Source organism: Epinephelus lanceolatus, chromosome 4, assembly GCF_041903045.1.
Source record: "Epinephelus lanceolatus isolate andai-2023 chromosome 4, ASM4190304v1, whole genome shotgun sequence".
Lineage (NCBI taxonomy): Eukaryota > Metazoa > Chordata > Actinopteri > Perciformes > Serranidae > Epinephelus > Epinephelus lanceolatus.
The window spans coordinates 20,598,826-20,743,004 of NC_135737.1; the positions used below are offsets into that span (position 1 = coordinate 20,598,826).

The following is a 144,179-nucleotide window of genomic DNA, read 5'->3' on the forward strand; positions in this document are numbered from 1 at the left end:
ATTTCATTTACATAGTGTGTGAAGAACTTTGAATGTTTGCCTCAGTGAGTAAATACGGCCGCAAAATATTTTAATTTTTATAATTTATTGATGTTTTAGTGTAATTTTGTTTGGTTTATTACTATGTTATTACTGTAGGCTATTACTGTTATTACTACTTAGGCTATTTTATTTACGTGGTGTATGTAGCACTTTGAAACTGCCGTAGAGTAGCCTATAAAGAGGGCTTTATTATACTTAAACTTTTTTTTTATCTAATTTATTATCGCAACTCTGAATAATGCACATTGCACTTAAACCCATAGAAGTATACCATACTGAACTGTCCTAGTCCATGGGAATGATCTTGTCCTGCTGTCCCGTTCAGTGACATCGATGACATCTGTGCTCCACTTCTCTTCCTGAGCTCTGCACTCGATTGGTTTCGCCTTTCTCTTCCTCACATGTTTCATGTTTGGGAGAGAAAATATGGCAGCTCCTGGGACTGAGGTTCAGATTGTTCCTGCTAAAAAGCCCACAGGTAAATATTAACGTCCACTATTAAATATTTAGTAAAGTAGAAAGAGAAATACATAACGTATATTCGTATTTTACAGAGATGTCGATGAGTCGTGGCTACATTAGCGACACTTAGCTGTTTTCAGCACAATAACACAGCAGTCTGGCTTTAATGCAAACAAGAAAATGAGTGTGGTGTGCACAGTGTTTAGTAGCTATCCAGCTTTATTCAACACAATCAAGTTACATGAGGAAACATTTGCTTTATTTGTCTAATAATCAGCATCCGGTCAGCGTTCAGTGTTGTGACGTCTCCCCACCTGACTCAGTGTGATGGGAATGACGCTGGCAGATGAGTTGTGTGTTTAATAAGAGTTTACAAAAGATGGTGTGTGTCATATTTATGGAGTGGATCACAGTTACCGTCAACAGACATGACATTTTCTCTCTGTGCAGACACACAACTCACTGTTGGACGCAGCATCCCAGATGATAGGCATTTTTCTCAGACATGATTTCACACGATTGCATCATATTGGCAGCGTTTATAATCAATCAGCACTTTACACTGTGTCTGCTTATCAGACTTCTGAAAAGAATGCAAACAAAATATACAGAGACATTATTTTGGACAAGGTTTATCTTTATATTTTGTACATGGACAACAGTTCATAGTTGGCTCCTATTTTCTAAAGATAACCAGAGGGCTCTTGGAGGCCACAATGGTCCTTTTCGCTTTGACTAGCAATATCAAAAAGAGTCCACAGACTGCAGACCATCTCTTTATCATGTGAGAAAATTGCAGGGCTACTGATAGAGGTGACAAATGATGGTGATCCCTGTGGCCGACAGTTAAGAATATCTAATGAGAAAGAACCTGAAAGGCTGTTTTCTAATCTGAATCCAAAGCGCATCCTAAGTAAGAAGACACCAGCCAGGAGTTTTCCTTAAAATGTTCTTTAGCCATTTGTAGAATAATGACAGATGGAGCAGGAGCAGCAATTTTAATTGACTGCAATTTTTGTTTGTTTCAGTTTGTCATTCAGATATGTAATTTACTTGGACTGTGCCGTGACGGTAGCTCCAGTTAACTGAGCAATCAAGCTGTAATGGAGGGAAAGCAAAACAGTGTCATCTGTGTCTGGTGGCAAAGATTTATATAGAAAGTCACTCAGTGGCCACATGAATTATGAAAACTGCAGAGTGTGGCTGTTTAACAAGTTCTGCATTTACATTTTTGGAGGATAAATAATCTTGCAAATGAATGTCTTGAGTTGTTTATTGAACTCAAGAAACACCAAAGTCAAATAAAATGGCACAAAGTAAAGTAGTGGTTAGTCCTGCTGTAAACAGAGGAAATATAAGCCTGTGATAAAGTGCCAATAACCCCATCAAAAGGTGGGTGTTAGCTACATGAAGCTCAAACTGCCAGGTAATTGGAGCAAAAACGTCAACTTCTTTGCCATTTTAGCTGGAGTTTCAAGCCACCCAGTAGCTTGTAGAAATTTATCAAAATGCTGCATGGACAAACTTGCAGTGCTCTCCGATTCCATAGCTCTCATACCACGTAAAAGTTGGCCTTGCCCTGTAGAGGTGGAAGACACTTCTGGACATATGGATGTGGAAATGGACTTCCCCGGAGTGAATTATTATCCCTTTTCTCACCCCAAGGCTTAACCTGACCTATAGAACATGTTTGAAACCTGCCTTTAAGCATGAGTCTCGCTCCATGTGGTGCTGAGTGTCCTGTACTGACGACTCCTGCTGGGCAATATCACTGATAACTGTTATTATCTGACTGTGACTTTTCCGATGATAGTCTCAGTTAAGGTTGATTGATTGTGTCCTCGCTTAAATCTGTGTTCACGGCATTGCTAACAGCTCAGTCGTTTAACTTTCTCCTCAGTCCGTGGACCACGACGGGTCGCCAATCAAATCCCAGATGAAATCCTGCAGGATCCCGAGTTACAGGAGGCAATCAAAGCCCTGCCTGCAAATTACAACTTTGAGATCCCCAAGACGGTTTGGCGAGTGAGACAGGCGAAAGCCAAAAGAGGTGAGCTCTGTTCTGTCTTAATACACTTGACTCATATTGCACGTGTGCTCTGTAAAAGCAGTCGTAAAATATTGTTTACACTACATGATTTAAGCACCGATTTTCCACTGGCTAACAGTTTTTGGAGATTGTGACAAGAGCCTCAGATCAGAGGCAAATCGGTGCTTGCTCCTGTGAGCGATGATGGCTACATGTGCATTTTCAAAGACACCATCAGAGAGATTTCTGGACCTGTCTGTGAGTCCAGTCCTCAAGTGTGAAATTTGTTTTGACCGGAAATGACAGCAGCAGCAACCTGAAGCTAATTGCAGGGCAGCATACGGGGTGAGGAAAATATCAGGGGGAGGAAACGTCTGCACCAGAACAGACAATCCTTGCTGCCTGCATCTCCTAACCTTTCTTAACCAAATGTTCTTTTATTTTTCTACCTTGTTTTTTCATATCAAACAATTTGAAACTCCAAATTGGAGAGAACTCCTGTCTTTCCTGTGGTCTTGCGTCGTTTTTGTGTCACCTCTGGCATGTGTTTTATAGACCAGACAGACTTAATAGGGATTCCTCCTAGTAAACTGTCTTGTAATGTGTGACCCCCTGTTGTCAGTAATGTGCAAACCACAACAACTTGGAGATACCCTGCTATAAGACAGATAGTGGTATAATGTGATCAGTACAGCAATCTTGACGAGTTTAAAAGTCGTTTAGTGCGTCGGTGCCTTTACTGCGAGGTGAAACAGGGTTTGTGTGGCCCTCGCTTAAGGAAATGGTTGGTTTATTAGGGCACTATTTAAAAGCGGAGTCGACCATGTATTCCACAATGTCACAGTGCTCATGAGTAAAATAACCACAGCACTGGATTCTCAAGTGCTTTTGCTAGAGGCTTTTAAACTGCACAACTGATTTCTGAATTAAGCTACATTAACTTAATTGCACCAGAGGTTGGATAAAGGATGTGCAGTAAATGCAGTGTTCTACACAGCCTGTATACTGTATTTAACAGGAGTAGTTCCAAGTTATAGTCATGTTAACTAGCAGAGCTGGAGTACAAGTTACGCTTCTTGTGAAAGGATCTTTGTGCCCAAACATGACACTGACAACCAGTTTTATCAGCCTGGGGCGGCTTTATGTATTTGTTTGAGAGTTGAGTGTTTTGCTCACTGATTTTGCGTTACTGAGCGATTTGCATTTTTCTGCTCCATGCACCTTGTGTTTTTGCAAGAGCACCCTGAGTGCCTGGAGTTGGAAAAACTTCAACCCAGAGTGGAAAAGGGTCCTGGTGTGTTTTTTCCCCCAATGTCCAATTAAATGAAATAAAAGGCGGGCCTTCTTTAGCAGTGATAACTACAAGTTTGAGGAGTATGTACATGGTTTGTGTTAAGGTAACTGTCCAAGGCAAGCTACAAAAAATATCTACGTTCCAACGTTTTACCTAGGCCCGACGATTGACTGCAGATTGTCAATTGGTCCCTGACTCATCCTAAAATTAGAGTTGAACAGACCATCATCCAGGTGAAGCTCCTGGACCAGCTGATGGTACTCTCTGCGATTACTCTTCTTGCAGAGGGTCTCATGTACCCTCACAGATCTGTGTCTTTGTGTCCAACATCTTATTTGGGAAAACCCTTCGCCCTCAAAAAGAGCCAGAGTACGTGCCCTCTGCCTGTCCGTTTTTATATGTAGATTTTAAGGTATCTATGAGTTTGCCTCTCAGCAAAAAGACGCAGGTCTGATCAGGGCATGCTTCAACAAAAAAATACTGTACGTCTCACCTTTTGCAGCCTGCAAAATGCACTGTCTGATTAGAGCCTTACATTCCCTGCAATGCCCTACTTTACCATGTAGTATGTATATGTATTTATATTATGTCCATTAATGTCACCACAAGACACAGCTAATGGTAGCTGAGGGCTCAGCACTGAAGTACTTTCCTCTGTACGGTTACTCACACCTCATTAACAACTACTTTGCATGTTTGAGGGCGATAAGCAGTACAGAGTGAATGTATGAATGCACAGTATGCACAGCACTAAGAATCTTATACCCAAAGACAGCGTGTTCAAGCATTCAGTCAGAATGCCATCCATGAGTGTGTCTGTGCTTTGACCTACTTTGACGACTTTATTGTACAATCTGTAACCTGCCAGGTTCACACAGGTTTATCCATTGTTGTGACAAATTAAAAACAGACCCAGTTTTGAAGAGGCCGTGTTCATCCCACAGTGACTCAGTATATTAAGATGTATTTGTGGTGATTTGATTAAGAAAAACAGGCTTTTTTTTTATTATTTGTGTTAACTCTTATTGGTCAGCATGGACACCAAAGTGAAGAGGAGTGCTGTTCAGAGGCACTTCCACGCCCAGTGTGTTTTGGAGTCGGTTAACACTGAATTTGTGAGGGGGATGTGTTAGCTTTCTTTGATCTTCGGGGGCGGGGGGGACAGTTCCCGCAGGAATTGAGCTTATGTGTTATTGACAGAGTGAGGAGACTGCAGTCACACTGTCTGTGGCGGATGATGCTCAAACTCAGATGCCTTTCACTGTCAACTCAAATGTGTGTGTGCAGTGTAACTACAAATATAAAGGAATCATACTTTTTAATGTCTCTTTTGACCTAGGTTGAAAGCTCTTGGCCTCATGAACAACAAACATTTCAAACCCAGTCTCAAAGTAAAAGGAGGAGACGTATTCTACTCAGCTACAAAACTTGGCAACAGTTTCAGTTGCCTCTGACAGACTGTCTAGACGTCATATCTTTTGCTAAGATGTCTTTTGTTTGTTGGTATTATTTCAGGATGGAGGTCAGTCAGACTGATACACGCTACGGGTCACTTGAAAAACAGTACAGTCAAACAGAATAATCAGATGTGTGCAAATAATCCGAACTGAATGGCGAAGCCTGCAGTGGGATTGTAGCCTCAGGACTAACTGAGTGTGGGCACAGTGGGAGGCTTCACTGACATTGATGTACTGTTGCTGTGCTTTATGACAACAGGCAGATTATTTGTTGTTGCTCTTGTACTGCCTTCAGTAACATTTGATAATAGCATTACATTGTTTTACTAGCCTTTATGCCGTTATTAAGTGATGATAAAATAACAGAAAAAAATGTAAGTACTGCCAGGATGCTTTGAAGAGCTTCAGTCCCCTATTAATTTTGTTCTATCAAAGCAGAGCTGTTTTTTGAAATTACAAAATCAGCAGGGAAACAAAGAGGCACAGGAATTAGAATGGCCGTCGATGACGCATACAGTATTTCATTTTCACTATCCATGTGTAGAGACAGTATTAGATAGTTTGCAGGTTTTCATAAATTTAATCTAATACTATGGAAACCCTGAGGAGTAATCAGGTGGTGGGAATGCTTCTACTGAGAGTTATGTGAATCTCATCAAGAGAAAAGTGCCTCATTTTAAGGTTCTGCTGGATTATGACGAGCCACACACCCAGGCATGGCTGCTTCTTATCGTTTTTTTAAAGGGGGACTAATTTAACACTATTAAAATAATGAGAGAGATAAGAGTCTTACGTTTATGTCTGCAGACCTCACACTCAGTGATGCGACATTCTAGACGTGTTGTGTTGACATGAATACGTGTCGTACAATTATTCTATCATTCAGTCATTCTACATTCTACGTGTGAAAACGCCCTTGCCAATTTTTAATCAGCTTTGTATCATAACATTGTGTGTTGTATTAGTAAATTAACTGTAGTTAACTTCGCGCCAGCACCCAGATCTCCCTGCTCATCTCTAGCTCAAATCAGCTGGATGACTCAAAACAATATTTGTTGGCTCTCAGGCTGTTGTTTGATCATACTTTCTCAGCTTTGAATGCACGTCTTCCTAGACACAAAGAGTACTGAAGACAGAGCACCACCTCGCTGTCTCTCACTCGCTCGATCTCAGACTCAGACCAAAGTCAGATTGAACTGTTGAACAGTTAAACGAGGCAGTGCTGATCAAATATAAACCAAGATTCTGTCACTGTATTGCCAATTTCTCACCTAAAACGTCTTCAGAAACAGATTTTAGTGCACTGTTTGGCTGTAATGCGAGAATTTGTGAACAGAAGCGAGCACCATACTGTTTTCTGTATTGTAAAAACAGGCTGAAAATACTGAAATCAAATGGTAAAACTGAGCAGTGCTGATCAAATATGAAATATGAAGATTCTGTTACTGTGTTGCTTATTTCTCACCTCAAATGTTTTTTCAGCAACATGTTTTAGTGTACTGGTTAACTGTTGTTCAGGACTGTTTGTTAATAGCCAGCTGCCATATTGACCTATGGTCTATTGTCATCACCCACCTGCAGGAGAGTTTATTGGTCCGTTGTGGCACAGTGCATTCTGGTAGTTGTAGGTTTTTGACCTCTTGAGCAAAAGCAAATGCAACAGCCCTTTTTCCTCTGTTTTCTCTGGTCATATAGCACCAATTTCAATTTGTGTCTTTCTGCTGCATAGATACCCCAGTTTTATTAATAGACCATCTCTCCAGCAGTAAAACACCTCTTTAGTTTTTAAACTGCTTCTGCACTTGTATCAACCTTTCATTACATGAGTGGCACCCTTAACACTCAGATCTTAATTAGTTCTCTCTTCATATACAGTAGCCTTCCGAATTAAAATAACTCTGATTACAGTTGTCCTTTACTGTAACCCGTTGAAGAAAATTTAAATGATACTGCCCGTCTCAAGAGGTTACTCTTCTACCGAATTTAAAATTCAAGAAAGCACATGTGAACTAGGCAGACTTTGGAAAAAAAGTAACTGACGGTTTTTATTTTCTGTTTCACTGAAAATGTGCTAAATCAACATTTGTGTGTCTGCATGCCTCAGAAGCTTATCGCTCATTTTGTCAGCCTGGTTTAGTGAGAAACTGATTGAGATTTTCAACTGACAAAGAAAGATTCTGGATTTTTATGGACTCTGATGAAAATGTTGTGGTACTTTTTCACTTTAGAATTTACTATGCAGAAATTGCAACTTACTGTTTGTAAACACAACATTCAAACTTGTCCCCTAAAAGACTTAAACAAGCTATCAAAGCTAACTGCTGGCACATGCCTGTCTTAACAGGAAACAGGCCGACTCCATGTTGATCTTCATCTCCGTCCTCTCCTTTGGTGCTCGCCAGTGAAAGTGATATCCAACCACAGATTTACTCTTGTTTTAGAACGGGCTTTGTCTGCTTGGTGTTTCGCCTTGTGTTTATTTCAGCGACATGTCCATGATCTTTGTAGCTTCCTCTTTTTCCTACCAAAATTAGTGCACGTACATGGGATTTTTTAACACAGGAAACCCCTCTTAATATAGGCGATAGACTCCTTTCCCACTGCCAGTAGACCAGAGCAGTGTACACAGCTCTGCAGCAGATGAGTATGCCTTTTCTGTGTGTCACGTTCGACATCATGGACAGACCGGAAAACAGGTTAGTTAACAGTAGAAAGCAGCATGGAGGCCCATGGAAAAATTTAACAGTGGTTACTTCTTTTTGTACATCTCTTACACATTCAGTCTCACTTTAAAACTCGGTGCAGACTAATTAGGATCAACGTTTAAGGGCTGCTTGGGCAGAGATACACAGTATTCTGTGGTTGCGTGTCATTGCATCTCGCCGGTTAAGGGGCTGAAATTAGGACGATCACCTGAGTGTTATGTTTCCATCGATGCTGATCGGAGTCGGAGCTGATAAGTACCCTTGACTACTGCAGAGTCCTTTGACCCGTGTCTAAATGCCAATTATAACCTTTCCCATTACATTAAAAAGCCAGATGTTTGCAGGTTTTTGTGCAATGTGAAAGAAGCTTTGGATGCGTGCTGCTACTACCTGATCACTACCTTTTCATAAAGTCCTGACCTCACCTATGTACTGTTATTGGCTGTAGGCAACACACTGCCTAAAAGTTGCAGCCCAGGAATATCCTGAACACAGCAAATAAGAAGAAAATAAGAAGATACAGGCAGAGGGCAGAGTCTCGGCAGAAAAATGCACTGCCACACACTTCTAGTAGGTCACAAGTGATGATTGAGAGGGATTGCTTTTGCATGGGTCTGCACTTTATTTTATAGAAAGGCCTGGATAGTATACCTGTAAGGACGGGTTCATGGTTGAAGTCTGTTTTAAAATACTAACATGATCATGCAAAGGTTGCTTACACTCTTCCTTTTGTCCATACTGGTTGCAAAGACTTTCTAAAGCAAATTGAATGTAAGTAAAGGTTGACAAAATGATTTCTTTATTTTAATACATATTTGAGTATTGGTGTAAGAGACCTTCAAAAATGTGAGCATGTCCTTTAATAACATGTGCTTGAATTCCTGCCCTCATGCATTGTTACAGTTGATGTTTCCCCGTGCTGGGTGCTCTTATTAAACAAGTGTTGGGAAAGTGTTAGCAATGGTGGCATCCAGCCTAAGAAAAAAACGTCCTTCACGAATGTAAATGTCAAAATGTGTCGTCCTTCAGTCGCTCCTGCCTTGGGAGGAAATATGCAGATGGCATACCAAGAGGATTTAATCATTTTTTTTAGGTGTCCCTGTGGGGAGCGTGCAGTTTACCGCAGCTTGCTGGCTTTGCTTTTGCTTTTTTTTGGTCGTGTGACGCTTTTTATCAGAGCTCACCCTCTCTCTCTCTCTCTGAACGCAGAGAGCATAACTCACCTTATCACCCCTGTCTCTCTCTGTTCCTCTTTGTGTCCATCTGTTTCTTTGTCAGCCTTTTGAACTCCTCTCAAGTCTCATACACTGTGCTTTTGAAATGGAGGGCTGAGGGAGATACAGTAGAGTGTTTTTTTTAGCTGCCCAGCCTTTTTTTCCTAGAGTTTATAAATAGTCAAAAGCTTCGTGTTGTTTTGCCTGATTTTCTCATTTTAATCTAATTGAGCGTTGTTTTGATATAATCTGTTGAACATCTCGGCTCTTTACAAGAGCAGCTTAGTTCAGAGTCTTTCTAACGGCTGTTGGCTGTCTGCTGTCTTGATTACCGTCGCACACTCAGTTAAGATAAAGACAAGTGAACAAAAATATAATTAGGTGATAATAACTTGTTGACTTGAGTCTACTGTTTTGTTTGTGATTTGTGATATTGGGCTTTATAAATAAAATTGATTGATTGATTGATAGATTTTTAGAGAATCAGTCGTTTGATGCCTTTAATTGGAAGAAGGACCAGCAAACAAGCCAGATGGACGCTCTTCAGACTAGCCTTTCACAAATAAGATGAAAGCAGTGTACTTTGGTGAAATGGCTGTTTGGTACATACTGAATGTTTTTTTTAGAAACAAATGGATTGTGCTCTCCAGTCCTGGTTTGTCTTCATTACATCAAAACCGTCATGTGTCTCCAGGTAGTGACATTTGCCATTTGTGTTTAGTTCAAAGTAATAGCCCCATTAAGTTAAGAAAATACAGGCAGATTTGCTTTTTCTAGCCTCGGTTAAATAATCATTTTATTCAAACAATAGTGTGTTTTTTCAAGGCAGGTGTCGATATTTGAGAGTAACAAAAATCTGATGATGATAATAAATATTGCCTTTTTTTTCCTACATAAACACACAAAATGACTTATTTGTCCCTTGCCTGTTTTTCATATGCAGTATCTATACAATTAGTGTTGTCACAGTACCAAAATTGGGACCCACGGTACGATACCAGTGAAAGTATCATGGTTCTGAGTAGTATCAGGATACCACAGCAAAAATTAGGCAGATGTGCCTTTTGTCATTTATTAAAAGATGAATCACTTTTCTATAATACATCAATGATATTTCAATGGAATAAATTACTTATTGACTTATTCATACTTCAAAAACAGCATCAGTAAGTGATTAACATAGGGGGGATTAAAATAAAAAAAAAAAAAAAAATGAAAATCAACCAGCCACCCTCCTCTGACAAGTTAAGAACAGTCCCTTGATTGTGGTGAGGTTTGTGGGCGGTAACCTGCTACAAAGAGAGTAATGTGAACGGCTCGTTTCTCCTCTGACATGACACATACCTGTGTGCCGCCACAGCTCGGCTGTTCAGGAATTTCTGGGCAGTCATGACACCAAGAAGAGGAAATTATTGGACCTGGAGCCGGGCTTCTCGGTCGCCGGTAAGCCGCTATCTTGTGGTGGCCATAGTGCTCCGCCGTATTCCTGTCTGTGAGCCCCCTTCAACCCACAACCGGCAGGATTCGCCTTTCGTTTCTGCTGCTAGTTGAAATCTGTACTCGCATAGCGTGTTCCTGACTGATTTCTTTTGCTCGCACAAAACTATTTTTAGTCGCAAATGTGAGTAAAGTGCTCTGTGGAAAACAAATCACTGTAGCATATATAAACAAATCTAGCCTACAAGTTAAAATAAATAAATAATAAGTTTCACTGCTCAAAGATACTCAATAGCTCAGCTAATACCTGAAATGTCACTGGAAAACAAACCACTGCAGCAGTATATTGAGTGCCAGGTGGCCAGCGCGTTCCGTTATTGGACAGTGCAAGGACACTCACCCTCTTACGATTGGACTTTGAACTTATCCCACAGTAGTGGTACTGTGAGGTACCGTAGTACTACGATGCTCCAACATTATGGTATCATATGTACCGTGGAGTTTAAGTACCCAGGTCTACTGTTGGTACCAGTAAACTGTGCAACGCTAAATACAATACACTAATATATTTTTTTTTTTTTTTGGCCAGATTTCCCTTGAAAAAGTGATTTTAATCTCAAAGGACATCCTGGTTAAATAAAGGTTAAATAAAACTAAATTAATACAAACGATTTTTACCTTTCCAGGTAATAATCTTTTGCTCTCTGTGTTTAGTTTAAAGTAATATAACCACCATTTAAGAGGAAACCGATTATATGGCCGTACCCACAGTGCAGCCATTTCTTTTTGATTTAAGATCTTAATTCACTTGCAATGGCTTTGGTCTTACAACACTTGTTCAGCCTTGCACACACCTACTATTGGGTAAAACAGAAGAATTAAAAGAGACATAGAGATAAAGCAATAGAAACAAAAAGCAGTACGGCCTTGAGTGTCTTGGGGGACCTTGAATTCATGAAAGTGTTCCCCTGCAGGGATTGTGAAATGCCCGGGGAGTTGTTTTGTTTTCCAAGGTCTTCTCACAACTAAACTACAGACAATCAAAAGATTAGCACAGTTGACAGTTTCTCTTCAGATATTTCCTTGCGCTTCAAGACAGTAAGCAACATGTGGAGCATTTAGCCATTTCTTTTAGTTCCTGCAGCTTTTTCCCATGTTGCAGATGCTTTTATCAGTAGGCGTTCCGTGGGAAATGAGAAGTTCTTAGAGTCTTAAATTCAGTTGTTAATTGAGAATTGCTTCAACACCAGTGCTGGTTACACATCCAGCTACACCGAAGCCCACTGAACTGAACAGAGGAGTCAAACAAGCGGATGGTGACTACATGACTACTTCTTCTTCTTTTTCTTCTTCTTTTCTAGTTAATTAATGATCTATCTCGATGTAGTCTCATTTTGCATCCCACAGTAACAAAACTGCTGTTTTCTCCCATCCCCAATTATGAAATAACTCCCCACTCAGTCAAGATGGCCTTGTCTTCTCTATCTGAACAGTGTGTTCCTTTTACAGAAACATGAGAGCAGAGAGAGCTGGCTGCCAGTGTAAAGTTCAAGCCCATTATAGTCAGTAGTATCTACAGACTGGACATGCACGTGGGGATGTATGCGTTTGCTGAATAGAGCCTAATTAATGGTAAAGACAAAGTTTTACATGCAGTAGCATAACCTTGGTGGAACTGTGCTTATTCAATTCAGTATCTACTTTTAAGACTTCCATTCTGTCCCAATTCACGTATGGATTCACGTGTACGTATGTGAACACATGCTGTAGGGACTTTACAAATATAGACTCCAAAGTGGTAATTGGTAAAAACAAGTCATAATAATGAGTTGAATTTTAAAAGGTTGTTGGATTATGTCAGAATTTATCTGTTAATTAAATATAGGAATAAGGTTAGACTAAATACACTCACCAGCCACTTTATTAGGTACACCTTTCTAGTACCGGGTTGGACCCCTTTTGCCTTCAAAGCTGCTTTAATATTTTGTGGCATAGGTTCAACAAGGTGCTGGAAACAGTTTGAGATGATTTGAGCTTGTTACATGGCATGTTATCCTGCTGGAAGTAGCCATCAGGTACACTGTGGTCATAAAGAGGCAACACTACTCAGGTAGACTGATGCTCAGTTGGTAGCCACTAAGGGGCCCAAAGTGTGCCAAGAAAATATCCCCCACACCATTACACCACCACCACCAGTCTGATCCATCCTGCCTTGTTCTGTTGGTACAAGGCAGGATGGATCCATGCTTTTATTTTGTTTACACCAAATTCTGACCCTACCATCTGAATGTTGCAGCAGAAATCAAGACTCATCAGACCAGGCAACGTTTCTCCAATCTTCTATTGTCCAATTTTGGTGAGCCCGTGTAAATTGTAGCCTCAGTTTCCTGTTCTTAGCTGACAGTAGTAGCTGCTGTAGCCCATCTGCTTCAAGGCTTAAGATGTTGTTGGTTCAGAGATGGTCTTCTGCAGACCTTGGTTGTAACAAGTGGTTATTTAAGTCGCTGTTGCCTGTCTAACATCTTGAACCAGTCTGGCCATTCTCCTCTAACCTCTGGCATCAACAAGGCATTTTCACCCAGAGAACTGCCGCTCACTGGTGTAGGGGAAATACCTTTTTGAGAATGATTGCACTCGTAATAAAATTTGGGGCACCACTCTCCTAATGAGGGAAGCGACTAATCAAATTAATAACTCCGTAAACAAATTATTAATTCGTCAGCACACTTATCAATAATGAATCAGTCTCAATATCTGGGTTATGAATTCTCCATGCAGTGATCTTGATTCCTGCTGAAAAGAAATATCCACAGACAACGACTTGGCGATAAATGAAAATTTATTTAAGCTAAAAGGGTAACAACTGAGTACATGAATGAGGATAATATGAAATAACACAAAATCAACAGTATGTATAAATGGATTAAAACAAGAAGTAACACTCATGTGGGTTATTTAATTTGGTGATAGTGAGTGAGTATGTTAAGATAAACCGGAATGCAGAAATGTACAAAATATTTATCTAAGGAGTCCTAGATTAAGATTAAGATAATTAAATCTCCTATTCAACATCAGCTCTAACCACTGCCCAGACCTGGCCTCCACAGTCACCGGACCTGAACCCAATCGAGATGGTTTGGGGTGAGCTGGACCGCAGAGTGAAGGCAAAGGGGCCAACAAGTGCTAAACACCTCTGGGAACTTCTTCAAGACTGTTGGAAAACCATTTCAGGTGACTACCTCTTGAAGCTCATGGAGAGAATGCCAAGAGTGTGCAAAGCAGTAATCAGAGCAAAGGGTGGCTATTTTGAAGAAACTAGAATATAAAACATGTTTTCAGTTATGTCACCTTTTTTTGTTAAGTACATAACTCCACATGTGTTCATTCATAGTTTTGATGCCTTCAGTGAGAATCTACAATGTAAATAGTCATGAAAATAAAGAAAACGCATTGAATGAGAAGGTGTGTCCAAACTTTTGGCCTGTACTGTATATGTATATATGTATATGTATATTTTTGACATATACTTTGACATGTTACGCGCGATAGGCACATACTCTTCTCATTATGGTCAGAATCGGTTCTTAACATCCAATTAAAACGAATACAATTGAAAACAACTTATAGTTGCGACATATAATGAAAAACAAAATGAGGAAGCACATATTCATGCAAACAAGTTGATTAATGAACTCCAATTATATTCCTATACTTCAAACACATAATATGGATAAAGGGTATACTTTCACTTCCAACAGACATTTCAATTTTGGTCACACAGAACATTTGGTAAGAGAGGGGAGGGCGTGCTTTCCTGGGGTGACAGGAAGGGACAGGATGTGGTGGAAAAAAGAAGCATTGTCTTAGACAACTAGTGGATTGTTCATCACCGCGTTTTGCCTGAAGGCTGGATACTTAAGATGGCATCTGAAACTTGAGGGATCCCAAGTGACTTTTTACCTCCTTTAGGCCTAAGGATAGCTGAAAGAAGTTTTCCAGTCAGGGTGATACAGGGGTGAGTCCTAAGTACAGTATTTGACCCCTGGTGGTCTGGTGGGTCTTGTTCATTGATAATACTGGTTCAAGGGACGTCCAGACAGGCTGTTCCTCTACACTTTCCTCTTTTTGCGACCATCCTTTGTAAACCCTAGAGATGGTTGTGTGTGAAAATCCCAGTAGATCTGCAGTTTCTGAAATACTCAGACCAACCCGTCTGGCAGCAACTACCATGCCACGTTCAACGTCACCTTTCTTCCCCATTCTGATACTCGGTTTGAACTTCAGCAGGTCGTCTTGACCATGTCTACATGCCTAAATGCATTGAGTTGCTGCCACGTGATTGGCTATTTAGCCATTTGCGTTTATGAGCAGTTGAAGAGGTGTACCTAGTGGCCAGTGAGTGTATATAGTTTATAATGCAATACAACACAATAGCATTGCAAACTGTGGTCTCCCAAATTACTATAAAGTTGAATCAACTCTTCTCTAAAATAGTTTCAGCAAAAACTGATTAGGCTGTAACCTTCATGAAGGTAAGATTTATTACAGTGCTGCTGTAATACACTATATTAACTCAGTGTATCTAATAAACTGGCAACTGATTTAATAAATGAGTTAATAAAGGAGTGCATACACACCTTAAATGTAAACTACTACAGGCCAAACCCCGTACATAGCATGATTCTAGTCTTCCTAGCCATAATCTGACTTTCTGAGTAATCCCTGGGCTTTGTCTGTTCAGTCTGTTGTTTACTGATAAATTGGTCTTCGTCTTAGTTTGCCTCCTGTCTGTGATTGTTAACATAATCCCAATTGTAGCTTTCCTGCTACCACCCATAGTGCTACAACAAGAGGAATGTCATGTAACAGCATCATTAGATGATTGGTGATTGAAAGTTCATGTAAGCCATGTAAAGTGGGGTCGCCAGAGGGAAATGCAAAAAAAAATTGAATTATTACTATATGTATTAAAAATGTAATTATCATTGCATTAATAAAGGGAAGTAGCTATATTCTGATTTTTTTTAATTTGTTGTAGTGTTGTCTTTTCTTTCTTTTTTTTAAACACATTTTGCAAAAGGGGAGCGTTGGCCATAAGATAATTCTGTTTGGGGGGTCTAACATTAAGTGACGTGTGCAAGAATAGGTTTCTTTTTTTTTTGGAGTTGTTAGGTGTATAAACACACGACATCTGAAGCTAATAAATGAAATATCCTTACAGAGTTAATGTGCCTCTCTAAGATGCCTCTCCTCATGAGCAACAAATTTGCCTCAAGAACCCATAACTTCTGATTATATAGATTTTCCGCCATTTTGAATTTTTTGAAAAACACTTCAAATCGATCTCTTCCTAGGAAGTTTGACCAATGCGCATGAAACTCTATGAACATAATGTAGGGACCAATATCTAAAGTTCCCTCTTGGCAAAAGTTGGAAAACTTACTAAAACTGAGCTTCTGTAAGGCAATGAATATTGCGGAGGGTGTGGCTCATCACATAAAGGTGTATAATATCTCAAGGGTTTCACCGATCACCACGCAACCTTGTAGGCATATGACCACACATAATCTGAGGGGACCCCTCCATTATTGACCCCATCAAACAAAATGGGGGCGCTAGAGAGCTAATTTCTTATCTAGGCCTAACCGCCACATCGATTTTTACTAAACTTGGTAGACATGTAGAACAGGACGCCTCAAGGTGACTGGAGAAATTTAACTCTAATTGGCAACTGGGTGGCGCTATAACAACAGAAAAATAGCTAAAATGAGACTGATCTCTGTGGCTCCCCCTGTGGCCTAATGTTTTGTTTTTTTTTTGTTTTTTTCCCCTAATTTTTGGTCTGACTAAGTCATGGTATGGTATGCTGTACATAATCACGGAAACTGTCAGTGTGTCATTCTGTCTGTCCCACGTTTTTTTTCTACTCACTGACGTGGTCAATCTACTGTACTTTCAATAAAGCAATTGTACTATCAAATTCACAGAAACTCTGTCTGAATACATTGCACTTCTTAATGGGTTCAGTTGACTATTTAATCTGCAATTTCCTATGACCTGTATCCCAAACACACACCTTGTGAAACTGTACATGGGCAACTGTGCACTCAATGGGTATGGACTAGTGAACTTATATTGTGCAGACCAGATTTTAGGATTTTAATTACAGTGGATATACATATATCCACAGAATATTAAAACAATATTTATCCACTGAAGTCACACAGAGTGCATAAGTCACATCTATTGCATTCATTGTCTTTCTCTTAGCATACTGGTGTAGTTATGTGACCGAATTACGGATTACATTCTCTAGGAGGACCCTCAGCACATGGCTTTCGAGTTTCCCTGTAGAGCAAACTGGAGATAGGCTTCACTACACCACAGCGAGCCAGACGGTGGTGATTGCCTGGATATGTTCATGGAGGACTTTCCGGTGACACTTGGCGAGCCGAGTTCTCTTCCTCTGCCACTAAACCTCTAATTAGTCACTCTGTCAAATCGGCTGCTTCTTCATTTAGATTTGTTGTTTAAATGTAGGCTATTATATGGCTATTTAAAACATGTCTGATAGTCATTGTATATAGCCGTAATTCTGGAATATTAACGGGTATATTGGCTGTCAAAAAAAAGTCAAGTGTAAACCCTAGACAGTTGTCTCATTCATGTCTGTATGGTTTAGGTTCTCTGTTTTGGGGGGCAGGAGTACACTTCCAAAGGTAAAAGCAGTTTATAGTTCTTGCCTGAAAACTCAAACATGCATTCAAACAGCCAGTCCCACCTCCAGCATCTAACTCACCTTTCGCCGGGGGCAGTGGATGGAAAAAGCTCTTTGCTTCTGTCAGCTACGGCAGAGATGTGCTCCGAAACCTTTCTCTGTTAATAAACTTGCCCTTTTCTAGGTAATGACCTGTCTTTCACTGTCTGCATGAGCGCTTGGTGATCCCTTAACCTTTCATCAGTAAGAAGTGCTCTCGCTCCTCCTCTTCATGCTGCCCCGTCTATCACTCCATCTCATGGCCATTCACCAACCTCCTTGGCCTTTTGTCTGTCCCAGCTTTTATTGTTTAATGCTGTCTGGCCCTGAAGTCTCAAATTGTTTCAGGCCTTTTCATGTGAAAATGTTGCGCTGAATTCAGCATCTTCAAATCGTAAGTGTCCACAGAGACGTTGATGGATTTATTGAAGAAAGGTGCGACAGAGTTTGGCTGGGAGAAAATGTCATGGTTGATTGAAACAAATCCTTTGTCTCCAGGTGTTCACTCTGTGTGCCCAACATGGTGGCTGGGACTGAACACTGAAGTGGTCAACACCTTGTGAATGTATGTTTGTGATCAAGTCAAGTCTGCATGAAACATGCATAAATTACTGCTTCACAAAGAGTAAATGGCATCCAGAGAGCTGTTGACAGGAGGCCTTGGCGATACACAGTGTAATCTACTAAACAGCAGAGCACCTGTAGTTTACACAACAGTCAAAAACACTCACACTCAATTGAAAATCAGCTAAAAATGCTTTCTAGATAATTAAAAACTTGTCAATTTGACATCCTTGTGTATATTTTGAAACATTAGTTCTTACTTCTGATTGAAAAATAACAAATTCCTTTTCTTAACAACTGTGAAATGAATGTGCGAAAGGAATCCCTTGTTGCCAATTCAGATAAACATGTTTTATTGATTTAAATCAGCAATATGCAAGTCAGATGATGTTAATATTACTCCTACTCTCCTACTGATTTGGCGAAAGATAGTGACAGTGAAATTCAATTTCGATTATCAAAAGCTTTTTTAAAAAACACTCTTGGAAAGCATATTTGTTCTTTGATGAATTGTGAAATAATGGATCAGTCAATTCACAAAGAATTTATCTCAGAGTACTTTTTTAAATTGAAGTAATTTGTCAAGAAAAAATGCTTGGTTTTCTTGTGCCAACTCTTTGAAATGTGAGGAATTCCTGCTTTTCTGTTTTATATCACTGAAAATTGATTGTCAGGTTTTGGACTGTCAGTCATTGCAAACGAGAAATTCAAATACATCACACCGGCCTCTTGGAAATCATTTTTTACCATTTCCTGATGTTTAATAGACCAAGAGAGCAATCACTTAATTGAGAAACTAACTGACAGATTTATTGATAATAAAACAATCATTTGAGCCTTAATTGGTTTAAATTGTTTCATTTTTAAAACTGCAGGTCAAAATGCAGGCTAAGTATTATTGTTAATATTAATACTAGTAATAATATTAAGATAGTTTGTCATGTCATAGCACCACATTTGCTTTCCTTATTAATCTCCTCTCTGTCACTCTTGTCTTCTTCTCACCCACGTCATGCTCTGATTCCTGTCCTATTATTCCTTGCAGGGCTACACTTGACATCATCAATATCTTATTAGTCAGATAGTCATCATGTTTATTTGATGACGAGATGGCAAGGTTAATGTATATTAAATCATGGATTCTTGATCTACCAAATAATATAGGACCTTTCGTGCAAAAGCCACCAAGACACATCTCTTCCGAAATCCCCAGGGGACATTCAGATTTTCATCTACCTTGAATTCCAATAAAATAGAATAGATGATATTATCCTGAAAGGAAAGCTTAAAGGTGCAGTTCAGTTTCTCTGAGATAAGGAAGCTGAAACATTTTTATTGGTGTTGAAGCTGAAGTAAAACGCATACAGTTACCTTTATCAGGGTTCCTTTGGTTATGGAAAACCTGAAAAAGTCTGGTCCAGGCCTGGATAACTCATGGAATTAGAAAAATCATTAAAGGTTTTGGAGAAGTCATGAAATTTTCCAATGTTTAATAAAATTGGTAACCTGGAAATCCAGATGCCCCGTCCCTAGCAAATTCTAATTTGCACTGCACGGGAAATCTGGCCCCAACGAGCAGAGCCCGCTGAATCACCTATCAGACCAATCAGATGAGTCTATCTGACAGAGGCGGACTCTGGGTGGGCGTAACATGATGACGACGACGCTGCACTGTAGGAGTCGAAAAGTAAACAGCCAAGATGGCAGCTGCCGAAGGACTGCGTCCATTCAGTTTAGCTTTGGAAGAAACGCTAAGCCAGCTACACTTAACTTTTTCCTTGAGAGAGGAACAGAAGACTGCCCTAGAAAGCATAATATTTCAGTTAGCCCCACTGTTCGGCAAAAAAATGGGGCTTAGGGCAATGAATACTGTACGTCACCTTGTTTTTTGCTCTGATTGGCCATCGTGCTATCCAGTTGCGTGTGGCGGCATTTGAAATGCCTCAGTTAGTGCCGCCCCTTGGGTAGGAAGAGTATAGTCTGGATTTCCAGGCTATGAAATTGGTCCATCTGGTCCAGAAGATGCTGCAGTCACAATGGGATCTAAAGTCACCACAGTTCCAATTACACACAGTAGCTGATTATTTTAACCTTAATAACCACCATTCTCTGTTACCTCTTAGGAGTTTTAAGACTCTCAGATATTGTGTTGATTATTGTTCCTGATTTGTTCCTTCTCAGTGGCTTAATGACGTCCTTTTTCAGAAGTTTATACTTCTTTTAGTTGAACTTATTTATTTCAAATCCCCTGCTCATATATTTGGAGTGAGATCACACTTTCTTTTTTTACTAAAGTCAGAGTGAAATAAAATCAATGATTTCTCTCTAGACACATTATATTTGTTAGAAAATACTTATTAAAAACGTGAAAAGACTCAACTATGCAGTACTACATCGTGGAGTTAGACTGTTAAACTGTTTTTTTAGCGTTTCTCTGACTAGGATTTTTTTGGCAGTCCTGAAATCATGGCTCAGTGATGCATTGCAGCCATCCTTAACATAACCCCATGCCCACCATACAAAAACTACATTAATAATAATGTTGCACATAGCATCAGTGTTTTCTCATTGTCGCAGTCTAATAGTTACATGAATAAACAACTCTGTTAAATACTACAATCATTAAACACAAGCAGTGTAGCCATCACTAATGTACTTTTCAGTCTTTCAGCCCAAATCGGCTACCCGGACCACCGGCAGTTACTGTTCACTGCTTCAGTGAACCTGGCATTTTTGACATACTGCATTTGTCATACTATGTTTTGGGACACACTGCATTTTTTTCTGGTATACTATGTAGTTAGTCTGTCACTGTGCAGCGACTTGCTCGTTCTTCAGCTCAGTGGTTGTGTACATCTTTGTGTTACTGGGTCAGCTGCTAACAAGAGTCTGTCGCTTCACTAATTTCAGCTCCTTCAGCGAATATGCCCCTGCGAAGAATCTGATTCTTTTTTTCCACAATTTTGAAACCTAATTTATTTACTTGGTGATTTTAATCATTCAGATTTGGCTGGGTTGTTAGTAACACATTGTTCTGTTGTGCGACAAACTCATAACTCATTTATTTTTGCTCTACCCAGACTTTAAGAGTTCCACAGGAAACACGCTAGTTCAGTTTCCTTTGCCCACTACAGCCATCCTTTAAAGTACCTGCACCTGCTTTTTAGAGGCAGAGAGTCTCTCAGGCAGTACTTATCCCTGCGTTTAAATTAGCAGCAACTCCAGCAGAAGGTGCAGTCTCACATGACATCTCCAGTCATTACTTGCGTGATTTTTCTTTAAAGGATCATGCGGAATGGAAACTTCACTGATTGCAGGCAGGGTGAAGTTAAGACAGTTCCAGGCCCTTCTGCCTGTTTTATAAATGAAAAAAGCATTCCTGTCTTTTGATGCAGAGTGAGTCTAAAAACAAAGCACAAACCACTTAGTAAATGTTGCCGTCGACGAGGTTTTCCCATTGGTTTAGCTCAGTTGGTGTCACACTTCAGTAGGTTAGTAGGTCTCCTGTTGTCGGCATGCAACACCATCAGCAGGACAAGTGGTTGTTAATTGGTTGCTTGATTTTAGTTTTATAGCAGCCCCATCAGTTTTCTTTTCACATTAAATTCCAGCTTCCACTTGTATGAAGCTGGTGGGGGTGGGGGTGGGGGGCTTCAGTAGCAAAGAGAGTGAAAATGTGACTCACAGCACCAGTGGCAGGGATGGAGACAGACAGGCGAAAGAGAGAGTTTAATGGCTCCGTACAAGCCCTGAGCTGTAGAGATAGACCTGTGGTGATTGGTTTGGACTATATTTCCAACAGCCCATCACTTGCTAAAATAAACCAATAGTACTACCGTGGCAGAAGGGAAATTACCCTGAAATGTCACTATTTGCTGTCAGTGGAGCACTGTGAACCAGTAGCAGAGGCTATGTATAACTGTGCTGTCCAGGATTTATTAAATAACATGTTGCCGTCAAGTGTGTAACTTTTCTGTTTGCCTTTTCCCCCCCTCTCTCTCCAGTGGCTCTGCAGCTCCCGGAGGGCCTGCAGATGTTTGCCTGTGTCATCGCTGACATCATCGAGAGGTAAGGTGGTTAGTTTGATTGCTGAAGTTATTTGGGAGTCTGTGAGTAAGACGCAGGTGTAGAAGTCAAGCCAGCGGAGCACGAACTTTAACTGCCGCAGCCACTCGGCGCTCATTAGGAGAGCAAGAGTTTTATCACGATGCCCCGCCTTCGACTCAGTCAGGGACTCAGCTGAAAATGAGACACGATTACGCTGTTTCAGGACAGAGCAGATATCTGAGCTTCCCCTGCTCACAGTTGGAGGAGGGAAGAGATATTGTTCTTGTTAATTACATCTTGTTTCAGTCTGCATATGCCCTATTGCACACCAGCACTCTATCACACAGACACCACAAAGTTCTTTTTTTTTCCATCCTGCTGCGAGAAGTGCTTCAGCGTTAATGGGCTCTTTTATGCTACAGTATAGTTAGGCCTACACTATACTCAATAACAAATTGTGCCTGGTTATTAGACACATGCATTATGAAAAACTTTTATGCGGGGGCTGCTATGAAGCATTTTTCTCTCAGGTTTGTATCTCTGTGGTCTCATTAAACTTTCAGCTGGCCTCTGCTTAGGGATGTGAATTGATTAGATTTTTTTTTATCGATACCAGTGTCATTATCGATACAGCTTATAGGTCAGATTCTTTATCAATTCCCATACTGATTCAATATCAGCTCTCTGTGTGGGGAAAAAAAGTAGGCCAACACAGATTTTCAGTGTCAACACAACAGTGACACCCGTAGGGATGGGTACCGAACTCCGGTATTGAACGAGCCCCGGGGCTACATTCTTCAAGACCGCAGTATTGATAAGCTCTGACCTTATTGGTACTGGGGCAGTCGCGTTTTTTTTGTTGTTTTTTTACAAGATAAACCTTATTTTGCACATTTATCTCACCAACTCAGTCAATTATCCGTCATTGTATCATAATTTTCGCTATTCTCCCTGAAGACGAGAGATCTGTCTCGCTCACCCTAGCTGCCTGCTGTGTGTGAGTGGGGAGCAGGGGGGTGGGGCTGTTCTTCCAGTGACACATGCGGTGTGTCACTGGAACGTGACACACCACATTCCATTGAAATATCATTGATGTATTATAGAAAAGTGATTTATCTTTTTATAAATGACAAAAGGCACATCTGCCTAATTTTTGCTGTGGTATCGTGATACTACTCAGAACCATGATACTTTCACTGGTATGGGTCCCAATTTTGGTAGCGTGACAACACAATTATTTTATGTATTTTACATTTCAAGTTGTAAAAAGTAAAATGTTTTGTTAAAAAACTATTTTGTTGCATAATGAGAATTGAGAAAATAAAGCAATTTATGTTCTTAATTTGTTTTTTTCTTCCTCAAAAAGTATCGATAAGAGTACCGTTAAAATACCGGATCAATAACCAGTACCGATAAGAGTAGTAGTACCGTTAAAATCTTAACGATACCCATCCCTAGACACCTGTTCACCCTATCTTTGCTCATTTTCCCTACCTGTGCAGCAACTCTGAAAGGGGGGCGCTGATAGGTGAGCTGAGCCAGCTGGAGCCTGAGAGCTAGCTGCCGTAACAGTCTGTCATCATCTAAAATGGATGAAACGAGAATATTTGCACAGCATTTGTTTTTTATCTAGGTTTTCTTAGTCAAAGAAAAAAACCGATAAGCCTGCCTGTGTGACGCTAATGTTATGAATATATACCCTTGTTAATAGGTGTGCTGCATAGTTGGGAAGTGGCACTCAAGTTTCAAATACATATACATGTTACTCCTGGAATTTAAGCCCATGTTGTATAGAATGTTGCTAGTGTTTCCACCCTTACTTGAAATGATCATTTTACAGACATTACAAGCAGCACTATTGCCATCTTTCTTTGTGAAATAAAGCCACACTTTAAACCATGTCTTTACCACCATGACGTCATATTACCAACACGTACTCACTCCCAACTCGCCAAAGACGCCTCTCCAGCATCAGTTTTTGACGCTCAGGGATGGCATGTCCATTTACATTCATTTCCTGCATTGTGTCTTTTCAAATACACTTGTGTTTTTACAGGAAGTATACAATTTCAACTTGTTAAATGCATACAGTCTTTTTAAAAGTAAACTTAGAGCGTAGGTAAAATAAATTGTTTTTAGGTGCACCGCCCCAGGTTAAGGCAACAAAAGCATGTGCTGAGGTTTGGAAAACAAAATCATGATTTGGCTTAAAATAAGTCCATTTTTCACTGACGTAGTGTTACATCACGTGACATACATCACATGACATAAGTCACTACTGTAGCATGCTACATATATTATCACACTATGTTGTCATTAAAATAGCTGAAATTACTTTTAGTTTCACATGGGAAACAAACAGCGGTCTCCCGGGTGAAAGTCGGCAGTTTGTTTGACCCATCCACCTCACCTCCCACCGCCCTATGCAGACTTTCTTGCTCCTTACACTATGGCGGTTGCTTGGAGTATCAAAAAATGCCACTGTCTGATGTGGCTCATAGCGCTGCTAAAGGTTGCCTCTGTGCGTCAGTATCTGACACAGCAGGCCACTGACCAAGCGTCGGTATTTGATGATTTGGGAGTGAGACCGAGTCTATATTGCAAGTTTCCAGCAGCGTAGATACATGAGCTTGACGTCATTGTTTTTCATTGCATAACTGTCAGAAAAACATGGTGTCTGCATCAATAAAAGGAACTCATACGTTTGGAGGCATGCGATACCGATGGATTGGACAATTTGGAAGTGGTTCTCAATTCCCATTACTACCTCTGCTTCTCAGGGGCACTGTCCGCTGAGTGTTTTCTCCAAGAAAATGACTGCTATCATTAAACACCCAGAGTGGCTTCTTTGCACAGGTGTTTAGTCAACACTAAACTAATTATGACATGGACAAGATGAAGAATAGAGCGGCTGGAGCTGCCATAAACTTTTCAGGCAGAGCAGATATTTGATTTCACACAGGAAAGCTGGACCACATCAGTTTGACTGCATTATTGTGTTCTTCATGCTTACATGTGCTTTACTATGCCAAGAATTTATTTACCATTAAACTTCTTGCTCAAAGAAGCGATGGACAGAAGGTTGTCCTTCACTCTTACCTCAGCGCTTTTATCTATCTTCTCTTTTTACTCCACCATTTTGTTCATTTCTTTCTCCAGCTGTATTAACCCTCTATCACTTTATCTTTCTATCACTCGCTTTAAGGTATATCAGCTTTTTTTATCACAATAAAGATGATAGAGGGAAGTTTTGATGATAGGGTCTGGTCTTATCATTCCTGCTGCTATCAGACAGAGCGACCAGCCTTTGCTGCATGGCTTTTAAACTGAAACACCCACGCAGTCCACATTCATATGTTTGAATTGTCGCTGTCCATCATGGAGTCTGCGAAATCGGCCCCATCTTTTCCAATGAGGGCAATTAGCGGACACTAATTGCTTTTCTCACTGTCTTCATAACCCATCCTCTATCGCTCGTCCTTCTGTATTTTTCACCCTCTCCTCACTATCCACATGATTTCTCCCCCTGACTGCGGCAGAGAAGATGGTTCTCACGGTTCCCTTCATTAGCTCCTGTTATATAGTTTCCCTTAAGCTATTTTGCTTCTGTCTGTGCTGTCTTACTATGTAAGAGTTTTCTTTGCAATTCTAGTCTTTCCAGATTTAACAGATGGGTTCTCTGAATCCTGGATGAACATCAGAGCCTCTGTGTAGTATCAAATATCTCCCTTTTTTGTGCACAGATTATCAGATCGAGGCTATAATTTGAATGAAATCAGTTGAATTTGAATACTGTTGTCCCCTTTTATGATAACAAAGACAAAAACAAGACAAACTCAACAGTGGATAAACACTTTGGTCATCTACTGTAGGATCATACAGCCACACTGTCTTCTTCGAAAGACATTTCCAGTTTAGTCCAACTTTGTTATTTTTTGGCAGTTTGGGCATTTCCTATCGGTTACAATACAGTTGTACTGACCAAAGTAATTGCTGAAATCTGGGAACATTGCCATATAGCTACAATGAAGTAAGACGAGGCAAAAAAATGAATGGCCAGGCTGTGAGACAGATTGTCAACAAGAGGAGCGTTTAGACAGACTATCTAAACTTCTTGGTAAACTGAAAGTGAGCCTACCTGATATGTCAGCAATAATCTGTAATGCAAAGGAAAACTATCTGTACGTACATGAACGGTTTTAGGTCTGTTGTTTTATGTTGATCCACTAGATGTTGATCTAGTGCTGAAGGTCAAAATTGATCTGTAAACTGTAGGATGTTTAAACCAATCAATTGAGTAATAATTAGGGATGTTAGGTCATTTTTTTTTACATAGATCCAACATTTAGAGCATAAATATAGTAGCAATCCACTATCTGCTATTGCTGTGGCCCAGATGTAGAGCAGGTCGGAATATCAGTGGTCCACATGTCGAAGTATCCTTGAGCAAGACACTGAACCCCAATTTGCTCCCAGTGGCTATTCCATCGGTGTGTGGTATGTGACAACTGAGTGGGAGGTGGCACCTTGTATGGTAGCCTCGACCACCAGTGTATGAGTGTGTGTGTGAATGGGTGAATGTGATTTATGTAACCACTTTGAGTGGTCGGAAGACTAAAAAGGTGCCATACAAGTGCAGTCAATTTAAAGATATAGTGGAGTAATGGCATCCTGAGCAGAAAATGAGCTCCCTCTGTGTGTCTTGTAATCTAAGCTTCTCTGTGGTTTGTTGTTGCAGGACTGTGACAGTCCAGCCATGTGTTCATGTTGTGTAGGGTTGCTATGATATTTTCACGGTACGATAACCATCTCAGAAACTAGGGCGGTATCACAATATTACAATATAATTATTATTAGCAGTTACGGTTTTCCGTTCAACTGAACAAAGGTTTTATTACTATCTTACTATATAATGACAAAAACTCCATCTGTCTGTGGGTGTGTCTGTGTGTCTGTTCCACATTTTTCTCCTCACTGACTTGGTCAAGCCATGTGAAATTTGGCACAGTGGTAGAAGGTCATGGGAGGATACAAATGAAGCAATATTACATCAATTGGCCAAAGGGGGACGCTATAGCAACCGATTGAAATTGCAAAATTTGAATGGGCATATCTCATGCCCCATATGTCGTAGAGACATGAAACTTTGCACAGAGATGCCTCTCCTCATGAGGAACAAATTTGCCCCAAGAACCCATAACTTCCGGTTATATAGATTTCCGCCATTTTGAATTTTTAAAAAACACTTAAAATGGATCTCTTCATAGGAAGTTTGACCGATCTGCATGAAACTCAGTGAACATAATCTAGGGACCAATATCTAACGTTCCCTCTTGGCAAAAGTTGGAAAACTTACTAAAACTGAGCTTCTATAAGGCAATGACTTTAACTATCTGCCTTTCAACGTGCTACCTCAACTACTAATGTAGAGTTTTAGCCCACTAACTACCCCACTATTGGCAATGGTACTACTGTACTTTCAATAAAGCAATCGTACTAGAAAATTCACAAAAACTCTGTCTGAATACATTGCTCTTCTTAATGGGTTCAGTTGACTATTTAATCTGCAATTTTCTATGCCCTGTATCCTGAACACACACCATGTTAAACTGTACGTGGGAAACTGTGCACTCAATGGGTATGGACTAGTAATTGAAAATTTAAAACATTTTTCAGTGGAAGTATGTGTTAACAGTCTCCTTTTTGAAAATAACTTAAATGAAGATGAGATTCTCCATCCAGTTGGATTTTTTCAATACTGTTCATAAGCAAATGTTATAATAATCGTCAACTCTCATACCATGGCATACCTTTAAACTGGTATACTGCTGCAACCCTGCCTAACTGTTGATTAAAAATGCATCTGACACATGACATAACATGCTAGCCTTCTAAATTTAGCACACCTTGTTTTATGAACTACATGATACAGTATGTAAGGCCATGTTGCAAAACTATTACGTTGATAAGCTTTAATTATTTATATGATATTAAGATAAGTTCAACAACAGGATGTATGGGTCTCCAAAAATTGATGTGAGGTAATCAGCTAAAGAGAGGGTGTATCATTCTGGTAATGTTGTTGGGACCACAGAAACAGTCACTTACAATTGTACAGTCATTTTACAGAAAGATGCCTCTTTTATTCCATAAACAGTCTTTGGCCAACTATACAGCAGCTTACAGCACACAAACCCTCAACACCAACCAAAAGTCTGCATAAAGTCCAATTGCCATTGACATAATATGTGTAGATATTGTGAACTCCCTGACTAAAATTCTTCTTGGACATGCTTTGCTTATGTGATGGCCCTAAGAATGGTGGTTTAAGTTGACATGCACATCATGTTTATGGACTCATCGTTACAAACAGTGAATCAGAGGTCAACACCATCTGGTAGCTCCTCATTGTATGATCTTTGATCCTGATGTGGGGATGAAATTGCAACATTTGTCAGAAGGAACTCAAGGTCTTGGTTCAAGTCTGTTTCCACTTCATGCTGTAACCGGATAGATAGTGCCCTTGAAGTCAGAATTGTCTTGATAACAATCTCAACACAAGAGCTCAGGATTTGGCCGATCCCTTCAGAGGTTTAACCCACAGGTGAAAGTTGCTGCCCCCCGATGGAAACTGCTTATTGGGGAGAAACCAAAATGTTCTGCTGAGAAGCCTTTCAACAGCTGTAACCACCAAAAAATGGAAAATGAAATAACTCCCAAGCATAGATGGTTGCAAAATAATGGGTGCAGCCACTGTGACTTGAACCTTTGGTTGATAGGCTCTCATTTTGAAGTCTCAAGTTTGGCATTTTGGCTGTCACCATCTTGAATTTTTGGAGCCAGATGTGACCTAAAGTAACCATCTTTAGTTGAAAGGGTGGAGCTGTGAAGGAGCCAAGGGTGGATCTGACTGAGAGCCTTAAGTAATTGAGGCAACAACCAAGCCAACAGCTGCATAGATGAAAATGTAGCAAATGGGCGTACCCACCCTAATATGGATCTATCATAGGATTTGAGGGTGGTGTTTTGGACAGAGTGAGTGATTGTAACCTTTGAATGTTGGCGCAGCAGGCAGCTGACCTCATGTCACTCAGCTTATGTTGAGGGTTACCAGAGGTCCCAAGAGTTGGGCGGCACTGCCATCACCATAACTGCTGCAGTCCCTTGTACCCGGGAGACAGGGCTGAGGTCCATATCAAAATGGGGATGAAAGGGCTAAGCTGCCCTCAGAGTAAGCGCTTCAGTGGGAGGGACTGCTAAGTCTTAATGAGGACAAGCTGCTCTGATTTATGGCCATGCTGCAGTTAATACACTTAGGCCAAAACACACACCCTTTACATATGCACTCTTTTACAGTCACAGTGTACCATGCTTAATGTGATGGCTGCTCCCTTCTCTTTCAAACATTATCTCTCTCCTTCCTCCTGTTTTTCTGCCCATTTACTAAACCATCTATCTGCTCATCTTCCTGTCTTGGTCTCCCTTGTTATTCTGGTCTTTTTGTTTCATTCTCATTCACACTAACAACCAGGAGAAAATGAAACAGCAACACACACTACAGCCTCCAAAAGAACAGATCTCTGGCAACAAAACTGCATTCAAAAAAGAAATAAACCCAAAAAATGCATGAATCAGAGTCAATAACAAAAAACGGCAAATATAAGTAAAATTTCACAAATGAAACATACAGCAGGGCCCTCTTTTTTCAGTCTGGACCTGGAAACTATCAACAAAAAATGCTCATATGAAGTTAGGAGGTCAGTCCATCCAATACGTGCCTTGAAAAATGGTGTAATTTTCACTGGGAATGACAGGGAGATAATAGGTTCATCTCACTTTTCAGAATTAAACTTTTGTTTCAGATTGGTTTAATTATTAATATCACGAACACTGTCCTTTTACTGCCCAGCTGCTAAAATCCAGATGAGAGACCCTCTTAATGGTTACTATTGCTCATCTGAGTCACCTTCAGTATCACCATGCACTCACAGTAATTAAGCTTTGCCAGAAGTAACTATATAACAACGAAAACTCTGTGTGTGTGTGTGTGTGTGTGTGTGCGTGTATGTCTGTTCTATGTTTTTCTCCTCACTGACTCGGTCAATCCACGAGAAATTTGGCACAGTGGTAGAGGGTCATGGGAGGATGCAAATGAAGCAATATTACATCAATTGGCCAAAGGGGGGCGCTATAGCAACCGATTGAAATTGCAAAATTTGAATGGGCATATCTCATGCCCCGTATGTCGTAGAGACATGAAACCTTTGCACAGAGATGCCTCTCCTCATGAGGAACAAATTTGCCTCAAGAATCCATAACTTCCGGTTATATAGATTTTCCGCCATTTTGAATTTAAAAAAAAAACACTTAAAATCAATCTCTTCCTAGGAAGTTTGACCGATCTGCATGAAACTCAGTGAACATAATCTAGGGACCAATATCTAAAGTTCCCTCTTGGCAAAAGTTGGAAAACTTACTAAAACTGAGCTTCTGTAAGGCAATGACTTTAACTATCTGCCTTTCAACATGCTACCTCAACTACTAATGTACAGTTTTAGCCCACTAACTATCCCACTATTGGCAATGGTCCTACTGTACTTTCAATAGAGCAATCGTATCAAATTCACAAACACTCTGAATACATTGCTCTTCTTAATGGGTTCAGTTGACTATTTAATCTGCAATTTCCTATGACCTGTATCCCAAACACACACCATGTGAAACTGTATGTGGGCAATTGTGCACTCAATGGGTATGGACTAGTACTGAGTGATTTTTGGACTTCTTTGCCCTGTGAAATAGATTCTTTATGAATTTAAAGGTCCGGTGTTGATATTAGGAATAGTAATTTCTTTGTCAAACATTTTTTGTGTAACATTAACACTTTATTAATCAGGTCTCTATCAAGGAAACTATAACTGATTACAGAGTGAAAGCATTAATAATACAGAATTTCTTGTTGCATTTTTCATGTATACTGCCATTCTTATGGAATGCATGTTAATTGGACTTAGTATTGTTGTACTCAAGATCAGTCTTGCTCTTGAGTTTACTTTTTGAAGGTCTTGGTCTTGAAGGTCTTCTCATCTTGGACTGCATTTTTACTCCATCTCAACACCTCTGCAATGCATTTTGATTATTCTGTCAAGGCATTTTTTATGGTACGCTTATATACACACATACTTACTTAGTGCAGGTATGTGGCAATAAAAGAGGTGAGTGGAACCTTTATTTGTTTTCTGTGGGTGTTTTTATGGGAATATGGATCTCACAGATCGATTGCACGACTGCCTATGGTTTGCATGTTACATGTTATGTCGTAAGTGTGTCATACAGTGTGGGACTTGCACTGGTCTTGGTCGTGACTTGGTCTCTGTACATCAAGTACATCAACATATGCGATGAAGCTGATGTACTTGCGTGATCGGAGCTGTACCCATGGTTGAATGCACTTATTGTGAGGCGCTTTGAAAATAAGCATCATCTAAATAAATGGAATGTATGATTTGTTTTTTGCAAGATGATTTACACATCAAGAAATTCAGGAAATAGCATTTACATACTTTTTCCTCGGCCAAAGAACCTCTAACAACCAATTCACATCTCTGGCCGTGAAGGTGATCATTTAAATATACATAAACATAGCAACATAGAGATGCTTAAATGTGGGTTAACATGACGTAATTCATAAAGGTTTAATTGAACAAGATGATATTTAGTAAGATGTACCCTCAATAAAAAAAAACATTATGGATTTTACATTTCTTTACACTTGACTCCTCCGATGCATTTTGTCTGAATAATCATGTCACAGTATGTAAAGCAGGCAGCAGTCCATTTTTTACACTGCCATCCTCCTTTATCTGATTCTCTCTGTGCCATTTCATTTCCTTTACTCTCTCTGTGTTGACATTGTCATAGGAATTCAAAGACTTATGAACTCTGCTTTTACAAGTAAACAAAAGAGAAAAAGCTTTCAGAATAAAAGAAAGAATTGGTAACTTGGGCAGGCAGGCAATGATGCATGTGCTGTCACTGTACCATATGTTTTATTGGCTTTGATGGTATGCCAGCTGTCTCATCCTAGCTTTGAAAGATACTTTTATGAACTTCAATATTTACTGCTGCTGCTTTTGTGAGAGTGAGGGAATATGAAGAGAGTAGCAGAAAGCAGGGTGTGTGTGCAGGGGGGATGTCGCCATGTCCCCATCCTGAGGACAGCACTGGCATTTAATGTGCTGTCTCTGTTCTTCTGGCAGAAAAACCACGGGTCTCTACATGGAGATGTTGGCTTGTAACCTAATCCAAGGTCTTGTTCTCTAATGTTTGATAGTTAAAACGACAAATTTGCTGAGCACAAAAGGCCAAAGGGCTGCTGCTATTGAAGCACAGAGCAATAGTGAAAAATGAAGCATTCTATTTTTTTTATTGTTTGTTCCTAATATGTGTACCCTGGGCTTACTATAAAACAGTATTGATACAGTCTGTAAAAAAGTAAATTGAATTGACATTTTTTATGAAACAAGACTCTCCCACAGTTTAAGAGGTACAGACAAGCTTTATACAACAAATTAAACAAACCTCTGTGGAAATGAGGTAATTAGGTAGGATTACACTCTGTCCTACAAATGACATTCATGAAACACAGTTGTAGCATGTTTTCGCTTATTGTCATTTATACTGTTAACAGTTTGCAAACCATCTGTTAAATGTCACTATATTCACTCTTTTTTTTTTTTTTCCTTGGGAAAAAATCTGATTGAAGAGGGAATCAGCCTTGAAAAGGGCCATTACAACAAACTAAATACACATGACTGTCACATCCATGAAAGCCCTTTTTTTTTGCATATTTGAACTGCTGTTGGTTTGATGAACTGCCATGGTCACATGTCAGAAAGGTCAGAGCATTTCTTTGGTCAGTGTTTGCGCAGACAGTTGAGTTTCCTAACTGTTGGCCACTGGAAGGGGCAGTTTGAAACCACATGTTGTTACTTACCCTATTAGTCTTTCATGAAGTATTTCACCACTGGAAAGAAGCCCTTAACGTCTTTACAAAAAACTGGGCTGTCTATGTAGTGGAAGGACACAATTGTCTTTGATAGTGGTGCTACATGACCAAAGAAAACAGAGGGAATGGGCTGTGGCATTCACGTTTGTTTCAGTGGTAGAAAACCTACAACTACCAGAATGCACTGTGCCAGACCGGACCAATAAACACTCCTGCTGGTGGGTGACGTAATGTGAGCTTGGTCTTTTGACACAGGGAACAATGTTGTGGCCAGCTGGTAACAAACAATCTCGAATTACAGTTAAACAGTGAGATAAAATATGTTTCTGAAAACATTTGAAGCAAAAAATGGACAACGCAGTGACAGAATCTTGGTTCATATTTTATCAGTACGGCTTAGTTATACCATTTGATCAGTTTTTTTCAACTTTGTTTTAAATATATGGTACAAGAAACGGTATGGTGCCCACTTCCTGTTCACAAATTCTCATATTACAGCCAGACAGTGCACTAAATATATACTTTTGAAAACATTTTCGGTGAGAAATCGGCAGTACATTAACAAGATAGTGGTTTAATCTATACTCCCTAGTTTGGTCTTAGTTTTAGAGAGAGGAACGGCTCCCACCCCATCTGTTTCTGTAGTCATTGTGTTCGTGGTGGCAGGCAGGAAGTACAATCTGTAGTTCGTGCAACAGCTGAAGAGCCAGAGAAAATCTGCCAGATGACGTGATTTGAGTTGAGAGATGAGCAGAAAGAGCTGGGCTGGTAAGATGGAGGAGAGTTAACCACAGATCATTCACACATAGTACATTGTCACGATACAAAACTGGTTAAACATTGGCAGTACTCCTTAAAATACAACTCTCAAGTGTTGCACTACAGTTGAAGAAAAAATAATTGGATGATGTTTTGTGGAGCAATGTCGGTTTAACCTTCAAAGTCTTTGTATGTATTTAACTATATCCAGAATGTGTTTGTCAAGAGATACAAGAAAGTCAGAGGTACAATACAGTGAACGTCCAGTTGCATTAAAAAGTAGTTACACAGAAAAAAGAGAGAAGGATAGCAGGAAATAAAGAAGCAAAGATTTCTCAATTAAAATGCATGAATAATGTGTTACTGAAAGCCTCAACAGTCACCAGAATATTTATTTCCCTTAGGTCTGGCAGTTGTCCTAAACCCATTCACCAGTTTCCAATTCTCTCAGTTCCAGTTTTTTTTTCTGCAGCATAACAGTCAGCAAAAATAGCCTGGGTCTTCAGACTACAGTGTAACGAGGCCCACATTTCTGATTAATTTAGAAACAAGAGTAGGGAGGAAGCTTTCCCAAAAATGGCCTTATGAATAAAAATAGTTTAGTGACTAAGCCTACACATCATCAGAGATGGCCAACCAACCCCAGCGCTGAGTATACAGTGATGAGTAATGGATTTGCAATTTGTAACTCTGATCTCAAAGGACAATTATAAAATGTGTCTAACATCCAAAGACACTGAGCTGATGAAGTCACAAAAAATTATATAATAGTTGAATGTGGAAAAGGCCTTTTTCTTTGGCTCAAAGGAAAAAAATCTGAAACATCCAAACTTTTGTACATGCCTTTTATTTTGTCAACAACGTCTTCAGTATGGGAGCTAAACAAATGACAGCCTTCCATCATTTAAAATCTTCAGATGTCTGAAAGAAGACACCAGCTTCCAATTACAGCTGCATCGGAAATCAGTTAGTTGTCTATTAATTAACTAATTTGATAATAATGTCATTGGTTTGAGTATTTTTTTTTTAAGAAAAAGGATCAAATTTCTTTGATTCCAGCCTCTAAAATGTGAATATTTTCAGGGTTCTTTACCCCTCAAGGACAGTAAACTGAAACTCTTGGGATTTTAGAAACTTGACTGAGTATTAAGTTCTTTTACAGCAATGCCCTGAGTTCGATAGGCTCGAAGGATATAAATGTATAATAGCAACTGCAATAGAGTGATAAAAACGTCCAATGAATAAGTAGCAGCAGTGTCTGTCTGTCAATAATTATATACAGCAATAGAAAACAGAAAAAGATGAAATAGTTAAATAATTAGAATAGAGTCTGCCGTAAAGGACAGATAAATAGCAACAACAACAGTAAAAACAGTAAAATGTAGAAAATCACGTCTGTCAGTTTACCAAAGCAGGAACACTGTAGAACAACCACATCCTCTAGCATACACTTGAAGTGATCTAACAACACATACCTGTCTAATCTTGTAACTTGTTCCATTTGTTTGGTGCAAAAAAAAACTAAAAGCTAATTTATCAAGCTCAGCACTGATCTGAGGAGTTTCAAGGGATAAAAATTCCTGTGAGCGTGTGTGATGAGAGATGGATGTGATTTTTAAAAGAGAAGTGAGGCAGAAGGGTAGCTTTCCGAGCAATGCCTTATAAACAGAAAAGAGACAATGTTTTTCCCTTCCATCAGTGAGGGAACACCATCCCACATTCTGATATAGGTTACAGTGGTGAGCTTTTAAACCTTGCCCAGTAATAAAACAGAGAGAACTGTGGTAGACTGTATCGAGTGATTTCAGTGATTGAAAGGGTACCGGTTGTGGTACCTATAATTCGGTACTGTTACCCAATGGTACCTTTTTTTGGTACTTTACCTTTTTTCTGTAATAACAGAATTTTCATTTTTGAATAAGCTGAAGGGATGACGTCATTCTGTTGTTTAGCAGTTATACTAGGCTATTGCTAACATAATGTAGAAAAGAAAATAGAGCAGATGCCGAAACTATCACAGCATTGGCACTGCAGCAATCGTTTTGTCTCTCTGGGATGTAGCTCCATGGCTGGCCTCCAGGCTTCGGGGTGCTTCGTAGTACTTCTGCCTCTTGTCTAAACCTTGCATTCTAGCATAGATAGGCTCTCAGGTACCAATGCATGGCATTGACGGATTTAGTAAGAATCGGTACTCAGTAGTACAAACATAATTTGGTTGGTATCCTTAAAAGTCCCAAGTTCGGTACTCAATCCTAGAGACACTGATCAGTATTTTCCATCATTTTGTAACACTTTAGACCAAATAACTAACTGATTAATCGATAAAATTATCAGCAGATTAATCAACACTGAAAATAATTGTTACTTGCAGCCTTACTTCCAGTATTTTAGTCACATCAAATTCGGCTGTAGTTTCTGTTTTGTCCTTGGTTAACATATTTTTGTTTTTTTAACAAGCTATATCAAACTTTTTTTAGGTTTATCAAGACTGGCAGATGTTTTGTAATGCTCTTTAACACTCTGAAACTCTAAAATAGTAAAAACATGTAAAGACAAATGTCTGAAAAATGTGTGACCAGCAGTAACACGACTGTCAGAATAAGAGCGGAATTCAGTCTGGTCTGATCAATATGGAGAGCTGGTGGTAGGAGGCAGTTGGTTCGCTCTGGAGGTGTTGTGTGCTTGTATGTATGATTCAACAAAACGTGATGGAAGACGCTCACTTAGTGATCCCACTGACATACCGTACCTGTGTTCTGTCTCTCTCCATCATGTACTATACTAGATAACTGTCAACATAGGCCCGGGATGGCTGAAGTAACAGTCATGTCAGATGCAGTGTGTTGGTAAAATGAGGTACAGTATGCACATACAGCCCCCAGACATCTCCAGGTCCTTCACCGTAGCCGTCTTCATCCATCAGAATAGATTCCACTATATTCTGCACAGCATGTTGAATCATTTCTGTGGGAGCAGCAGTCACAGCCCACAGCCTCCCGGGGTAAATGTCAACTCTACCATTAGGAAGGAGCCTGGTAGGAACCTCCAACGCCTTCTTGGCCTCATATCGTCACAATCCTCAAGGCGCCCACAGTGCAGCTGAGCTGTAGCAACAGATCTGGGTGTAAGTGAGGGAATGAATCGTCTGTGTCTGTGTGCCAGCGTATATGTACGTGTGTGTTTTTGTGCATATATGCGCCATGGTCATGTGTCTGTGCCCACTCAAGCTTCTGTCTACTCTTCATGTATATGCTCCCAGCTCACGCACTGGGGCCATGTGCCGTCTAATTAGCGCTCCTGCCAGGCACACCCTTACTACCCACCCAAAGCTTATGTTGAACTCCAACAGTATCTCATCATCAGCGACCACCTGCAAACCCTGTAGAAACCGGTATCAGTCAGGTTTTTCTATGTCTTTGTGTCATCTCCTACCGTGTGCCCAGATGGAAAGAAAGACAGGCTTGAAGACTAAATGAAAGAGAACACTTAAACTTCCTGCCCAGTACCCCTCGCTAAATTTATCTGCTTATCTGGTAAACCCTAGCAACAAACTGTTTATCTGTCTTTCATACTCCAGGGTTCAACATTGATGCTGAACCCTGAAACTAAACTTTGAAGTCAAGTTTTACCCACCCATATACAAACTCTTATTCAATAGCAGTTATCAGATAACCAAAACTAAAGTTAATTGTTGTGTTGTGTTTTTCGGAAACTTAATGTGCCTTGAAAAACTACCCTGTTTTATACACACTGCTCCCAAACTTTCTGCAAACTGCATAATACATGGTCGGCATTTCGCCCACATCCACTGATTTCACCCAAGTAAGCTCCGGTTTCCAGGATAATTGAAATGCTCACTTGTGCTGTAGCTCATAAACTGTCTTTGCCTGCCGCCATTTTCGCGTTAGTGAGCAATTGGTTCTGTGCATGTGCAGTTCTTAATAGAGATGAGAAGGAAGCGAAATGGCTCACTCCTTAGCTACTTCCCTCATCAGCGCCGGAAAAACACTGTGCTTATTTATTTATTTATTTTTGTGAGTTGCTAGTTTTACTAGCCCAACATGGCATTTTTCTTGCCCCAGGCAATCCTTATTGTTGAGACCTGTATTCAATCTTCTCCTTGTCACCCTTATTATATTCAGGGGAAGCTGTGGCTCAGGAGGTAGAGGGGGTCATACATTCGATCCCCAGCCCACATGTCAAAGTATCCTTGGGCAAGATACTGACCCCAATACTACAATATGGAGAGAGGTTAGACTTGTACTTCGCTTGTGATCAATAAGTCATAACACACTGCTTTGCCTTTAATAAATGGGCTTGGTACCTACACGTTTCAACTCACAGTCTTCTTCAGGGTAGCTACAATACACAGTGCACTACCGGTGAAGGCAGTAGTGTGAATTTCTAATCTGAGTAACAGGTGGCACCTATGGTAGCCCCGGCCACCAGTGTGTGAATGTGTGTGCAAATGGGTGAATGTGGCTCTGTGGTGTTTTTAATGATACATATATGGTTAAAGAGAAAAGAAAGAAAGGAGAAGGCAAACTTAATACACAAGTCACCGCAACGACCTTGGGTGGTATTTTCATTGCAAGGACTGGTCCCCTCCCGGTGATGACGTGGCACTGATGCTATCTCAGTTGAATTTGATTTGTAGTGCCAGGTAGCAGCAGGGAAGAGTGTAAAGTGAATCAGCCACACCTACGTCCCTTTGCACCTCACAGACAAAGGCCTGGAGGACCACCAAGATACCTGCCGGATCTATCTTTGCCAATCACATCTCATCTAGGGGGACATCATGCCCAGGCAGACTGGAAATCCTGATAGGTGCTGACACTGTGTAATACGATATCTTGGCAGATAGCACCTTGGAAATTGCCTGAGCTGTCATGAAAGTACAATTGATTCCCTCTAGAGATACAGTAAGAATAATAAAAGGTCGATTTGGCTGTAACTTGGACAGAACTGGATGGAGGTTGTGAGTGTTTGTTCTTATTGCCTGGCCTTTGATTCCCAAATGAAATATGAAGATAGTAATGAGAACACCGGGGTGAAGGCAGTACTTGTTCATTCCACTGCTGTTATCTTGGACTGAATACATCTAATTTATGAACTAATGACACAAACACATTAACCCTGTTTTTAGCAGTGTTTAGAAGAGATAAGCAAAGCTTAGTGCTGAAGGTTACAATCCCTCTTTTGCCCTCTGTTCTGTCTGCAGCACAACCAGTCAGACCGACCATAATCGCTCTCATTTTGGATGGCTCAGTCCCAGGCACACGTCCATGTAATTACGCTCACAGAGAGCCGTGTAATATTATGCACAGCCTGGAAAGAATATACTTGAAGAATATTACATATGCTTTTAAAATGTCCTTTCAGGGTAATTCCACTGACATTGCTCTGGCACTTGAAGGACACAAATTGGGGTTGCACAGTCCACGAATTGGAAAACAAAAATTGTATGAGAATCTGCTCAATATAGAAACAGTGGGAATTTAGTGTTTGTCACTCTTATGAAACATAATTTAGTGTTGTAAACCCAGCACAATACATGGCCGCAAAATCCAATATGAAACAGCTACTTGTTTATTATGGAAACATGAGCATATCGGTCTTTATATCTATCATATTTTCTCATATTTTGCCCATTTTTTTTCCTTTACGGACATCTACATATATGTAAAAAAAAAAATGAAAGTACCCAAATTAACATAATGGAGTAGCGGGAAATAACAGTATAATTACATAAAGTGATTATTGAGAATTGATGTGACTATGCTTCCTGTTAAGAGAAGGGACGACACAGAACAGATGCTGATATGAGAGTGTCCTTTTTCGTTAGAGGATAAATGAAGGACAGCTCAATCACAGGGACCCACCTAGATTCATCATGCATTGTGAAAAATCCTAATGAGTAGGCGTTCCCAAATATTAAGTGAGAGATGTAATGACAGACAGCAGCTCAGGGAAATTGTGACAAGGAGCATGAGAAGAGAGGAGAGGAGTCAAAAAAGCATAAGAAAGTGAAGACAGAGGAGAAAGACTGAAATGACTTGAGGGACCCGAGTGACAGACGATGGAGGGAAGCCTTAGGGATGAATGAGAGAGGGATTAGATGTTTGTGACCTCATCAATCGCTACAAGAAAAAGTTGTAATTGTTATTTTTTCAGAGTTTACTCTTATGTCATGAGGATTGTGGCTGAAATGCAGTGATGTGCTGGGTAAGATCAATATTTTTCTTGCTTTTCTTCCTAGTTTGAAGTGGGCGGGGCTGAGTTAGAAAAGCTGATGTTGCGTACATCTTTGCACCAGAATTTAGAAACATTTGAATCAAAATAGGATGACAGTTGTTGGGTTGCTTGTTTTATCAGCTGTATCAACCAGTCCACACATGATAAGGCAGATTTTGAATACTAAATCTTGAATCTTGGCTTTGTGTAAACACTATCCTATCAGACGCTATCCTGTTATCTCCTGTTAAGTTAATAAGACTGACGAGTTAGTATATTGTTGCCAGTTTCCATGATGTTGCTCGGTTCATGTCCTGTCTCCCTGATACATCGAAATCTGAAAGGACGCAGTAAAGTCACCGGGGGACACACTCTTTTTTCCCCAATTATGCTGTGACGACAAGTCCCTGTTGAAATCATAGAAACAGTTATGTCACTCAACTTTTCTTATTTCAAAGGTATTTCTCATGTCAGAAAAGCATGAGTGAAATCTGTTTGAGATGTCATTATCATACTGTAGGTGATGTGTCAGTGCTTTTCCTACAGTGCTCTGCACAGATCTGACACCTGCCCACATCCCCAGCTCTGTGAAGCTCTGTGCGCCACATCTGCTTGGTAAAGGTGGCGGTGCTAGAGGTGTTGGCACCGGCACAGATGTCCCCCGATGACCGCTGGTAGACAATTGCCTTATATTTTAGGTTCATGGTTTGTGCTTTTGTAAACTTTCATACAATGTACCCCACTTCATGACTATGTAGGATATTACTACAGGCATTTTGTAATCTAACATAACAACATATGCTGAGACAGCAGCTGCTGTATTCACTCTTTTTCCCTGATACAACTACACTGTGAGAATATGATTGTGATTGATATGAATGTGATTGATGCTGTGTTGACAGATTCAAGATTCCATTTTGTTTGGGCGTCCGTAGATGGCTTTGGTAGAGTGAGACTTGTAGGGTGCATTCGACTTGGTGCATTCGTTCTCACCACAAAACAACCACACCAGAGTTTGTTTGTAACCTGACCGAGACCACCTCTTCAAGAAGGTTTTGGTCCGGTTGTTTTGGTGCGCACCCGAATGCGATTGCTGTGTTCACACGTGCCCAAACGAACCCAACTTAGGTACAGTAGCGTAGCCCATTTTGCCAACAAGACGGCGCTGGCACATTGACTTTGGAAGATGACTGTGGACACTCTGATAAAGCATCTCCTTTCTCAGGCACAGAAAATGATACTTGAGCTTGGTTCCATTAAGGAAAAAAATAACTAACCAGGGCTGTTTGTTTTCAACTTTGGTTCTTGCTTATTTGGTCATATTTTTAATGTTTTTGAGAAATAGTTCAGATTTAGAACCAAGTTTAGAAGCTTTACAGTAGTCACTAACATCAATATTCACAAGATGCTCTGTAATAAAATTAATTTACCTATAGGTCTAAGCAAAAGGCAAATTAAAGTTTTAGCCAGCAACAGCAGTTTCAATGAAGCTTTAGTGTTCTGTTCTTGTAGAGGCACAATAGCACTTAATTCCCAGATTATCTGTCCTCTTTGGTCCCTTATCCTGATTCCTGTCTTGATACCCTCACAGATCTGATAACCACTGTGTCAAACTAGATTTACTTTTCTGTATTATGTTTTTTAGAGCTCCTCAGAGATTAGATCTGTTCCTGGTTGTAGGCCTATCGCCCCAAGTTTTCACCTCCGAGAGCAATATCTGCGCAGTAGCAGTCACATGTAGTAACTGTTGCCACATGATCGTTTTGTTTCTGTAAATTGGATTGCAGCTCTTTTGAGCGTATTCTGCTATGCTGTGCAGTTGAGGTCTCTATCTTGATAAAGCTGTAGGCCTCTCTATAATGACCCATGGCTCAGGCTTTTGAATAAATGCCATGACAAATAGATTAGATACACTCACAGAAATAGCAGTAATGATCTTGTTTTTCGGGGAGTTAAAGGATTATCTAATGGTATTACTGAAAACATCTGCGTAAGCATGAACCCATACTCGCTGCCTCACGTCTCTGTATTTACTCATTCCTGGCAGATGTTCAATGACTGCAGTTAGACTGTCATATTTTACAGGGGCTTTTGTCTCCAAATTTTCTCTGTGGAAGACAGGCGACTCAGAATTCTTGTGTCAATATGACAATGAAATATAGTGAAATAAGCAGGGTGAGACGTCGAGTGGAAGATATACCCAACAAGAGAAGGAGTGGAGATAATTTAATCCTCCTGCCCAGTGCCCCTTGCCAAATTTATTTTTGGAGGGGAGCACTTTGTCAGGATATTTTCTATGTTATATGTGCAGAAAGCAGATTATTGATATCAGATTTGCTAATATTACAAACCCAGCCGCAAACAGCTCATCTGTCTTAGTCTGCCCTCTCCTCCTCCTCCTCATCACCCCTCTGTCCTTCTCTCTTTCTCTGTCCTCATCTTTTTTCAGTGTTTCTCTCTCAGTCTTATGTAGGAAGCACTTCTCGTGTTCTCCCGTTCTGTTTTTCATCTCACCTGTTCTCGTTCTTGTTTTCCTTCTGTATCATCTCCCACTCAACATTACCTCTTCCACTGGACTTTATTTTTGCTCCTTTCTTTGTGATTTAATCTTTCTTCTCCTCATTTACCTAAACTGAACTCATTTAAGGAGGAAATAATAACGGTTCATCTCTGCTGAGCTAGCCCACCACCTCTGGGAGAAGCCTCTTTTCCTGGGCCAATCCTCGCTGTGCCGTGCCAAAGCCCACTCACAGACACACTGATGGGGGCTGATGTCTGAAATGTAATGGAATAAAAGATGAGCTTTTGCCAGATGTAGGAAATAATTCACACATGTGTTTTGTGTACAGGGAAAGTTGAGCTTGTGTCCATGTGTGAGTGTGTGTGTGTGTGTTTGTCTGTGTGTGCATGTGTGTGTGACTTGCAATGCAAACGTGCCACATATGCTCATTTGAGCTGTCTGCCCACTGTGTATCAGTGGCAACTGTGCAAGAGAAGTGCTGCTGCACCTGCACCCACCTTGCTGACCTGCTTGTCACTTTGTTTCCCATGAGAGCAGTCTGCTGCCTCTGCTATTATTAGACGTTAGATGTAAAAATCTCACTGGCAGCACAGTCATATGGACAGACAACCTACTGTGGAGTGTACTGCAACCTTCCTCTTAGGCTGCCAGGAGAGGCAGTAACAATACAGACTGTCCTTTTCAGAATAAGAATAGCGCCTCTGGTCTAGACTAATCCTTTCTGTCCGTATATTCACCAGGGTCAGCGAAGGTTCATTACATTTCTGCTACGCAATGATTCATTCATTTACATCATTTAAATGTGTCCATTTAAACATGCAGAAAGGTTGTATAAGTAAGTCTAGTTGTACCTTTCAGCTGTAATGTTGCTGGAAGCATTACATTTACTGGGTTGTTGGCCCATCTGTCTGTCTGTCCCATTCTTGTGAATGTGATTTTTCAAGAAGGCCTTGAGATAAGTCCTTCAAATTTGGCACAAATGTCCACTTAGACTCAAGGATGAACTGATTAGGTTTGTGTAGTCATAGATCAAAGGTCAAGGTCACTGTGACTTTGTCTGTCTCATTCTTGTGATTGCAATATCTCAAAACCATCTTTAGGGATTTTTTTCAAATTTGGCACAAACATCCACTTGGACTCAGTGGTGAACTGATTTGATTTTGGTGGTCAAAGTTTGAAGTTACAGTGATCTTGCATCTGTCTCATTCTCATGAAGGCAATATGTCAAGAATTCCTTGAAGAAATTTCTTCAACTCAGTCAGTTATGAGCCAAGTAGAATTTGGTGGTCAAAGGTTAAGGTCACTGTGACTTCTTCCGTCACATTCTAATCAATGTGTTATCTGAAGAACGCTCTGAGGTAATTTCTTCAAGTTTGGCACAAACGTCTACTTGGACTCAATGATGATTTGATTTGATTTTGGTGGTCAAAGGTCAAAGTTTGAAGTCAGAGTGACCTTGCATCTGTCTCATTCTTATGAAGTTGATATCTCAAGAATGCCTACATGAATTTTTTTTAAATTTGGCACATATGTCCACATTGAGTCAAGGATGAGCTGAGTAGAATTTGGTGGTCAAAGGTCAAGATCACTGTGACTTGTCCCTCATATTCTCATGAATCTGTTACCTTAAGAACACCTTGAGATTATTTCTTCAAACTTGGCACAAACCTCCAGTTAGGCTTAAGGATGAACTGATCAGATTGGTGGTCAAAAGTGAAAGGTCAAGGTGACTATGACCTCACAAAACATGATTTTAGGCCATAAGTCAAGAATTCATATGGTAATTATGACAGAATTTTCCACAGATGTCTCATTCATTATTTTCCGTAATAGCTTATCCCGTTAGGGATCATGGGGGGGCTGGAGCCTAACCCAGCTGACACTGGGCAAGAGGCAGGGTACACCCTGGACAGGTCACCAGACTATCACAGGGCTGACACATAGAGACAGACAACCATTCACACTCACATTCACACCTACGGCCAAATTAGAGTCACCAATTAACCTGCATGCCTTTGGATTGTGGGAGGAAGCCGGAGTACCCGCTGACACAGAAAGAACATGCAGACTCCACACAGAGGGGCTCTCCCACCCAAAGGTTTGAGCCCACCACTCTCTGAGGAGACAATGCTAACCACTGCATCACCATGCCGCCACAAATGTCTAATAGGAAAAAATGATGATGTGATAAGTCAGTTCAGAACCTTAATTAAATGACTGTACTCAGTGCTGGCAATAAGAATATGCAGTCAGACCATTTCAGAGGGATTCAGTAAACACTCTTATATTGCTCATTAAGTTCTCATAAAAAAGTATTAAGATACATTATGCACTATTCACCAATAATGTAGATAGAAGACATTTTATTAAGACTTCTGTTTTATTTTGAGTTATGAGCAACAGCAGAGAAGATAAAAATACTTTGAAGATGAGCCAACTGGATCAGAGAGGCCCTCAGATCTTTTGGAAACTTCTGACACTCCCCATTATATCACAAATAAGCACAGGTGCAGCTAAAGGGATAATCTTAACTGTGCCCACACAAGTTTGGCTCGTGGGATTCTCTTTATGTGGGGAGATCATGTCTTTATACTGTGCTGTGGCAAAGAGAGGGGGAGAGCAAAAGTGAGCTTAGATGCCCACTGAGGGCTCCTTAAAACACCAAAAGAAGCCGAATAAGGTCCCACTGTGTATAAACAGTATTAAAACAAAATTGGGGCTTAATGTTGTAGAAGAAGTGCACATTATGATACATACAGACAGCATTAAAAGTAAAAAACACTGCTTTTTAACTGTCGATACACAATTGTCCATTGGCTCATTAAGGAAATAAATAGACAATAAAGATAAATAGATGCATCAACACTGGTTTAGTCAGTTTGACATTAAAGACTCATTAGAAAATGCAACAGAGAAGCCATCATGATGATTATATGATTGGTAGCAGACGATAATTAATTAGAAAGAACTTCTGTGATTGTGGTATGAGCACACAAAAGCCCATGCAAGGTTAATTGTTGCCAGGCAACATCTGCAGTCATTTTGAAACAGACTAATGCTGGAAGATGTTGGAATAATTATTTACTGAAACAAAAACAAAAGTTTACCGAACTGAACTGTTAATAGCATGAACATAAAATGAAAGCTCAGACCGTACTCTCACATAAACATGCACCTGTGCTTTAAACACGGCCAGTTTTAGCGAGTTTTCTACCATATGCTTCACTGCAAGATTGCTTACAGTAATTATATTTGATGATTATTAAATATTGCTGTAATGTATTATGAATGCTAATGTCAGACAAGCTATAAAAGGAGAAAGATCCTGATCTCTCTGCCTATATTCTGCAGGATATTCTCTTTTACGCTTATATTGAATTGAATCTTATACAAAGTGTAATGTGGTGAATATCAGTACATTTTAAAGTAGATACTGACATGTGAAGAAACACATGGTTCGTAGAAATACCTTCCAGAGGATGCCGAGATAGTCTGGAGTTCATCCCAGCATGCACTCAGTGAGAGGCAGTGAAACAGTCTGGATAGATTTCCAATCCATCAGGGTCAACATATTCACAATCCTGCTTGGCAATTTAGAGTCACAAATCCATTTGCATGTGAGCCCCCGGTGGAAACCCACACACCCACGGGGAGAACATGCAGACTTATTATAGAAAGAGCTTTGGCTGAAGATTAAAACCACAAGTCTGTTTTGTGAGAGGACAGTCCTAACTACCAGGCTGCTGCCACAGTGACATGTGGCTGATTGCTGCTGGTATTCCCTGTCATAATATAACAACATTTTAATGACTTAATTAGATAGCACATGCTCATTAGGTACCATGAAAATTTACCATGAGGTACCAAAAAGATGAGAGGCAAGTGAAGAGAGACTTTATTGTTATCTATCTTTAAGCAGTCAGTACGTTTACATGCACAGTTTAATTCCAATGAAAGGCCATTCTGATTAAAAGTGGTCATGTTAACGGTCATTCCGATTGAAAATTAAATCCGATTAAAGGGGGTGGTTTATTCCGTTTGTCATTCCGAATGAAAGAATTTTGTGTGCATGTATACACTCATTCCTCTTTAAGTTCATTCCGGTCTTTCTGCGCATGCTCGTTTCCTTGCCCTTCTGGCACGATGACGTATATAGCGCGCATAGCAACAGGCTGCATAGCAACGGGCTGAGATAGAGCAGTCAGACTCGTTGCACTCACCGGTTTCCATTTGCCACAGCACAGTCTTCTATCTCCCTTCTTTGACCTGCTACCTCCCTTCTCCTCCTCAACAAACGAAGTATTAGCAGAACAAGGTTGTTGTCGTACTGCTGCTTCAAGAATATAAGCAAAACACGCCCGAAAAAGGCACTAAGAACGGCGGCGTTAAGCATCTTGTTATCTGGAGCGAGGACTACAGTGTTTTCTTCCGGTAAACGTAAACACGTGACATCCGCCCCGCCCCCTATCCAATCAGAAACCTTCCCTGCCCCAAACCTTGCGCAGACCTGAATAAAGGCGATTGAACTGATCTCCCATGTAAACCCTCATTCGGAATGAATATTTCCCATGTAAACTACCTGGAAAGACTTTAATTCCGAATGGTTTCATTCAGATTTATTTAATTCCGAATGAGAAGCCATCATGTAACCGTAGCCAGTGAAGTTCAGTTCACAGAGGAATGAAAGTGTGTTTTGCTGGTCCCAGTGCAAAACAAAAGACTGAATGAATGAACATAAGGTGCAAACAAACAGAAAAAGATACAAGACAAGGTGCAAACATATAGTGCAGTAATAGAAAAAATATAAAAACAAGTAGTGTAAATATGAATACAGGTGTACCGTGTAAACAAGTGTAAAGTGATGTAGTGCAGTAAACAACAGACAAAGCAGTTCCCTGAGGATGCTCATGTAGTAAGGTGCGAGTGGTCCAGGTGAAATGAGGTAAGCTGTGAAGTGTGGATGTGTACACAGACACTGTGATGTTTCCCGTTGACCTCAAGGGATGCAAAACGTTAAAACCCAGCGAGCTTACAAAAGCTCTAATCATTTTCTCACCCATGATGCACTTGGCTAGCAAAGTTAGCGCTGAACAAATTAAATCACATCAGTGGGGAAATAAGGAAGCATGAAAATTTGGTAATTGGATTAGCCCACCTGATGATGGCGGATGACTGTGAAAAGTTCAATTGTCGCCAGTTTTTTTTTTTTCTTTCCTTTTTTTGTCTGACAGGCTTGTTGACCATCTACACGCTCGCTGAGCGGATGCATAAATGCATGACAAGCAGCACTAATGCAGCTTATGAGAGCTTGTTGTTCTTCTGAAATGGGCCTGATTGCACTCTGCACATAAGCATAGTGAAGCATCATAAGAGTCATAAGAGTTTTTTTCACTGCTGCTTCCTTTACATTAGCAGTCCATGAGGAAAACACTGAGAGAATCAAGCGGTAACATTTTTCCTTCATTCTCCATTCTGCCTAGCCCTTGAGCAAGGCACTTAACCCACTTTCTGGTACAGTGAAGATTGAGTGGGGGACATGAAATATAAACATTTGAGAACCTAATCCTGAATATAATGCTCATTGTAGTGCTTTTCAATACTGACAAAATCACGTATTGTTTTCTCAGTACCTCAGTATTGATGTGATTGATGTGTTACAGGGTTTTGAATATGACTATAGTTGTTTGTTTTCCTACTGCATTTAATCTAAATTAGAGGTGACATTTGAGAGAACTGTAGGGCTTCAAATCAGTGCTCAATACTTTTAAGGATATTAAATAACCATTTTTTAACTCAGATCTAGAAAATAGGACTATTTGTATGGTTTTACTCACGGGCAGTCACCACAAGCATTCATTTTAACGTGGCATGTGATTGGCCCTCTGCAGCAGCAGCAGCAGCTACAACCCATATGCATACCAATGTAAATAGCCACATTGGCTACTCCAACTCAACAACACATTCAGGTCTTTTCCAATAAAAGTAGCTAACACTAGGTACTAGGGCTGTAGTCTCCTGGTCGACTAGTCGATTATTTGGTCGATATGCTCTCGTCCGACCAATTTCTCATTGGTCGAATAGTTGCCGTGTTACTTTCATAAGGAGAAAAGTGCTACATCAACAGCTTTCCAGGATTAATCCATTATTTCCTGCAGCAGGGGGACAGGCTAATACCTGTGAAAATGGGGGTGTTTTCAAAACACCCCCATTGATGACAGAAAGTTGAACTCGCCCACCCTAACGCTCAGCATCGCAGTGATGCAGACCTCCTGTCTGTTTCTGTAAGCTGACACCATTCCCCTCAGTGGAAATGAAGCTTGTATTTACTTGTATTTCACAGATAAGAAACAATAAATTGTGAAGACAGTAAAGCCTCCACTAAAATAGCATTTTAAGTCTTGTGTGTGATTTATCCTTAAGGGATTTATACTTCGGGATTTATCCTGGCTTCATATGAGCAGAGGAAATCTCCGCTCGTCACTAGGCTAATTCATACAAAGTAAAATGCCATAGGTTGGCTCTTATAACATTAGCATGTTGTATTTGCTTGGAAAACGTGTTTAGTATAAGTTGTTTTGTCGGTGAATGTTGTGAGTTGTAATGGAGCCAAATTATGTGCCGTTACCTTTGTTTAATGTTGCTGTTGTCCCTGGTTTCATATGAGAAGAGGGGAAGATCGCTAGACGCTAGGCTAATTTATACAATGTAAAATGCCATAGACTTGTGCTAATAATTAGCATGTTGTATTGGTGGGGGAAATATGTCCAGATAAAGACAAGTGTTTGTCTGTCAGTTCTGCAATTTATAGTGAAGCCAGTTTCTGTACTTGTGTTTGAAAGTGTCTCTATTAAGCCATATTTAATGTGTGTTTTGAATCAACTATATAAATAAAGTTTGATTTGAACTAAACTTTACAGCACTTAACACAGTCCTCCACCGCCAACTAGTGTTTGGAGGTGTAACTGCAGAGTGACAGACACACCACCACAGAAGTAAAAATAATGTGCAGATTTTTTTCACCATGACTAATCGATTAGTTGAAGATTATGTGTGACTTTAGTCGACCAAGATTTTCTTTGGTTGACTACAGCCCTACTAGCTGCAAAAGTCACTACAAGTTGCCAGATTACATCATCTTGCATTGATGCAACTCAAGGGAAAAATCCTGAACAAAACATTTGAATGCCATACAAGCTGTAGCACTTATACCATAGTGCACCACTTTCCTGCACTTCCAATCCAGAGAGCGAGAGGGTCAAGGTAACCGTTGAAACTCATTGCAACTGAACTCCCATGGGGAGCAAAGTCTTCTCTCCTTTTGCCTGTCCCTCACATACTGCGCAGTGCAAGAGTAGAGAGGGAGAGGGATCCTGCGTTGATGGCTGGAGAGCTGCTGCATTTATTGGAATGAATTACAATATAATATACTAATGACTTTTCTCTGATGGTCTAAATAATTTGTTAAGGGTCTGAAAACTTGCTAAATCCAGTGAGAAAGTAGCCAAGCTGGCAACACCTGCACCCCAGGTGCAAATAGCATTGTTGGCTACAAACGCCTGGGTGCTATTAGCATCTGCCTAAAAATATGAAATTACCATAGTGTTAAATTTTGCCACCATATGTTGTCATGTAGAAAAACATCCAAAATGAACACTGTAAGCAAACAAACAGCATTTGTATATGAATGATTCTGTCCCAAGCTTTTTGATCCATATAAGCTGCTGATCACTGTAACCATGATCACTTTAAGCGGTTTTTACTGTATATGAATGTGAAGCACTGCCGCCTGTAATCCAGTCAGTCTGTTTTCCCTGAATAAATAAAGAACAAAAACATCCGCTGTTAGTAGGAATGGCCCACCCACCACTATACACACACTCCTACTCCTTCAAACACACGACTGGAAATTTGCATTTAGAAAAATCCAGAAAAAAAACTTTTAAAATAGTCAAATGCATCATCTTGCTTTACTGCTCAGCCAGCCAAAAAATAGAGAATTGAAATTTTAACACCAGCATACTGTAGTTTTCCACGTGGTTTTTGAATATAAAATTGTCCTCAAACTGTAATGCTTTCTCAAGCTGATAGACCCAAGAGTAAAGCTGTGTCAGAGTGAAAATTACTTGCGACATCTTACACCTCAAAACACCGCAAAGCTTGAATCAACAGTTATCTAAGCTGATGGTGGAATCATTTTAGTTAAATTCAGTCGAGTAATTTTCATCAACAGATAGGTGTCATCTGCGACGGATTGGTTTTGTGAGTGCTAGGGGAAAAGTTTTCCATTCTCTTTGTCTGCTGCAACATCTCGGAGCTGTAAGGCACTGGTGCCAACAAGTCCCTCTTTTATGCCGGCATCAGAAGAAATTTCTGTCAAAGTCAGAAAAAGTATATCATCTCCAGAGGACAGCGGCGGAGAGATTAATCTGCTTTTCATGCATATGCTGCCGCGATAGGACAAAACTGAAGTTGAATGAGATGCTATTTATATAAAACATATCAGCTACTTAACCTGTTGATAGACAGCGATACAATCAGCAGGCACCTAATCCACAGTCTCGTGTGTGCGCACTCATGCTGGTGTGTGTGTGCATAATGCATATTGCAGTCTGCTTCTAAACTTGTGTTTCAGCACACATAGGCGCACTGGTTTTATAACAAAGATTCAGATCTGCTGGCAATTTCTCACACATATTGAGCTGTATGCTAAAGAGCTAATTAACAAGGGCTGTTATGGAGTTCACAAGCTTCTCTGACATCTTAATTAGATCTTAATGACATTTCTGTTGGAATGGCTGAACTGAGTACCCCGAGATGAGGCAAAACCAGTGCTGATATACTGAAGGAAACAGGAGAGTGACTGACACTAGAGACAAGTGCGAGCAAGAAGGGGGAGAAGGACGGATAGTTGAGGAGATGCAGAGAGGATTAAATGGTAATGAGGAGGCATTGGAGGACATTTGTGCCCTATATGTACCCACCAGTCATATAGTATGTCTTAGCTTGAGTTAGAAGTAGGATTTGATTAACACTGATGATACACTTCTCATTCTGTCTTTCTCTCTCTCTCTCAGCGTTCTCGCACTTTATCATCCGTCTTCTCTCCTTTCCTCTCTCCCAGTGGGATGCGGGACTATACGTTGCCCAGTAATTACTCTGCCCATGTCCCAGTAGCATCACATGTCTCTTTTGGACCTCTTAATCAGATTCTTAGCATTTATTACCAATGAAATTTTAGAGCACTCACTCTGGAAATAACTAGATATGCACTGCACTGCCAATGGAGATAACATGATAATGGTATTTCTGGCAGATAGACGGCTGATTAGATACAATAATTTTCTGTAGTGCTGTGTTTTGCATTGTAAATGATTCTGCATGATCTGCGGTGGATTGCAGGGAATCGTCTCTCTTCTTTTTTTCTGCTGGGCAGGCTGTGTATTTTTAGCTGAAAGGTTACTGCACGTTTATGCAACTCCAAACAAAGTCAGTGGACTGCGATGAAAGAACAATGGGCTGCAGTGAATGAGCAAACTAGTGCACGAGTCCGCAGACCTCAAACTACCCGTGTGATTACATCATTTTTAGTAACCCATAATTACCTTCCGGGCTGGGGAGTTACATATGCATGCGTACGCGGCACAAAGAGACACACAACATCAAAACCATGACAAGAGAGATGGTAATTGATTCAAATCTTCGAAGGCAAATATTTATTTACCAGATGAGTTGCTCTGTCTATGTTTTCCTGGGCTCAGCTGGCCTGCACTGCCCTGCACTTGAGAGCAGCCATTAGAGGAGAAGGGACAGGGAAACAGAGAGAGAAACAGCATAGAAAACTAGGGGACGATGATGAGGAGCCCGCAGAGAGTGCAAACCAGAGATTACATCAGAGAAAATGAGGGAGGATAGGCTAAATAGAAACTTTGTCTGAAGCCCCTCACGAGGAGCAGAGTGAGGAATAAACAGAGAGAGTGGATGTGGGTTGAAAGATTGGGCAGGAGACACATTACTAAGAGTCTGTTGGTTGCTACAGATGCTGTTCTGTGTGCAGCCATGTCTGTTTATCACTTTCCTCTTCTCCCCAAGCCCTCTGTCTCATCTCTATTCTACCCCTTCTGTCTAGCCTAAATCTGTCAGAATACAGCCACAAATACCTGGCAACAACCACCATTTACAACCACCCCCTCGTCTACCCATCTTTCCCCCCTGCAATGCCTCAAGCTTCTGTTCATTTGCACTTCCTCCCTGTTACTCTCAGCCTTTATTCATTTTACTTAGCCTTTATGGGTTTACTTAGCATTTTATTCGCCCATAAAGAGCGATAAAAGAAAGAGCTTGTTTTTCTGTAGCGCGATCAGCAATTCATTCGAACAGATCTGGGTCCACAGATGCCTGGGTAATTTGGTCGTTTTCCTCTCAAGAAGGCCATGATTTTTTTTCTCTATTACTAGCGCAAAGTGGAACATTTAGGCCCACATGGCCTGTCCTATGCTCTCACAACCTACTTGTGGCATAAAGCATCTAGTATGAATAGTTTATTCTCACGCTGCAAACACTAACTGTTGCTGAGGCTTTTTCTCCTGTTCCCAGGCAGATGTAGTGTGAATCCAGGCCATAGATAGACAAGCCAAGGCCCCCACAAACTCTAATCTGCTTATGTGCACCAGCCTTGGCCCCTCTCTCCTACTGCTTCTTACCTTTGTGTAGCCTCCTTTCTGTGGCCAAGCTGACTGATGACCTATTAACCCTCATCTGGCAGGGCTTTAACTACCAGACAGCTTGCGCCTCACTCAGGCCTTTGGCTGCCGGTCATGAGGAGCAAAAGAATAGCAGTGTGTCACCCTGATAAGCTGTGAGTCAGTCATTGACTGACAAAGCTGTCAGATACTATATAGTGTACTCTATCTGTAGCAAGTGGATAGGGATTAATCTTATTCAGCTCTCTCATAATCACACTGTGTCTGGCATGCAATGTATTGATCGCTATGGTAACGAACATCAGGAATTGCATATGGTCTGTCACTACACTGATTATTTACCCTGTGTGTGCACATCTCAGGTTCACGGAGGCAGATACCATTGTGATGGGGGACGTGACGTACGGGGCCTGCTGCGTAGATGACTTCACCGCCCGAGCCCTGGGAGCTGATTTCATGGTGCACTATGGCCACAGCTGTCTCAGTGAGTCCCTTTTCCTGTCTGTGTGCATGTTCGTCCGTGTCCCTGTCACTCTGCATGCATGATTGTACCACGCAGAGGAACGTGAAGTGGGTGAGCATCAAGGACTCCTCCTTACCGAGAGTGGGCTGCATGAAAAAGAAGTCAGAGACAGACCGACAGACAGAGCTATCGATCAACGGAACACGTAACTAGTTAGTGCAGCCCGCCCAGCTCCAGTATAGAAGGCATATCAGACCTTTGGAGCCTGGACATCACATTTACCCAGCAGATCAATGGGGAACATGCATTAGTGCCGTCCTTTGAAAATCTCAAGCAGTTCTTGAGGACCTTCACCCTCGCCCCCGCTGTCTGTCTCTCGCAGAACATGGGAGGAAATGCTAAATCAATAGTTTTGATATATCCCTGCCAGAACAGCCTCACCTCTACCAAATACCAGAAATGACCAACAGAATTTTAATACACAGAAAAGCTCTTTCTGTGTTGGTTTGCGCCGTTTTTTGTTTGTTTGTTTGTTTGTATGTGTGTGACATGTGGGTGCTCTTTTATTATTTTAGATTTGTGTATGTTTACAAAAGAGATAATATGTGCACATTTGCACTCAGAAGAACCCAATAAAGGCAAAGATAAAGGCACCAAAGATCAATTCTTTGTGGGTTGTGACATCAGATCAGATATTAATTGATGGAAGAGATTTTCAAACAAATGAGATGAACTGCAGATTCTCAAAGAATCCGTGTGTCAGGGTGCCAGTGTGCATGTGTACCTGACCTTCATCACTCAATCATGAGGACATCATCTGCACTGTTGCCCAAGATGTCAGATACCTGTAGAAGATTAAAGACACTGTGTGCTGACTGACTCATAGAGAGTCTGTCTCTCCTGCTCCCCTTTCATTTCCTCTACAGTATCTGCTTTTGTGAATATTGGTGCCAGCTCATCTTTTGTCATCATAAAGCGCCTCCGTGTAATGCAGGGCAACATCATAAAACCATGTTTTTGTTTCTAATAATATTTGCTGATATGAGAGATGGGACTTTTAACCTTATTGATGTTTAAACAACCCTGAGCAAGAGAAAGAGAGGAGATAAAACACAAAAAAATCAAAATTAAACTTCTTTTTATTTTTACTTACCAAGAAGGGAAAAAGCAGCCTGAGAATAAACAGAGCTGGCACGACATAGAAGCCTTGCTGAGATGCCAGACCAGCTGCCATAGCTGTTAGTATCACTGGACCTTCTTCCACATCCCAAGCAGGTCCTCACTATTTTGGTGGCATGACTCATTTCAGAAGAGCTTTGCAAAGCAAAACTTATTCAAGGCGCCAACTTTAGTTTGAGCTAGTTTTACTGACGTAGACCAGCATGACGCTTGGGTTTAGATAACAGGCAAGTTAACAGCTCCTGTATTACACATAATTATTGGGTCAAAAGTCTTGTTTTCACCCACAGAACACCTCCATTACGACTGCCCTCTGTTTTTTTCAAGCGCCAGCTCTGGCTCATGACAAATGCCTGCATTAGAGTTGCGTAAAAGTTGAATTCTAATATGACTATAAGGCTAAGACGCACCAAACTGACATCAAAGAACTAGAGGCCATGAAGGCAGACTGTTGCGTCACCTATCGTCGCCTTTGTCTCTGTCAAAAAGCTGCACTTGAACACACCACAAAGACTACAGCCGACAGCCAGCTAGCGTGTACGTTCTGCTGGTAGGGGTCGTCTGGAAACCAGAAGACCCAGAAGCCAGTTAGCATCCTAACAACACAGCCCTATGTTTAAAGAGCAAATAATATTTACACTGCAAACAGACACACAATAATGAACCATTTCTGCTTAAGAGCTTAATGGTAAGTAAAAATAATCTTACCTAATATAACAAGATTATTTCATTTTATACCCACCTTAGTCATTTGTTTGCTTTCCTCACTTTCGATTCTCTTCTCAGCTAGACTGACAGAGTGATTTCATTCACCATCAGGCCCTGCCGTCTCCAACGCCGATTCAATATGTTGAATTGGTTGAAAAAAAGCCGACAAGGGCCGACTAGTGCCAGCAGTGCGCTAGTTGGCCCTGCCAAAAGCAGGGTGACAGACGCTCACTGACCAATGATCCAACATTGACCAACAGTGGACCGTCTGCTTGGTGTGTCAGGGCCCTGAGGTTATAAACCACAAATTGGACATGGATTGCTTTAGGTCCATATATTAAAGGCACCAAATGATTGCTGTTTTATTCATAAAGTTGTCCACAAGCACAATTTAAAATGGAACCCGTTAGTACATATTGATTTGTAAACAAGCCGTTTGTAAATAAGCTGGTATACCATTATGTCCAACCTTTCCTTAGTCCTAACTGCTATGAATGTACCTGCGTATTTGTTTACATGGGAACTAATAAGCAGCTGTGCTGAGTAACTTTATCGCTATAACACAAAGGCGAATAAAACCACTGATGGGGCAAGTGAGTCCTGTCCATCTCATTGACTGTGTCCCTAATTGCGGCGTCTAAGTGCTCTCAGGCTACCATGCTAATGTGAACACAGATCGATGTCACTTTTCTTTGCCCTTTACGTTTCGGGAGTGCCTATAAACAAGCAACAGACAGCGGGTAGTTTCACTCCAGGATTTTTACTCAACTCCTCCGGTCCTTTTTAGCCTCATGATATATTTAACTCATTGGTTTCTCACTCAACATGTGGCCTGCAGCAACACCAACCCTTTTTAAATCCTTATCCATCTTCTTCCTTTCCCTCTCTGCTGAAACTTGAGCCCATTCATTACTTGTGTTGCCAGTTAATTGACAACCCACCATTCCTACCTCCAAACACACATCCACACACACTCTGTGCATTATTTCCTTTCCTCTCATCTCTCCCTATCTTATGGAATTTACATAGAACGCGATTAAATCGCCCACCGCCACCGCCACCCCCAAACTGAATTCCAGTGCTTTCCAGCCTACTGTCATTGGAATTTCCCGTTTCCATTCCTATCTGCCTTCAATCTTTTGTAAAGACATGTATCTCACAGATCTCTCCCTGTCCACCCATCGGTGTTCACCCTCTTTTTCCTGCCTCTCTGTCATGCTTTCCTCCACTATCTCCCTCTCAGCTTTGCTTTAATGTAGGCCATCCGGTTGTAAAACATTTGCACCATAATGGGCCATTTGCTTAATCATAACAAAAAAAGTCCCCTTGCTCCTGATCTGCAAATTAAATGTAACACGAAAGGAAGAATAATTATGGTGATCAACGCCAACGATAACTCTTCTTTCTTATCCGAGCCCTTTCCCCCCATTCTCTTGGACTCTCGCCTACTTTTTCAGCTTCTTAACTCAGCACGTCTCCAGCTACCTCTCCTAGGCCCGGGCGCGTAGTAAATGGCCTGTGAAATTAATGGCATTAATAGCAATCGCATGTGTCCCTCTCCTTCCCTAAATAATTGAGGTACTTGCATCAGTTCCTGCGTGTGCTGGAGGTTCACGCTGAATGAGTTTCAGTTATATCACACGGGCGCCTACAGAGATCCATATATGTGCATGTCCTGTGTTGCCATATGTATCACCGAACATGTACTGCGTGTTAATGTTTGAGCCACCATCAATAGTGCATATACTGCAGGCTTACCTGACATAACAGACTGAATTATTCATCTGTCTTTCTCCCGTCTTTGTCTCCCTGCAGTCCCCATAGACTCCACAGCAGGTATTAAGATGCTGTATGTGTTTGTGGACATCCAGATGGACAATGCACACTTCCTGGACACGGTCAAGTTCAACTTCCCTCGCGGACAATCTCTGGCACTTGTCAGCACTATTCAGTTTGTGGCAGCACTGCAGGTGATTAAGCACTGGGTCTGTCTGATTGTGTGGGAATGCGGGTGAGTCTATTTTTGAGTCAGAGACACAGGGTTCCTTCACAGTATGGAATTTGGTTTTAGTAATTTCCAGGTCTGGATAAGTAAGGAAAAAGGAAAACAGAGAATGGAGAAAGATTTATGTTTCTAGACTATTGCCCCTATTCTGTTTTCTAAATTTTTTTCAAAATTTTCATTTTCATCTAAATAGAAACTGATCATACGAGCAGTGTTTTTCAAGATTGTCTGAACATTTATGAGATATGCAGAGATGTAGTTATCAATAAAGTAAACAAGGTATCTTTCCTGCATAAGAAAACCTTTATGGCCTCATTTCATGGACACAGTGAATAAACAAGGCTGCACAGATGCTGCGAAAATGAAATTATTTAACTTTTTTTCCAGGTAATTTCAGTTCTTATTTATAAGGAAGACTAAAAAAATATGAGGGAACAATAATATGGTTTTATTTATTCAGCATGTTCAGGGAAAATAATACCACTATAGGTAGCTCCAGTTAGTTTTCTTCCACTCTGGGGAGAGATGTTTGACAGTGGAACGTCAGACTTACAGTAGGAGCATAGAAGTGTGGACTGAATGGCCACAATGCAAGTTTTCCGAGGGCTGGCTTGACAATCCCAAATATAAAGCCTGATTGGCTCAGGATTCCATATGTGAAAGGAAAGCTTGATGCAAACCGTGTGACGTCGTTTGACATCTCCAACATGGGAGAGGCGGCAGTTGTCAGAACATGAGATACATGTGAGGAGATTGATCGTAAAAGCATTTATTTAGATAATTAACATCCATTTATTTGTACTCAGATGTCAAATATGCTCTAAAAAAATCTCCCACGAAGTCTGGAATATTGAAATAGAAAATGTGTAGGAACCCTGGACAGCTGGCGTATAGTCGCTCTGTATTTTTATCCGAATGATGACTGTCATTTGTGTTTATTTTCTGTTTTACCCAAGTATTTTTGTATGTACAGTATAGGAACACACACACATGCATACATTCTTTTGTGCATTTGTACAGTATACTTTTTCCGGTCCCCGGCTTTTATGAACAAGCCCGCACTCCACACCTAAGCTCAGTTCAAGTGTGGGTTTGAGAAATCCGGCAGCAGTTATTTTGGATATGAAAGGTGGAATGAACTCGGAAGGCCTCTCGGTTCAGCATCGTGCTCAGCTCTGCTCTTTACATAAGCAGTGGCAGCAGCTATAGTATTAGGCTTTTTTTTTTTTTCAGACTCGCTGCCTCTCTGTTCTATAATGCATTCTGCTGCTTTCATTTGCTGTGCTGAACCAACACCACTTTGGGCTCTTGCTAATGTAACCACTGATATTTTTACACCACGCTCTGCCCATGTGGGTCATATTTATGTCGGGGTGTTTGAGTGCATCCATGTGTATACGTGTGCATATGTCTTGGTATTCGTAAGCTGTGTATTATACGCATGTGCGCCTCCTTCTCACTCATGTCTTATGGTGTGTAGGCTTGTTGAGGTCACACAGTATGGGCGGGAGAAGCTGGGAGTTCATCTTTATTCCCTGTGGACTGCCTTAAATTAGTCTTAAACCGTTCAATTTATCCTTCCACCTCCAAGCACACAAGCTCGGGGTTTTTTTCACCGTAATTGTTTTTCTCTCATCTTTTCACTTAAATTAAATGAATGTAGGTGTTTGGAAGAGTTGATTTCTCTTGTTAGTATTAGACCCTGTCTACATGCATACAGATATTTTCCACCTTACTTTATAAAAAACTTCTGTCCACACAACCTTTCTTTTACAAAATATTTCCGTACACACTAGAACTCAAAAATGTCTCCAAACATGTCTCCTGCAGTCTCCTCTTGCCCCAGAGGTAGTTCAGTGTACTCCAGCCTACATTTTCAAAACAGTGTTTGGAGATCTCATCACTGCTGATTCCAGCGACATAAAAGGATGAAGGAGCTAACTCAGAGACACGAGTGATGCTCTGGACATGCATAAGTTTTCCGTCCACTCCTCATCGAAAACGAACCCACTCTGGGAATCCTTCAAAAAAACTGTTGTTTCTGGCGGACTTTAAACTGCGGATGCTGTTGTAAAGTATGAAGTAGTCATCAGAAAAATGTAAACAAACCTGGAGTTTGCCATTGTTTTTATTGTTTCTCGCTCATGCTCACAAAGCAAGAGCATGCACACGCTGAGGAGATGGCATCGTTTCCCAAACGCTCCATTTCACTTGTCCACAAGGATACAAATTAATCAGGGTTTTGAAAAATTGGCACCTTAGAAGACATTTTAAAACGAGGAAAAAAATCTGTATGCATGTAGACAGGGCTTAGAGCGCTCTGTTCAGGAAATATTTGTTTAACTTGTGAATGTGTTGATAATCTTCTCATCTACATCTTTTTTATTGGACTTATTTTTTAGTATCACATGCCATGTGTTACACAGTTTCTTCGGCAGTGCACTACAGACTTATGAATCCATACATATAACCATGAGTGGCCATACTGGGAGTTACATAATATAAACAGGACCCATTCAGGATCTCTTCAGGGGCACATTTTCAGTGTTTCCTTTGGCCGTTATCATTCATTGCATCATTGCCTTCTGTCTGTGTTTTTGTTTATGCTTTAATATAGAGAAAAGTGACAAAATTTGTCATGTTAAAGGAGCTATATGTAAGAAATCTAAAGCAAATAGTCATAAAAATAATACTAATATGTCACATAGACTAAGGAATAATGTTCATATAACATACTGATCTCACCGACAACAATAGTACAGCCAGAATATTTGCATCTAAAAAAAATTTTTGCAGTCAGCAAATCATGTTTATGTTTTGAATTTGTGTTTTGGCCTGTTGCGCCACCCACTGCCGTCTACCAGTCACACAGTCAGTAGAGTCTCAGCACCTCGAGTCTGTAGGGGAGGGGGGGCGGACACGACTCGCGGCAGTATTTTGAATTTGACTGCAGTACCCATTTTGGCAACATTCTTACATACAGCGCCTTTAACTACACATATTTAGCATGTTAAATTTTCTCACTTTCTGTCCTTTCTCCTCACAAATACAGACACTCAGTGGCATGAACACATTAAAGGCTTCCATCATCAGCTACTCTGGATTCATTCAAGTGACAGCATAAATAAGCCTTAACATAATGCCTTAAATACCAATCAATAATGGGATGCTCTTACTACTGATAAAGGCTTCTGTACGTACTCTAACAACTTATTGAAAACACAGTAAAATAGCCCACTGGATAATTAATTACCGTATATAAATAGGACTGACCAGGTGAAAATACACAATATACAAAACTATATACATATGTATTACATTAGTATTGTAATAGGTTATATCTGTGTGGTTTAGATGAAACAACACAGATATAGCCAATTTGTCTCTGTGCCATTCAGTGCCAGTATTTGTGCCCGTATTTAGCATATAAAATTTTGTAATTTTCCTACATTAATGACTCGCCTCCCTTTTAATTTGTATCATCATCATTATAAGAAGAAGAAGAAAGAAAATGTGGCCATCCCCACCTTGTTGGCTGGCCTCGCTTTCATCCTCTTATAATGCATACAAGTTATGAATTGCATCCCCATGTTACTTTAAGACCATACCCATGGCTATCTTTTTGGAGAGGCGTTCCAAACCTGGGGCGACTCCAAAACAAAGGACGAGGTTAAAGGTGATCTCACCAAAACATGTGAATCTCTAACTGTCTTTCCGTCTCCCTTCCTCCACACTGCAGGCTGTGAGTGCAGCCCTCAAGCCAGAGTATGATGTGCTGGTCCCACAGTGTCGACCTCTGTCACCAGGAGAAATCTTGGGCTGTACCTCGCCTCGTTTGGACCGCCACGTCAATGCCATAATGTAAGAAACTTCCATCCTGCTGTCTCCCGCCTCACAGTTTCAGTCCAAGACCTTTTCTTTCTTTCTGGTAGTTAGCAGATATCCAGATAACACAAAGACATCCAGACAGCCCCCCCCTCCCTGCAGGTGCAGTAATTACCCCTGCCGTTGCCATGCTCACCTATGTGACATGAGGAATAATCAGTATGACATCACACCAGTCACACCAGCTAGCTGTGACAAGTGGCTGTGTCTGCGTGCTTACAATCAGACCTTTATTATATCCAGCCAGAAACAGCCAGATGCTGATCCAGAATGGCAAGGCTAAAAATACCTTCATGCTTTGCAAAGCATTGCATTGTGTAAAGCCAGACAGGCATGGCCACTTTTGGTTGTTTCAATCCAACCGCAAAACATCCACATGCTCCCCAGTTTTCTTTGTTTTACGGAAATGTTTTCACAGAGTGTGACACCTGCTGTGACACGTTCACGGCGAGAATTGATAAACTGCGCAACATGTCACCGTTTGTCTGTGCGTTTGTTTTTCGCTCGTGTGATTGCCCCCTTTATTTCCACTGAAGTAGAAAGAGATGATGAACCCTAAAAGACTAGCTCTTTGGTGTTTTTACATCAGCATAAAAACTGTGCATGTGAGACTTGCCAAAGTGATGCTTATCCTCCCTGTACTGCAGCGAGGAGAGTGCTCTGGCAAGGTAACATGTTCAGGCAACAAACAACACCTCCGCAGCCACTTTGTGTCTATGCATCTTGTGCAGCTCCACAGCAGAGATAAATCCTATGCTCTGTGGTGCACAGTGAGTTGCAGTAATTCCCCAGGTATAATATAATGATGTCTGGGTGCATCACCTGCTATGTCTGATCCGCACACATCTAGTGTTAGTCCATGTGATTAAAACCTCCCAGTGCATGAGATTAAAACGGCTACACAAGGACAAGCTGTGCTATATGCATAAGCCAGGCCCTATGGGAGACAAAAGAGGTGTGTGTGTTTGTCTTTCTCAGTGTGTGTCTTTGTGCGAGTGAAAGAAGTGGAAGGGTTAGGGTGTGCTTCACCTACTAATCCAGTGTGCGTTGTCTTTGATGTGTGAATCGGGGTGTGTAGTGGTGTGATGGGAGAGAGAATCGATTAAGCTGCCTGAGAGTAAGTACGCCTCCCTCTCACTCTCACACTTCTCTTTCACTCTCCGTCTCACTCTGTGTCTTCACACAAGTTCGATACCCATGTACAACATACAGATGTGTTCAGGACTTCAACGCTCCCCAAGTGGGATGTATCTCCCTCCCTCTTTCACATCCACTCATGCAAATAGTGTACAGATTTATTTATGAACCTAAATGGAAGAAATGTTTTATTTAGCTGTGAAAGCTGTATGCAAAGTGTAATTACTGATTAACAGTTTCCCTTTATTAACAAGCTTCCTTTTACCTTTAACAAGTATTTTACTGCTGGAAAGATGGTCTTTTCATAAAACTGGGCTGTCTGTGGGGAAGAAAGATGCTAATACCTTCGAAATCGGTGCGACATGACTTGAGAAAACAGAGGAAACGGGCTGTGGCATTTGCTTTTCCTCAATAGGTAGAAAAACTACAACTTCCAGAATGCACTGTGCCAGACCAGACTAATAAATGCTCCTGCTAGTGGGTGATGTAATGCAACATTGGTCATTTTGACCATAGACTGGTTTTGACACAACGAAATAGTATGGCAGCTGGCTGGTAACCAACGATCTCGAATTCCAGTTAAAGAATAAACTAATATATGTTTCTAAAAACTTTTTAGGCAAACAATAGGAAACACAGTAATAACATCTTGGTTCATATTTAATCAGCACTGCTTAGTTTTACTGTTTGACCCTAGTATTTTAGGCCTCCAATATGGCGCCCACCACAAATTCTCGTACAACAGCCAAACAGTGCACTAAAATATGTTTCTGAAGGCATTTTAGATGAGAAAAAGGAAATATGGGAACATGATCTTGATTTATGTCTATACCAACACTACCTAGTTTTACTGTTTGATCGTGAGTTTGGTCTGACTTTGAAAAACAGAGGGGCGGTTCTCTCACTCGATTTGCTTCTATACTCTTATGTGGTGGGCATGGATGTGTAAAGAGGTGTTGGCAGCAGAGTTGGGTAAGGGTTACTTTAAAAGTAATAAAAGTACTTTACTGCATTACTTTTTAAAAAAGTAACCCGTTACTTTACTGCGTTACTCCCTGGGTGAAGTAACTAAAGTACTTTTAAAGTACTTCCAACATTACTCCCTGAGAAAAGTAACTCAAGCACTTTTAAAGTACTTTTGAGTATTCTACATTTCCTATTGGGCAATGGACCACAGGGCGCTAAGCCTACATTTTTTGTCTCCAAAATTAAAGTTATGGACCACTTGCCCTTCACTGAGATCCAATTCTCCCATCACAGCCATCACTTTGACCAGTAGAAACATAGAACGATCTGCTGCCGTAGACAACTGTATGACAACAACACCCCAGCGTTTTTAATATTTCCTCTAGGGATGTTACCACACAGAGTAAAAGGGAGAAATGATGGTGTGAAACAGCAGAGGCACTTTGTCAACCCGCTGAGTTAACGTTACTGTCATTAGCATCAAGCTAGCAAACAATGGTACATCCTCACGGTCGGACATAAAGTAATAACATTAACAAATAGCGGCGGGGCTTTTAGTCACCACAACTGCAGAGGCTCCCAGCTTCATTTGAAACAAACTACATTATAGACGGTCCGTTATTTATTAATCCCTCTGTGTGTTTATGTATTTACTTTTTATCCGCTCCGTTGTCTTTGTAAAGTTAACATATCGCACCGTCATTTCAAACTCAACACTTGTTTCAAATTAAAAGCCCCTTATAACCTCGGCTAGAGAATCCCTCCATTTTCTAAATAGGCTTTTATTCTGAAACATTTGTAAGAACTTGGTTGTGGAAGATACAATAGCTTGAATGTTTGTGTATGGTGCTTCAAATGTAGCTCCTGCCATCTGCTGACGCTTTTAGGTGACTACAACAACATGTCGGCTGGCACATGAACAGACGAACAGACACAGTGACTCAAATAATAGTAAAAGTAATAAAAATAGGACAAGAATAACCCGATGACATCACACACGTCATGAAAGACGACCGGGGATAATTGGTGAGTACCAGCGTGTAGTGTGTCATGTCTGTCGGCCAAGTCACGGCACGATTTTATGACTCCACAATCATGTAATGTGACATAGTGACTGTCAGAACGGGCGGAAAAGTCGTGTAGTGTGTACCAGGCATAATGCAAGTCCTGAGTCTGACCTGTCTGTCAGCGAGTCCTACTCCACCTTTTATTAGCCTCCACCATAGACAACGGCAGCATTTCTCCGACCACGTAGCGAGCCATAAGCTCCGTGGCTTCTTTCAGACTGATAGGTTTAACGTTATCTCCGTTATTAGAACCAAAAGACAGTTGTTGCTGTTTCGGAGCTGAAGGACCAGCGTTCTAAAAGTAACAGAAGTAACTGATGGCTTGTTTGAAAATGTACTCAAGTATTTGATTACTCAAACAGCAAACTAACGTGTTAGGTTACTCGTTACTGCAAAAAGTACTCTAACCCAACTCTGGGTGGCAGGCATACAAAAATGCCCAAGTACAAGTTGTATTTTGAGCAACAGCCCTAGCTCCAGCGAATATCCAGTGAAAGCCAGTGCAAGATGGATGAACGTTTACTGCAGTTAATTTACACATACCACCCACATTTTTATGATACACACCTGGTTGAAAATTTTCAAAATATCCCTTTAATGAATACCATCTCCAAGTGAAACAGCATAGAACAAGCTCTTCTTAACAGTGCATGATTTACATTACCTCTAATACAATAACTTTAGATTTAACATTGTGTTATTTTACATTAATTAGGTGTGAGTCAGTGCTCCAAAGAGCTATGAGCATTATAGAGAATGAGTACTTGGGTATTAGTCTTTAAGACCCATCTTGAAGCTTTAGAAATGGCCTGGTCTGTTTCATTTCTATAATGAAGAAAAGTATTTCTAAAGGCTGCACTGAAAAGAGCCACGATCAGTCGACCATTTCCATCTGCTGCCTCCACTCTCGCTTGTAATAGAACAATATGAAGATGTGAATGTGAAGATACGGTGTTGCATAACGCAAAGACGCATAACATTACCATTACAGAGAGAGCACTTTTATAAAGAACAATAGAATATGGATGGAAGGACAGCTGTGGTGAGAGCTGGAGTCTAGCACACCAGACTCTTAAAGCCGAGGACAACCATGGCTAAAGTGTAGACGGCTTATTGTTGGGAACATTTTTCTATGAAGGCCTTGGATGTTGATAAGAAAAGAAAAGCAAAGCTACAGAGGCTCTGCTCAAGTTCATTTAGTGTTGTCATACAGTGTGACACACACAGGCACAGTGGACATACATGTGGGTTTTCACACACATATACACGCACACACACACACACACACACACACACACACATACTTAAAAATAACATCTTGGCTACACGTGTCTCCAGGTAGCCTATATAGCAAACCACCCACAGCCTGCTCCAAGCCGCACTAAACACTGACCAATTAGTGGATTTAATTGCATATCCTGTCTCAGATGGCCTACTGAGGCTGTACAGTAATGAGTAGGGGTACCAACCTGAGCCCCCTCATACTAACAGCAGGATTCGTCTTAGCCTGACCCTGAGAGGGGGGCTTATGTAAGACTTTCCTGCCTGAGCTTGTGTTTTCAGGCACCTACATGCCTCTGTGTACTTACGGTTTGTGAACTCTGCTTCTGCTCGGGCTCTGGTGAATCCCCAGCATCAGACCCTGGGTTAATTGGAAGGGCTTGCATTCTCTGTAAACAGCATGCTCCAATCGTTGGGGTCATGTTCCCGGACAGCAGAGATGGGCAGACCCTCCACCCCAGCCTCAGGCCGTCTGCCTGGTAACACTTTGGTCTTGTGTTAAAAGGCTGCAGAGAGGAATGGATTTAAAAGGAGAGAGCGAGAGAGGAAGCTGGTGGAGAGGATAGGAGAATAATAGACCAGTATTTATTATGGCTGCACATTGAATTTGCTTGCCTCGAGGGGGTTTCCGTTGCACAAATAATTTTTCTTCATTTCTTTTCTTTACCTCTGACATTGAATTGCTTGGTGTTTTTCTACAGTTACCTGGGAGATGGAAGATTTCACCTGGAGTCAATCATGATCTCAAACCCAGATATCCCTGCTTACAGGTATTGTGAAACAAAATGACACCATTTGTCGTCTCTAAAAATATTCAGCGTAGATTTCAAAGGGGATGCAGGGGCCCTCTATATATAAGAGATGTGCATTTGTTGCCCCAATAAATACATCAACACAGTAGAGGACTTCTATCTTGAAAACCATAAAGATATTTACACTATAAATGGATGCAAAAAAGGCACAAATTGGTGCCTAAAAATTTCCCAGAATGCAGAAAAGGTGTTGGATGCTCAAATTTTTTGTTGCAAAGCCCTCCCAAACCCCACATTTGGTACGTTTCCCCAAAGATGTTGAAACTAAGCCTACCCCCTTGATGTCATCTACAAAATGTTCATTGCAGTCAATTAGTATTACGGCTCTATTGTTACTAACACAATTTGTAATCAACTTAAAGTATAGGTAAAGTTGGTAAACTAAGGGGAAAAGTAAGCCATTTTACAAATATAATAATGTGATCACCTATTAAGATTCTCAGAAGAATGCATGTATAAAACTAAGCATACAAAAGGTATTTCATGATGCTTTTTATGTTGAATGATCTTGGCAGTCATGATCACTCACCTTATTGCAGTGTCACGATAACATTTTACAAGGAAGTTCTGTTTTGAAGAGGTCTTGTTTGTATGCAAAGGGAAATTGTGTCGTTATAGACATATGCACTGCCGCGCAGATCACAGGTCTCTCTCATAAACAAGATTCTAATCTCAAGTGAACCCCTTGTACCGGAGAAAAGGAGATTAGATGCTCAGAAATACCTCCATTTTTCCTAAGATACACTAACTCCTGTCATACTTGATGGCTTTTCATGATTGGATTTTTTCATCTTTTCTTGCATTTCTGTCCTCAAGATAGATACCTGAACAAAGGTTGGTTATGTGTATAATATGGTTTGTCTTTTTATGTTTACACACACATTCCATTCACTTTGGTGTGTCTTTGCCTTTTTTGGTCACTGTGTTTGTTTGTAGATATGACCCCTACAGTAAGGTGTTCTCCAGGGAGTACTATGACCACGAAGCCATGCGCGCCTTAAGGTTTCAGGCCATCGACAAGGCTCGATCAGCCCAGAGGTGGGGCCTGATCATGGGCACGCTGGGCCGGCAGGGCAGCCCTAAAGTCATGGAGGTGAGAGTCTGCGTGTCCATTTCAGCAGTCTACATATCCCGAGGACACTTGCGCAATGGCTTGTAATATTTAGCTGTTTGAGTTTGTCTGACAAGTGGTTTGGTGACATGAAGTGCTGGTAGGAAGAGGAGGCTTCACACTGGGAGCTTGTTATGTCACATTTAGAATGATGCAGCCAAACAGCCGTAGACAGTGCTACCCTTGATCTCACTGTTGGCCTAAAGGTTGGCTGTATAAGAGCGATAGTGCTAGGGATGTAGATTTAAAAAAAAAAAAAAAAAAAAGTTTATCTGTCTGTCCATCCCATTCTCATGAATGTGATATCTTAAGAATAACTTAAGGGAATTTCTTTAAATTTAGCACAAACATCAACATGGACTCAACAATTAACTGATTTTGGTGGTTAAAGGTCATAAGTTAAGCTCACTATGACATCACGTCCATCTTATTTTTGAGAACAAACGATCTCAAGAAGGACTTTAGGGCATTTCCCTTAAATTTGGCACAAACGTCCACCTGGACTTAAGGTGGAACTGATAAGAATTTGGACGTCAAAAGTCAAGGAAACTGTGACCTCACAAAACATGTTTTTGGCCATAACTCAAGAATTCATACACTAACCATGACAACATTTCAGACCAATAAAATAAAATGATGTGATGAGATTTCATTCAGAAAGGTCAAAGGTTAACTTCACAGTGACATCATCTGAAAAAACACTTTTCTGGCCATTATTCAACACCATGACTCAGGAACAGAAGGGGAGACATGTCGTCAGATACTGAATCAGTCATGTTGATCTTGGGTGTCCACCTTGAAACTGTGCTGATTGTATAGATCTTCTGTGCTGCCAGGTTGAAGATGCGTGTAAAACATCCATTTTTTTAGAATTTGTAGCTTCATTGCAGCAACATTAATGTTTGAAGCATTGTCCATTGCAATGGCTACATATGATTCTGGACAGACAGTGATTTAAAATGTAACTGCAATGTGACCAGTTCACAGAGGTATACAACTGTGAGGCAGTAATTCTTATTGAAACAGTTAACAGTGGCATTTTTTCCTCAGTGCAATCACTGTTAAAGAATTTAAATCATGAATTAAATCCGAAAAAATCTGTCCCTCCAAATTGCTGCTCATGTTGTTATTTAGCAGACTGCCAAACAGAATTCAGAGAGATTAAAAGTAATAATCCTGTGAAGCATATTCATGGATACTGTTCCCACTAATGTTAGTCCATTAATTTGTTAAGTAAGAAACTCAAAGTCTTTACAAGTATGAGCTAGTATGTATTAGCATGCACACAAGTCTGTCTCATGGCACTAATTGATCAACCACGAAGCCCTCGGTCATTCCTAAGCCACTGCTTCTCCTCCATCTGCTTACCCCTCCACTGCCCGACATCTTAATTCTTTCTCCTTTGATTTATATGCCCACTTTTCGTTTTTTCTCTAGTGTGTTTGACTTTTTTATTAGCTTTGCCTTCTTCACATAATCATGTCTCTAATTAGTATATATATTGCAGTATGCCCAAATGCATGGACCTCTTGATGTAAAAGGTATAAAACTCTTCACACCTACGTTTCGTCAGTCAGTATACATTTGAGGCTTATATTGGTTGGCTTCTCCTGTTTATGAATATCCAGACTTGAAAGATGAAGTTAGCATTGATGTGAAAATGTCAACCAGGGAGTGAAAATTTTCATTTTAAGGTGGCAGGAGAGGATGGATTAAAAGAGGGGATTTGAATAAAAAGACCCACCAGCTCTCCCATAGCGATCTGTTAAGATTAAGAAGTACCAGTGTCAGATAACCTCTCAAGTAAGCGGACAGAGCTATCTCTGATAAGAGCACAGTTGTAGAAATGTCTCATGATACTCCTAAGGACAGTGGATATCAGCAACTCTCATGCCTTTATCTCACCAAAGGAACATTTATGGGATTTCTTCTCTTGGTTTTGCTGCCTTCTGCATCCCCAAATAACACCTTAGTCCAAAAACCAATGCCCAAAACTTCAAAGCCAGGGACAGCAAGGGAGCAGAGTTCCTTGAACTGGCTAAACAGTTTCATTTTTCGTTATGTTATATAAGGCCTGATGTCCATGGGAGGATTATGAGACAGTGGGCCCCTGGGCACAGATATGCAAAGGGCACCACCATCTCTCTTACATAGGAGCAAGACACACAGACTTTGTGTTGGTTATGCCTCTTTTTTGTTGATTTGTGTCTCTGTGTCTTTTTGAGGTAATCATGTGTCTCTGAGGCCATTTTGTGTCTTTTTTTGGTCAGTGTCGTTACTCTTTACAGTTCCTTTGTATCTCTTTGTGGCCCTTTTGAGTCTCTTCCTGGTCATTACATGTTAAATTAAGAGACATATTGCAGGCGAAGGCCAGAGGTGCCCCTGGCACTTTGGGCCCCCTGGGCCTGTGCCTTGTAGACTCATTCAGTAATCCATCTATGCTGGTGTCTTGGCTTGTACCCAAGCGGCCTGATCCAGCTCAATGTCAGGCAGTAGAGTGGGGCCAGCTCCACGTGGGCCCACAGTCTTCCAGGGTGGCGTGGGGGTCTGGTGCTTTGCGAAATGTAAGGCAAAGCTGAGGGACTTGCTGAGCTGAACCCTTGCTACAAAAGCAGTAGTAGGACCCACCTCTAAAAATAGCATCAATTATGGAGCCAAACTCCTGGCTGGACACACCTTTTCTGGCGTTGCCTAAAAAGAAAGATGTAGGGATACCAATAATTGCATTGCTGAGCACCACTGTTGGAGATTTCATCTAAAGGAAAAGAAGGTCACATCTATGTAACTGAATCACAAAGGACCAGGCTGACTCCTGTTTGCTCACCAATTGTTGAACTTCAGTTTCTATTCTGGTTAGTGTCAGGCCATTGATATCTGTCACCCTAGTTATTGTGGTGTGTCCTGCACGATTGGCTCGAGCTGGCCTTTGTCTTCTGGTTCTCTGCCAATTCAGCATGTTGAATTGGTGGTGGAGCCAGTCCATGAGAGAAATCACTCTGATTAGCAGTTTAGCTCAGAGCACAAGTTCACTAACGGAAGGGAGCAAACAAATGTCTAAAGTCAAGAGGGCATGAGGTCGAAACAAACCTGTTATATAAGGTGAGATTATTTCTTTGTAGCCATTGGGTTTGTTAGCAGACACGGTTTCTTATTGTCTGTGTTATTGTTCGCTTGCGCACAGCAAAAATCATTTGTTCTGTCAATATCGGGTTGTATTTTTTTTTTTGTGCTAGTTGACTACCAACTTGAATCTGTCTTGTGGTTATCTAGTTTCCCTCTTTGAATGACAAACACAGACTACTGCCGCTTGCTGGTATGGAGAGTTATTTTCTCTCATGCAGGGGCGGAACATACGTGCTAGTTGGCTGTTGGTTGTTCTCTTTGTGGTGTGTTCAAGTGCAATGTTTTTGGCTGAGACACCAGGGACGTGAGGTGACGCAACAGTTGGCCTGCGTTGCCACTAGTTCTTTGATGTCGGTTTGGTGTGTCTGAGTCTAAAGATTGACTGGTAGATTGACTCAGTGTTAGCAGTAATGCAGGCATTGTGATGAGGGAGTCTGAAGCAGAAGTGCTTGATCCAAACTCCTACCTTTTACAGTTTTGCGCTCTGGGTACAGACTGAAAGAGTGGGATTGTGGCTGCAAGCACCTGAAACTGAGTTTCCTTTACTTTGTGTCTGGGCACATAGTGGCAGGTCGAGGAGATTGAACATCCATCTGTAAGGGGCTCTGAAAAGAGCCAGTTAAGGTAGTTTTGGACATTTAATCCAGACGATTCCCTGCAGAGGTGTTCTGGCCAGAGCCAAGTGGAAGAAGATCCAGAGGAAGCCCCAGAATATGATGGAGGGATTACACATCCCACCTGGCATGAAAATACCAGGAGGAGCTGGAGGACATGGCTGACAAGACAAATCTGTCTGCTACCTTTCTTAACTGTCACCACCCTGTAGACCTAAACAGCAGAAGATGGATGGATGGATATATGAGGCTTCATAGACTGCAAGCTGGATCAAATAGTTCTCCTGCTGAGATTATTAACAGTAAAGCAAATACTTCTGGACAACCCTAGATTGCTTCAGGACAATCTGTGTGGGCGGAAGTCATGGGCTGTGTGATTTGTAACTCATCATTTGATATTGTTGAGATTCACAAACCCTAGAGAGAATTGTTTGATGTGTGGGTTGCAAACCTTTCTACTGGTCTGTTTATTGTACTTCTTTCTTTTCCTAGCACCTGGAGTCAAGGCTCCGGTCATTGGGCAAGTCCTTCAGCCGAGTGCTCCTGTCTGAGATTTTCCCAGGGAAGCTGGATCTTATGCAAGATATAGATGCGTGAGTATTAAGATCCAAATATACGTAAAGTAGCACCCACCAGAATTAGGACACACGCTAGTCATTGAATCCGAATGCTTGGTCTTGGCAGATGGCGTAAAACAGTAGCCCACATTGCAGACACCAGTGATTTTGGTCTGTACATCTCGACATCACCTCTGATGCTTTTAAGCCATACTGCAGTCAGTCCTTCCAGCATGTTGACATTGCAAAAATTAATAAAAATTCAGCCAATCACCGTGCATTCTGCTCAAACTTGCAGTTTTTTTTCCAATCACCACAGCTTTACTGCAAACTTAACAAATTAAAATGGATAAATTCGAATTTAATCGCAAAAAAGGCCCCTAAGCCTCACAACATTTATCGCAATTTTTTAGAAAGCTGCCATGAAATCAGGCAATTCAAGCTACAATCCCCAAAACAGCCTAAAAAATCCTGGAGGGGCTGCACAATTCATGGAGGATTGGATGCTAAGATTCTTCCTTACTTCTTCGTAGAGAAAAGGTTACCATCAAATTTTTTCTGCGGTAAAGACTTGACGAACCTTTTATGCAGTGTATTTGATAATTTTTCCTTCTCCACATGCCATGGCTTCCCGCAACCTTAAATTATGAATTACTTTCACACATTGCTTAAACATCTCTTCTTTTGGCTCATTGTTTTCCTCGTCAGGAAACACTTAATCAGTCTCTTTGTCATAAAGAAAAGCTAATTTATCCGTCACATCATGGACCCCGGCAGAGATGTTATGATCAACAGCAAGTAGTCACCTAAAAGTTGCAATCATCAACATTTGAAATCTATTCTGTAAGCATCATTGCACACATAACTGGGGAGTCAGCATAATATGCACCATAACAAGGAGCTGATAAACAGAAGTCTAGAGTGTGTAGCCTCATAAACAAAATTGGCATTCATGTCTTGGTGAGATTCCATCATTTTGCCTTCGTAGCAAAAACAAACAGTCCAACATAATGAACTTGGATGCTTGATACAATTTCCTCTGCTTTGAGACAGGGGCATAGAAAGGAATTTTATCCTTGAATAATCTATTAAAGTTCTCACTTTTCACTCTGTACTTTTGTACAAACTATAATAAAACTGGAAAAATATATTGGCCTTCCTCTTGCTTTTTTTTAACCTTCAGGCTCTGAATTCTGTTACTTTTTAAACATCTCACCATGAGTCTAAAAATATGCTGCATTCCCAAACCCAAGGAAACTGTGAACCCATCACACATAATTAGCACTTAATCATCCCCTCACATACTATGAAATGATTACATTATTGATACACTCACATAATAATCAGAGAAGCAGGTTAGGAACTATGCCTTGGTACTTATCGCTGTTACCCAGCCGAGCAGCACTCATTACAGCCTTATACAAACTCCTCAAGTTTCTTCAATGAAATATCAAGCGCTCAGCCTTCGAGGTGCAGCTTCTCCAATTTATCTGACTTCCAACCAGAAGAACAGAGGTGAAGATGGACTAGGGGTTAGCGAGACACTGATGTGCAACAGCTCCAATAACACTGAAACAGGCTCGCACTCACACACACACACGCTCCTCACACTCCCTCAGATTGGCCTCTCACTGTGGAGTAATGAGAAGTGTGATGTGTGAGGGAGGAGTGGGTGAGAGAAGGACAGAAGGTCTGAGAGAGATTGAGAGTGAGTTGGAGAGAGAGATGCAGAGGTAGTTGAGGGGGCTGTGTTTGCAAGCGATCACGGTGAAAGCAATTTTTTCCTTTGTTTTTTGGCTCTCCTCTTCAGACTGACGTATGACTATGAGTGCAACTCCGGAATTATGTAAGTCAGGCACGATTCACCCAACCAAAACAAAACCTCATTACAGACAAAAAAGCTTTTCAATAAGGTCTGTTTCGGCAGCATTTATGGTATTGATGTGAAGAAAACAAAAGTGTTTGAATACAAAATCAAGGCCCATTTTCTGTGTCCTGTATATCAGATAGGAATACATTGTATACTGAAATACCCAGTGTCCAGTATAGTATGTACAAGTAGCTAACTGCATATAATAAACCATATAAAAGTTACAGATGTTTTAAATATTTAATTTACCTTAAGTCATGCAAATGGGGTGGACAAGCACCTCTCAGTGTAACCCAGTACAATTTAAGAACACCACAATAGGCTTGAGCTGTATCTATTTTTATATATATTATATTTATATACATTTTTATACCTTCCAGACATTTTATCAGAGTATGCTATGCAATGGTATTTTTGTTAAAGAAAAAAAACCCCTGAGTTACAGGTAATAGAAGTCATTGAAGCATGTATGTCATTAGCCTACAATGCTGTGTCTTGCTTGTGGCCCATAGAATAATGAATAGATAGGAAATAGGCTCACGTCTTGCCAAAGGCAAGGCAAGAGACGCACCTGTGAGCTCAACAGAAGTGATGTATTGAATACAGTCATGTGGCTGTTGAATTGCTTTTCTAGTTGGAAGAGCTCATCTCAAGATAAAATTATGTGCGGTAATATAACCCTAACCCTAATACCCCAGTATGCTATATGTCTTGATACCACCCAAGTCTGTACCACAGCCTCCAAAATGACCATAAATTGGAACATACACCTGAGCAGTTTCAACAAAAACTCAACAGTAAAACCTTCATGAAGGTAACAATTATTGCAGGACAGCTGTTGTAGACTGCATCAGTTTTAAACTTGGTGTGTATACATCATAATGCAAGGTGACAATCCTTTTGGTCTTTGTACTGTTAAAGACAAAAAGAATAATTTCAGGGTTTTCAGTACCAGTGGCGCCACACTGCCTGTGTTTCCCTACCATTTACTGCTCAGAGTTTTTCGTTTGGCTGTTCACATTATTTTTTTGTGGCCAATATCAAATACCATGGTCTTCAACTGACCTGCGTAAAAGAACAATAACAGACGTTCCACCCAGCACACAGTCGTATAGAAGTGAACATGGAGGCCACTGAACTCAGTGTTTATGGTTTAATTTATAAGTTGATGTGTAGTGGATGCCAGCGAATTCAAGAGCAGGTGATGACAAGAAAGAGGAGAAAGAGAGCCAAATTTTTCAATTCTGACTTTTTGTGGAGCAGTGGCTGCTACTTCTGTACGGGGGTGTTTTTGGATGTAAAGTCAGAGCCAAGAGTGGTGGGATTGTGACATGAGTGGCTTCAATGAAACAGCTTTCAATCGAAATTTTAAGATGTCAAGGGCTACTTTTAACTACATCTGTCAGTGCATCTCCACAAGACTCTCTCCGCAAGACACTGAGTCCAGGCAGAGTTCTGTGAGTGACATAAAAGTCGGTTGAATTCTCATTTAAATGTTCAGACTGAAATCAAAAGCAAAATCAGACTTGTATCTGATACAGGACCATCTATGAAAGTGGTCTTAAATCAGAATTAAAATTATCAGATTCCGTGTAATTTATATAAAGCCCTTTTTTCCTGTAACAAAAGATGACAAATTTCTTAAAGGTCCATTGTGTAGGATTTAGCGGCATCTAGTGGTGAGGTTGCAGAACTGAAACTCCTGTGTGCTAAGCGTGTAGGAGAACTACCACAACATGAAAACACAAAAACGTGAAAGGCCCTACCTAAAGCCAGTGTTTAATTTGTCTGTTCTGGACCACTGTAGAACAACATGGCGGACTCTGTGGAAGAGGACCTGCTACTTATTTAGATATAAACAGCCCATTGTAAGGTAATGGAAACACAATTCTAATTTTTGGGTAATTATAAACTAATTAAAACCTACTTATGAATGTTAGCTTCCATTTCCAAAATCAGAAACTGTCTCATCCAAGAATAAGGAGATCAACAATCTGGCCAACCATTTGATGTCAGGGTTTAGTGACATCACTGATACTCGATGCCACAGAGTTATTTTGGTCAACACAAAAAATAATTATTCATTATAATGATGTCAATGTAAAAAAAAAAAATAGCAGTTGTTTGTAGGGTTCTTTAATGAGTCTAGGCAAGAGATGAAAGTGGAAATTGAAGGTTAATTTTGGAAGGTATGACTTACTGACAACACTGTTTACATCATTAATCACAAGTGTTTATTCAGAGTGTGATTGGACAATATAGAGTGGATCTCTTCTGCTAATATTCATCAGCTATTTTATTATTTTTCTCTTTTTGTGTTGTTTTGTTTTATCCTCTCACAGCTCAGAATACTTTGTAAGAACACAGGCATCCTACACAAGGCTATATTAGACACTACAAACCACCAGGTGTGTGAAGGTGTGTTGAATCCGGCTGTGCTGAAGGAGGAACAGAGGGAAAGAGAGAGAAAGAGCAATTGAGAGATAGACGGTGGGATGGTAGAGGATGCATTAGTGCTCAGCACAAGCCGACACAGCACACTGTACAGAGCCCACCCCCAGGCTTTCTCTGTCATTAGACACACACATACTCACTCATATAAACAGAGAGACACCATTAGCATATGCTCTTAAGTGTGTAATTAGGCTGTCCCCAAGCAGGTTTTAAACCATTGTACAGATATGGGTACACCCCACACACTTATCTCAACTAGACCTCAAATGCCACCCTGTGCATTGCAGTCTTTTATCTTTCTGTTTGAATTTTAATTTTTTGACTCCATTGAAATGAAATTGTTTGAACTAATTCAATTAAGTTTACCATTAGAGGTGAGCATTTTACATTTTCCCACAGTGCTGAAAGGTTAATTGTTCTTGCTTTTGGCGGGTCAGGACTGTGAGTGTAATTGAAGCGAAGCCGTGCGGGCTGAGGCCTTTCTAACAGTGTCAGGGGTGTAATGGCCCACAGCAGGTAATGCAGCGTGGCCGGAGCTGGAGCTCACATTGCATAGGAGTACTAAATGTCATGCAGCCTTACCTTTAAATATCACAGCATAGTCTCCAAGAGACCTGCACTGTGCTCCTCTAATCCTTGCATGTCACTTCGTGTTGAAGGGTTTACTTTCTACTTAAAGGTCCAGTGTGCAGGATTTAGGAGGATATATTGGCCTAAATGGAATATAATGTCATAAGTATGTTTTCTCTAGGGTATAATCATCTGAAAAGGGAAAAATGTGTTTTTGTTACCTTGGAATGAGCCATTTATATCTCCTAGGGAGCGGGTCTTTGTCAACGGAGATTCCTATGTTGCACTGTTATGTTTCTACAGTAGCCCAGAATGGACAAAACAAACACTGGCTCTAGATAGAGCCATTCATGTTTTTATGTCAGCCACCATAGTTAGCAGCCCCAGCGTCAGAAAAACATTGATTTTTTTAACGTGAAACTGTTTTTCCCAGTGTTTTTACCAGTTTAAATCATTGGGTTTGTTATTTTGGAGAGGATAATTTAGTCCTGGTAAAAACCTCCGGAATGCCTGGATCTTAAGTTATCAGAAAAATGTGAGTAAAGATTAGCAGGTGCCAAGTTAGCGGCCTGTCTCCAACATTCCAAACAGCATAGGAGAAACAGTTATTTATAAAGTGAACCTGCTTTATTCAGGGTTTTTAGTGGTTGATATCACCAAGTCTATTTTTTGGAAAGGAAATAACCTCTGGATAATTTGGCTGCCATTAAAAACCTCCTGAACAATTAACACTGAAGGAATTCTAACCGGGCGAAATTTCAACTGGTTGCAATCTGCAGTCTTCACCAGTAGATGCCACCAAATCTCTCCAAATCTTAGACACTGTGCCTTTAAGTAAACAGATCCTGAAGAGAGGGACTGAAGAGACATGGTTTCTATCAAAGTCTTATTCATACATTCTTTATTTCACTTAATCTTTGTTTGGGAATAAGTAGTGAAACAAGGCTCCACTGCCAGAGATAAAAGCCCACATTTTTCGTTTGTATCTGCACCTCTTCCTCTATTCTTTCCTCCAGCTCTGGCTTTGTTCTGCTGCACCCCATGATGTGGGATCTCTACTGTGCTGGCTAGATGGAAGGCCAGATAAGTGCTGGAAATACAATTTTGGGTACATTCTGGGGGGCAATACCTGGCATGGTACCATGCATTTTACTGAACTGCACTATTCAGACAGTCTTTGTGCTAATATTAGAAAAGTCCCCTCAGGTTCCATGTGCCAGTCAGCTATTTGCTTCTTTGGAGGGATGCTGTCTCCCTTTCCTTTCATGCCTCCTGTCTTACTTTCCACTCAGACCCTTATCTCAATGCCAGCCCTGAGGATTCAGTGGAGAACTCACAGTTTGATTTATTAATCACCCTCCTTCTTTTAACCACTCCCAGTGTTCTTTTCATAGACTGGATAAAATAATGGACATAGCCACCATGACGTCACCCATTGGTTTGTGGACTCCAGTTCTGAATCCTGTGCTGTGTCTCAAATCGCTCACTTCTGTACTTACACTTAATATTTCGAGTGCATGTGTTCACACTGAGAAGTATGGAAAAATGCAGTGCACTATGAGTACCCGGATGGTGCACTCAAAACGATCAAGAAGTTGAGTGTGGAACTATGGACACTTCTCGCCCTCACCAGCTATGTTTCCATCCAAAAGTGATTCGAATCATTTGGAAATGCGCTTTAAAAGAAATATGAATCCTGTGTGTTTCCATTAAATGTACGGATTTTGGTGAAAACTACGAACTTGTGCGAGTTTTCCGCAGAACTGGAAACAAAACAAGTTTCGCATTCTTCTTCTTCTACATTTTCTGGCGATTGGCAACCAGCTTGTAAATGCATTACCGCCTTCCCGACCCGGAGTGTGGATATCACCATAGAGAGAGGTGCGCTACATCGTTTTCCATCCCCCGTTTTGCGAATCAACATTTTTTCGAATCAACCAAAACACGGCTAAAGCGAACGTATTTTAGTTTGTGCGAATCAGGGGATTTTAATTCGAATTTTGGCGTTTCCATCATAATTTTCCAATGCAATACTTCTAGATGCGCATCTAAACAGGCTGATGGAAACATGGCTAATGATCGCCATCTTGGCTACGTAGCGGAAGGGGAGGGACCACTTTTCAAACTGGAAATGGCGGCCGAGAACTGTGCAACCATGAACTTTGCTGCATTGTACAAATACATGTGTTTTTGCACTAAGCACCACTATACTGTTGTCGGGTATAAGCTAACAGTATGTTTATTGGGTTAATTTAGCAGTCTGTAATGATTTGGTACCGCGAACGATAATGCGAATGCTAATGCTAGTTTGCTAACTAGCGGCCGTCATTTCCGGTGAGTGCACAACGGGCATGTTTGGTTTGAAACACGAAATTCATGCACTACGCCACTAAGTATATAGTGCACATAGTATACTACATTGAAGTGTACTAACGGAAGTATGTGATGTGAGACACAGCACTGGAGTTTGCCGAGAGGGAGGAGATAACTCTAATGCTAGCTGCTAACTTAGTTAGCACAGTGCTCTTACAGCTGTGGTTAACTGTGATTATAATAATGCTAATTTTCGCTAATGAAGAAAACATTAAAATGTATTTACAAGAAAAAGTCAACATCTGACTCGTTAGAGGGTCTTTTAGTTCAACCAAACACTTTTTTTGGTGACCAAAACGTTACCATGAACTGAAAATACACTGAAATAGCAGCAACTATAGCTACGCATACACTCTGTGAATCCAAGGTTACACCATGGTTATATTACCTAACGTTTAGTGTCGCCATGGTAGCAACTTGCCAACGAACACCAACCACCTGTCACTCAAATTATGCATAACTTTAGGCCTTTATCACATTTAAATGGGTGAGTTATATAAAAACTCACCCCCGGACAGTTGTCATAAATGAGGAAATTGGCTTCAGAGTCATTTTTTTTGTATCATGCTGCAAATATGTTTATTTCTGCTGTAAAGTTGGGCATTTTAACATGGGGGTCTATGGGGTTGACTTTGTCATGGATCCAGCCTTAAGTGGCCATTAGAGAGACCGCATTGGCTTTATTTTTCAGCCCTAGAGGTTGCCACTTTGTTCTTTTTCAGTTCATTCTACACGTCAACACATTATACACAGACACATACAGCAGGAATGCACATCTCATCACATACATGTGCACACACAAAGGCAAACTGACACTCTCCCTATAATTAGTTCCTTTTTCCTGTGTGTTTGGGCGAAGGCGGTTTTGATACATGTGCACTGTTAGGCTACGTAAAGGGCTCTGGTTATGAATAGCACTTGACGGACTTAAAGGTCATATTTCAGATTGCACATCTCCATCTCAACTCAGCAAACTTAGGTCTGAACAGATTAGTGCGAAAATGTCTGACTCAGCTGGCTTTCAAATTAGCAGGATGAATACGGATTCACACTTAAGGGGTAGACATTTTTTTAAGTGTTATTTGAAAATGAGAAAATGCCATGCGTTTGCCCGAGGGGTATGGAATATTTCTGTGACAGAAAGCAGAGCGGAGCGAGAGTCAACGGTGCAATCAATTCTGCAGTTGAGAAGTTGTGTGAAAGTTGGAAAATGAACAATAGACAGATGGAGATTTTGACGCAGTCATGCACACATGAAAGTATTCAAGCGATTACTGCAAAACTTTATTTTTTTATTTCAAGCTCGTCTTTACTCCTTTGCTTAAATTTCAAACAGGTGTGTTCCTTTTGACATTCATCCGGATCTAAGGTTGTCTTTGGGGCTTTTACATGCACTGCAGCTTAATTCATATTTGTCAATATTTCTGATGGAGCTCCATCCTCAGGATTAGGGACAAGGGAGGGTCCGTTCCCTCCGTGAAGATGGAGCTGTGGATAGCATTGATCTGCAAAAGCTAACCCCCATCGCTTTGGCCGCTTCTCTCCGTCTCCATTCTCCCATTGTTCATTTTTCCCTCCAGCTGTTTACATCCATGCCGTCCTCATCCCTCTCTCATGCATTTTCCAGAGTAAACACTTTTCTCCCTGCCAATCTTCCTCCTCTCTTCTGCCTCTGTTCTCTCCTCTCTTCTTGCTTGTGCCTCTTCAACCACCCCCCTCCCCTCTGTCTTCATTGCTCTTTCTCCCTATCGCTGTATATCTGTGTCCTTCTCTCCCTTTTTTTTCTCACCCCCCTCCCCATCTCTCTCATACACAATCCCCCCACCCCCTCCACCACCCTGTCTGCCAGCTATGTAGGCTACCTCCGTGGAGACCGGGCTGGTGCGGCTTTTTTATTCACACTCACCTAACCTCTCCCTCTTTTCTTTCACTACATTTCTTCTCTTTTCACCTCTGTTCACTTCTTTCCCTGTTTTTCTGTTTATGCCTCCTGCAACCAGTCTACCTCCCTCCCCTCCTCCGTCCACCACCACCACACACCTTCCCCCTCTCTTTTCAGCATCCCTCTTTCACTGACTGGCTATGCATTCAGACTGTGTAGCGTGGCTGTCTTTAGAGCTTTTGCAAATCAGGACAGATCTCTCCAACAGATGCTGGAGATCAGGTGGAGGGAGGCTCCCTGCACAACCCCATTGCATCACGAATCCACATGCAGCGTGCAGTCGCAGATGTGCCCTGCCTGTCTAATAGGATCTTGGTCTCTCACCCTCTCTGACTGCTTCTTGTTTTACACACAAATTTGCGCTCACTCACGGACGCACATCTGAACACAAATTTTCTTCCTTCTCTCTCCTACAGGTGGATCCAGATCGCTTGTCCACGTCTTTCTATTGATTGGGGCACAGCCTTCTCTAAGCCCCTGCTGTCTCCATATGAGGTAAACACGCACCTTATAGTCTCTCAGCAAGATCACAGCTGTCACTCACTTATCACAGGAGGCTCATGCATTGCACAAAGACCTTCTTGTCAGTACACAGACACCTTGACAGATGTCCTGCTGAAGCCTTCATCAAAGCACAGAAAATAAGGGAGCTTCTACAATGTTAAGCACGGGGTTTGAAGGGGTTGTGAATTTGTATAGGGCTCATCAAGGCCTGCTTGTGCTGGAGATAAGGAATCACACCTCTCCTTCTTTCTCTCCCTCTATCCCTGCTATAAAACACACCAGCACACACACATAAAACAGCATCAGCAGAAGACTAGCCCCCCCTACTGGCCACAGGACCACATGCCCCACCCCCCCCTCCCCCCTCTTGCTCTCCCCCCCTGCAGCTGTCTTGTTTTTCTAAAGGGAGAGAGATAGATCGGACAGCAACCCATAAAGATCCATTTCAAAGCAAGCGTTTGTTTGTGTGCCGCTGCAGCTGGTGTAGCCACTTTGTGATGTGTTTGGCAGTTATGTGCCATTATGTGACTTGGCTGGTTAGTTGTCAGCTATTAATTCATTCAATGATTTTCCTCAAAGATATGCTACTGATTTGAATCCTCGTGAAATGGCTGCAAGGGGAATTGCTGTCTTGAATATTGGGGCGCAATTTCAAATGGTTGCTGTTTTTTTTTTTTCCTCCGACTACACATCTTTGCGCGCCGCTCGTGCTGCACATACATTTCAGAATGAGGCCATTAAGAATAATGATAGCATTCACCTTAGAAGAAAAAGTGATGATTACTTTGTTTTGTTTTTGACTGAGGTCTATAATGGTGCATGTGAAGTCTGAAATTTGCTCCGCTGTAATGAGGAAAGCAGCAATCTGTTTTCTTAAGCCCTTTTTTGTTAGAGCTCACTTCACTCTCCCTGCAAGCTATTTGGGAACAATGTCTGTGCATTTAAATAATTTGCAGCTCCACTTGTGTCTATATGTGTGCTCGTGTGCGGTCGTGATAAGTCTTAATTCACCCCCTCACCCTCCCAACGCATACCTATGAGTGTTATTCGTCTCAGTGCACTGTGCTTTTCACTGTGGCATTTACAATGAAGACGAGGAGGAACGAGATGGGAGGGTGGAGTGAGCAAGGAGAGGGGTGGAGGGTGGTGGGGGTGCAGCAGCATTTATTTTCAGTGCGTCTCATGTTATATTTATAGTCAATAAGACACACTTGGCTCTCCTGTCAGAGCAGGGATTAGCAAGAGAAGCTAGCTTCCACAGAGAGAGGCAGTTGTGTGGTGTGAGAGGGGAGAGGAGAGGAGGCGAGCGGCGGGTAAAAGCTAAAGACAGGCGAGGCGGCAGGAATAAGGGCAGAGGAGAGAGGAAAATGAAGAAGACTAGCAGAGGGATGTCTAGGAAAAAGAAAGGGAAAAAATAAGGCAATGAAAGATTTATCGCAGTATATAACTCAGTTTGTTTGTTTGTTTGTTTGTTTGTTTAGGAGGGAACACAAGTATATTTAGTTGAGCCACATTTTGTATTTTTAATAGCTGGATATATTTAGAGAAATCAGATATATGCTACATTTGTAAGGACTGGAACTGATAAGATTTTATTGATATCAGCAGTTCAATTCCTTATTGATTCCTGATCAGTTTTCTGGGTGGAAAATAAGTAGGCCTGCACAGGTTTTCAGCATTATTATGAAATAGGATATTTACCCTCAGTAACGGACGTGCTGCTCACTGAGGAAGCAGTGGTAATCATGTTGCGTAAGAAGATGTTTGAGCGTATTGCTGGTGTTTCCACCCTGACTTAAAATGATCATTTTACAGACATAACAAGCAGCAATATCGTCATCTTTCTTCGTGGAATGAAGCCACACTTTGAACCGTTTCTTCCTCTCTGCCATGACTCGTTCTTGTTGCAAGTTTTCAGCAACGTAGACGCATGAGTTTGACGTCATTGTTTTGCAACTATAAGAAAGACATACCGGCATCGATAAAAGGAATTGCTAAACTCTAAGCCATACAATTCCAGTGAATCAGACAGTTTGGAGCCAGGTCTCAATTCCCATCCCTATACATTTGACCTTTTATATAACCATATAATGTGCAGCACAGTACCTGTGTCACACTTGTTAAACATGGCAAAATAGAAAGAATAGCCTCCAATTATTTAATCAAACATGACATTTAATTGATCAAATGAAGATCTGAATCTGAAATATAAACAGGGAGTAGTCTACTATTACAGTCTAGCTATTTTTTAAAGCATGTTTCAATGACTAGCATTAGCAAATTAACCTTGAAATGAAACTATTTATGACAAAGGAGCCATTTTGGGGTCTGGAAGAAGAGTGCAGCAGTGACATTGGAAAATGAAGCAGGCAAAGCAAAATTATTCAGTTATATTCAGTATGTTTCAAATTTCTAGACTTCTGCATCTCCATAGGCTTTGCAATGTTGTCAGAGAATATGCAATATGCTGCTTTTTACATCATTTTAATAGCAATTAACTGATCGTTAATGCTGCTAATGATCGATATGGAAAGTGCAGCCCTACTTCATTAGCTTATGCCTGTGGATATTCTCATTTATCCAGGTCATAGTTATCTCCAGGCAACTGAATCGAATGCAACTCGACTTAGTTTTTTCTTAGAAGACGTTTCACCTCTTATCCAAGAGGCTTCATCAGTTCATGCTTGTCTGACTAGGCTGGAATTAGTCTGACAAACTGGTGTGGAAAAACCCAGGTATTTATCCTCTGAGGAGGTCTTCACAAGGCCAATGATGGGGTGGGTGATGAAAAAAAGAACAAACACAATAAGATTGTCATCCCCTATGTGTCTGGGGTATCTGAAAAACTCAGAAGGATCTTCAACAAACACCGCATCCCTGTGTATTTCAAACCCAGTAACACACTCAGACAAAGACTGGTACACCCAAAAGACCGTACACCACACACTCAGAAGAGCAACCTGGTGTACGCTGTCCAATGCAGTGAGGAATGCCCAGAAACAAAACAACCACTAAACAAACGCATGGCCCAACACAGAAGGGCTAACTCGTCAGGGCAAGACTCAGCTGTCTATCTACACCTCAAGGAGAAAGACTCCTTTGATGACAGCAATGTGCACATTTTGGACAGGGAAGACCGATGGTTTGAAAGAGGTGTAAAAGAAGCCATCTATGTGAAATTGGAAAAACCATCTCTCAATAGAGGAGGAGGTCTGCGACACCACCTATCCCCCACCTATAATACCGTCCTTTCATCCTTGCCCAGGAGGTTTAACAACTTAACTTCTAAAAACAATAGTCGTTCACAAATGGCCTCATGTGACTCTAACGACCCCAACGACCACCATTGACACACCATTGGAGCCCTAACGAACCAGTGACATCATTGGCCGTGTGAAGACCTCCTCAGAGGTTAAATACCTGGGTTTTTCCACACCAGCTTGTCAGACTAGTTCCTGATGAAGCCTCTTGGATAAGAGGTGAAACGTCTTCTAAGACAAAGCTAAGTCCAGTTGCATTCGATTCAATTGCCTTGAGATTCATTAGCGCAGTTTTTGGTGCTTGTTTACAGCAAGAAAAATCACATCTCTACCTCTACTGCTGTTCCTTTTATCCTTTATTGTTTCCTATTCATGTGAAGGTATATAAAAACATTTTGGTCTTGTGTTCCTGTTTCTATTTAAAGATGAAGCCGGTATGGATGAGAACACTACCTTGTCAGAGCTGGTACACACCCTCCTAACAACACAAACTACAACGGCTACACACAAGCTGTGTAACCGTGATGAATTGTGTCCCAGTGGAGGAGAGATTTCATCACTTTCAAGCTGCATTTTTCATGTTTCCTTTGAACTCAACCACCTAATGCATCAAATGACTTGTTTTCTCACCGTATTTCCATACATCATCGAAATTATCCCAAACTGTATGAAGCTGAAGTCAGGCTTTTGCATCCAACTTGTGACTGAAAGATGAATGAGGAGTTGGATGAATTAATAAATGAACAATCAAATGATTTGTTCTGTCATTCAGCACGCTTGTTTATTCATCTGTTCAGTCATTCGGCTGCTCCTTTCATTCAGAATCAATATTCACAGGCGCTTGTCTTCCATATGGAGCAGTCTGCACTTATGTCACTACACTGTCATGCCTATGCTGTTGCTCTCTTCCAACAGATGTTGTGTCATGCAGTGCAGCTGCATAGGGATAACATGACAACTCTTCCTGTTATCCGAGCTTAATATTATGACACCTGTCTTGTTTGTTGCAGCTTCTCATCACTTTGTGGTTTCTTGCAGTTGCTTTGCCCAAAATCTGCAAATACAGACGTGGATAACACACGGGAAAAGCAAACAGCATCATGTACAATCATCAAGTGGGCTTGCGTTGCACTTTTAGGTTGTCAAGCCTCTTGTTCTGTTTTTGTTTTTACATTATTTGTGATTATCTGATTCACTACTTCTCAGGCAGCTGTGGCTCTACAGGGGGCTCCCTGGAAGGAAGTCTACCCCATGGACTTCTACTCCAATCAGAGCCTGGGGCCGTGGGCGCCCAACCACCCTGACAACCAACCTGTGCGGCCCACACGCAGACAGATTCAGGTGAGCAGAGGTGGGAGATAAAAGAATGAATGACAGAGAAAATAGATGGGAAAGGGGAGGGGGGAGTGGAGCCAGTGAAGAGTGAAACCACAGTGTGTTCAGCATGTGTTTGACAACTTTTATCAGTGTGTCACCACACTGACACCCAGTGGCACAATGACAACAGGACATGCATCTGGATGTCTCCCTTAAAGGTGTGGTTGTGACCTTGACCTTGATGTGAATCATAAATTTTCTAATTTATTGAAAAAAGGGTTAAAAAGACAGTCAGATGTGTATTTAATTGCTGCGGTGTGAAAACACCCTGAAGAAGCCATATTGCCCCATATTACCACTAATCTGTCTGAGGTAGGTGTTGTCACAGTTCCAAGTGTTAATGCTATCCCACTGCCTGCCCTGCAGAAACAAGGCTCGGAGCCAACCCCTCCTACCAAGCCGTGTGGGCAGAACCAGTGCGCCCCCTGTGGCTGCCAAGGGGAGTAGCACACGGTGTCCAGCTATGTCTTTGAGTCGTCTCCTGCCTGCCAGTGTTTCTGCCTCTAATGGCTGGAGGGAGGTCAGATGAGAAGTGGAGAGCGGGTATTTGTCCAGACAGTCTATCAGCGAGCAGTGCTAAAGCCAGAGGAGCCCTCAGCCGCTCCTTAAATGGATTACCAGCCATAAATAATCCCTCATTTTACAGCACAGCAGATCAAACCGTTGCTCTTATTCACGTTTTCTGCCCCTCTCTGTAATGCACACACTGCTTTTGTGCCTGCTGGAGCGAAAGCGTGAGATAACCTTGAGCACGCTGTATGGAATTAAAGTGTTAATGTGGGTGGATTTATTCAAACGCAATCCACTTGTCCTTTGATAGACCACTATATGTTGTTGGACACTTAAAATGAGTTTCCCTTCACACTGCAATTCAAAGACATTTTGTATAGAGCACTTTATTTTGATGTACAGTACTGTATGTGACTTTTCACAAGAGTATTCTACTGAAATGTGTATACTAAAAATGTGACATAACCTTGTGTCTCTGTCTTGCTTTTCTAGTCCAACTCTGAAACAATAAATCAGAAATGGAACCTCGCTCCTTGTGTGTGAGTGTTTCTGATAAACGCAGTGTTGAATGCAATGGGTCTGTTTTGAAGCCCTCAGCCTTAAAAACCAGTATGAATTCCTAGATGCGCGCAGTGCTAGTCACGACTGCTCTCCATCCTCATTATTTATTGATGGAGGAGTCTGTCAATAAATAAATAAATAAATAAATAAAAAGCCTCTATTGCTGTTTGGCTGCCACAGCAGAGACTGATTGACAGCAGCGCGCCGTGGCTCCAGCTGATCCCAAGAACTTGTGAATCTTCCCCAGATTGCAGCGTGGTGTCTCAGGTGGGTATGATCATCTGTGAGTTTTGTGATTTGCCTACAACTACTAGGCTTCTCTAGTCAGACCCCCCCCCTACATTCCACCATCGTATCTCCTTGGCAACAGAGGCCGGTGTGATGCAGCCCGTCCTGCCAGATGCCTTTCTCGTGATGTGTCTCACATGTCCCACTAGTGGCTGTTATTTTCTAGAGCTCAGTACCTGCCACAGTACAGTGTGTGATGCGGTCAAGAATAAATTATTGGGCAGCAGAGCTGTCTCACAGCTGATGTTTGATTCATTTTTTGGCGCACTCTGTCAGGGGGGAAAGAGGGGAAAAGTTTAATAACTCCTTTTCTCCCCATCTAAAGTGAGCAGTGTTTTTAATCGCACCGCCTAAAGATTTGTTTTGCCTTAAATATTAATAACTTGATAATTTAAGCATCAGTAAAAAGGAATATTTCAAAGAGACATACCTTTTGTGTGATACGGTTAGATTTTAAACTATTTTAGACACAATATATGGAACTAATGGGTATTTAAATATCATAACTAAAGTCATAGGGCCCTTATTACATCACTAACAATATTAGAGAACAATAGTAGAGGTTTGGACACTTTGATGTTTGCATACCACTTTAAGTACCACTGTTTTTACAATCAAAATAATGACATTCACTCATCAGTACGTCTGAAATGTGTGGAAATGTAGGTGTTTGTGGTGATTATTTTTGGTAGATTATTCATAATCATTTTTTTTTAATGAAGCCCAGATGGAATATCCAGATTGAATATATTCAATCAGGGTGTGTATTTATCTGAACCATACATTACAGCCTAATTCCCATCCTCGCTCTAAAAATGCGTATTGTTTGTTTTGATCCCTGCTGATTGTTACCCTGGCAACAAGTACTCTTCCATAGATCTATGTTGGAAAAATATATATATAATCAGCAAATGTTTACACTTCATGTGGTGCATAATGCAGATATGTCAATAATCTCCACCACATGCAGCATACAAAACATTAAAGAAATAACTGACCAGCAAAGCGTGAAAAAATAACCTTCATACTTCACCATTAGTGTCTTAAAACTTTTCACCAAGACGAGATTTTTTTTTTTTTTTAAAAGTATGTCTGAGTGTGCCAATGAGAGATTGTTCTGCACGCAAGTTTCATGCTGATGTAGTGTGTCATAACCTCCCCTCACCTTCTTATTAACATGCTGCAGTATCTGTATAAATCATTTATGTAATCATAATTGCTCCTGTTAGAGCACCAAGCTTAAAAAAAATCATGTCTCGCTAACCTTGCCTGTCGAAAATAGAGCAAAAACAAAATGGTGGAGTGTCACCAAGCCTCCTCAACTTAATAAAAGTGAATTCCTGAGCAGTTGGATGGAACTATTTCAAAGCATATTGTGGTTACTTGATATGGCTCATGGAAGCAAACTGATAGGGGAGTTAGACCGGAAACTTAATGAGGCTCTGATCCACAGATCTGCTTTAACTCTGCCAGTCTCTGACAGGCGGCTGTGTGAGTAATGTAAACCCCAGTCAGTCTGCTCTCCTCTCTCAGATTCATTACCAGCTATGCAGACCGCTGAGTGACCACTAGGTGGCACTGTTTGCATAGCTTATTGGCAGAGCTGTAAGGCATTCAAGTCACATACTTCACTCTGTGGAAAGGCTGTGGCGGGCACGGCAGCATGAGAGTGAGTGTGCATGGCAGGGTGCAGGAACCCAGTGTACTTCTGTAACTGGTGGTGCGTGCAGTTCTTTCCAGGTGTGGTAGGAATTTGATTCCACGCTCTTTCATCCTCCTTGGCTGCCCATCTCTTTCACCCTTCTGCACCTTGCTTGCTCTGAATGGGTTTGCCCCCAAACTTCCTCTGCAACATGAGCACCCAGTTTGTCATCCAGAGGGCACAGCTCACCACAGAGAATCTGTGACATGTTTATTATGACTCTGCAGAAGCCGCAGAGTTGAGCCTATACTTTGCACAACAGGTGCTCAGGTCACATGCTGCTCACGGTGATATCGATATACCCTGACTGCATGGTCAGCTGGTTGCCATTGGTGCCCCAGCATCTCTTGTTTGCCTCGCCTGCAGCAGAAAGCTGTGATATGACTCAAACACCATCAGCTAATGCACCCTTAGCAACCACAGAGAAGTTCATCGAGGTAACACATTTCCAGTAACTATGAACTGTTTGCCAGGGTCAGTGTTTTTCTGTCTGGTACCTGCGAGCGGGTAAACATGGCAGCACCTGAGATGTATTTAGTTCCTCTGACCAAGGAAAGGCTGAGTCACAACAGTCTCTCGCTGTCTCTGTCCCCGTTTGTTCTTTCCTGTATGTCAGGCAGATTCACATTTATCCTCTCTCTAAGTAAATGCATTATCCCAACCTGTTATCACAGTCTATTTGCTTCTCGTATCTTCCTTATTATTGCTGGACTTTTCTGTCCAAAAGGGAAATCAAGCATGGGTGGAAAAGAGACAGAAAGTTTGAAATATATTCCATGACTCATGGCACTACAACAAAAATAAACAGAAGAGGAGGAGATTTGTTTCACAAGTTTGTTTTTGCTTTTTTTTTCCCCATCAGTGTTGCTTTGAGGCAGTGTGTGACTTCAGAAAGCCACATGGGACCAGGGCTGTGCTGGGGAAGGAGTGGCAGTAGAGGGCATCTATATAAGATCCAAAACTGAGTGAATATTTCAGCTTTTCTCCATCTGTATTTCCTTTCAGCAGTTCCCCTGGATTACAGTAGAACAGAAATGACAACAAAAGATGGCTGCTTTTGGTTTAACTCGCCTGTATTTACATCTTTCAAGACACTCTAGGTGGGTGAGAAACTGTTTTGGGAAAAGTATGACAGGGGAAAAAAAATCAATGCTCGGCTGCAGAGGAATGCTGTTTGAAAGATTTCTTTGAGCGTGCTATGGTGATAATAACGGACGTCTGATGTGATGGTGCATGTGCAATATCAGTTTCAGAAGAAGGGCCTAGGAAGAAAAGCTGCATGTTGTCGGTGCAGAAGCTGTGTCTGCATGATTTGGATATTTCAGTGAACATTTTCTTAAGAGGCATGATGAACAGGAAGCCAGTCTTAGCTACTACACATATCTGACAGCATGTGTACACAAAAGTAGCATGTTCTTGAAAGCTAACTTTGCAGGTACCACTGAGTTTCTGTATTGTATCCTGTTTTCACATTTTCCTACAAAGCATCAGGTCTGCAGTACAAGGAGAAAAGCAAATGAGACCTCAAAGCAAAACACAAAGGCAACAGGTCCCTTAAAAGGAGAATTAGAAAGAAGGGAGAACTTCATCAAAACAGCCTGTATTCATTTTAAAACTCACCAGTTTAAAGTGTTGCTTTGATTTACTTTGGTGAGGTCTAATCCTATGACTGTGGAAATTAGCAGCTATGTGTTTAACAACCCCTTAATCTGCATCCCTGTGGAAATCTGAACAATAAATGATTATGTCTAGAGGCTGCTGACTCTGTGTGTGTGTGTGGGAGAGAAGAAGCCTGGGCGGCCAAACAGCAATGTGAAGGAAGGTTGCTAGAAGGTTGAATAAGAGTCTTTAGTGGAGGAAAAAAAAATAAGTGGTGTAAAGAGATGACTAATTCTGCGTGGGAGGTCAGCCTGTCCCTGATCATCCGGCCAAGAGCCACCCCAGCACAGGGCTGTGACAAAGTCACCTTCCTCCTCAACCCACTCTGTCCTGCCGTGGATTGTCAGCATTTTTTTCCCTGCCGTGCTGTGAGCTTCCGTTTCTTATTAATTAATTTCATCCTTTCATACCAAGTGTGGTGGGAAGGGGCCAACTGGTTACTGATTTTCATTTGTTGCTTTAATGAAGGGCTTTGTGTCTTTTGATAGCAGCGTGAAGGCCGTTCAAAGTTTGTCAGTCTGATAAGTTTCTCTATAATTTTTTAATACCTTGAAAATAATCACTTTACTCATGATAACTTAAAGGTGCAATCTGTATTGTTATACCGAACCTCTGCACAAACTAATCATTATGAGTGGGATTTTTGTTGTATCCCTAATCAAAGGAATATCTCACCCACAAGATGACCATTTCTAACTCAGTCAGTCATGCTGTGCTACCTTGAATTTGTGAATAAAATATTGTCTTGCATGCCTCCATGAAGAGCTGCGAACACATTGATTTAGTGATTAACTGGGGACCCTGTTAAACAACAGCAAAACTTAATTAAAACATACATTTACAAACTTTCACCTAACTCCTGCAGTATAATCCAGGTCTCATTTATCCAGTCATATGCTCAGCACTTCCCAAACACATGCATTTTCGCTAAAACCCTACAATTCAAAACTGAACTGAAAGTGAATCTATTCTCTCTTAAAAGCTAGTCAGAGCCAGACTCCAATATTAAGGGTTTTGCCTTTGTTAAATGTGGTCCCCAATCAATCAGTAAATCAGTATGTGCACCCTTTTTCATGGAGGCATGCAAGAAAAAAGTTCACAAATTCAAGGTGACGCAGCATGACTAATGTATTTACAAGGTTGTTTTGTGGGTGAAGTATTCCTTTAACTCTAGTGAGAGGACAGGCTTTCAAATGAGCAGAAGCAGCCACACTAAGGCAGATCATATACCTGTTGAACTATTCCCTTTGTTTTATCCAAAACCATGTGAGTATCAGTTCTGAAGTACCGTGCAGACTATAGAGCAGATCCTGAAACTACTTGAGAGCAGACTCCATTGTAATTTACCAGTATCTACTGATTTGTTCCTCGATGTATGTGAATGTAGATGCTGACCCTTTTTAAATGGTTGCATTTAATAGCATTGATTCAGTCTTATTTCCAACTAGGAGCTGCCAGCATCCCCTGACTTGTTGTTGGGAGTGATGGACTCATAGCTCTTCACAAAACACTGCATGTCACTTTACCAGCTCAGCATTAGTGTGGCTTTGTTAGCTAATAATATGACATATTGATGTGAATATTAATGCAAATGTGCTTTGAGCACGATTAATTCATTCAACTGTCTGCCTTGTGCTATTCATGAGCTAATGATGCTTTCCCAGTAAAAATGACTCCCACTCTAATAATGATTAGTTATTGGTTTTGTGACATTACCGCATGATTTGGAATTAATCAGAAGACAATCCAGCAAGGCAGTGATCCACATAATCAGGCACTAATTGTCTCTGGTCCGTTACTGATTATTTAACATAGTATGTAGAATTAGGCTCTCAGTGTACTTCTACAGCTCTCTGTTTAATTTATTGTTTTAATACTTATCATTTAAGATATTTATTTTTCTGATATGTTCCTTAGAGTGTAACCTTGGTAACTATTCAGCTGTGTATTTTAAAAGGTTATCAACAGGTCTGTTCTTTAACACTTTAATATGCAGCAAAGCATTTACAGCACTTGTTTAATGTGTAATAATGTTAGAGTATATGTTTATATTATAGCTGTTAAAGGTTAAATTAAGCATTTATTATTTGTTTTTTACTACTTTTTAGTAAAACAGTCGGTGTCATGACAAAAGCCATTATTTTATAAGCAGTTCTGCATCAGGTACTTATAAAACATTTAATGTCATATCTATTGACAAACTAATTTGTCATAAATCATTAGGATCTTATTGGTGAATCAAAAGTAATAATGAATATTGATGAGTTCACTGATATTTTAGCATGATGTCATTATGAGCTCAGTGGTTACAAAGACCTCATAAACATTTAACTTTTTTCTTTCCTTCTTCATTTCCTCGTTTTTATTGTTTTTTATTTATTTATTTTTGACACATAACATTGAACTGTCCCAGCTGTCCTGAATATCTTCTCTCTCTGTTCTCTGATAGAGCAGAGAATACAAACCTTATTATTTCAGCACGTAAGGATTCCCTCTCTTATTCTGATTAACTGTGACACCCACCAGCAACTGAATACATACTGTGAAGGGGAATCCCTGGTGTTATTGGATAAGGTCAGTTTGTGTAAATGCCACAACATAAACGTTATGATGGACGTTTCCTCTGAGGGCAACGGGTTTAAACAGTGAGGCAGGACTGTGCCTTTTTTTTTGTTGTTGTTAAAAAAAAACCCTTCTGCACAAAAAAGATGAACTCAGTTAATCATTGTGTTATGTTCAGGGACATATAAGATATATTGGGGCTCAAGTGGCACAGCCATTTACTTTAGATGTGGAATTAACTCTTCAGCCTCAGAGCTCCTTATCTTTACAGAAAATGTAATTTAATGTGAGGGCTAAAAATATGAAGAACCTTGAGACTAACGTTTAATAAGTAGAGCACTTGAGAGAAAAGAAAAAAGATGTATTGATTGGGTCTAATTAAGTACAATGTCATTCACCTTCTTCATTTCTCCCACTTGTGTTTGCACCAAATGGACAGCTTCAAGTTTTCAAGTTTGATTAACGTTTTTTTTAGATACATTCCTTCAACACAAACATAGGCTTTGCTGCATATGTGCACCTATTCTACTGTGTCTTTATACCTTCAATCAACATTTACCTCATCTGATCTTGTGTTGCCAAAGACTGCGGAAAAAGCAGGAAACTTTACCAAGTCAATTGTGGATATTTAAGTCAGGTTGAGTATAAAATATAAATAGTAGTGGTGCTGGAAAGGAGTTCAGAATGCAGAGTCTTCTAGTGCAGAGACGACAGGCAGTCATGTTTGGGAAGGACTCTCACCCAGAGGATGGAAACTACAACCTCAGGATGACGTTCTGAAATGTCCTATGATTTAATTTAATTCTTAAACCAGCACGTCCCTGTCGGCCAGACACTGAATCCCTGCCAAACCCAAGGTCACTGCTGTGTGACTGACCCCTCAGCTGTCACCTCATTGTCAAAAAGCACTTCAAATCATTATTAATGACAAAAATACAAAGTCTCACGTGTTGATGATTCATCAATTTATTGATAGGAAATTACACATTACGTGTTATAATTCAAACGTGGGGAAAATTAGCTCAGGAATCTTTAAACAGGCAACGTTTGATAAAGAAATAAAGCTGACCAACCCAACATGCAGTTATAACCATTGACAAGGAGTGAATATCAGCATTAACAGCAGTTTCAGGATGTTCCCGGAGCTCTTTACCTGGCAGGAGGGGATTACTTTTCATCAAGACTGGACAGGTAGCCTCTGCCTGACACTGCTGTTCTGATAAACCTTCAAAACCCCAAGACTTTCATCTGCATGTCAAAGAGCCTTCCCTCCTCCAGGATATGGGTATACTGTAATATTCCTTCTTAAATGTACAGCAGATACGTGAAGGCTTTTTTAAAAAGATGTTCAAATATTTTGTCCTCTGGTAAGATCTCTGATGTGTAAGGATTTCTATTTCTGTGTGCTTAAATTATGCTCAGGTTCATAGAGTCCACTTACATGTATATATATATATATATATATATATTTATATATATATGCAGGCAGGCTCACTGCTGACTTATTTTGTACATCGTGTACTTCTTGCCACCAGGATTCAGGTGGTGTGTCTTCTTTACATTTTTTGGATCAGATTGATTACATGTATGATACTCTACACATCAATTCTTTTAAAACACCTTCAAGCCAATTAAATTCCTGTGTGTGATTAAAACTGCACTGTTACGTCTATTTAACATTTCTTTGCACCCTTTCCCTCCCCTTGTGTCTTTTTCACCAGCTTGCTCTTTTGCACCACTCTGGTTCAGATGTGTGTTTGCCCCCTAGCGACCATGGCTGTAGACTGTTACCAGTGGTGCTGTTGCTACAGTAACAATCTAATGCCACGGTCACCATGGAGACAGCGGGAGAAATATGATTGGCTGTGGTAACCGCTGACGTCCTCGGTGGTTTGATGATGTTGGTGATGCAGTCTTCAGTAGTGCTGGGCTCTGAAATGAAACTTCATACAGTGCAGCAGCATCTTCCCACTCATCTTAACTCTTACAGCCACCAAGGTGGGTTTTATCACACAGAGCAGAGGTTTGCCAGACGTCAGTAGCCATGACTGTAGACTGTTACTGTACTTTGGAGGAGTTTTAGCAGTAAGCAGTCTAGAGCCAAGGTATTGATGCACTGACTGATAGAGCAGAGCAGTAGCATGGGATTAAATCAGACTGCAGAGAGTAAGAAAGCATACAAGCTGGGAGCAACATGCAGAGGGAGAGGTGGGGTGTGCAGAAAGAGAGAGACCATGACGCTGCCCTTTGTTCAACAATTAAATGTCATCTGTGATTGCACTGCATAAACAAATCAAGGTGTGAAGTGCAAAACAAAATGAGCTCTTCAGTGCTCTTTACAATCACCTGGCATATCTCTGTGGCGCTCCACACGGCCATTAGTCAAATCAGATTATATGCTATGACACAGTGCTCACAGTAGCACACTCCATTGCCTTCCCCCTGCCAGAGGGCCTAAGGCTACGTGTGGCCAGACTAGCGGTTACATAGCCCACTTGTTGTGTTTGTAGTATTGATTTCCATGCCGATTAGATATGAGTCAGCCACAGGATATGGACGGATGGGAGCACAGGGTGGATTGGTGGCTTATGCAAGCTCAACTGAGTAACTCTGGGGCTGACGTCAGCGGCCCGGAAATTTAAGTACTCACAAGCACTTGTCTGATGTTTATATGTTGGCTGTTTGAGGCTGTGCGAGGTGGTCGACGGTGGTGATTTGTGTATTTTTATGTAAACTATTTCTTTCTTAAGTAATCTAGATAGGTGAGGAAGAAAGGGGAAGGAGCAATGTGAGTGGGCAAAAGTTGCTACTAAACTGTTACCAGAGGTTACTGACTTGGACTTGTTTTTGTGAAATACTCCCATTAGTATAGTAACATAAATAACAGATATCTAAATAAATTACATGTGGAAATACATGTCAAAAATCCTAATTTGTTACTCTAAGTTATTAAAAGTAGAGCAAGTTGTTGTGTGACAATGTGGACTGTTGCTGTCCATGGTCCTGAAGATCAACCTGACCAAACACTGCTGCTGCGTGAGCCGTAAATATCAGTACAAATGCGCCTCTGTAAATGTAAGGCATGCTCGGTAGAGGTCAGAAAGTTTAAAATATTCCTGTTACGGAGCTCAAATGGATGACAGAGTCATGGATCTATGAAAGCATTGTGCCAAAATTAATTTTCTTTAATATTTATCTGTATGAAGACTTCTTATGTGACTCACTGACTGTCTGAACTTTAAATCAGCTGGTTGTTAGGATTTGTGCAACAGAAATCTGCAGCTTTTGTTTCAGTTCAGCCCCATCCAAGTTAATCCACAGACCACTTTCAGCACCATGGGCAGCGTCACGCAGCTCTTTAAAGGATCTCCAAAAGAAATGGGGATCATTTCCTTGTCTCATGTTCTTCCCAGTGCTCTGTCAAGTTGCTCCAAACCACTGTGGATACCCCTGCGCAGCCGGACATCAGAGCTCAAAACAGTGGGAGAGGTTATTGAACCATGCTCATTGTAATTCTGGTCATAGCCCCCCCTCCTGGAGTTACATTGGGGAGTTTTCATCAAACCCTCCAGGCCTTCCCACCCCCTCACCTCCCTCATCTTTTCCACCTCGTATAGAGACACATCGCAATGCAGGTTGCATATAGGCGACTCGCACTGTGTCTTTAAAGCCCTCTGATGGGTGATTGGGAGTCGTCTGCATGTGCGCAGGAATGACGCAAAATTGACTTCATCTCAAGAACGCGTCACGATGTCATTTCAACATGAAAAAAAGGGAAAAACTGCCGAAGTAGGGAGAGACTCTCTGCCTGCCAAATAGAGGAATAATCGGCCACTTAATTTAAAGTAGGTCTCTCCACCGGGGGTGCATACACTGTTACTGATTACACTGATGGATTTATACCTAAGGTTTGGTGCTTTATGGTTTTGCTTCAGCTTAACCATCACAAGCAACACATGGGAACATGTTGTCCTATACCACCCTGACTACACACACCACAGTAGGCTGCGTAAAGTCCAAGAAGCAGCAGGGTAGGACACGTCCCACCGAAGCTGACTGATACCCTTGAGGAAAAAAATAATCAAATGCATGTCGTGATCCGCTTACTGTCTGCAGCCTACACCCTACAAGACATTCCCTCCTTTTTTCACAGCTGTCACTGCCCATGTGCGCCAAAGTGACTCACACTGCAGTAACTTCCAGCCGCTGTAATCTACCGTACATTCACGAAATGGCACGCAGGGGAAAAATCGGTGACAGGGAAAAAAAGAGTAAGCTTACTGCGATTTTAACAAGCTCATTGTGGTTGTAATTATTTGCCACACGTGGATCAAGACAGCTATTGTGAATCTAAATTTTTAGAGGACGATAAAAATGGCACAGTGGAAAGGAAAACTTACCTTTTGGTCCTCTTCCTCTCCAGCCGAGGTTTCCTCAGTTTACGACTTGATCAAAACTATAAAGAAAGCACAGTTTTACCATTCCCCACCTGGTCATATTATAACTTGACGGCGGTGAATTTGTTCATATATGATAGTCTCATCCTACCTAACCTCTTCGTCAGCACTGGTGCGTAATTTTCGGCAAAAGTAGCTCGAATTTTGGTTTGTTTTCAACCTCGCTTCTCGCTCTGGCACCTCGGTATCTCATGAAATTCAGCGGGCTGTCCCGGCGATCTGCTCTTATAGACATCCCGTAGTACTAGTAATGGAGATGGGAGGGGACACTCATTCATTCAGAAGCATCACCTACATGGACGATGTACGTGGACTCTTACGTCATCGAGGAAATTTAGTCAACAGGAGGACGCGCAGGGTTCCGTGAGGGGGGCAAGGAAGAGAGGGGGGAGAGAGAGAAGGAAGCATGACAGGAGATGGGGGAGGGAGTGTGGACGGGTGATGGGGACAATCTCTGGCGTTTTACTGGGTACAGTAGCGCTACCCCGTAATCCTGCTTGTGTTCGTCAAACACGTTTCAGACCAGTGGATTAACTGTCCCCCAGGAAGTTGCTTTAAAAGTGTAAAGAGCCTGTGTGCCAGAGTGAGTCGTGAACAAGGAGTCTCACAGAAGGAAGCAGGAAAAGTTAACAGAAAAATTAGTCACCTGGCCCCCTTATGTTGTTGGCTTATTAATCTGTGGATTTGACTTGTGTGTTTGTGCCAAGCAGATGATAAGTAAGTAAATTATTCACTTTCTTCTTCTTTGAACCCTTTATGTTATCATACCCTCTTCTCTTCATCTGGGAATAATTACAGGGATCAAACACATCTTTGTCATTCCTGGATCATCTCTGGGAGCTGTGGGACTCCACTGTATCTGCTCCATCTTGCCTTTAAAGGGGCAGTACAGCCATTTAGTGCTGCACTTTTATAAAGCCGGGATGTTTGAGGAAAAATGGATTTAAAGAATAAGGGATAAACTCAAAGCTTCTTGTCCTCTGCGTCAAGATACGTGTGAGGTATGTGACGTATATCATGTTACATGACATTACATTACCTAAGTGACAAATGTACGTATTTAAATCAAAGCATGATGTTTCTGTCTATGTGCTTTCGTTGCCTAACCTTAAGGAAGTAAACCTAAAACCAAAGTTTTCTTACATGCATTTTCAGTTTATTTTGAAAAGAGACTCCATGCATTTACCAAGTGGAAACTACATTTCCCGTGAAAACTGAACTTTATTTTGAAAAGACACTTTGCAGGTAAGGAGTGTAAATTGACAGGCCGTCCCTGAGCATCCAAAACCATGCTTGAGGAGTACCTGGAGTGTCATAGTTTGACGAGTAAGGAAGGAGAATAACTTGACTTAAAAAAAAAACAAATCCTACATTCCCCTATTGCAAGCTGATAACTTCTATCATTAGACCCTCCTTTAAATCTCACATCGCCAATTCATAACACAAGCTTTCTGTTAGAAATTTGCAGTCTCAGACCTGATTACATCATCATAGAGACCATTTTAAATCTGTGTATCCAGGCTGAGTAGTGGGCAAAGTATCATTACGAGAGAACTGACATTCATGTGTAAAATTGTTGGAGGGTGCCCCTGTAAGATTCTGATGTATGTGAGAAGCAGTGGGGAACAAATACTTAATCAAAATGTGTATTGATTTCACCTTTAGGCAGATAGTTGATCAGTTTAACATCAGTCACAGACTTTACTGATTAACTAAGTGCTTGGGGTAATAAAAACTTTAAACGATTCCATGACAACTGAGCAAACTACACCTGCTCATGGTCAACTTATATTTCTTGAGTCAAGAAGAACTGTAAAGCTGAACATTGAAGCCAACGTGGATGAGGAGTCATGAAAGTGCTCAGTATAATGAGTAGCAAACCTCATAAGCTGCTGAAGGCTGTGTGATGTGGACGAAAGCTTACGCACGCAAGTGTTCCTTAAGTGGAGGTTGTTTATGAGCCATTTCTGGTGAGACTTTTATAAACTGTTAAGCTTGGTATTTAAAGAATCTCCACTTTCCCTGCTCCTAAAATTGACCTGAAAGATCCACATTTCCATAAAAACACCCACAATAACATTTGTTTTTGTGGGTGTTTTTATGGAAATGTGGATCTTTCAGGTCAATTTTAGGAGCACCTATGGTTTGCAAGTTCCACATTTCGTTGTATGTCATGCAAATAGATGGTAAAGATAATGGACGTAGCTACTATGACGTCACCCCATGTTTTGAAGCTTCGAGTTCAGCATTTCAGTTGTCACAATCTTCGTTTTTTTGTGGCCAGAAGTGACCATATTTGGGCAAGAGGCTGATGTGGAGGAGGGAGGGGTGGATCTGACTGAGGAGCCAAGGACGCTGGGCAGACAGCCTGTCACTCAAAGCAGTCCACCCTTAATTACAGTGCCCTCCAAAAGTATTGGAACAGTGAGGCCAATTCCTTTATTTTTGTTGTAGACTGAAAATATTTGGGTTTGACATCAAAAGATGAATATGGGACAAGAGATCAACATTTCAGCTTTTATTTCCAGGTATTTACATCTGGATCTGATACACAACTTAGAAGATAGCACCTTTTGTTTGAACCCACCCATTTTTCATGAGAGCAAAAGTATTGGAACATGTGACTGACAGGTGTGTTTTGTTGCCCAGGTGTCTCCCAATTACATTGATTATTCAAACAATAAATAGCACTGAATGTCTGAGCTCAGTTTCAGATTGGGTATGATAGGTTTTGCCTGTGCAGACTGCATTTAGAGGTGAAACCAACATGAAAACCAGAGAGCTGTCTATGGGTGAAAAAGAAGCAATTGTGAATCTGAGAGAAGATGGACAATCAATCAGAGCCATTGCACAAACATTGGCCATAGCCAGTACAACCATTTGGAATGTCCTGAAGAAGAAAGAAACCACTGGTGTACTAAGCAACAGACGTCGAACAGGTACACCAAGGAAAACATCAGCAGTTGATGACAGAAACATTGTGAGAGCTGTAAAGAAAGACCCTAAAACAACTGTTAGTGACATCAGCAACAACCTCCAGAGGGCAGGAGTGAAGGTATCACAATCTACTGTTCGCAGAAGACTTCATGAACAAAAGTACAGAGGCTACACCAGAAGATGCAAACCACTCATTAGCAAGAAGAATAGGAAGGCCAGGCTGGAATTTGCCAAAAGGTACAGAGATGAGCCTCAAAAATTCTGGGAAAAAGTTTTATGGACTGATGAGACAAAGATTAACTTTTTCCAAAGTGATGGAAAGGCGAAAGTTTGGAGAAAGAAAGGATCTGCTCATGATCCCAAACATACAAGCTCATCTGTGAAACACGGTGGAGGTAATGTCATGGCTTGGGCTTGCATGGCTTCTTCTGGGACGGACTCTTTCATCTTCATTGATGATGTAACACATGATGGCAGCAGCAAAATGAACTCAGAAGTCTACAGAAACATTTTGTCTGCTAATTTAAAGAAAGATCCAACCAAACTGATTGGGAGATCCTTCATCATGCAGTAAGATAATGACCCAAAACACACTGCCAAAACAACAAAGGAGTTCATCAGGGGCAAGAAGTGGAAGGTTTTAGACTGGCCAAGTCAGTCTCCAGACTTAAACCCAATAGAGCATGCATTTTACCTGCTGAAGAGGAGACTGAAGGAAGTAACACCCCAAAACAAACAACAACTGAAAGAGGCTGCGGTGAAAGCCTGGAAAAGCATCACAAAAGAAGAATGCAAAAGTTTGGTGATGTCAATGGGTCACAGGCTTGATGCAGTTATTGAAAGCAAAGGATTTGCAACTAAATATTAAGTCTCATTCACTTTAATCTATTTTAAGTTTATATGTTCCAATACTTTTGCTCACCTAAAAATTTTGTGTTCCATTACAAATAATGCTATCTTCTAAGTTGTGTATCAGATCCAGATGTAAATACCTGGAAATAAAAGCTGAAATGTTGATCTCTTGTCTCATATTCATCTTTTGATGTCAAACCCAAATGTTTTCAGTTTACAACAAAAGTAAACGAATTGGACTGACTGTTCCAATACTTTTGGAGGGCACTGTATGTGTAACTGTAAGCCTTAATAAAAAGGATGAGTCATGAAACATTCACCCCCTGTAAAGTTGTTATAAAGGAGGAAATTCGCTATATATTTGTACTAGGGTGAAAACATGTTTATTTCTGCTGTAACATTGGGCATTTTACCATGAGGGGTCTATGGTGATTGACTTGCCTACGGAGCCAGCCTCTGGTGGCCATTGGAGGAACTGCAGTTTTGGCACTACTGTGTTGGCTTCATTTTCCATCCCTGGAGGTTGCCGCTTGGTCATGCAGTTCGAAAGTCCCATTGGTCTGATCTTATCTTGGTCTCGACACACTCTGGCTTCAGTCTCGGTTTAGGTGGTCTTGACTACAACACCAGTTCTGCAACCTCACTACTAAATGCCACTAAATCCGTCATCACATACTTTCAGTTTGATCTCTCTCTTTTGGATATTGAAGAAATTCTTTGTTTGGGGGAACTCATGACTAATTTAGAACCTACAACCCACCAGAAGCAGCAGGTTCAATAGTTTATGCAGTAAAGGAACAATATGACCCGCATAACAGATTTTGGTGCCTTAAGCGTCAGTTTCACACACAGTTGCAGAGTTTCATGGCTACCAGAAGCAGCCAATTTGGGATAATGATTCAGCAAATAGAAACACATGAACCAAACCTTAGAGGGAAGTCATTGCTGCCTCTCTACCTCCTTTCTTTACTCATTGTCTGTATTTCACTCTGACTGTCCCCTCCATATTCCTTCTTCAAAAATCAGGCACTGTCATCAACCTTAAGCAATTACTCCCTGCTAGCTTTTGACACTTTATTCTATTCATTATTCTATTATTCTATTCTATACTTTATATATTAGAAAGAATGGGCAAAGAGAAAATGTTTCTAAATCAGTGCACTGTTCAGGTTTTAAAAAATAATTTAAATCAGCGGTTGTCGAGAAAATGTTATGAGTCACCTGATATATTACCTCATTACAAAAAATAATGTCTTTTGGCCAGAGCTTGTAAGGACTCACACGTAGACATAAAAATATTAAGGTCTCATGAACCAAAAAGGGTAGAAACCACTGATTTAAATCATTCAAATTATTTTTAATTTGAATATTTGTTGGGAAAGTCTAGAATTCAAGTTGCAGCAGTTGCTAGGAAATGTTCAGGGGTTTTGGTCAGTTAAAGATAAACTTCCTGAACCTTGTTTTACTGTAGATGTACGGAGGATGTGTACAGGTGCATCCATCATACTAAATATGACTTGGAAACGAGAAAATGGTGTAAACAGAATATGATTATATAATGAACAATGATAATGCGTTCTCAGCATGTTTCTATCTTTGTAATATCTTTTCCTTTTCTGTTTTCGTGCCTCTCTCACATACCTGTCTCCTTTTCATAGGTGGTGTTCTTTGACTGGCTGCTGATGGCTGATTTTCCATGTGTGAGCGTACAAGCGAGAAAGCTGCTGTTAACAGAAGAGGGAGGGGAGTGACAGTGATGATTCACTTGTTAAGTGTAAGCAGGAGAGCGACAAGGATGAGGTAAATATCTATGGGATGAAGAATAAGAATTACACAGGATGGGCTGATGAATAAACATGATATACAGACATCATACCAAAGGGGGACATCACACATGGCAAGTGGTTGTGGGGTTGGCAGTACTGGACTGACAGGAAGTTAATCCTATGGAGCTCTTAAACCAGCTGATGATCATGTTGACAGTGTGTCCAGGGCGATTGTCTCTTCACCTGAGTTAAATGGATTATTATGTGTTCAGGATATCCATGGGCTAGACAAAATAATAGGATCACCTTACAGTGTAACAAAAGCTCAGTATAACCACATGGCAAAATCTGGCTCCAAGATTTGTGTTGATACACTCTCGAATTGAACGCTACAAGCTCCATAAACGTTGAGTTTTTGCAGTCCTTGTTGTACCATATTCTGGTGTGTTCCTATAATTTTGCTGGCTTTAATGCAGGGCCAGCCCTAGACTTTTGGGGGCCCAAAGCAGGATTTGGTTTCCACCAAAAACTTTAGGTACAGTACTTTTAAGCCCTGTTTCTACCAAGCAGTCTGGTACAGTTCACTTCAATCTGGTACTCTTTTTTTCCAGTTTCCACTGTGAAAAGTTGTGGATGGTACCAATGGAACCGTTTCGTACCATCCCCATTTTTGGTCAGCACTCTGTTGGGGTACCTTGCACAAAGATCTCGTACTAAAAGGTGGAGCTGTGAACACTGCAGTCTGTTGACTGGTCAATAGTGAACAATCACTCTGCTCAGGGTTGAGTTGTGGCTGGTTTTGAGGCTCATGTAACCACTGTTCATTCCATGGCAAGTCTTACATATATTAGTAAACTATAACTATAACTATAAAATGAAAGGATGTTTTGCTGCCTCTTAGAGCAGCTGTAGACTGAGAGAGACATAACTTAATTCACTGGGCAGACTGCCGGCAACCTTTAAGGTGGAATGTTACTCAATGCATGAAATGACGACGTGAATCAATCTTTGAAAATGCCAGTAGTTTTTATTGTCTCTCTTGGAAGTTGTACACTTTTAGTAATGAGCAGATCTTCAGGCATTAAAAAATATATCAATTTCAACTAGATTATGTGAAGTACATATATTCTAATCTTCACTTGGAAAAAAAAAGCATTGTGGGGCGTTGTTCATGTGGGCTCTGGCAACACTAAACTCCTGTGCTTGCCTGACAGGGAGCACAAACCCACTATTTTCAAATATCCCTTTGTGAGAGACTCTCACTGCAGCCTGTTCTATTTTTTATTTTTATTTTTTTCAGAAAAAGGTTGGCATGCAATCCCATTCTGGGGCCCATAAATCAGGTGCAAATTTCCATCTGTGTCAACGGTTAAGTGGAAATACAGTGAGTCCTGGACGGAGCAGTGACTGACAACAACCTCACCCACATTTAAGAGTACTGTTTGCTGTGGAAACGCTAAAGGGACCTAGGGTTTGGGTACCACTTTTGGTTCCAAAGGTACCATACAGAAAGTATTTGGTGGAAACAGGGCTTAAGAACCTTACGCATCCCATACAGACATGTACCTAAACCCTTGATCTATGAAGCGCTCCCACAGCAGACAGTAGTCTTAAATGTAGGGGGGTTGCTGTGCTCACTGCTCCGTGCAGTTCTTGCTGTATTTCCTTTTCACGGGTGATGGAGAGGGAAGTCATTTATTGTCCACAAGAACAGGCTGGACTGAGAGTCTCTCTTGATAGGTATTCAAAAATAGCAGGTTTGTGCGTTGAGTCCTTGCCAAGCAAGATGCAGGGGTGTAGTGCTGCCAGAAATGTTGCTGTCAGCTGCCGGCATTAGCCTTTGAATTACACAGTTAAATAAATTATTTTTTCTCAGTCTGTAGCTTGCTGATAACTAGTAAAGACAAAAATGCAGCAAAAAAAAAAAAAAAATCATTATAAAGCTATAGTTGACTGATGTTTTTAAGCTGGCCACAGTAAGAGCAGTGGTTATGAAAATGGGAATGCTGGGAATGTGTGCTTCACAGGGGACAGTAAATTACTTACTTAACCTCTGAGCTTGTTTTGTCACGTTTTTGGCATTAGCTGGTAAGGATCAGTGTGGCTCGTCAATATATGACATGACAGGATGTTCATTCTTTGGGCTCCACCCGCTGTACCCATAGATTCCAGTAGAGGGCGGAGCCTGTGTGAGATAGAACAAAGGTTATGATGTTGTGACCCTTGTTCTATTAGCACAGAAAGATCCCTCTAGGTAGGGGCCCTGTTGCTCCTACACTGCTCGCTGAAGCCGGTATAGGATGTTAGACTGTCAAACAGCTCCTAAGTATGTGGGATCCACATGTATTCCAGTAGGCACATCCTGATTGGCTGGCTAAGCTTGTGCATATTTCAGTTGGCAAATTCATGCTTGGGATTGGAGGAGTATTACCGATAGAATCCACACTCCACCTGTGCTAATAGAACAGGGTTACAATAGTGTAACCTTTGCTAGCAATTTACCATGACTAAATAATTGGAGCTTATAGATGAAATATTGATTTTAATAATGACATTAAAAAATAAACTACTAAATTTGGTCATGCCCAATACCCAATTTGCTTAATCAGGTCAATATTACCATATTACTGCTCAGTTTACCATCATAATTATTTTTAATCAATATTTCAAAGAATCTCTATCCCCAGAACATTATGGTAAGCAGTTTATTAAAACCCAATGACTGTTGATTGAAAATCCTACTAATGATTTTTAATGATGTTAATAATTTAGATTTAGGTTTCTAAAAGCTATGGCTTCACCTTCACACCTCCCACCACACGCTCATTAAATCATGAAGCACAAATCTCTAAGAGGTGCGGAGAGTTATCTGGAGAAGGGAGACCTGACGATGTGATGAGTTATACAAACTAATGAGGCAAACATTAATAAGTCACACAGAATCAAAGGTAGCGCTGGTCAGTACTCTTACTCACACAAATGCCAGCACCAGCCATCAATGCTCTCACAGCGATGTCATGAATTAAGTATGAAAAAAGTAATACGTCACTGGGAGTAAAAAAAAATCTCAGTGCACCTCATGTTCTTTTGCTCATTTCAACCCCCCTCTGCCCCCACAATTTCCCCCTCAGGCTGTATTTCACAACTCCTCGCATCAGATTGCCTCTTTTCTTAAGTTGTACAGGAGTAACATCTCCAGCTTCCCCACCTCACCCCCCCCCCCTTCACTTAAAAAAACTGCTCTCCAATGCAGCAGTTGCATGTGTCAGAAAGAGAAAAAGACAGAGAGACAGAAGGCTGGAGAAAAAGCAGGAAGGAAGACTGTGGTGATGCCGCTTTGATGTCCAGGGAATGCCTCTGTACACACTGTCTGATCCCTTGTGTCATTTTTATTCTGCAAGTGATGCCCCCCACTACTGCCGTCTTTTAATTCCCTTGCTATCCCTCACACTCCTTCTCTATCTGCTTCCCTATCTTTTCCCACCTGGCCTGTTTCTGTCCGTTTCTCTGTGTGCTGGTTACACTGGCATCGTTTTGCAGATAGAAAGGAAGGGAAAGAGAGACCCCACAGGGCTCAGCATTCACCTGCGGAGTGCTGCTCCTGCCCCACCTCTCCTCCTCTCCCCCTCTCTCTCACATACACATCTCATCAGTATTCAGCTTTACCACTCTTCCTCTTCCTGCTCGTCCCCCCCCCCCCCCCCCCCCATCATTTTTTTCTTCCTCTTTCCTTCCCACTCAGTCACACTCTCTCCTTCTTTCCTTCTCTCTGTCCCTCATTCTACCACAGCTGCATAGTTTTACATGCACTGAGGCGCAACATTGACAATAATTCAGCCTGGTTTCCAATCTGCAGCTTGTTAGAACCGAGGGCCTAGAGCCATGTCAACAGCGGTGCTACAGTACGTTGTCAAAATAGGGAATTACCCCTTGCTCAGTGCAACGATAAAGCAAAGTAATGAGAGTATTCTCCTCCATTACTGCCATTTCACATACTCATTCCTCTGAATGTATTGTGATACATGGTTCTCATGCATATGTATTCAGGGGCTCATTTGGTTACAGCATCCCTTTCACTAACATTGACATAAAACCCCTATCTTCATTCTAACATCACCACTGCTCATGAATCTTTCATCACACCACCCCTCGCCCCCATTCCTCCTCCTCAGCTCTCCCTCACCCCCTCCCCGTTGGAAAGCCAGTGTTAGTGGGTGAGAATTAATTAAACAGGATCACCCGAAGGCAGTTTGATTCCACCAGACGTGACTGTTCATTCACCGGTACAGGTATGGGCTCTGTAGAGGAGAGAGGGGGGGGGAAAAAGTCTTTTGCAGCTCCACATGTGTCATCCTACCAGTCAGTGCATCACAATGCCTGATGCTACCCTCCTTTTTTTCTTTTAAGTCAGATGCAGCATGTAAAGTTGGCGCCGTCCTGCCTTGTGCGCATGGATACAGTGTGTTCGTCACTGGTTGTTTCAAGGCAGAGGGCTGTTTGATCGAGGTATAGACCTGGAGTCTTCCACTGACTCACTGAGGATAATTCAGATAAATTTGGACAAAGTCGTCAGTCTGACTCAGCTGATCACGACTCCTCCAACCAAAGAAATATTCCTGTACAGCTGCTGTGCTTACTTTCATACCCGCCGTTCATTAGAAACCCTAATTTCTCATTAATGTAAATATCTCAGCCTGTCTGTGGCATGAATGAGTGGCATATCACTGTAGGGAAATACAGCAGTGTTTGATGTGAACCTATTCTCTAAGGGACGTAGAGAAAAAGAGGGGTGAGAAAGCTGTTGAGAAAGTGGGAGAGTGAGAGGATGAGCTCTGAATGAAACCATGTATCAATGAAATACTCCACAATTTCCAGGCACCCAGATTTTCTTCAGCAGCTTGTCGGGAAAGCCAACACGTCTTCTTTCTCTTATCTGGCTGCCTTTTTCTTGTGAAACTTTCTCACAGTCCCCAGACACTTTCTGCTCCTCTTCTGTATAGCTCCCTTTGAGATGTTGCCTTGAATTTGCATATTCAAGAGCCCCCTACTGGTAATAAACAAACACTACAAGCTGGAGCTCATAGAAATGATATTAGACTATATTCATCATTCTGTCTCACAGGAATACATTAAAAATGTATCAGGAGGAGCGTACAGTAGCAGCAGGTTCCACACACACTGTATGCTCACCGACAGCAACTTAACACATCTGTTCTCCTCAACTATAGCTCGATTTAGGCACTGTGACACCTTAGCTATTCCACTCTGGCCTCCACACCCCAGTCTTCCTCTCCCTATCCATCCTTCCCTGAGCTGTCCACACACACCGCACATGACTCATCCAGATGACTCACCCCCCACACCCCCCTCCCCTCCCCCACGCGCACACGCTCACACATCTTTGTATTATCTCCCCTAGCTAACCTTGACAGAGGAACACAGAAAGGTGCCGGTATTGTAAGACGTAGCTGGATATCTGCTGCTTTATGCCACCTCCATGTTTTACATAAGTGCCCCATAGATCAAGCCCAAAAATATTAGCATTTTTATAAATGTTCCTCCAAATATCAGGCTTTTAAAAATCGCTTATACTGTCTGTGACCAAGGGCTAACATGACTAACATGTTTTATCAAACCAGCATGTTTACATCAGAAGTGTTTTTCCCCTCCACTGACGCATGACCATGCTTCCATTGTGACGTCCTATATGTATTTTAAGGGGACGAATGCCACATGTTCCATGATTTCAGCCACACAGACCATTCTTCCTTCAAAAATCAAACTTTTTCGTAAGATGATTCAGACCTTTAATAGCAGTGCACAACCCAGCAATCATTCTAACAGAGTAGAATAGGTGCTATTAAGTGTCATTACCAGGTGTTAGTTGTTTGACGTGGTTACTGTTTCATTCATTTTAAGAGAAGTCTGTTTGGGCATCTGTAGCCAGTGTTCAGTGTTCACCAGAAATTGAATTCAGGTACTTTTGAACTGCGTGTATTAAGAACTGAAACACATTTCTCATGTTGTCAGTGTTCCCCTGACCTGTGATATCTTGTCATTTAAAAAGACCTAATCAGTGTTTTCACATATATGACAAGACATTTTGTGTGTTCTAAATTCTTATTCATTTTAGATATCAATCAGTTTCTCAAACAAACAACAGGCTCACTGAGTGATCCACTTGTTTACTGTGGAATGCTTTAAAAACTTGAGATAGTAAATTCATTAAAAGACGTATTTTCTTTTTATGATGCCATTTTTTAGACTGAAATTACACTTTACACAATGTTTCTTTCTACATGTTTAGAGATCAGTCCACCAATAGATGTCAGTGTTGGTCTGAAAAAATTTCACTGACAGCTCCAGTACCTGTATGTATGTATGTTTTAACACATCACTGTCAAATAAATCTCCCCATAGGCACACAGCAAACTCATAAACCGATTGAAATTAGTTATTCAGCTTCTCCAGCTTCTCCTTCAGAGACCCAGTTTTGCTTCTTCTCCGTGACTTTGAAAGCTTTAGTCACTTTTCTTTGAGTTAAAGATTTCATAAATTGAAGTTATTGACGTCCTGCTTTCATCCGAGTCTCTGCTGACTCACATCTATTTTTCAAGAATACTGTATGTTCCAATATGAACAACTGCACTGGAATGTATGTCACTTCCCCGCTGATGTATATTTATTTCTACACATTGCAGGTGTATGATGCTACAGCATGTCATTGTGTCAGCTGCAGACCAAGTCCATATTTGGATGTTTCATACAGAAATTTTTAATATGTGTGAATTGTTTAAATGTGTGAACTTGTTGAAAACTGAGTTAGTTTCATTGTACATTCCTGTAGCAGCTGTGTGGGTTGAGATTGCGGCTCCTAACTGCCATGGGAAGAGCCGATATGGCTGTGATATGAAATGATTTAGAGTTACAATCTAAACCGCTGCTGGTTGGCTGCAGCGCAGGTCACCACACACTCTGGGTGTGTAATCTATCTCTGGTCAACCTCACACAGGATATGCCAACACACACTCGAAACCCACTGAATGCCTTCCTTTTCAAAATCTGCTTTTGAAAAGATCATGGTAATTTGCGCTCATGATTTTCATAAGCACTGTCAAGTATTTATCGCTTTGTTTGAGTGCCACGCTGGAGCAAAACATGGAAACCTTTGTTTTATTACGGCATATGGCACTAACTCGACTGTGTGACAGTCAGGAAAGGCCACCGGAATTCTACACGTCCACCCTTCATAGATTTGTAGACTAGTTTATGCTAGTAGGGAACATTATTTGGCTGGAGTTACGGTGCAAAGGATTCTCACATGGTGACAGGGCCAACATTTTCTTAATACCAGGTCCTCCTCTCAGCCAGAGAGTTTAGGCCTGGAGCTCAAAGTTTAGGTGGCAAAAGAAGGTTAAAAATCAAGAAAGACAAAGTAAACAGGCATCATACTCAACACTGAGTTAAATGCTCCCTGTGGACTTCACACGAGTGCATGCACTGTATGGGGAACTATTTTGTTTGTATCAAGCACATTGCTCCATAGAACTACTATTGCTCATACACTCCATATGATAACTTGCTATCTCTCACCCAGAGAGTAGAGGCCTGGAAAGAAAGACAAAGTAAAACAAGAAAGACAAAGTAAACGGGCATCATATTCACCTTTGACTTAAATGCTCCTTGTGGAGTTCACATAAGTGCGTCCTTGTGAGCGTGCACAGAATGGGGAACTGTTTTGTTTGTATCATGTATATTGCTCCATAGAGCTACTAGTGCTCAAATACAGCGTCAGATAACTTCATATCTAGTGTGCAGATGTCTCAGAAAGATGTCTAAAGAGTTTCAGGTGATGGTACAGTGGAAATAAATTTATAGTTGTTAATCAGTTGCGGTTCATCTCACGATTGGTTCATCATATTAGGATTGGGTTCGGGGTAAAGTCAGGGTTAGTCTTGTCATGCTCTACACAGACAAATGACACTTGCCTCAGATATCTATTATCTTATAGATACTATAGCCATCATATAATCATAGGAAACTTTTTACTGAGACAGACATAGAACTTATTCAAGAATGAATCCCTTTGGGTTTCTGTCAAATCCAGCTCTTAAATCTATCACGTAATATATAGCGATCATTTTCTCATTACTTCTGCCTTTTCTCTGTCTAATTACAACACAAAAATGTGTGTAAAAATTAAAAACTTCCCTATTTTTGATAAAAGATTTTGTTGGCACGATCAACAATGCAACCGAGAACTTTTTTGACATCAACAGTGAGTCAGTGGGGTCTAACGTCACAGTCTGGGAAGCAAACAAAGTTACACGCAGGGGTTGACTCATACGGTATATCTCATTTAAAGGGGGAGAACGCCACAAAATGAGTAGGTGTGCACTAATGTAAAGAAGATATAGGAAAGCTCAGCTGTTACATAAACAGATATCAATTTTTGACGCAAATGTAAATGATTTAGTAGGTGGCACAAAGTGATGCAGATCTTCTTAAAGGTGACAAACGTGACTGCAGGGCAACACCCAAGGGGGGGTGTGGGAAACTCTCTCTCCAACTCCACCCCCAACTCGAGTGTGTGAAGAGCATTGAAGTAGTAGAAAATGAAAAGGCAAAAGCCATCTGGGGCACAATAATTTGCATTTCTTTTATTGTTTAATTGTTATTATTGTTTGTGAGCTAAATTGTTTATTTGTGTAGATTATTTATTAACTCTTTTTCTTGACTGATTGAGGATTTGGATTCGTTCTTAGCTTGGGAACACATCCCTATGATTAAAAAATCTGTCTTAGGTGTCGTTATGTGTCTGGGTCATGTGATTTCAACAGAGTAAGTTTCAACTTGTTGAAGAAGGCCATGAAAAACAGCTGAAAGCTCTGGACAAGCTAGTTACTGAATCTCAAGTGCAGACTGTCTTTTTTTTGTACATGCAGTTTATTCGCTCAGCTCAGTGCTTAAAGGGCCCGATGATTCATCACTCCTCATTAATTAAACACAAGTGGTGCCATTTCTTGTGTTTTTTATCGAAAGCCCTATGAGTCAACCGTTCTGCCCCGGTCTGCAATGTGCACGTATATGTAAGTATATATGTGTGTATGTGTATGTGTTATGATGCATGGTGCACGCTCCCTGTGGTCTGGCTGCAGCAGCTGCGTGGCCAGAGTCACGTCCTTCAATGCAGTGCTTGTGGGAATGTGGTGAGTTTGGTTGAGACCAGCTCATAAAACATTGCACCCTGGCACTGTCCTGCTTCCCCTGCAGACAGGGAAGCAGCGACCGATGGGGAAGCCACACAGGCGGCCAGCGTCAGAAGCTTCTCTCTACTGCTGCGTTTTTTTCAAGTCCCACACATGCTGCAACTCAGCTGACCCAGGGGTCAGGACCTTTAGCATTCGGCCACTGTGGTATTCTGTCTCTGCGGCCAGTTTCACTTCACCTGAATAGAGAAGAGCGGAGTTTTTTATGAAAGCTGCTTTTGCTCGTGTAACGTGATCTGATCATTCTTAAAGTTATGAATCGATTTCATGCTACTGTGGTCTGATTTTGTAATGCCTTATACATGTAGAGTATAATTCTGAGGGACACTGAAATGTGTTCAGCTTAATTTGTTGCAACATGAAAGATTAGTAAGGTATGAAGGCCGTTATCAGCGTCCTAAAGCTGCTGTTGAATGAGAAGAATGAAAAGACATGAAAGCGCACAATTAAAATACCTAGATAGTAAAATTTTAAGACATGATGACCCACTGGGATTAAAATACTGAGGCAAAACCTAAAAATGAATACACAAAAGTTACTAATTTAACCAGAATCACAAGGTGAATTTTACTAGGTTATGAATTCCTTTTGTGTCAGTGCGCATGCTACAGCCTTTTTAGAGCATTACAACTACAAGTACCATATTTATAAGTGAATCAGTCAAAAAGGAGAAATCATACATCTTACAGACGAGCGCTCAAAGGGAACTGGACTGGACTGAAAGTAGCTTCAGGATCATATTTGACCTTTTGTTCCAGTAGAGGTAGCAGAAGTGACTTTGTGGTTTGCCGTTGTGTTGCGATGCACAAGGAGGGTGGAAGTTACCTCTGCCCTGTGAGTGCACTCTGTGGGTCCTGCTCCCACACTTTCACACACACACAGACACACTCACACACTGTATGAGGCCAAGCAATAATTAAAAGCAAAAGTAAATCAGTGGTTGTTGGATGTTTTATGCACCATTACAGTCCATGGAACACTGCACCACAAGTGTAATTCATCGCTGACAGGTCTCATTTTCTATGAAGTGAAGTAGCTAAATCGAGACTTTACTTTACCCCTCCGTATACATCAGTGTGTGTGTGTTGCTGTGTGTCTATGTGCTTATGCATATGTGCATTGCATATTAAATTAATGTTTGTTTCTCTCTGTGTGTTATTTGTTCGTATGCAAGCACAGCAGTGACACCACATGCTCAGGTTGTTTGCATGTCTCTGCGTGTGTATGTTTGTGTAGCTTTTGTGAGTGTGTCAGGGCAGAAACCTAAACCACCACTGGCTCCTCAGGGCTTCACCAATTCCCAGAGGTCCCAGACCCAGTCAGCTCCAGCGTTGTCCTGGCCTCACTTACAGTCTCCATCTCTGTGCTTTTGCCATGCCCTCAAACCCTTGGAAGGCCTTCTTCCTGCCATAAATGTCACAATCCTCTCTCACATGATAAATGAACCTGCAGTTGTGAGCCAAATGATATAATCTAAAATCAGCAGCAGCAGCAGCTTCTCATACCTTCTATCTCTCTGTGGTGCTTTTTTTTCCACAGGATGTAGACAGGACTTTTGAATCTGTGTAAACATGCCTAAAACATGCATCTTTCTTTATATTTGCATATGTGTCTTGTAATTGAGGATCTTAAGAGAGTTGTGTTGCGTAAGGAGTGAGGATTTGCATTGCTTAGAGCTACTTTGTATTTGTGAAAAGATTTACTTTTATCATATTTTGAAGGATATAAATGTTACAGGTCATGTGGCAAAGACTGTGTTTATTTTTCCAAGTCCTGTTTGACACAGGAATGTATTATGCACATTTTCTCAGTTCCCTATCTCCAGGCAAAAAGTCAAAGATTGTGTAGCAGAAAATCATTATACACATCTTTGTTCAATCCACTGCAGTACAGTGATGAGATAAATTGCACAGTGTATTACAGTGTTGGTATTAGGTAGCTGCTAAACACATCATCCATCGACCAAAATATAAATTACACTCCGCCTACAGTAAGGCCTCCTCTTTTCTCCTACTCCAAGTGCAAAACACTCACGCTCTTTTCCATGTGAAAGTTAGTCAATTTGTTATATATAAGTTCCTCTCAGATGTTGCATGGAAACATTTTCTCTGTTCAAACATGTTATATATTTTATGTAAAGTGCTAATGAAGCTTGATGAGGAGCTAATTTGGGTTTACCGCAATAACTGTCAGGTATCTATCTAATAAGAGGTGTGTAGAATAAGTAATTGTGGTAGAAGTACCCAAGCCCTTGAGTAAAAGTATAAATACAACAATTTAAAAAATATATATGAATTATATAATTATAAATAAACTCCTGTATTCAAAATTTTACTCAAATAAAAGTATAAAAGAACTACCTGTAAAAAAAAAATACTCCAAGTATTTCAAAAGTTCTCATTATGCTAAATGGCCCCTTTAAAGTTTTATCTATTGGCTATATGATATTGGATTATTATTAGTGATGGATAAATGTGTCAGCAGTATTTTAATGTTGTCAGGTGGGACTGATCCTAACTACATTATGCTGATGAATCTATAAATCCATAAAAATGCATTATATTTTATTTGTTACCAGATCTTTTGAAGTAACTGGTATCAAAAGCTTTTTAACCGTACGTGAAGATATATTTCAGTGCTGGAAAAATGGTCTTTCCATAAAACTGGACTGTCTATGCAGTAGAAAGATGTAAATAGATTGGTGCTACATGAGCAGAGAAAACAGAGGTAAAGGTCTGTAGCATTTTCTTTTACTCAAGAGGTAGAAAACCTACAACCACCAGAATTCACTGTGCTGCAACAGACCAATAAACACATCTGCTGGTGGGTGACGTAATGTGAGCTTGGGTGTTTTTCCACAGGAAACAATAGGGTAGCTGGCTGGGAATGAACCATCTCAAATTTAAGTTAAATGGTAAACTGAAATATGTTTCTGAAAACATTTTAGGTTAAAAATAGACAATGCAGTAATAGAATCTTGGTTTGTATTTAATCAGTGCTGCCTAGTTTTACTGTTTGATCTCAGCCTTCATTTTTACAATACAGGCAACAGTACGGCGCCCACTTCCTGTTCGCAAATTCTCATATTACAGCCAAAAAGTGCACTAAAATATGTTTCTGAAGACATTCTAGGTAAGAAATAGGCAATACAATGACAGAGTCTGGGTTCATATTTGATCAGCACTGCCTAGTTATATCATTTATTCTTAGTTTGAGACACACAAATGAATTAGAATTTAATTTTATTTTTATTGCATCTTCACTCTTTGTGCCTGTGGTGGCAGGCATATGAAAATGTCGAAGTACAATTGTAGTTAGAGCAACAGCCCTGTGAAAATCAGCTAAATGCCACAAAATTCATCATCCATCTGATTTAAGCTGAGAGATGAGCAGGGATATCTGAGCGCTGTCAGGATGGAGGCAAGTTTACCGCAGTGAATTTACACACATTACTTAGAGTTGAAAATCTACAAAGTATACCCTGAAGCACATCACTAGAGTATAAGTACTATGTTGCTTTCCACCACATATCAACATTTGTCAGTATTTAAGAGGCAACCAGTTCTGAAAAATACACCTGGAAAAACTGCTTGTATGATTATTTAGTTTCAGAAATGATCAGCTTCAACATACTGTGGCGAGCAGCTCATGAAATAAACAGATTTCTTAGCTTCATGAGTAAGACAGTGCTTTCTTAACCACTGGGAACACCAGGAAGACAAAGAAAGTTTCAAAGGATTTCCAAGGAAATCAGAGGCAGAGCTGAGAACATGCAAAACATCTGTATTTATCAGCTGTGCATGAACATTTTTATATTTCATAAATAAACATTACTGGAGAAGTACATGGTGTGAATTTGAAGTCGTAAAAAAAGCAAAAGGGCTCTTTTATCTCTGGGCATCTCTGAGCAAAGGGAAGCTGCTTTTTGGCATCTCTATCTGGTCCTGTGTGTTCGCTTATCTCTGGTAGCATTTGGTGTTCTGCTTCTGCCTCACTGTGGTTTGCTTTTATTCTGAACTCAGCTCACACTTCGTAGTAATAGGCCACACATGCACAGACACAGACTTAAACAAGTGACTCAGACTTCCCTTGCATTTGTATCTGTATCCCTACAATGAAAAGTACACTTTGCTCTAAGAAGTCTTCATCATGAATGAAACACATATGCTTGCGCTAAGATGCATATTTCTCATTCACTCCTCTCTCTGTTCCAGAAACAGTGATTGGATCTTGAATGGATGCGATTATAATCTGCTGTCAGCGTCTGGGGCCAGATCAGACAGATGAAGGTGTGTGTATGCCAAGCCAGCTGTTGTTGGCCTTGAATTGGACTTGGCTAACCAGAGTGGCTAGCCTTTCAAACAGACCTTATCTTCTCTGCATATCGGATGCTGGAAACCCCTGGATCACAGCGCTGGCTCGTAACAATATAACAATCTTCCACCTGTACACATGTATCACAGAGACACATGGGCAGCTGGACGCGAGAGGAAAAAGCTCTGGAAAGGTAAGCAGAAAAAAAGACTGAAACTGTGCAGGTATTCTTAAGAGTGTGAGAATATGCATTCACACATGTTTATGTATTTGTTTCATGCGTCAGAAATCACACATATGAATTTAGCTGTGATGTTCAAACCAGTAAGTTTTTCCGTTGGTATCAGCATTGTCAGTAGTAAAAATCAAGCTCTGACACGGTCTATTTCCATCACAGTGGTGATCATACGGTGGCCTGCGTGGGAGTGAAAACACACAGATGAACACTTCTAGACACGTACCACTTGTCACCTGGTGGGAAACGTCAGAGAGAGTGATAAAACCACATGAAAAGAAGTGATGTCGTAAAAGACGTCTGAGGTTGACTTTTGTGAAGCCGTACCAAAAAAGGTGTGTGTGGGGACTTCAGTTAAAAAAAAACAAAACTTTTTGACTGAAGCAAATGATCCCCCAGGTTTTTAAGAAATCAGTCATATTCCATTTGAAGCTCAGGCAGTTTCAGTGAGTGACTATTTCATGATAAAACAGATCAACAAAGGGCAGTCATTTAATCAGTAGCACATGCTGACACTCGAGCACAACACGTAACATCCTTGGTGCACTATGGAGGATCAGAGTGAGTTGTTGCACAGGAAGTTGATGAACACCATCATGACTCACTACAGGAGAGGGAGCAGTAGAGCGAGCGATGGGTATCAGTGGGCAAGGAGAAGAGATAGCAGCACCTCGGCAGCTGTTGCCAGGGTTACCGCCTCTCGTCAGCACTGGCAAACACACACACAGCAGCAGTGCTCTGACAAAGGCAAGGCCAGCATGCTTCTTAAAATGTGCGGGCTGGACACTGGAGAACCCTTGAAACATTGTTAATGTGATGTTTTTTGTTGTGCTGCATCAGTATTGTACACATCTGTGTGCGAGGGCTGTTGTGTCTACAGCTGTATGTGCAGTTTGTGTGTTGGTTTCTCTTTCCTACTTATATTCTGGGAAGGTTTGTTTGAGTTTGAAAGCTAATAAGGACATTATTGCAAAATGAGGTTTACAATGACATAACATGAGGCTTATGTTGTGTAAGGGTTATGTCTGTGGTGGTGAGGGTTAAAGTAAGGCATTGATGGTTTTAATCTTTTCATGGAATGAGTTGACAATAGGAAAACTGTGGAATAACTCCAGCCTATCCTTCAACCCGTGTCAATCGTAATGGCCTTTTGAAGTGAGTCCACTCACTTTATTTTAAACACATGATTATGAGCGTGTGTGTGTGTGTGTGCCCACACGTGGCGCGTGTGCATCCCGTACTTCTAAGGGCAGCGCTTAGCCTAACAGAGGGATTACCAGCCGGCTGTGGGATAAACAGCCTTACCACTTGTGCTAACACTAAAGTGCCAGACCTGCTTGAGGGCGTCTGTGTACACACTCACTTTTGGGTGTGTATAATCTATAGAAACACTCTTATGGTGTGTTGATACTGAAGGTGATTTATGTGCGGCTCAGCAGAGACTACTGTGTAAACTATTGTTTTAATCCTGCCTGCTCTGGGTCAGTGCCTTGTTAATGTCTGTCTATATGACTCTGCATATTAAAGACAACCATTAGCTTGTGACTAATGGCCGGCTCTGTGTGCCCGAGGCTACCTATAAACAGACTCCTGTCTCCTGACGCAGCTTTGGCTCAGCAGTGTCTGACACATGAAGGTGCAGTTTTACCACTGAGCGACTGCCCTTCTTGTCAGTTAATCTACTGAGCAGCGGTGCCGCCAGAAGTTTTTCACAAAGGTGGCCAGACGGGGCCATAACTGAACTTAATATGTCAATGAGAGTTAAGGAATCACATACTGATATACTTTGGTTTATTATTTAACAGTCAATATTACTAACTATCTGATGTGCATGGACTAACATTCACACAGTTGTGTATGGGTACACATAGAACCAATTTTCATTCAGATATCTTGAAGTGAGAGTTAATGGGACCCCTTTAAGAAATGTCCATGACAACCAAAATTTAGCCTAAATTCTGAGTGTTATTTAGCTCCCTTCTGGACAATCTGTTATGACATGGTTGATACCAATTACCTCAGGCTGCCTAGTTTCATAAGATACCAATATAAATGGAAGGATATTTTGACACACTGTGTTGCATTAATTCTGTGCTCAACCTCTTCTGAAATGACAGAGCTCTGCTGTTGCACAAAAGAAATAATACTCAATTGAACTTCTTTTAGACCCCTGAGAGAAGGTTGTTTTTTTGTTTTTAATTAAAGATAGTTAACGCTTTTAAGGGCATCAATAAATTAGAGAGCAATAAGTCAGGAGAGTGTATCAATTTTGAAAGGTCACAATCAGAATGCCACATCAGCCCATTTATGATAATTAGCTACATATGCATTTCCTGATGAATGTTAGTTCAGAGTACTTTTTTTTTTTTTTTTTAATTGTATTTAACTTTATTTTACCGGGAATAGTGCCATTGAAATTCAAAATCTGTTTTGCAAGGAAGTCCTTGCTAAGACAGCAGCATAAAGGAATTCACATGAAAGAGCAAACAAACAAAAACACAACAGCAGAAAGTTGAAACAAAGAGCATGAAAAATTTCACGTACAGGAAGCAAACAACAGGCTTAAAACAAACAGCACCAAACTGTTTTTAAATCTCCCAATATCACCTAGTTTAAAGTGAAACTGTCTTTGGTGGAAGTGCGGGTTTAAGGAATGACGTCCATAGGTTGTCTGCGTGACTTAAGGTTGCAGCTACTGGTAGTTTTAGGAGTCGGTAAAGGACAAAAATAAGGAGGCAGTTCATGTGATATGGTATTATAAAGAAAAGAAAATCTCACATATTCATCTTTTCAAACCTTGACTTTACAGATTTTAGAGCATCATTGCTCTTACTGGAGTTGTTTTTGTAGCACTCTTTCCATCCCATTAAATTAGGCTTTGTGTATGAGTGACTTCTGGTATCATACCAGCCAAACTTTCATCAAGATTATCTCCCCACACACAAAACCAACAACAAGAAAATATTCCCTTGTGGCATTCTCAGGCTGGTGTCTTACCAAATTAGACCTTTCAACTAAACATTTGTCTCTTTTTGATTCTGTGGCATTAAAACGACCTAAAAATAGTGTGAACCAGCTGTCTTGTCAGACGAGTGGTTTTCTGTGAGAGTTTCATATCAGAGATAACGAAGTCCTTCCTGTGTTTGCTACTTCTGCTTACTTTGCTCCCATTCAACATCGAGCTGCACGCACCCGTTGGAGTGCTGTAAATGTAGTTAAAGAATGCGGTCAGCAGAGGGCAGACTCTTCCTTTGACAGAGAGAAAGACTGTCCCCGCTCATGTTTGCAGCAGTGGCTGCCTTGTTGCGTTAACTGTGACACTGATTGACACATTGACTCTTTGACATTCAGTGTCACGTTCATTTTGACCCACTTTGTCTTTACGGCTCACTCTTTCTCTCTCTGTCTTCTTGTATTTGTGTCAGTCTGTCTGACTGCCTAACTGTCCATGTTTCTCTTCCTCCTCTTCTTCTTTTTCTTCTTCTCTCTCTCTCTGAGATACTTGTGTGTGTTTGTGTGTGTGTGCTGTGTCTGGTCTCAGTGACAGTGTCTGTGAGTTAACCAATCACAAGACAAGAACTTGGTCCAGAGAGGGCTCGGAGGCCATGAGAAAGACTCGCCCACCCCTCCAACGCCCGCAACCTCTCCCCCCAACCAGCGCTGCTCTCACCCCTGCCGACGCTCTGACACACACTTAGCCTGTCACATGCGCTGAACACACACACAGAAGCACACACACACACACACACACACATGTACATACATCAGGCGGGTATAAGATCCTCTGATCTGCAGCGGAAGGCACGTACTCTACAACTATTTTTGAGCGAATTCATTTCGATCCCCAGAGGTCACAAGGTTGCAGATAAGCACCACGGTCTGATTGAGAAACAGTCTGACAGTGTGACCATGCAAATGAGGTACAACAATGCTGCTGCTCGTTTCCCAGGGTCAAGTTCCCCATCTCAGTATAATTCTGTATCGTCACCACAAACGCATTTTCTCATGTGCTTATTTCCCCTGTAGCAATGTGGGCAAGTCTTAGCACTTTCGCCAGCTTTGCTTCTCGAACTCTGACAGATTTGCACTCTGGTGCTGAATAATGAGTGACATGCACACACTGGCAAAGTGGCACACTCGTACGTTCGTCTTTGTGTGTGTGTGGGTGGGTGTGGGTGCCTCCCTCGGTGCCCTACAGGCCTTCTCATCCACTTCTATTAACTGTCTCAGTCACACTTTACAGACACTTCAGATAAGTACTTCTAATATAAACACAGAACAGCAGGTACAGTATTTGTACCATACATGTGTCTACTGTGATGTTGTTTTTGTCACCTTATATCTCAACTCTAAAATGCATTACATGGAGTAAAAAACATGATGCATTTTTCGTCTTAAGTGTGTGTGTGTGTGTGTGTGTGTGTGTGCGTGCCCTGACCTGTGTATGAACCTTAACCTCGGTGCACTGGTGTTTCAAGAGTGCTGCCACACCAGGCAGAAGTGAAACCTGTGGGTGTGTGGCTTTGTGTCAGCCTGCTGTGTGTGTATTTCTAAACATGTGCCTATACGTGTGTGTCTTTTCATACCCACATTTGTACAGACGGCACTGCGCTGCACCTCTGACGCCTGCCTCTCTTTTTGTTCTCCAATTCTCTCTCATTTTCTCCCTTTGCGGTGGGCACGCTCACTTCAGTGTGGTCACAAGTACGCACACTTTCTGTAGTCACACTGGGGCTAAAAGTCATATGCACACACTTTCTCAGACACACAGGGGCAGGTTGTCACGTATTCATCCTGATTTGCGCACGTATTGTCTCTTTGCCCCTTTTGTCGCAGTGACCACCTTTGCATGGGAAGGCACATGTGTACAGTTTCACATACTCACAGACATATTCACTGTCAGTCGATGTTTTAATGAAACCAAGTTCACTTCTGTTTCTAACATGTAGCATGATTTGTCTTCTGTGTTCACAGAAAGATAACAGTTGTCATGTGTCTGTGTGGTTTGCAGGGAGAAACATGAGATGTCCATTGGCCTGTATCAGCGTGAGAGCAAAGATGGTGGGAAACAGAGACTGTTGAATGCACCTCTTTTGGCAGTTTTTTCACACATCAGCTAGATCGAAAGAGAAAATATTCTCATCCCGAAACTGTAGTACAAAGGTAACGTGCAATAAGACGTGACAATTGATTGAAACCGCATGAATGTTTGTTGTCAGTTACCCTTGGAAACCCTTTGAGATGCAAGATAATGAGGTGTTTTGATAATCATTTGTCAAGTGTCAACCAAAGGTCAATTGATCTTATAAAAAATTCACATTCTGTGGGTCAACCACTGCACATGCTTTTACCCAAAGAATAAAATCACCTTAAAAAATGCTTTATGCTGCTCTTTCTCTTTGCAGCTAATCAGTCAAATATAAATGACATGACATGAAAAAATATTTGCAACTTGAGTTGAGAAAATGAAATGGTCTCCGGGTTTTTTTTTTCTTGTGCTTATATTAGTGTTTTTTTTTTAAATTTACAGTGATTTTATGAATGAAAAAATGTAACCTTAAACTATGTAATTAAATTTTAAGCTTTCATTGGTGGGATCTCGGTATCTCTATCTTTGGGATATTTGAAAAGATTTGGAAGAAAAAGTTTGTCACTTTTGGGGAGGGGATATGAAAGCAGCAGCATGTGGGATTCACAGGGATCTAGCAGTGAAGATTGCAGTTTGCAACCAGCTGAATCTTCTTGCACGTACCCAGCGTAAACTCCCAGTGAGGATTGCATTAGAGTTCATTGTTCAGGAAGTTTTTACCGGGCGCAGAATTATCCGCAGAGGTCTCTTCTTCCTCAAATCAAACAGACCAGGTGATTTAAACCACCAAAAACACTGAATAAAGCAGTTTCACGTTAAAAATCTGCATTTTTCTGGCACTGCTCAGCTCATCACTGAGGGGCTGCTAATTATGGTAGCCAATGTGAAATTGCAAAAAATGTAAATGGCCCTATGTAGAGCCAGTGTTTGGTTTGTCTGTTCTCGGCTACTGTATAAATATGACAGTGCAACACGGCAGACCCTGTGGACGAGGGCCCGCTCCCTTTGTAGATATTGACACCTCATTCTAAAGTAATGAAAACACAACTATTCTTATTTTCAGGTGATTATACTCTAAAGAAAACATATTTATTGTATTATATGTATATATTATCGCAAATATACTCCCATAAATCCTACACACTTGGCCTGTAAATCATTATGATTTATTCATCATTACATGCCCTCTCTAGAGATGGACGAGTTTCACCACAAACACTATAATGCATTATACATAATAACCTTTTTATTATTAACAATGTGAGAGCACTCCAAATGTTTTCACGTTTCAAATGGATCAACAACACAATCCAAAGCAGCGACATTCTCCTCAGTATACAGACTGAATGAATTATTTCCCTCTGTGCCATATTTGGTGACTGGGATGAAGATATAAAGATATCAAAATCAAACAAAAAGACAAATACTCCGGTCGCTGGAAGTGCATGGCCAGCATTTGACTTCTCAGTAAAGCACAGCTGAGAGTGATCCAACCACTGATGGAGTTTCCAGTGAAGGCCCTCTCAGTTTTCTTCTGCCCTGCCAACAACCACCAACCCCTCTCTCTTTCCTGGCGTTCGCCCCTACCCAGGGGCAACCAGAATTAGGCCCATGGGGGGTGACAAGGGGGTCAGGGGGATCAACAGGAACTGATGTGTGGGTGGCAGTGCAAGGGATGGTCAAAGAGGAAGAAGAGGAAGGTGGGAGGGCACTCCAGAGGCCTGTGAAGAGGGAAGATTTACCAGCAAATCGAGTGAAACATTGTGTGATTCAGACCCTAGCCTGGGGGGGAGGGAGGGAGGGGGGTGAGTGGGCAAGAGGGCAAAGGGATGAGGAGGGGGAGAGAGGAGGAGAGGCAAAATGTAAGCGGAGGGAGTGCTTGTGGAGAGAGTAAGGGAGAGTTGGAGGGAGTGACGGAGCAGGGAGGGGTGAAGGGCTGACAGATGCCACAGTCCAGGCCCACAGCACAGGAAGTCATTCATATTGGGAAGTGCCTGTTGCCGGCTCCCACTGTCCACTCCAGAGCAGAGTCAGAGCTCGCAGTTACCCAACCGTGGATGATCCTATGACAACACAGCTCCTACTCAATGCATCGGACCAGTAAATGACACCTGAGTATGACATTACACTATACACACTACATTTCTGATTAGGGCATGCTGTAATTTCTCTAAGTTTATCCTGCGCAGGCTACGGTGTCTTTTTGTACTTTAAGTGACTCATTCTTAAGTTCTGAAGATCCCTTCCCAGATGACTTAGCACCCATTCACACCTGGACCCATCTAACCCTAACAACACACATGATGGTCAGGTGGGCCAACGACTCACGGCTCAGGGTTTAAAGCCTGCAATTCCCCACCAGTTAGTTAGACTCTTACAGTAGATGAGAGGTGGAACGTGGAACAAGAAACTTAAGCAAGTCCAGTTACCTATGATACAGCACTTAGGCTCACTCTAAAGTTCATGCAATTGGCAGTTCATCCGAATTCGATTTTGATGCCAATACCGATATCAGTATTTGAAAGTTTTCAATTTAAACACAGAAATTAAACAAGTTTTTGAGAAGGATTGAGACACTTTATACTGAAACGATTGTTGTTGTTGGTGTAACATCATGGTGACTTAGTCTGTTTTTCCACTGTAGACAACTGGCAATTGTTTTGAATTGCAACGATAAGTGAAATCAGCAAATGTATTTACTTCTGTTGTCATTTTCTGCCGTATTTTAAGATGTATGGTTAAACATGGTAGTCTGACCAATTTTTCTACTGTGTTGCTTTGCTTGTGTCTTTGATAAACCAAATCTAGTGGCACAAAGCTCAGCAATATTCTGCTGTGGACAGGGGTTGCCGCAAAATGTATCTTAGCCACCTAAAACAAATCAATATCAGTATAAGTGTACACTATATTTGGAATATTTTCACTTCACCTTACACGCTAACCAATTGAGGCAGCGGTCGACCAGCAATCCACCTGTTTTGAACAGTAATATGACTGTTTTTGTCAATGGAGTCTGGTGACTTTGAGATAACAGCTTCAGTTCCCTCTCGGAAAAAACTGTCTGGCAGCAAGATAAATATTCTAAATTTAGCGTACACTCAAACTGATATGGATTTCTTAGGTAGGCCTCTTTTAGGTGGCTAAAAATGAACCAACTGAGGTTACATATTCTCAGTCACTGAATCATTTTATGTACGTGACACAAAGGTTTTCTACTGGGAAGTTATTGTCAACACACAATGTGATTCAGTCTATAAACGAGAGTATTCTCTTAAACATACAGTGTCTTTGGCATTAGTCTAATTGTATCGTTATTTATCAGCAAACATATATGTTGACATCTAGGCTTGAATTTGCCATGCAGATGCACTGATCACACTCCAGTTTCATTTCACAACATGCCTGTGTTCAATATCAGTCACAATTCATAAAGTCCACTAATTAGTGTGTTTGTTATTGTTCACATGTCTGGTGAGAATCATTAAACCTAACACAGTGGAGTATCCCACAAGGTAATATAAGAAGTAAGTACTCTCATGTTTTGCACAAACATTAAGAAGGGTTAATTTGGACCACTATTGCATGAAAGGAATGACCTAAGGTAGATTGGATGAGAGAGCTGTTAGCGGTGCATCATCAGGTATAATGAGCTAAATGTGAAAGCCATGTGAGTGTGACAAGAGGAGCCATCATTTCACCAGCACTTGGTTATTGAGATCTTGTGTGTGTGTGTGTGTGGGTGTGTGTATGTGTGTGATGAAAATGGATGGGGATGAACAGGGATTTTGGGGGGGCAGATTGCACTTTGGCAAGGAAACACTGTTCTGTGCCAGAGAGGGGTCTGCTCATCTCATTGCCCGCTCACACACATACACACATACACAGCACACACACACACATGCTAACCCTCTCTCTTAAGCCCATTTCCTTTGCACAGGGCATGGGAACTCCCCTGATCTTTCTCCTCCCACTCTCCTCTCTTCCTCCACATCATCCTTGTCCTCTTGCTCACCCTCTCTCCTCTTGTCCTCTCTCCATCCCTTTTTATTTTTTACCTCTCTCCATCACATCCTCACCCTGTCCTGCCCTCGCTCTGTCACTCTCTCTGGTACCCCCTTCTTCCCTCGTGGTCCTCTCGTCCTCCTCTTTGCGCTCTTTTCTCCGAGTGTCTTCTCTGCGCTCATTTTTATTTCCTGCCTCCATCTGTGCCCAATTTATCCCGAGCATGGTCTGTGTTTTTTCTCGATAATTTGTTTTTGATTCCCCAGAATTAGAAAAGCATTGTGTGCACTCTCACTGAGGAGTGAGAGAGCACACATACAAACACATGCACACACATGCACTAGCACACACGTACGCACACATTTTTATTGTATTATTCTATAAAAGTTCCTATAAATCACTGGTTATTAATCGGCCCCAGACGGCCGTCCCCCTTTTGCTCCCCCTCTCCCTCTCCGCACAAACACAGACCAGATGCATAGGAAATGGGATGGCAAAAAGGGCACCCAAGAGACAGGCTGCACTTTTTTTCTTTTCTTTCCCCTCTCCTCCTGCTCCTTCTTTTCTCCCCCCTCCCTGTTTTCTGAGAACCTTCATTTGTGTAGCAATGCCCAGACCCCAGACTCACAGAGGAAATAAAGTTTAAATTAAAGTTTAGAAGAAATAAATTAAATAATAAATACAAACGGTGATCTGCTGCCAAACGGCCCGGTGTGTGGGATAGAGGTTAAACGTCCATCCTCTGTAGTTGAAGGCAAATGGACTCAATTCCAGCTGTTTGAATCAAGCCCAGTTCATCTCAAATGTGTTCATATGTGCAGTCGACCACACATTCACCCTGCCTCTCTGTGTATTTGATTCAGATCTTGTAAGGTTACACTCATTATTGTCACGTGTATGCCACTTCCTGCGTTTGACTTGTATCTTGCACCTGTGCAGCCAGACTAATTTGAGTCAGTTCCTTAAATGGCTGGGACATCTGTGTGCCCCCAAACTGACACTTGTCTGTTAGACAGTGCCTGCCTGACACCCGGTTTCCTCCCTGTTAGCTCAGACACTTTCATATTAGCAGCTTTCCCTCATCAAACTACAGTAACGCATACACCCACACACCTGCACTCAGCTGGCTCACTCAGACAGAGCAAAAAGGGCAAGTAACCACCAGAGAGGGGGATTTGGATGGAGTGAAAGTGAATTATAGAGAGACTTTGGAGACAGAGGAAGAGAGACGAGGAGGATGTGGATGTAATGTAAGCGAGAGGACGTATCTGTCCCACCCTGTCCTGCAGTGCCTGGGAGCCTGGATGATGTGAGGAGGCTGAAGTGAACTGTTCACAGAGAGCAGGCAGAAAATGTGAGAAATGTGCGCGTTGGCTGCAGGGACGAGGGGGAGAGCGCTGGTTTTTCAGGCACGCAGGGACAGCCTGCAGAGTTCTGCCAAGAGAAACATGGCGCTGTGTTCCTTGCAAGAGCTATGGGGGTGAGAGAGGAGGGATGGGGCAGAAGAGAGAGAGAGAGAGAGAGAGAGAGAGAGAAGAAAGAAGGTGTGCACGTGGAGGTGGGGAGACGTAGGAGAAGACAAAGACGAGGGGTTCCCTTGGGCACTTCCCAGAGCCATCGCCAAAAGATGTATAAGATATGACAAGGCATGACATGACCATAGTGTGTTAATCATGACAGCAAATCTTTGTTGTTGTAAGACTTGCTACATTACAGCCATTGGGATTACACATAAAATATGCCCTCTATAGCTCCGCAGTATGTTATGGATGATAATCATATATTACGTCTGGTTCTACATGTGAAGTTCATTCTAAGTTTTCATAAAAGATAAAATCTTAAGATGTCCAATGAGCTGTACAAAGCTGTCAAATGTATAATGTTTCGTCTGTAAGAGATAGGGTGATAAGGGCAAGGGAGTGAGCTGCAGCCAAAGCCCAGGCCCAGATGTCCACTTTCAGCTGTCCTGGCTGACCACTGCCTCGCCTGCCAACACTCGGCTGAATATCCCCACATCGCTGCAAATATGTAAATATGTTGACTTGGAAGGATGTCCTCTTCTCTTCCGACCTTGTAGCACTTTTGGAGAGAAGCAAGACAGCGGAGAGGAGAGAAAACAGCTCCAGCGCTCCATATAAGGGCCTGCTTTGGGCTCTAACACCAGCTTCTCATCACTTTCTACTCCACTGGGCCATTACACAACTAGGGAAACACATACAGGAACCCTAACCTTCAACACTTAGTATACACTCTCACACACACATACACACTACTTGGTGAGATGTGGAGTTCTGGGTGTAAAATTTAAACGGACACGCCAAGTAGCGTACACTCTGTTCCACTCTGAAGTGGAATGATGCTTTTGCTGCAGGCGGCATTTATAATGCTCGGCTTTCTATAAACACATTTTGGCAGAGGTGGAAAGTAACTAAGCAAATTTACTTATGTAAAGTACTTAAAGGTTCACTATGCAATTCTGGAGAACGACGATTAATTGTTGATTCTCATCCCCACATCGTCAAATACCAATGTTTTGTCACGTCCTTCTGCGTCTGATAGCGACGCACAGGGAACCCTTTAGCAAATCTACGTGATGCAGAGCTGAAACGCACTGTAACACGTGAGAGATTGTGGCAGTAATGTTTAGCTAGCAAAATGACTTGGTAAGGTATAAAAAAAGGGTCATGTTTTTGGTAACGTAACGTAATGCAACACAACATAACGCAACGCAATGTAATGCAACGCATTATAACATAATGCAACACAACACAACGCAAGTAACGTAAGTGCAACCAGCTGGCACCAGACATCAATATGACGTCAGAAAGATGTTGGACTTGTCTATCTTCTTTCCATGTTTAGCACTTTCTGCTGTGCCAACACACCTGATGACAGAAGCTGATTATCCTGGTGTGCGAAAACCTCTTCAATAGGGACTTGTCTATCTGAAATTTTGGTGCTTGATTGACTGCTCTCCAGCGTGTATGCTACTTAATCATGATTCAGGGTAGAACCTTTATCACACTCAAAGGCAGCTAAAAAGATGTTGGCAGTTAGTTGGAAGCGACCACACAATATTTCTAATCATCAGTGGAAATAGGATGAAGTGGGTGGGTTACATCATGTTTGAGGCACTCAACTTAGCTAGAAATTTTTTTAGGAATTTCTTTTTATATTTTGTCTTTATTTTTAGCCTATAGTGCACGTTTGAGAACCTTATGTATAGTAGAATTTAGAGAAAGACCCATGAGGACGAGGAAGGTCAGGGTTGAGGAATGATCGAAAGGTGCAGGTGTATACGTGGTGCTGCTTCTTTATGTCTGTTGCTGTCTTTGTCATAACAGTAGAGCTGTGTTTTATGAAGTATGATGTCATTAAGAGAAGGTCAGATAGATATTGTTTCCAATTTTTGGTTATGCTCTATTTTGCTTATTTAACTGTCTGTCATTGCCCTGATATCTACATGTCTTGTGATATTGACAGCGGTTATTGGTTAATGTATACCTGCAAGTTGTGTTGAAAATAAATTTTAAAAAAAAATTATGCAAGTGTAAAAAAAAAAAAAAAGAAGAAGGAAAGACGTTGGACTTGGATAGAAGTTAAATTTTGGTTGGAATGAAAATCAGGTTGATGATATTTCAAATGTCTAACCACATTAGCATTTCATGTTGTGAGGATGTTAACATTACAAAGTTTTGCAGACGTTGGGTTTTGTTCTCTGTACCTTACAATGAAATGTTTGTCATGAGAAGTTTGAGGAGCGTTGGATTTTGGTTACTTAATTACACAACTTAAAGCATATCAATGTCATCTGTCATCAGTGTTCTACGTCAAAATGACAATGGCATTAGGCGTTGTCCTGACATTGAATTTTAGTCACTTGATGTCACAACCTAAATTAAACCAAATTTCAACATCTAACAATGTTGGTGGCCAGCTGGGTATGGAAATCACATGATGTTACATTGGTGAGAATGAAAAAAAGGTTGGGTTGTCAAATACCGATGACCTTTATTTGGAAGGGAAACTGCCAACCCAAAGTGTTGGTATTTGGCAACCTGAGAATTTAACTCAACACTGTCCACAATGACATACTGCTCCTTTAAGTCCAGTTTCAATTTTACTCATTTGAGAATTTAGTCACTAGTTACTTTACAATTAAAGATTTCTCCCAATGATTATACAATAAGCTCAATATGAAAATGGAATTTGATGAATTGCAATAGGATCCACATACCACCAATATATACTTTAGTTGTATTTGGCATTATCATATGGGCCAGTTTCAACATTAAAATGCTTGTTACACATTAACTAATGAACAATTTAAGTCTTTGAAATACCCTGGAAATTTCTTCTATCACTACTTTTACTACATTTTAGAGAGAGCTATAAGACTTTTTATTCCACTACACTATGGATGGGATTTGAAAATTTCTGTCTTTGGCGCACCCTTGTGGTTATATCCGAAAAAATTGGGGCGTTAACAAGCAATGCACGCTCGACACACCCCACTCCCCACCATGAAGACACTTACATGGGTAGATGAATGGGCTGGAAGCAAACAGACTACATCAGTTTCTACTTCCAATGAACTATTGCAACTTTCATTCTCTCTGAATACTTCCTAACTGAACTAATAGCACAACCGAGCATGAACACACACACCGTCACCCTCATGCCCTGTAACAGGCGTATTTCAGACCAGTCATCCCCTCTGTTTCCCAGGCTAGGCAGTGTAGTGTGTAGTAAGGCTGTTGCTCATCCCTGTAGCGGCACCTCCCCGCCTACAAGCCTGCTTGTCCCCGCTGAACTCTGTGTGCCCTTTCAGGCCCGGATGATTAAAAAGGGGGGAAGAGAAGGCAGAGGAAGACAGAAACCTCACTCATTCTCATTTTCTAGAACTCTACCTCTTTGCTTGGTATGTGTGGTTGGTTTGACTGTGTGTGTGTGAGGTGTGTGTGTGTGTGTGTATGCATGTGTGTGTGGTGATGGGTATATTCATCCAGGCCTCTCTGGCTTGTGGGTATTGGCTTGTGGTTTGGGTCTTGGTGGAGAGCGAGGGTGAGGGTGGCGGAACACCATGGCTGCCACACTGCCACAGACATACTGGCACCACGGAGCCAGTACAAGTTCCCCTTTTCCAAAATACGGAACCACCACTCTGTGTGTGTGTGTGTGTGTGTGGGAGGGTGTGTGTGTGTGTGTGTGTGTGTGTGTGTAACCATGTTAAGATTTTAGTGCGCCTGTGTGGCTTTTAGTATCTCTGTCTTAAACTGATTAGCTTTCTCACAAATATAATTACATGTGTTTTGCATGTAGAGTCTCCCAGACGTGTGCTGGAAAAAACAACTCCACGGTCTTGTGCAGAGCTTTTTTGCATGTCATGGATCCTGCGCTTTAATTAAAAAAATGTTAGTTTCATTCAGAATTACAAACACAGGCACACATCAGTTCCAAAAGAGGGGGGAGAAGGGGGGTGGTGGCTGATGACAGCAAGCTCTAATTTTCAGGTAAACAATAGTAGGTGAAGAGGTTACCCAGAATGAAGAGGTACGTTTCAAGAAGTTGCCCTGAAGTCATGTTATTTTACAGATGGTAGCACTCTTGGCAGGCTACTCCTCCTGCCAACCCTTCTCTTTCTCTTTTTTTGTTCTTCCTCTCTCTGTTTTTCTGAGTGTGTGAGTGTGTGTGTCTCCATTCTCCATCCCTCCCTGGGGCTGGCAGCGGTGTCTGGGCACTCGTTTCACTGCTGGCCCTGAACCCGGCAGGATGTGGAGATCAGTGCTTAAGTGTGTGTGTACGTGTGTATGTGTGTGCGAGTGTGTGTGTGTGTGTGTGCGTGCGTGCATGAGCGCGGGCATGTGCTTCTGTTCTTTTCTCTTTTTTTTCTCCTTTTTCTGATTTTGCGTCTTGGCTGACTTTTTTACCTCTCGAAGAATTTGGAAAGGCTGTGAGATTTTTTCTCCTGCATGACTTTCAGCAGTGCTCCCTCTTTCTCTCTCTCTCCCTCTCGCTCTCCATTCCTCTGTTGCTCTCTCGCTCCCTCTCACCCTGTGTCTGCTGTGGCTCCTCGCTAATAGATCTCATATGTTGCTGCAGTTGACATCAGTCTTAAACTATTTTACATGTGATCTGCGATATTTCCTCAGGAAATCTGTCAGATATTTATTAAAGGCTAATAAAATAAACCTCTCTTGTTGTCATTTTACCTTTCTATCTCTTCTCCTTTTTTTCTCCTTCCCTTCTCCTTGCCCCTGTATTGTGTCCTGTTGTCCTGCTCTCAGAAGCTGGCTTGATTCTATTATTATTACTCATGCTTTTTAAATAGGCCTTTTTTTTCCAAGAGACAATTTCCTTCCATTCATAAGAAATACTGTGGGTCAGACAGCACACAGGTTGGGTCTGTGTGGGCTGCTGGGGGTCTTCCCCTTCCTCTGTCTCCTTGTCCTATTGACTTTTTATCCTTCTCTTTCTTCTCTTCTACCCTTTAACATACAGTTTTCCCCTATTCATTTCCCATTAAGCGGATTTAAGGTCAGAAAACTCACATTTCATGTCACATATATTGTGCATTGGCTAGTTCCATCTCATTATTGAAACTATATGTTTATTCGAACCTAAGACCTTGTGCATCATTTATGCATGTTTTTACAAAATACCGCCTGTGATATTTAGTATCCTTGGAAACTTTGGGATCTCCGCTACAATTTAAAATAAAGTTGTGTGGGTTTGAGCAATGTTTGGCTACACAGCATGAGTTTGTAATGACTGACCCAGCCAGCAGGTCATCGGGTATACGATACCTTCACTTTCTTGTTTCCCTCTTCCTCTTTACCCTTCCTTTTCCCTCATCTCTCTCTTCTTTCCCTCCTTCCTGTCCTCCATCCAGCTGCATGGCTCATGTCTCTCCGTCCACATGCTTGTCAGAGACTGCAAGAGCCAAGCTGCCGTCTTCTCTCTGCTCTACTGTTTCCTCCACCTCTTCCTCCGCCCTCCGATCTGTCCCATACGTTACCTTACAGCGCCGGGGCTAGACAATCCAGTGTGCCTGGAGTTATCTCTGCACGCAACAGGAGCAACACACTACCTTATAAAGACAGGTATTCACACGTAGCATAAAGCACTACTGCACAGTGTAAAAGTTGACAGACACCACTGAAATGATACAGTAAAAGTCACGGTTTTGAACAGACGCCATGCCGTGAATATGTGCGCTCTGGTCAAGTCCCAGTGATGGCTAATGTAACCAACACCACCAGTCTGTTCATGTTCATCTCAGCAGCTGCACGGTGAGTTTATGTGATGATGAGTCTACTGTGAGGACACACCCACAGAGACAGGCTTAAACATACATTGGTTAGGTTTCTTTATTTCCTCCTGTGAGCAAATCCATTGAACATCGTCTGGAAGTCAGTTTCAAAGAGTCCACGTGTGAAGATTTGATATGAAGAGATAACCGAGGTTCGGCGATAACACTTTCATCACAGAATTATTGCTTTGAGAATAGAGTTGAAAGTCTGTATGTAATATATCAGTGTTGCCGTTTGTTTTCTCTCTCTGTCATTGCCCGGAACAGCAGTGATGGAAAACAAACACATCAGCACTTGGCATTCTGAACCCTTAAATTGCCCTCCCTCCATCCCTCCCTCCTTCTTTTTCTCTTTCATCCTTCTCCCAACAGTACACTCATTCGGTTTTTTCTGGGGTCCCCTGGCTGTAGTACCCATAACTCACCCTGAGACACCAACACCCACACCATGCTCTCACTAACCTTTATAGAGCAGCCAAGACACAGCCAGAGAGAGGGAGAGACAGGGCAAATACTTTCTCTGCCTCTCTCTCTGGGCCTCCGGCTGGAAAACAACAAGAGGAAGATGGACTAGAGGATTGGGACCCGGTCCACCCTGGGCACTGAGGACGGAAACCAAAGATGATTTGGGGCACAAAGGGGAGCGGGAGCAATGCCCGAGGAAGTGAGGGTTAAGGTTGCAAGATGGTGTGATAGAGGCAGAGAAAGAGGGAGGGGCAGAGCAGATGTAGAGAGATAGCAATGGCAGAGGGTGCCTGTCTGTCTCCGCAATCGTCTATGTGTCTGCGTATGGCGGATTTATGTGTTTGTTTGTGTCTTCATCCTCAACTCTGTCACTTCCGTAATACATTCCATATTTCATGCCGTTACCAGCAAGAGTTCACTGGCTTGCTGTAGCGTTTCAAAGTGTCTTTTTCTCTTCCCTCGCTCCATATTCTTGTCAATACACACAGCCTACTGTAACCCCTAATTCTATTGACTTCTATAGAGGCAACATTTTCTTTAGAACACATAGTAATTACAGAAGTATGTGATGCTTTAACTGCACACTCAGTGGGATCTTTTGGTTTTGGGTTATGACTGCAGTTGAGGCTGTTGTTGGGATTTGGATTAGATATGTGGTCCTGTGTTTATTCAGGTATACTTTGTGCAGTACAATTATGCGGTTTTATTTGTTTTGGTGTAAACAATCTTGTATCATGAAGATTGGACCGGCTGTTGAGTAGATGCCAGTAGCCAGCTGGATGGTAGAGGCCCAGAAAGAATAAATAGAGACTAAATCGCTAAATCCGCAGAGGACAGGATTGACTTTTGATTCATCTCAGCCTGCACTCAACACAAGGCTAAACTACCAACCAGGCAAAGAGGGTGACTTCCGATCACCAGAATCCCCAAGAGCCCCAGGTTCACTGTGTGCCAGTTGACATTGAGTAATTTGATTAGTTGCATTTTTTTGTGTGTGTGTTTGTGTGTGTGCACCTGCATATGTGTGTGTATGTGTGAGTGTGAGGGAATTTGCATCAGTGAAAGAAACGTTTTTGGGAAATGGCTTATTCAGTTCCTTGCTGAGAGTTACAAGACAAAATTGAAACCACTTTTATATCTGTCTGTTAATATGAAGCTACTCTACAGTGCATCCAAAAGAATGACTACTGTAAAGACAGGAAAAAAACATGAGGCAAAGGTAACAAAATTTGCCGACCAATACCTTCTTTAAAACCATAACTTCTCATTTTTATACCTTGGTTTGCACACAAATTAAACACACAAGATATAACATGTTCAATAGTGAGCTAGAGGTGCTTGTAGGCAGGTAGTTTTTTACGTTGGACAAAGCTAGGTTAGCTGTTTACCTCACTTTATATTTAACGGATGTCGCTAAAGGGTTGCCTGTGCCTTGCTATGTCAGAGTGGTGTCGGTCTTCTTAGGGATCATTTATACTCCCTTTACATACGGAAATTGATATGTTTTTTTCAAACATCGGAAACGTCACTGCCAACATACTTCTATGCATCCTGTATGTTTGCATAGATACATCCACTAGATGGCACTAGAGAGCAGAGTCAAAAATTTCTGACAACAACAACAACAAACATGGCAATGGTAGAGGAGGTTGTGAAAATGTACCTTATAACAAAGGCAGTGTTGTGGACTGTGATATAAGTGACTCCTTCACTTCCACCATTTTCAAAATGTCTTCATCGTGTTCTACAATCATGTCTTGCTTGAACTATCCTACACTGCCCCCATGATTTCAAGTGGTACTGCTCTGTTTGGTCCGTATCCATAAGCTTTCAGAATATGTGTACAAATGCATACGAAAAAAATGCAAAGTACGGGGAGAGATCTTCGTCCGTGTCTGTATACGCATCTAACATTGAGCACAAATGAGTGTCTAAGCACATAATGGAGCTGTGTGCCCCAACAGGAACTTAAACAATCCCAACAGCAAACATTTACCCTACAGCCCCGGCTAATCCAGCTGTGGCACTACATCAGCGAATAACAGCTTCAGAACATCAGTAAACTTTGCTCTTGAGATCAAGCCGACCTCTAACATTGTGGCTTCAGACACAACAGATTGCAAAAGCTCTGGGAAACTGATCGATGGGAAACTTTGTAAGCTCCCTCAAAGGAGGTACCAGTAATCATGCTACATCAGGGAGGCTGGCTGTGGTTACAGGCCACTTACTCCACCTAGGCTGACTGATCGGTGTGTATGGGTATGGCTTTATCAGAATTACTGAGTACTGCATAACAAAGGGAGTGTTTGGAGAATGGGTATGCGCTGTATTGTTGTAAATGAGTGTGACTGAGAGGTTAGATACCATATGGCAATGAAGTCATCTGGCCTGGCCCTTCCCTGGAAGCCCCACCCGAGCCCCGGCGAGAGACACAGGGCGCTGAAACTGAAGAGAAAACATTTTTTAATCGATTATGATAACCACCATCTAAATCAAGTCCCCTCCGCTCTCCCCTACTCCCCTGCTGCACTCCTCCTCCACTCCCTCACCTCTCCCACTCTCATTTATTCCACCTCACCCCAGGGTATTCTGCTTTCTTGGCAGAACACCGGAGCAAGCCACCTGCAACCCCCTCCGCCTTAATCACACATATTCGCACACACATGAATGCAAAACATACACACACGGAAACGCAACACTTTCAATCAGTCAGACACACAAGACAACACTCACGGACATTGCAACATGCATTATGTGTGTGTGTGCACAGTGCACGCTGTTTCCTCTTGAGAGGCTCTTAACTCTATTCTAAGATGTGGAGTTGTACACGTGTATAGTTTTTATCAGCACATCAGAGCCAGGCTACATGCAACTTCTTTTTGCACAGTTTTTCCTTTTGAATAATTCCTTCCATTTCGAGCAGATAACCCGTCTGAGATATGCATTCAGACACACACAAACAAGTGCAGCAGCTACCTCTGACACGAGAAACACATCTGAATATGCCTTCCAGATCATCAGAAAATCAACCTTGGAGACTAAACGGGATTTTCCATCATAAATTAACTCAGCGGACATCCTCAGTTTAATTTGCTTTCCGTCTTCTCATCCCTCTCTGCTCAGTCCCATTAACTGTGTTTATCTTTTACTCTCCTTTTCACGTTCACTTTCTACTTTCTCTCACCCTCCTCGCTGGCACTGATGGATATTTACACTTGGCCCTAAGCTGTCAAGTAAGGTCAGTTTTACCATTTACAGCCTACAGAGAATGTAACCCGATCACACTAATATCTGTGTCTGCAGGTGTCTGAGGAGGACGAGCTACACCCTATGGAGATGGTTGATTTAATTCTCAACATCCAATCCAAGTTTTACATTACAAGCATCAAGAGGACAAAGATATAATCCAGAGTTTTGTCCCAGGATCCAATAATAATCCAAACTATGATAAGCACCATGCCACAGCTGCATTAGTGCTCCTCTACTGTCCCTGTGATGAATGTGCCAAATCCCATATGGCCCAAGTTACGAGAAAAATGAATATTACACTTTCCATGGTTTGAAATGTTTAAATTCCACATTGTCATCTCTTGCAGGACCTGTATCTCTGCCTGATGTACCAGAGGGGCTGCGCTGACAGGAACGGCTGAGACAGCCTCGCAAATGGGTCACGTTGATTTGCCATGGGTCATGAGAATGAATTGACTCAATTTAGCAAAAGGCAAGGGAGAATGTCAGAGCTCAGCGGGCCTTCGCTGGGCCGCCAGCTCTGTTTAGTGTGCACAGCACAGTGTCGCGGGGCGCAGGGCTGACACGCCTGTGTTTGACTGATTATAAACCAGCGGTCACTGGGTAGTCTCACTGCTCTCTTTACTGCTTGGGACAGACACATGGGTTGGTGGATGGGCTGATTTGGCGGAGTTATAGCTCGTCCTGGCTGGCTGCCCCGTCTGAATGGGCGCCCAAGTGAGTGGAGCTGTTTATAAAGGCTGAGTTGCACCTTTATTGTGTTTACTCTTGGTTCATCTGGAGTGTGTGTCCCTGCACAAATAGATATCATCATCAAGTGAACATTTAACAGTTAATCCTGGATGGATGTTTTGTGGGCAGAGCAGGTGGTGCTTAGCTGTGTGTGCCAAAGATTAGTGGTTCCCAAACGGTCCAGCCCCGGGGTCCAGATTTCTCCTTAGTCATTAGTTCAAGGTCCACACAGTTTAATACATTAAGAATCATACTTGCATTTGGCCATGTCGTCTGTCAAGTAGCTGTTCATTAGCCGTTCAGTCTACATCAGGAACTGGTATGCATTGGTATGGGGATTCCTGTTTTTAAGCCTTGAGGTTGGCATTGTTGCCATTACTATCTTGGAGTTTTGGAACCAAAAGTGACCATATTTGGATGAGAGGGTGAAGCTGGAAGCAGCACCTGAGAGCCTCGCCAATGGCCTGTCTCCCAAAATGGCCATTTCCTTAATTATGCATAACATTAAGCCTTATGAAAAGGGATAAACAGGTGAGTTATATAGAAATTCACTGCCTGCACAGTTGTCATAAACTGGAAAATCAGCTGTAGAGACCCAAACTGTTTTTTGTAACAGGTTGGGCATTTTAACATGGGGGTCTTTGGGGATTGACTAGATTCTGGAGCCAGCCTCGTGTGGCCATTTGAGGAAGTGCAGGTTTTGGCACTTGGGCGCTGCATGGCTTCCTTTGTAGTCCTAGAGATTGCTGCTTGTGTGCATGTGGCCTACAGTAGCATTATTGTTTAGCCTTCCACAAGAGGGCACTGCAAAGTTGTATGCAGACGATTAGCACCCAACTCTCGGCTCTCAGCATTTTCTAATCTAATTTTCTAATTTCTGCTCCATTGTTTTGGAGTCAGTTGTAACTACTTAAATATTTGGCTCAGTCTCACTGCTCTCATCGGAGTTGTCTCCAACTGTTTTTGGTGAAAAAGCTCTGATACACTTTGGTACCTGCCCAGTGCCAAATGGCAGACAAACAATGTTAGCGACTAGCTGGGGAACATGATAAAGAGTCTAGCAGCCAAAGAGGCATATATTTCCCTGAGGAGTTGGTGGAGATTTACATTTGGCAGTTGGCTATAAGCATGACTTGCTCCTTGTATGCCAGATGTGCGAATAAGCAAATGTTTGGAACCACATTAGCCAAATCAGAATTTTAAGGTGATGCTGTGTTTACGGCTTATTTCCACTGCCCCAGAATGGTTAAGAAATCAAGTAATGCAACTTTTAGATTTTAATATACAGAATTGTAAGACTAAAAAAGGTCCCTTCAAAGTTTCCAAGAGCCCAGGGTGACTCCTTCAAATTGCTTGTTTTTTGTCTAACCGACAGTCAAACATTGAAATATATTATATTGCAACAAATAAAAGCAGCAAATCCTCATATTTGAGAAATGACTTCATTAAATAATAAATTATCAAAACTCTTGTGACTTATTGATTAATGGGCTAATCATTTTAGCAGTGGTTCAGCAGAGCAAAGCTGCAATTGTATCTCCATTTCCAGGTACTGTTCATTTCGCAATTAAAACATCTAGAAACAATTTCTACATCCCTATCTGGTTTTAAAAACACAGCAAGGAAACTTAAGATCCTGCAGACTTGTGCATTTCCATTTCTCTTCTGTTTTAAACCACTGAGCCAAAGGATTGTTTCATCACTGCCTGCTAACTGTCTTACCCTGTAGGTCTGGATCCACGCACAATATGGCCAGAGGGCAGGGACTCTGGGGAGAGAGCAGGTTTCATCACTCACCGTGCTCCTTAGGTCTGCGTCCCACAGGGCAGAGGGGGGAGGTAATGAAATGACTGCGGCTCGCATCAGTATGGAGGAGGGTCAGAGCACAAGACAGTACCACAGTGACTCCAGCATTCCTACTGAAGCATCTGCTAAGGTCATTCAGACTGGGCCCAAGTCCGAACCCAAGGCTTCCGAGTTGCTCTGGGCTTCATTCAGGGAAATCTGGAGGAGATTTCCCAGATTGGAATGCCGGGCCTGGAATCATCTCCCTCAGTTGTTTTTGTTCTGATTGGTAGTCTGTACCAGAGCTGCTTTTCTAATGTGTTACAGCGAGTAAGTATGTGAGGATGGATCCATGATCATGAGAGTTGTTTTAGAAGCTTAGTGCTCGCTCTGTGAACTGGAGCAACTGCAACCACAGAAAAACCACATGAGACCAGAAGTAGTGACGCAAGACGCACGCCGGAGCAAAGCCTGGGAAACTGTGTCACTGAAAGTGCAGCAGTGCATCTAACATCCTCTTCAAGTCTGTTTGTGCATTGTAATGAAACATTTGGATATTCATGTTCAGTAGTGTCAGCAATTTCCAGAATTTATGTGGTGAGAGAGAGCGATCCCTGCATTTCAACACATCACGTCTTGTACTTTTTTTCTCACTGTACATTTACCAGTACATGATGTTTTTTTAATTATTGTGCATAATATGACATTTATATTTCTAGTGCAAGACAAAGAGGTGAGACCAAGCCATTGTTTTGCAAGTTACAAGTAAGTCTCAAATCTTTGTACTCAAGTGCCAAGTCAAGACACTTAAGTCCCAGAGTCATGCCCCAAGTCAAGTCCCAAGTCTCTAACTTTGAGTTTCGAGTCCCAAATAAGTCATAATGCACTCTTCACCAAAAGTAATGCAATTCTAACAACAGAGCAACAACATTAGCTTACATCACCTCGCTATGTTAATATTAGTCTGGACTTACTGTTCTTTGAGTGACTTCAAATGTCGAACTTAGTTGGAAGTTGTTGTATCTCCATCTTTAATTTCTGACGCACCTTTTGCACACTGCACTTAGTTTTTTGTAGTTTTTGTACATAAACAAAATTATCTTTGGTTTAATTTTAAGTTTTGGTTTAATGTTAGTTCTTCAGGGTGCTCTCCTGTAACTTGATTGGATGCTGTCGGATGAGTACAACCAAAGTGAATCTGGGGAATTAAATGTCAGCTTGCTGGGAATAAATACCTTTGATGTTAGCTGATTTAGGAAATGAAGGGTAATTAATTAATTCGTAGTACACTTTTTGAATAACATACTTTTTAATCTTTAGGTTAGTATTTTCAGGCCCAAAGAGCCAAGTCCAAGTCAAGTCACAAGTCACTGGTGTTAAAGGTCAAGTCGAGTTGCAAGTCTTTTTTGATTTCATCAAGTTGAGTCCAAAGTCATCAAATTTATGACTCGAGTCTGACGCAAGTCCAGGTCATGTGACGTGAGTCCACACCTTTGATTAGAAACATCATAATGTCCGTAAGTCTGTGCAGTCATTGCCACTTACTTGTGTACACATAAATCCCCTAACTTGCCCACAGTATGTCGCAATTCTGGACTTTTTATTAAAAGCAGGAGGATGTAACCGCAAAAATACTAGAATTTAAGGCAGCTGAATAATTTGTTAGACAATCCAGCTATTGACCCTGCATTAACAATGCGAGTTTACAACTTTCTAAAGAAGTTAGGGTGAAAATCTGCAGGGAAAACTTTTCATTAGAAGTCTGGTTGTCTCACAAAGTTTACTAACTCAAGGAAGACATCTACTATAACAGTTCAGAAGGCAGAGCTATGAGGTGTTTTCCTTGGAAGACACAAATCAGTGTGAGTCAACACTGAAACTGGCAGGATCTGGAAATACCACACGATCTGGTAAATCGTGTGTTATCATTGTTGTCAAGTATGTGCCAGAGACAGGGAGTTTTAGGTGTTTTCGCAGTTCAGTGGAATCATTTCTTAAATTCATCTTCTTCTGTGTATTATATGGACTTCCTCACCTGTAATTCTTTTCATGAAATCTTCTTGGACATAAGATGTAGGTGTAAGGAGGTGTATGATGATTCAGCCTTAAAGGTATACTATGCAGGATTGCCGTTTAGTGTTTGTAAGTAAGCCTGTTAGCAAAAGTGAAAGTGAAAGCCAACCTTAAATTTACTCTTGTGTGGTGTTTCGCCTCACTAAATTTGCAGGGAGGTTTGTGTGGTGCTGTGTCTTTTGGATGCCTACTGCTTACAGTCTGGCACCTGGTTGCTACCTTTTCATAAAGCTCCAACGTCACCTGAGTGCTGTGGAGGTACTCGCCTATAAACATCCCAAACACTTCACAATAAGAAGGAAATATTAAAATACAGGCAGCAGGTAGAGTCTCTACAGAAAAATACACCGCCGCACTCCTCTAGTGGGTCGTATGTGATGATTGAGAGGATTACCTCTGTATGAGTCTATACATTGTCTTTGTAGAGAAATCCTGCATTGTATACCTTTAATTTGTAACGGTTGTGTGTCTGCACAATGTGTGGTCAGCATATTTGTGAACTCTGTTTGCACATTGTAGTGTGTGTGTCTGTGTGTGGTGGAGAAATTCTAAGACATTTCAGGAAGTGAGTAAGAAATTTGATGTGCAGATTACATATTGTGCAAACAAACTAAGCCAGTGTTAGTTTCGTTGCCCAGAATCTGCATGATGCAGCAATACCATCACTTGTAATTTTTTGAGATCATGTTATCTGAGGGCTTAGTTAAAGTAAAATTAAATAGAATAAAATCACTTTGAATAAAGATATACCATGGACATGTACCCCCACGGCACTCAGGTGAGGTCTGGACTTGATAAAAGATTGCGACTAAGTGTCAGACCAGAAGCAGCAGGCAACCAAGAAACACAGCGCCGAAAAAAATGCCATCTTGGGTTGGTTTTACTTTCACTTTTGCTACCAAGCATGTTTAAAAACAGTAACCAACAATTCCTGCATAGTATACCTTTAAAGATTAAAGGTTTCATGACATTATACATGACTCTAAGAACATTGTCTGCTGTGTCTGCAGTCATGAGCTGTGGCCAACACATCAGTGTGACGCTCCTCACCCACATGCAGACACCAAGACTTCGTAAGTTAAAGTTAGATGTGTCCATCAGGAGTGAAGTGAGGAGAAAAGGTTGTCTGTGGGGTAAACCATGCTGAGATGCACAGCTAAATTTGGTGAGACACACATTAGCTGCTGCTCAAGAGGTTGATGATACACCAGGGTTGAGATTGTTGATGTTGGGGAGAGATTGTGGTAAAGTATTGTCAGGTTACGGTTAAGGCATGGTGACAAATACAAACTTGGTGAAGACTGGGGATAACTGCAGGCTCAGGAGTTTTGATGATAGGCTCCATGGATGTTTATGGTTAAGTGTGATTGTTGGGTTGGAAATGGTTAAAACTATCATATGACACTCTGGGCATGGGGTGCTGGCGAAGCAGTTCTCTGGGTTTGAAGTTAGTGTTAGGTTCACAGACTTTACAGTTGTGTGAGATATGATATATGTGAGATTAAGTGGAAACTTTGTCATGGTTTGGAATTTACTACCCACCCACCTTGTTTTTCTCTTATTTTTGCACATTCCTCATTTTAAATATCCCTTTGATCGCGTCTGAAGTGGTCAGTCTGAACATCTGAGTTTCTGTGTGATTACACAATCTCTCAGACCGAAACAAATCAATTCAAAATAAAAAAGGCGCTATTTGTTTAACCTTAATTAGAAGCAGTATAAACCCCAATGAGCAAGATAAAAAGTGCATGTGAGGTTTTGTGTGCGAGTGTGTGGTATGTATATCAGTGTGTGAGGGCATGGGTGTGTGTTTGCCTGTGAGAGGCCCAGTGAGTGGGAGAGTCAGGCTCTGCTGGGACTCACAGCTGCTTC

The 144,179-nt window shown here is 41.3% G+C and overlaps 1 protein-coding gene and 1 long non-coding RNA gene across 2 annotated transcripts; both read left to right on the forward strand.

Moving 5' to 3' along the window:
* The first annotated feature begins 392 nt into the window (after positions 1–392).
* dph1 (diphthamide biosynthesis 1) lies at positions 393–87,526 on the forward strand. Its single transcript, XM_033632314.2, has 12 exons — positions 393–520; positions 2,405–2,554; positions 21,966–22,029; positions 53,593–53,714; positions 57,396–57,550; positions 61,325–61,446; positions 66,623–66,691; positions 67,670–67,826; positions 72,074–72,174; positions 81,764–81,842; positions 86,318–86,452; positions 86,855–87,526. Exons 1-12 carry the CDS (start codon positions 451–453, stop codon positions 86,933–86,935), a joined length of 1,305 nt encoding a protein of 434 aa, XP_033488205.1. The 5' UTR covers positions 393–450; the 3' UTR covers positions 86,936–87,526.
* Positions 87,527–103,678: 16,152 nt separating this feature from the next.
* LOC144462850 (uncharacterized) lies at positions 103,679–123,243 on the forward strand. The gene is made up of 3 exons (XR_013491028.1): positions 103,679–103,816; positions 117,266–117,558; positions 122,612–123,243. It is a non-coding gene; the product is annotated as an uncharacterized LOC144462850 (long non-coding RNA).
* The last annotated feature ends 20,936 nt before the right edge of the window (positions 123,244–144,179 follow it).

Coding starts and splice junctions, on each gene's coding strand:
- dph1 (XM_033632314.2), top strand. CDS start 451: ATGTTTGGGAGAGAAAATATGGCAGCTCCTGGGACTGAGGTTCAGATT. Junction 53,715..57,395: donor CTATGGCCACAGCTGTCTCA/GTGAGTCCCTTT, acceptor GTCTCCCTGCAG/TCCCCATAGACTCCACAGCA. Junction 72,175..81,763: donor CTTATGCAAGATATAGATGC/GTGAGTATTAAG, acceptor TCTCTCCTACAG/GTGGATCCAGATCGCTTGTC.